The sequence below is a fragment of the Eulemur rufifrons genome, chromosome 6, assembly GCF_041146395.1.
Source record: "Eulemur rufifrons isolate Redbay chromosome 6, OSU_ERuf_1, whole genome shotgun sequence".
Taxonomy (NCBI): Eukaryota; Metazoa; Chordata; class Mammalia; order Primates; family Lemuridae; genus Eulemur; species Eulemur rufifrons.
The window spans coordinates 70,784,504-70,889,090 of NC_090988.1; the positions used below are offsets into that span (position 1 = coordinate 70,784,504).

General features: G+C 35.4%; 1 protein-coding gene across 1 annotated transcript; it reads left to right on the forward strand.

Moving 5' to 3' along the window:
• The first annotated feature begins 7,846 nt into the window (after positions 1–7,846).
• ANO5 (anoctamin 5) lies at positions 7,847–77,261 on the forward strand. Its single transcript, XM_069470563.1, has 22 exons — positions 7,847–7,979; positions 16,554–16,600; positions 20,433–20,480; positions 26,801–26,842; positions 29,332–29,445; positions 33,413–33,481; positions 34,521–34,805; positions 35,016–35,129; positions 38,960–39,075; positions 42,511–42,645; positions 43,012–43,117; positions 43,220–43,280; positions 51,685–51,836; positions 53,560–53,634; positions 55,239–55,461; positions 57,118–57,287; positions 57,948–58,045; positions 65,460–65,590; positions 68,929–69,134; positions 70,773–70,951; positions 73,249–73,354; positions 77,040–77,261. Exons 1-22 carry the CDS (start codon positions 7,847–7,849, stop codon positions 77,259–77,261), a joined length of 2,832 nt encoding a protein of 943 aa, XP_069326664.1.
• Positions 77,262–104,587: the final 27,326 nt, after the last annotated feature.

The following is a 104,587-nucleotide window of genomic DNA, read 5'->3' on the forward strand; positions in this document are numbered from 1 at the left end:
AAGAAGTAATGATAGAAACTGGTAGTACAAATATATTATTAAAATATTGGATAAAATCAAAGCTGACTTGTCTCCCCCTTAAAAAGCAGTATGTAGATTAAGAACATAAGTAGTGAAGTTAGGCTGTCCTGAATCCAAGCTCTTGCTCTATCTTGTAACAGTGAGGCAATTCTGGGCAGTTATTTATCCTCTTTTAGTCTCAGTTTCCTAAACGATTTTTTAAAGGGACGTAATAATAATGTCGTTTTATCCTGGATTTTCCCTAATAGCAGAGCCTGAGATAAGACTTGTGTACAGGAAGATTATTTTGGAAAATGATCCCCAGGAAGAGGAGTTGGGGTGGGGGACTGGGAAGAGTCAAACATGAAAGGAAGGAAAGCTAATGAGAGAACACTCTATTGAGCTGGCTACCACTGTGAGCAAATGAGGGTTGGTTCCTCGGGGGAACCCCTGAAGAGCTGCATAAAATACATCTCAAAATTGTCCCTCCAACTTGGAAGAGGGAAATATTTACCCATCATCTCCAATTATTTAGAGTTGCCCCATGTTGTGCTAACTTCTTCCTACTTACAGGTTTACAAGTATGTCAAAATAGAGCAGTGGACAAGCATAGGAAACCCACATTGTGGTGTTGGAGGAGCCCTATAGCAGAAAGCACAAGATACCCAATGGAGCTAAGGCAAGGTCCAGTCAAATTACATGTGTTTACAACTAACTGACATAGTGAAAACTGGAGTAAAACCGTGAGCCATAAAGCTATGGTGACAGAAAGCATGTAAGTGGTTGCTAGGGGCTGGTGCATGGAATGAAGTGATTGACTACAAAGGTAGATAGGGCAGCTTTTGGAGATGTTCTATATCCTGAATGTGGTGATGGTTATATAAGTATCTAACTGTACATGTCACAAAACTTATCCAGTTACACATTGGTGAATTTAATTATTAATATAATTACCAATATTGCTATGGTTTAGATGTGGTTCGTCCCTACCAACATTCATGCTGAAGTTTGATCCCTAATGTAGCAGTGTTGGGAGGTGCACCTAGTGGGAGTTGTTTGGGTTATGGGACCAGATCTTTTATGAATATATTAATTCCCTCCCACAGGGGTGAATTCTTGCTCTTGCAGGAATGAATTAGTTCCCATGAGAAGGTTGCTAAAGAGTCTGGCTTCCTCAGTTTCTCTCTCTCTTGCTTCTCTCACCATGTGATCTCTTTGCACATGTCTGCTCTTCCACTTTCTGCTGTGAGTTGAAGCAGGATAAAGCCCTCGTCAGATGCAGCTGCCCTATTTTGGACTTTCCAGTCACCAGAATCATGAGCCAAATAAACCTCTTTTCTTTATAAATTACCCAGGTTCAGGTATTCTGTTATAGCAACACAAAACAGACCAAGACAATTATAAATTATATTTCAATAAATTTGATTCTTTAAAAAAGGGGTGAGCCAAGTATTGCAGCAGATATAAGAAGAGTCTGGTAATAAGTGTCTACTTAATATCATCATGGAGATTCATAGTAGTACATAAGCAAGGCACATTGATATATGGCAAATATTCAAGTAATAGTAGCTATCATAATTTTTAATCACTAACCGAAGACAATCTTGGTGATTTTGAAAGAAATAGAATTGGGAAGTTGAAGTAGTTTGGGAGAAGATTGATTTAGCCATAGATTTGTTCAAGTTAGGATAATATTAGAACATACAAGTAAGTGACTTACAAATTTTTTAAGTAAGAATTTTTCAATGAGAAGTATTTCTGAGCTGAATATTTGAATAAGAGCTTCAAAAAAGTGACAGTGAATGGAAAATAATAAATGACAATAACAAGGGAGACTGGTGAAAGAAGGCGAAAGAGCCAAGGAAATCATAGAGGGTATAAAAGAAAGTTGAAAACTAACATCCATTTAATGTCTACTATGTGCCAAAGACAACATTATTATTTAGTTTTCATAATCACACCATTTGGTGGATATGATTGTTTTTCATCATATTAGTTAGGAAATTATGGTTTAGAGAAGTTAACCCACTAGCTCAAGGTTATACAGCCACTAGGTGGCTGAATGAAGATTCAAAACTGGGACAGATTTGCCTGATCCAGAATGGTCTGACTTTAATGTCCATGCTCTTACTTTCACATCATACTGCCCAAAGAGTGGAGGAGTCAGTTATGGGAGGAGACTCAGTGTGGTGCAGGTCTTGAAAGCCATTATTGAAGGTTTGGAAAGAGCCACTGGATTAATGACGGATACAGGGTGATGAAGGATGACCATTGAGTGAACAATTTCTTCAGTGGCATGGTAAGATTTGAAACAAAATTTGATGGTAAAGAACATACACAGCCAGTGGGTGTAGACTCCTTGATGAAAAAGTTTATTTGTGAAAGACAGAAAGAAATTGTAATATAGATGTATCCTCTTGGGGCCCAAAGTCCAGATCTTACTAAAGGATTTAATGTAGCCAATATAGAGCTTTTGAATTCATTTTTTGGCTCCTGTTTATGTGTATGCCAAAGAAAAATGACAATCCTAACATCTGCCATTTAAACAAGAGGATGAGATTATACAAAAAGACACTTGTTACTACAGGAATACATGACAGTAGCACTAAAAGAGATATAGGTCTTAGCTCACCTCTTCTTGTTATTTATTGTCATTGCTTGCCAAAGGCCCAGCACCTATCTTCAGAGTGAAGTCAAGAGGTTGATGCTCAGAAGGTAAGGTGAATTCCGGAATTACTGTCTCTAACTCTGACTCTAGTTATCTAGTAATTTCTTTAGATACATTTTATAGTTTCTTTAGAATCAGAAAATTATTTCTCAGAATGGCACTTGGCCACTTCAAGTATATAATACTATTACTCTCACAGCTGTTTGAAGGCAAGGATAATTGGAGAAGTCTACCACTGGCTGGACTCAGGAAATTTGATAACAGACCTTGGTCAAATCATTCATTTAACAAATATTTATGCAAAAACTTTCTGTGTCAGGTACCATTCTAGGTGCCACAGATACAACAAAGAGAACCCAAAACTTTGGTCTTCATGGGGCTTGTATACAGCTAAATATGCATAAACAAATAAATATAAAAAGTCAGAAAGTAATAATTGCCATGAAGACAAATAACACAGGGTAAGTGGATAGTGATGTGAGGTTGTTACCTTAGGGTAGTAACCAAAGTTATTTCCAAAGAAGTGACACATGCATGGAAAACCGAATGAAGTAAAAGAGTTAGTCATCAGGCATCTGTGTGAAGACTTTTAGGAGGAGGAGGGGAACAGCGAGTGCAAAGGCCCTGGGATGAGAAAGTGCTTGTTTGAGGAACAGCAATAAGACAGCATGGTGGAGTGTAGAGAGGGTGGGAGGGGTAGAAAATAATAATGGAGATTTAGCCAGGCCCACATCTTGTAAATACAGCTTTTATAATTCTATTAGCAAGAAATGTATTTGGATTTTTCCTTGTGTGTGATAGAAAGCCTTTAAAAGATTGACAACACAGGAGTGCCATTTGTAACCTCAGTTGCTGTCATAAGTACAAAGAGGTAAGAATAATGCTTCCTTGTTCCTTATCTACTGCTGTGACAGTTGCCCATGATTTCTTTAGTCTGGGTCAATGCCATTTTTCTAGTTTCAGGGCAGAGGGGACATGCTATCCTAGGCATTTAGATTGGCAAATACCAAGCATGTATGGGGGGGGGGGCGCTAAGTATTAGACCTGTTTTTCTAATGAACACTATGGTTCCAGACATCAGCCTGGAAAGTGAGCTTGTTCTAGGAGAAGAAACAATGCAAGATGGTAGGCAGATATTAAGGCGCTAGTGAAGAGGACTAGGGCTAATTGTAAAGGTCAAGGGTCTAAAACATCAGGATTTAAAGTGATCAATTTTGCAAGTAAAAAGACTTGGTCTATCCTCTGAAAACAGGGATTAGGGAATGTGTGGAGTCAGAAAGTGCCTGCAAATTCCACAGAAATGGCCAAAGCAGTATTTTGTTGGGGGGGAGGGGGCAGGGGAGGAAACAACACCTACAACTATTCCTACCTACTGGTGAGTCTATTACTTTACCTCTGCCAGTCAATAAAACTTCCTCATGTTTGTTACAGTTTTATTGTCTCCGAAGTCCTTTTATGTATATGATTTATTTGACTTCCACAACTACCTTGGAAGATGGCTGAAACAAGTAAGACCCTCATATTCACAGAGTAGAAACCTGGGTTCAAAGAAGCCAAGTCATCTGCCCAGGGTCATTGTGCTGCCTACCTTATTAAAGAACAGAGATAGGGATAGAATGCAAGTCTCTTCACTCTTCGTACAAAGCTTCATACATTGGAATATGCTGTTTTATAGGGACTACAAAGATGTTCAAAATACATGGAATAAATGAAATTTTTAGGGGTTAAGAAAACCACTACATGACAAGTAGTCCAAAGGGAGGAAACTTATCCTAGGAGTCAAAATTTTGATATATAGAGAAATCACAAAAGCAAACTGATCCAGACCACAGATTGGAGATGCCATATCCTTGCATTAAATACCAGAAGGGAGATGGATTTATTAGATGACTTATCAAGATCTTTATTGGCATTCAGGGGCTAGCTCATGAACCAGTGCTCTTCAGTGTAAGTCCATTGATGCGATCAGGTTGCTAGAATAAAAAACAAAATCACATGTAGGTGTTGCTTAAGTGTATACATTTAACTTACATACAGCTCAGGCTTTCTTTCACACACTTTATACTGACACTTCTAAGTTGCCTTTCCTATAATGAATTTATACTTTTATATATCACTAGACACACAAGTATTCCAAGGTGCCAGTTTAGTTTCCAAAAATCACCATTTATATCTTTACAGATGTCTTTATATAACCATTTAAATATTTTAGCATGCCACCCTTTGTATAAGATATAAAACAAAAATAATAAAAGGTGCTACCAGATGCTTGTAATAATTGAAACAAAGGCTGAAATCATTCAGAGGGTTAAAAAGATAAAACTTTCAGGCCCCAATCCAATACTTTACTGTGTGTTTCATTATTAATACATTAAAGGAACAGGTATAAATTACTCAGAACATAATTTTGGAAATGTATGATTGAAGACTGTGTCCAAAGAGGCAGGGTGTAGTGATGGAGGAAATAGATAGATCCTAAAATTATGGATGGATAAGAAACATAAAACATAAAAACATTTCAGTGATATGAATACAGAGATTATTTCTCAAGATCTAAAAAGGTGTTCATAAGATACAGACCTTTATCAAAAGAACACTACTGGTTTTCAGCTCTTTGTTTACATAATTTAAAGGATGTTGATAAAATATAAGCAAATTCAGCATCAAAAATTCCATTTAGTTTTGGGCAAAATCATCAACGTGTAATGTCTTCTCATACAAATCATTTCAAATACAGTGCAGAAAAAAGAAATATGAAACAGGGAATTATGAAAACTATAGAAAAATAATTTTATTGTCTTCATTTTAACCTATGCGATGTAAACCAAAGATTCAAATCATCTGTTTACTCACAATAACCAGAGTACCTAGCAGAATACCTGACATACCAGAAATACTTTAAAAAAAATTCATGTTGTAGAAATTTTATTAGAATTAAACAAGGATTAATAATCAAGAGGTAAATACCAAACACTTCTATCATAATTAGTCATTTATTACAATTACATGTTTAAGTCTATTGCTTGACTTATGTCCATTAACCTTTCAAACACAATTCCAAAATACATCAAATAAATAATTGCCTACAGTCTTGAATCATTTGACCACAAATCATATTTTCCTAGAGGGTTAAGTAGAGAAAAGATAGTAAAATATAGGGAAAAGGAGTGATTTCTGGTTTCATGGTTAATCGTGACCTTCACGAAAACCCTTCTCTCTAGGCCTGTTTCCTCATCTGTAAAAGGTGATTCTCCATACTAAGATGTCAATAGAATGGGGAAAAAATACAGTAGCAGAAAAATGAAGAAAAGTCTCATCTTCTTTGGTCATCTCATCCTTATTCTCAAACCACCCCATCCCTGCCTCAAACTCAAAGTTACTCCCTCCTCGGCATCCTCCAGTTGGTCAGCTCAGACCTCTACCTCACCTTAAGGTCAGCACAGTCATCAATTTTTCCTCCATTCTTCTTAAATTTCTAGTATTGCGGGGTTGGCAGTTCATAGGGTCTCAACAAGGTAGAACCAATTCAATAAGGCCTGTGAAGAGGGAGACTCCCCATTCTGCTTGAGGTTGAAGTTGGGGCGGAGCTGGAGGGGGAGCCGGCGCTAAGCGACCCTTTGAGGTGGAACGGGAATCAGGTAATAGGGGCTAACTTTAACAGCAGATAAATTTTTAACACATTCTGTGCCAACCACTCTACACTGTGCTCCTCACAACACCCCTAGAAGGTGGGTACTATTATCCTTCTCATTTCAAGATGTGGAAACTGAACCTTATAGACACTTGCCCCGCACTATTCACTGTTTAAAGGGCAGAGGCTGACTGGGAACTCAGACCTCAAGGTTTGACTGTCCCCCAACTAGACAAGACAGAGAAACCGTTCAGCATGCAGGAAGTAGGAGTTCTGGGAGCAAAGTTAATACCCACGTGCCAGACCCAGAGGGAAGGGGCTGCTGGAACCTTGGAGACCCCCTGCCACGCGCCCTTAAAGGGGTGGGGGAGTGATTCCTTAAGGAAAGGAACTTTTTCTCACCCGACAAAAAATAACTCCGGAATTGAGAGGAAGTTCTCTCCGAGAGGCACCCTGGGTGGGCGAAGGGCCCAGCGATGGATGAGGACCAGGACAACGGGCAGAGGGAGCATGTGGCCCATCAGTGGGGATCGGAGGAGGAGGGTACGGATGAAAGGGAGGCGGCAGCCACCGAGAACCAGGAGTCCAGGGCGTGGGACGACCCGATAGAATGGGACCTGGGAAGCCTGTTGGAAATGGAGCTGGCCGGCCCCGAAGAGGGGCAGGAGGCGGCGGGTCGGGAGGAGGGTCGAGAGATGGGCCCTGAGGAGGGGCGGGAGGCGGCAGAGCCGGGGCTCGGGGGCGCAGACAGCCAGAGCCGAGAAGAGTGGGCCAGCGTCGAGCCAGCCCGGCTCGGGAGCGGGCACACAGCGGTCCCCGAGGGTGGGGCGCCCTCGGGTCTCGGGGGAGAGAGGCGGGGAGAGAGGCGGAGAAAGCACAAGAAAGGCAAGTGTAGGATGGACTGGGGCCAGCGCAGGGAGCAGGAGAGGGACTCGGACAGGCACCACAGCAGGTACTTGGAGAAGTACTGGGAGAATGCCCAAGAGCGCTACCGGGAGAGGGTAGTGCTCCGCAGGGACAAGGTCGCGGAGCAGGCGGAGGACAAGGTCCAGTGGAACTGCCCGCTAGAGAGGAAGCCAAACTGGCTGAGCGGCCCAAGGACGGTGGAGTACGAGGAGGAGGAAGACGAGGAGGACTACGCAGGGCCGACCCACCTCTTCGCGGTCCCGGGACAATCCCAGCGGCCCAAGATCAGATTCAGTATCTGCCCCAGGTCTCCACCACACCCGGGCATCAGCGTCATTAACGAGCTGGCGAAGATGGGCGACCCGAATCTCCTGGAAGTGGTGGCGGAGGAAGGTAAGGAGCCCGCCAAGAGGCGCCGAAAGAGAGCCGGGCTGCGCGCGTGGACCCTGCCATCCCCGGCGCTGGGGCCCCGGGGGACGTTGGCGGCCCTGCGGCTCGAGTCCCGGGGACGTTCGTTGCGAGGCATGTCCTGCGCGAGACAGAGACCGCAGGACAGTCCCTGCCTGGGGTGGTTGGGGTGGGTTTTGGCGCCCTACAGATTGCTGCTGCCGCGCGCTCGCGACCTGTGACCAGTGACCCAGATGGTCCCAGACGCCTGGGAGCCGTGGAGGAATTCAGCGGGCTTGGCTAGCGCGCTGCGAGAGTGCGAACCCGGGAAAGAAATGGTCTCCCCCAAAAAGCCGCGCTTACAGTGCCTCAACAGCTGTCCCACGTGTAGGGAGCCGGTCCTTGGGTCCTTTTGCCTCCCGCTTTTTGCCTATTACTGATCATGCTGAGATGCTTCTAAATTGTGGGAGGAGCAGATCTTAAGGGCTGTCGGCTTGAGATTGTTACGCACTTGGGAACGCTGCTGTTTTTACAAAACGGCTTTCATTGAACCTTTGGTTCCGTTAAGTAATACTTGTTCATTGTTTGCTAAGACCTTTACACATACCTATAATCTGTGGATCTGTTTTAGCGCACACATTTTGCTAAAAATGCACTTTTTTTTTGCTATCTTCGGAACCTCAGTTCCCTCAATGACACTCTATTTTTATATCTTGTTTAGTATTAGATCTAAACATGGAAACAGGTTTTTCAAGTAATAAAAGATCTAAGCATAGTCTTAGAGTTCTGTACTTAAAGGCTCCAAGAAACAGAATTTATTATTGCATCTTCCTGGTTCCCTTTTTAACAGCTTTATTGAAATATAATCTAATACCATAAATTTACTCATTTAAAGTGTACAATTCGATGGTTTTTAGTATATTTAAAATTTTGCAGCCATCACTATAATCTAATTTTAGAACAGTTTCATCACCCCAAATAGAAACCTCATAGGCAGTCACTTCCCATCCTCCAAACTTCCCACCTCTAGCTCTAGGCAGCCAATAATCTATTTACTATTTCTGTAAATTTCCCTATTCCAAACCCTTCATATAAATAGAATTATGCAATATATGGTCTGTTGTAACTGGCTTCTTTCTTTTAGTATAATGTTTTTCAAGCTCATCCATGTTGTAGCTTGTATGAGTGCATCATTCCTTTTAATTGCTAAATACTGTTCCATTGTAGAAATACACTATACCTTATCCAAACATTAATTGGTGAAATTTGGATTTTTCATTTTTTTCCTACTATGAATAATACTGTTGTGAACATTCATGTATAAGTTTTTGTATGAGCTTATGTTTTCATTTTTCTTGGGTATATATCTAGGAGTGGAATTGCTGGATGATGTGGTAGCTTTATATTGGACATTTCGAGAAACTGCTAAACTGTTTTCCAAGCCTGCACCATTTTCATTTCCACAAGTAATGTATAAGGGTTCCAGTTTCTCCACATCCTCAACAACACTTGTTATTGTCTTTCTTTTTTATTATAGCTATCCTAGTGGTTGTGAAATGGTATCTCAATGTGATTTTTATTTGCATTTCCCCAATGCAGTGACTAAAGTGGCAAGTATTTTCATATGCTTATTGGCCATTCATATATTTTCTTTGGAGAAGCATCTATTCAAATCCTTTACCCATTTTAAAAATTGAGTTATTTGTCTTTTTATTATTGAGTTGTAATGTTTTTGTGTGTGTGTGTGTGTGTGTGTATTCTGGAGGCAAGTCCCTTATTAGATACATGATTTGCAAATATTTTCTCTCATTCTGTTGGTTATCTTTCCATGTTCTTGATGGTGTCACTTGAAGCATACCCTGCTTTTTTAAAATCAAAAATAATTTGAGGACAGAAGGAAATAAAGCTATTGAAAACTTTAAGCTTTGAATAGTGGCTCTACAAAAGGATATAATAAGCATACTGATTGGTGGTCAGTGGTGCAAAAGAAGTCAGATGACTTTCAGAAGTACAAAATTGGAAGTCCCTTGCCACATTCATTTGATGATTTCCTCTTTTGCTGAGAATCACATTCTTTTGTAATTTCAGTAATCCAAAGGTCTAAATATGCATATATATTCATTTAAAATATTCAGTAATCTGTTATAATCAGTCCTGAAGTAGAACTATGTCAAGGTACAGAAATATATTCTTCATTGAAGAAGAGTGGAGGAAAAAATGTGTATTATATAATGTTCTATGTAAAATGAAGAAGAAATGTTTCAACATGGCATTAAAGAGATTGACTATTGTCTTCTTAAGGTTGCTTGAAATATGATATAATTTAGCCTTAAGATTATTTTTTTACTAGAATTACAAATTAGTATCACTTAAGGTTATATGAAGCATGAGTCCATCCCAGGAAGGTTTGTTTTATTTGTTTATTTATTTATTTAATTAATTTTTGAAACAGGGTCTTGCTCTGTCAACTGAGCTAGAGTGCAGTGGCATCATTATAGCTCACTGCAACCTCAAACTCCTGGGCTCAAGGAATCTTCGTGCCTCAGCCTCCCAAGTACCTAGAACTACAGGTGTACACCACCACGCTAGGCTAATTTCTCTACTTTTGGTAGAAATGGGGTCTCGCTGTTGCTCAGGATGGTCTGGAACACTTATCTTCAAGTGATTCTCTTGCCTTGGCCTCCCAGAGTGCTAGGATTATAGGCGTGAGCCACCATGCCCAGCCCAGGAAGGTTTTAGAACTTTTCACAAAATGATTTCAGCTTTCGCTTTTCTTTGCAAAGGCTTTTGTAATCTGTTTATGCTGTCTCCTGTGATCAAAGGTGTGTCTCTGATTTGGGTGGAGGTAAGGGGAAAAGACATTGATGAAGAGTGCCATATATTTGATGCTTGGATCTAATAACCACATTCTATCCAAATTTCTATATACAGATTTGCTCATAGATCCAGAACCCAGGCATCAGAGAAGTGTGACATTAGTGAGAGCAGGGCCTAAAGAGCTGGGTGGTCCAGGCCACTCAGATGACATATTATTTTAGATGTTGCTCAACATGTCAGTTATTTTACTGGGTCAGTTTTACTGCCCATTATTGAGACCTTTGTTATCATTAGGTGTCTTTGTTCGTTTTCTGTTGCTACAACAGAATATCACACTCTAGGTCATTTATAGAGAAAAGAAGTTTATTTATCTCTTGGTTTTGGAGGCTGGGCAGTCCAAGAACATGGTGCTGGCATCTGGTAAGTGCTTTTGTGCTGCATCATAACATATGGAAAGGCAAAGGAGTCTGTGAGACAGAGAAATAGGGCCAAACTTAACCTTTGCTCAGGAACCCACTCCTGAGATAACAAACCCACTCCCTAGATGATGGCATTAATCCATTGGTGAGGGTGGAGCCCTCATGTCCTAATCATCTCTTAAAAGGTGCACCTCCTAATACCATTACAATGGCAGTTAAATATCAATGTGAGTGTTGGAGGGGACATTCCATAGCACTAGGGTTCTATGAAAAGTGCATTGTTAGGAGGATGTGGGTTTTTTTTTAATATTGATAGTACAGTAGAATTTTGGAAGCCTACTTCCATATATGTTTTCTTCTGCAATTAAATGACAGTTATAAAAACAAAAGTGTTGGCTGTAGAAGACTGAAAAATTCTAGATTACATAGCATCAGATTTTAGTAGCCACTTTCATTTCTACAGTTTTATATTTTTATGAACATGTTTCTTAGAGTAAATTTACCCATTCAAGTAAACCTCAATCTTGTATATCATGTTTCCTAAATCACCTTTGAAGATTGAATATGAAAGTGTTAAACAATTGATTTACATGCAATAAGATTTCTTCCAAGAGAGACAACATGAACATTTTGCCTCTTAGATGTAACATTTAATGAGATATTTCTAGTAATTGTTGAATTTTCTCTGAGTTTCTTTTCTTCACAGTTGAACCTGTAAGCAATCAGTGATCTCCAGGCAGCTAATTTTCTACTATCTACTAATTTTTAAAATGAAGTTCTAATGGCAAAGTGTAATAGAACACTTAAATAGTTACACAAACACTGCTAGTAAAATGTCAACATTGCTGGAATTGAACTATTGACTGACATTGTAAGGACGTTCTGATTTGAAATGTACATTCTTTAGCTGATTTATGGTATAGTGAGCATTGGAAAAGACAGTCTAGGGGTTTAGTGTTGGAAAAGATAATTTAAATGTTTGATGTAAAGTTGCTTGCATCTTTACAGCTACATTAAACATTGTGTTTAAACCACCTGTCCTTTAGTAATGTGAATATTTGATTACAAAGATTTTATTTTATACTGCTGGTAGGAGTGTAAACTGAGAAGACCATTTGGTAAATGCAAGAGCTATTTTTGGGCTCTGGGTTTGTTGGAGTGTGTATTCTTAGTAATGTGCCTTCAGTGAGAACCCAAGGCTCAGTCTTTGCGCTGGCTTTACTTTTGGCATATATTTGATGATTCCCCACAGTGAACTGGTACCAGATCCTTCATTTTTCTGATTTGTAGCCCACAGAATGAATTATAGTCTTCTACATTCATTTTAGAGGAAGTTGGAGCAATAGCAAGAAGCTGATACATTAGTTGGCTTTAAATCCTGCCCTTCAGTCAGGCTTCTGTTTTGACAGGGACTTGGTGATTATGCATAGGTATTCCATCTTTATACTCTGTGACGGAATGTAAAAGTGTGCCTGAGTCTCTGGCATATGTGAACATCTGATTGTGTGCATGTGTGTGTGACAAAGCTAGGGAGCAGTCAGTGTGAGGGGGTGAGAAGGAACATAGTGTGTGAAGAAACAAATCTATCCTCTTGAATCTTTCAGCTTTCCAGAAAAGTACACAATTGACAAAATGTGCTCCTTCTGGCTCTCAAGGAGTTTGCAGTCTTGTGGAAGGAAATGTAATTGGGTGAGGAGCCTAGAAAGGGCAAATAATTATGGATATTCTTCTGTGATGTTACAGTAAAATTCAACTAATAATAGGTTCTTAAAAGTTAGGTGTAATGGAATTTGAAACCATCTAAATTAACTTTTCATTGTTTGCTGCATTAAAATTCATTGGTGTGGAATGCATTTTAAATGGATCTTTTACCCCTGCATGATTTTGTAACATCACATGTTGGTCATTTGTGAAATATTAGTTCGCTGAGTTATGCAGATCTGCCAAACATTGACATGTTTCATTATAAAATATCAAAAAGTCACATTAACATCAATATTGATCTCATCAAGACAGTCTTGTGAAACTCTTAAGCTCATGGTGACAGATACAAGTTTTCTGAAATTCTGACTTTCATTTGAAACTCAAATGTTACCATTGGCAAAAAATACTGTCAGCTGTTTTCCATGAAGTGACAGATTCATGTCATTGATTTTTGAGATAATATATACCCATTAGCCAAGGCTCTATGACCATATATGTCTGTCAGTCATACTTTCAATTAAAATGATTTTTCATGAAAAAGTCAGTTACTTCACCTTGCAGTGCAAAGTATTTTTTCATGAAATAACCATGGTTCTGTGGACTACAGCAGCAGAGCTTCATGCTTGCATCCTATTTCTTTATAAATTATTAAAAAGATGTGTGTTCAGGGTGAAGATTTCATAAAATTAATAATTTTACTGTTTTATCAAAGACATTTTTAAGTTAAAATGGGTTTTTGTTTCTGTTTTTACTGAGAATGCATGTAGGTGGAGAATATAATGACTACTAGTATGGTTTGGTGCCATCGTCTTGATTCGTGTGATGGTACCAGCAGTTTTATCCCACTGCTTTTGCACCATCAGTACAAATGTCAACAAAATGAAAAGGCAAATAAGGTATTACTATTATCATAAAATAAATGGGATCTTGACAGGGGTTGGCAGACTGTACTTTGAAAATTGCTAACATGGGATTTGTATTGTCAACTATAGAGTAGTGTGTGTATGTGTATAATATATATGTATGTATGGTTGTATGTGTGTGTATATAATCATTCCTCAGTACTCTCAAGGGATTGGTTCCAGGACCCCTTGCGGATACCAAAATCCACAGATGCTCAAATCCCTTATATAAAATTGTATAGTATTTTCATATAACCTGTGCGCATCTTGTCATATACTTTAAATCATTGCTAGATTATTTATAATACCTAATACAATGTAAATGGTATGTAAATAGATTAGTACATAGCACGGTGCCTGACACGTGGCAAGTTCTCGATTTATTTTGGCTTATCATTTTCAGGAACAGTAGCAAAATAACTTGGGTCCTATGCTAGCCTGCTCATTCATTCCTTCAATAAATGTTTGTCATGGAACTTTAATCTGCAAATCAGTATGCTGAAAGAACAAAATCAGACATTATGTCTACCTTTCAGGAACTTACAGTCTTTGGGGAGAAAAAAGACATTCATCAAAAAGCACATATATCCTTATAAATTTGAAACTTTGAAAAGTGCCATTGAGTAGAGACAGTTAAGACGGTTTGAACTAGTCAGATAGGTGAGAGAAGGCTTCCCAGGGGAGAAGGTGACTTAGAAGCTGCTATCTGAAAAAATGTGAGAAATTACCCAGGGAAAGGTTGGAAGAGGAAGAGTGTCTTGGGTCGTGTTTTGTGCTGCCATGACAAAATACCATAGAGTGGGTAATTTATAAACAGGAAGGTTTATTAGGTACTTGGTGGAGGCTGGGAAGTCCAAGATTGAATGGCTGCATCTGGTGAGGTTCCTCATGCTATGGCATAACATGGTAGAAGGCATCAAATGATGAAGGAGAGAGTGCATGTGAGAGAGCCAAATTCCCTTTATAACAAATCCCTCCTGCCATAATGGCAGAGCCCTCATGACCTTAACACCTCTCAAAGGTCCCACCTCTCAACACTGAACTTTGGGGGACAGATTGAAAGCATTACAGAGAACATTCCTTGCAGAGGAATAATTGTTAAGGTACCATGAAAAGGGAGCATGGAACTGAAAGAAGGTACAAGAAGACTGAAAGAAGACTAGTGGGCTGGGCTTAAGAGAGCAATGGGTTAAGGCTGGAGAAGTAGGTTGATTTTAGTTAGTTTTAAAGGTTTTGCTAATCAGGCAAAGAATTTATTATAACAAGAATGATCTTTATCTTTTACTATCAAAGTTATGGACCATGAATATGTCTTTTTAAATAAAATAATAAATAAAATAGATATTTCTTACAAATCAGTATTTATTTTCACATGAAGCCTTGTTTTAACAAACGAACAGATAAAAATCCAAAAATCCTCTGTATAGAAAACTTTGGACTTTATACCACAGCTGACTTATAATGGTTGAATTTGTGTCAAGTATAGATTTATGTATATTGTGGGTTTAATGATTTGAGAGAGTAACTGAATGGTTTGCATAGCCTGTGGAAAGGAATTGTACCATTGTAAGCTTGGTACAATTAATTTGATTTAACATATGTTTACTATTGTTTTATAAAATGAATTTTTTTTCTTGGATTATGAAAAAGCCATATAAATGGTAGATTTATTTTTTATATTTTTGAAATATATACTAACTCTTCCTAAAATTGCAGTTACTGTGGATGGCCTTTAAATGACAGCAACATTTTATTAAATTTCCATTGTGACTTTTTCTCCAAAAAGTGTTTTGTATAGAAAGTTTTTTGATTGAGAAATATTTCTCAATGTTTTTCCAAGTTGGAGTCACTAAAGAATAAGAATCTGAATTCTATATTTAACACTCTTTAGCATTACAAACTTATTTGAACATTTATTTTAGTCCAGCTGACTAAACATATAGTGATTACAGAGCTATCTCTGTGTCAAGAAAGTACTTTGGCCTATTTAGAATTTGGTAGTGCTCTCGTAGTGTTTTAATTGCAACCAGTCTGGTTCGATTTCAAGAGAATAATCTGAGAGAATATTAAATCTCACAGGGTGAGAACTAAAAGATACCAATGGACATCCCTATTGGATATTTTCCTTTTAACATTTTTGTGGCTATGAATTGATAACTGCACTGATAAGAGATTAATGCCAGAGATTGTATTCTACACATCAGTATTTGATGCTTTTCCCCTAGATTATAGTCAGTTTTGAGTGAGACTTTTTTTGTTGTTTTTGTTAATGTATATTTTATTTTATTTTATTATTTTTTCCTTTTTTTAATTTCAGAATATTGCAGGAGTGCAAACGTTTTGGTTACATGAATTACTTTTGTACAGTTTGAGTCAAAGTTATGTGTGTCCATCACCCATATAGTGTGCATTGTACCTGTTAGGTGTGAATTTATCCATCTCCTCCTCCCCTCTCCCACCTGCTTGATTTCTGTTGAATTTTACTACAATATGTGCTCATGAGTGTTGATCTATAAGTTTCAATTTAGTAGTGAGTACATGTGTTTTGTTTTTGTTTTTTTTTCCATTCTGTAGATACTTCACTTAAAAGGATGGTCTCCACTTCCATCCAGGTTATTATAAAAGGTATTAATTCACCATTTTTTATGGCTGAGTTATACTCCATGGTATAAATATATCACATTTTATTGATCCACTAATGTATTAATGGGCACTTGGGTTGTTTCCACATCTTTGCAGTTGTGAATTGTGCTGCCATAAACATTTGAGTGCCAAGTGTCTTTTTAATAAAATGTCTTTTTTTCCTGTGGGTAAATACCCAGTAGCAGGATTGCTGGGTCCAATGGTAGGTCTGCTTTTAGTTCTTTGAGATTATCTCCATACTACTTTCCATAGAGGTTATGCTAGTTGGCAGTACCAGTTTTTGGTGAGACTTTTTTTAGAGGCTGATTTGAACAACTTAGCTCCAGGAAGGTCTTGCATATTTTCTTCCAGTATATTTTCTCTGAATTTTTTTTGGTTGGTGAATTCCTATTTTCTTCTGATGCATACTTTTGAACATATCCAAATATGATCAGTTGGCTAGTTTAAAATGTTCTTCTTTTTCTTATTTCATTTAGGGAAAAGATGCAGTAGAGATACAAGCTGTACTTTCCACTTGAATGAGGTAAGTTAAATGTATATGTATTAGCTTCTTGTGAAAGATCCTGTTAAGATGATGAACAAACTACAGACTGGGAGAAATATTTTCATATCCTGTATCTGACAGAGGACTTGTATTGTTAGTATATAAAGAACCTACAGAATTAAATATTGATATTAAATTAATAGTAAATCAATATTTTTAAAAACCCAATTAAAAATGGTCAAAATATATGTTGAGACATTTCACTAAAGAAGAAATTTGGGCGCTAAGCTATGAACATATGTTCAATATCCCTAGCCACTAGGGAAATGCGAAATAAGAACAAAGTAGAATATCATTATATACCTATTACAGCAGCTAAAATACAAAATAGTGACAATACCAATTATTGGGGAGGATGTAGATAAACTGAATCTCTCATACATTGCTGGCCGGAATGTAAAATGTTACAGCCACTCTGGAAAACTATTGAGCAGTTTCTTAAAAAAGCAAATATATATTTACCATGTGACTTGAGAAATCATACTCTTGGGCATTTATCTCACAGAAATGAAAACATGTTCACATAAAAACTTGAACACAAATGTTCATAGCAGTTTTATCTGCAGTAGCCAAAAATGAAAACAACCCAAATGTCTTATAGTAGGTTGAATGATTAAAAAACTGTGGCTATCTTCCCGTGGGATACTAACCACCAATAAAAAGAAAGGGACTATTGATAAATATAGCAACTTGGATAGATCTCCAGAGCACATTATGCTCAGTGAAAAAAGGAAAATCTTAAAAGAACATATACCTTATGATCCCATTTTTATCACACTCTTGAAATGACAGTATTCTAAAGATGGAGAACAAATTAGTGGTTCCTAGGGATATGGATGTTGAAGGGAAAAAAGTGGACATAAATTTAAAGGGGTAGCATGAGGGAGATATTTGTGGATGGAATGGCTGTGTATCTTGATTGGGCTGGTTCTTACCCTAATGTGCACATGTGACAAAATGACGTAGAGTTATACACAGATATTATACTCATGTCGGTTTCCTGGTTTTGATATTTTACTATAGTTATGAGGGGTGTACCCATTATGGGAGACTAGGGGAAGGGTACATGGGATCTCTCTGTACTATTTTGGCAAATTCATGTAAAGCTATAATTATTTCAAAATAAATAGTTTAAAAAGTGAATACAATTTATTTCACTTTCTTTGTTTCCAAATATTTTTTCTGCCAACACTCAAAGGCAATAAAAACACAAGCTCTACATTGCAGTCATTTTTTTAAAAAAGAAATCTTGATAGTAGAATATTTATCCAAGTATTGGATTGAGGCAGAAATGACTAAAATCGATGGATTTATTCCATTAGCAAATTTATAGATATGATGAATGTTTGGGGTTTTACAAAACAGAAGAATATATAGAAACTGATGTTTATTATTTCAAAATTGTTTTAGTTTGAAAGGATCTTATGTGCTTTCATGATTGTTTAAACTTTTAAAGGGCCAAATTCTAGGGTGTTACCTCTGATTTACTATTAATATAATTGTAAATAATTTGGGGATCTAGAATATGCATGTGAATTAAAAATTTGTGATAGGACGAAGATATTAAATTTATGATATCATCAATAGAAAGTAAGCAAAAATTAATTTTAAAAAGTCAACATTTATTGAGAACTTCCGATGTATTATTTAATCTCACGATTTGGAAGTTGTAGTATAGAGAGGTTAACTTGCTCAAGTTTATGTATGTAATAGTTTTGTACATGTACGTAATTAATTTCACATAATCTAAGAAAAAGGATACAAGGAATCTATAAAGCGAAACTATATATGTTGGTTTATTGTTATTATCTATTAAGTTTTAGAGTTAGGATTATGAACATAGGGAGTCTTATTCTGTAGCATCTACTCTTAATCACTGTACAATGTTGCTTAAGAATACTGTTCTAAGAAATATTTTTTCTGAATTTCAGTCCCAAATCATTGCTACTTGTGTTTGGAATATTTATGATGGATATTCAGTTTTTATGATGATTTATAAATCCTCTGACTATTGCTACATTTTGTTACTAGTGGAAGTATGTCATTCATCCCTTTTTTCATTTCATTCCATTTTTTACCATTTCTTTCACTTTCTCAATGGTTGGGGTCAGGGAAGGAGGCAGCCTGAAACAGGAAAGCCATGGCTACTGTAGAAGAGAATGTAGAATTGAGAACAGCATGGATTCTTTTGCCTAAAACTAAGGTCAGTGAGAAGTAAGACAACGAAATACTCAGCAAAATGTAGAAGTAACCTAAGTTATTTTATTTTACATTTTGCAAACCAAAGATATAAAAACAGCTTTTGACTAGAAATCAGAGCAAACATTTTTTCAAAGGTCAGACATTGTAAAGTAGCCTGGTTGCTTTTGGAGCATTTAATATATGTTGTTTTTTTTTTTTCATATCCATCTATAAGCAAAACAACTGAACTTTCTCTAGGATAATTGAAAACAATTATGTTATGAGGACTCAATATAAAGTGAAGCTATAATAAATTTGTTTATTGTCTTAATGGCAGAAATGTAACCACACAATTTACTTTTAGAGACTACTATTTCAGAATTGAGTGATCAAGTTACTTATTAGCTTCATTTAATAGCTGTTATATTTAGATGAGCTAGTAGAATTCATTCAGAGTCCACAAGTAGATAGAATCTCGTATAAGGGGATTATAATTATAATAGAATTTTGACCATGTATTTACTCATAGTCTCAGTCTTTCCACAATGCTCTGCACCTGTTTCAGTATTACTTTAATACAGTAGATGAAATTTCTCTTGTAATTTATATTGAATACAGTAGTATGAAAATTGGAATGTGTTTAAAATTATCAATTTTTCATCCTCTTTAAGAACAGAAAAATTGCCGCTATTTCTGTGGCACATTCTGCTACTGAACTTTTGTAGTATTGGGTGTATTTCCAAGGTGCTCTTTGAGTATTTTTAAAATATGTCCATAGAACTTTTTATCTGCTATTTTCAAAGCTGATATACTCAGCAGCATCTGGACAGGAGATGCTAGTTGTGATTTTCCAAAAACATGGTAAGTGAACTCCAGTCTGGACATAAATTTCAGGTAATTTCTCTATAGTATTCTATTGTAACTGTCGCTAGAGACTGCTAAGAAGTGATTGGGTGTGATTTTAGGAGCATGTAATCTCAGGAGCATGTCCTGTGGTATGCATGCTATCATGTAACATAAAGAGTTGGAAATACATCATACACCAAGGCAGGTATCATTATTGCTTTAATTATTATGCAAGTGATTTATAAAATATATATATATATATATATATGGCTTTTTTCTTGGGTTTTAAGTGCGAATTCTTAAGAATCCTGATGGTGCATTTTCCAAGGTATTCACTTTACTAATTCCAAACAAACACTGAAAAGCATAGAATAGGCAATGAATTTTGCATTTCCTGTTGGTTCTGTTCAGGATTCAGCATCATGAATAGACTTCCTTGTTATTTCTCTATAATGTGGTAGTTCTTAACCATTTCTTATGTCACAGATTTTTTTTCTTATCATTTGATAAAACTACCTCGCAAAATCTCATTCTCTCTCAAGCTCTCTTTCTCTTCCTCCACACAGACACAGACACTGCACATGTATACACCTATACACAGTGTGTATGTGTATGCTGTATATACAGTTTGCATACAATTTCAGGTGTTTCGTACCTTCCTTGAGTACCAGAAGTATTTCTGCATAGAGAACCTAGAGTTTTTGTTGTTGAAACTTACCTGCTCCCTCTGCTTCACTTGCATTCTTATTAACAGCACTATGTCTTCCTCTGGTGCTGTTAGTAGAGCCAGAGCAGCAGGGAGTCCAGGTATCTCACTGGAGAAGCAACAATGGTAAGCAGCCATCAGTACTATCCTTGCTTTCATGGACACAAATGGGGCATCATTTTGTAATCTTCAGTATTGATGCTCTTTTCCAGTTCAGTTATTTTGCAAGCCCTCATACATGGTATTTGAGAATTTGTTACTTTAGGGAAAAAAAAATCAGTTTCTTTAGGGAAAAAAAGTAACTCAGACATATTAATGAGAATGACACATTAATCATAACACTTTGCTTGCATTTTAATATTTGCCAGTTTGCAAATGAGAAAATGAAGCGTCTAGGAGGTGTAATGACTTGACCAAAATTATCCATATGTGTAAGGGGTAGATCTTGGACTGGAACTCATGTTTCTGAGGCCTAGTTCAGTATCCTTTCTCCGTTACATCCCTCTTCCCATCTATAAGTACATGCTTAACAATAATTATGAAGTATTTATTTTAAAATAAAATTCGAATACTAATTCAGAGGTTAGTAAAGGGACTTAAGCCTTTTTATTAGTTGCTTATTAAATAAAAGATGCTGGTTGGGAAGATGGGGAAATAGAGTTTTATTCTTATACTAAAATTTTAAAATAAACTATGGTTTGCTTTTCACTTGGTTACTAATCGTTAGTATTTCAAAATGAGGATTGTGGGGTTAATCAAATTAAAATAATTGAAATTTTGTTGGTTTGGTTTTTTTAAATTTATTTTTAATTTTGGTCATATAAAATATTTACATAATTCCAAAGTTGAAAACCACAGAGTGAATTAATGTTTAGTGGAGCCTAAAGCTTATACAATTTTGTTGTCACTTGTTAAGAAACATAGTGGGACAAAGTTTACTTTAAAAGATCTACACATGTATTTTACCACGAGAACACATTGCCAGAGTCCTTCCTAAATGCTTGAAAGGGGCAGGCGCAAGTAAGAGGCACTGAAGCTTAGACTTTATTAGCTTGAGGGTTGATCCATCTTAGGTTGAAACTATGGAGCAAAGTATTTTTAGAGCAATCTTTCTTCTTTTTCTCTCAATCCTTTTGTAGTAACTATTTTTATATGGTTTATTTTTCCAATGCCATTACAAATATTGCTAAAATGAATACCATTGGAAATTAGTCTTATAATATTTTGGCCATTTTATCTTTCTACATGGAATTTCTCTACAGAAGAATAATGTAATTTTGCCATCGATTGCCAAATCTGTTTTCTTGCATTTCTAACAAATGTATGAGAATGCCTGTTTCTCCACTGTCTTTTCAACAGTATATTTCCATGCTTTTAGATTTTTCCTGATGATAGTGAAATAGTGGCTTTTGGGAGCTATTTCAGTTAACACAGTATCTTTATGTAGTTGAAATTTGCAGTTCTCTAACTATGAGTGAGATATTAATCTTTTTGTACATTGAATGGTCATTTTATTTTGCTAGAACACTGTACATTTTGTCCATTTTCCTGTCAGTCACTTAGGTTAGGTTTTTCTTTTTACATTTAATTTTGTTTTGTGAAGCTCTTTACATATATATTATTATCCCCTTGCCTGTGATAAAATTTGCAAATACTTTCCCCAATTATATTACATACTAATAATTTAAATTTTAAATTCTAAATGATGTTAAAATGATTTACAATATTTCCTTCACTATGTTGAGACTGTCTTTGATTAAACAGTAAGCTGTTAAAATTCAAAAGTAAGTTTCCTTTTTAAAATAAATGTTATTTTAATATGATTTTATATTTGCTGATTCATTAAAAATATAGTACCCAGAGTTCCTTATGCTTCCCATCCATTTTCCCCTGTCATTATCTTAATTGGTATTGTACGTTTGTCACAATTAATGAACCAATATTGGTAAGTTATCATTACCTAATGTCTATACTTTATTCAGATTTCTTTAGTGTTTCCTTAATATCCTTTTTCTATTCCAGTGTCCTACTAAAGATGCTTCACTGCATTTAGTAGTCATATATCCTAAGACTCCTCTTGGTTGTGACAGTTTCATGTACTTTTCTTGATTCTGATAACTTTCACAGTTTTGAGGAGTACTAGTCAGGTATTTTGTAGACTGTCTCTCAGTTGGGACTTTTCTAATGTCTTCTTCATGATTATACAGGGATAATGTGTTTTGGAGAAACACACAGAAATAAAGTTTTATTCTCATCACATCGTATCATTGTTGTATCCTATCAACATGATTTACCACTGTTGATGTTTTAACTTTGATTGCCTGGCTTGAAGTAGTGTTTGTCAGGTTTCTCCACTGTGAAGTACTCTTTTTTTTTTTTTTTTCATCCTTTTCATACTGTATGCTTTGGAAGAAAGTCACTATGTGCATAATCCCACACATAAGGATTAGGGATTATGTTCTACTTCCTTAATGGTAAAAAAATTATTTGGAATTTTTTGTATGGGAAATTCTTTTTTTCATTCTTTCTTTCCCCTCCTTCTTTCCTTCCTTCCATCAATATGGACTCATGGATATTTATTTTATACTTTGTGTTATAAACCCAATACTACTTTATTTATTTTCTTGCTCAAATTGTTCTAACTTTGTCTATTGTGAGCTTTTCAGTTGATTCTTCTCTTCATTTGACATACCCCTATTACTGTGTTTTGTTTTTAGCATTTTCTTCCTTTCTGACATTACATGATGCTTCAAGCTCATCTTGTACCTTTCCTGTCTCAGTCCTAGAATCAACCATTTCTCCAAGGAAGTTTTCTTTCAATGTCATAGAAATATCACACAAGAAAAATCTGTATCAATCAGAGTCCTATTAGGCATACCTTAAGTAGGATAATTTGAGAAGGGCTTAATAAAAAGACCTTTATAAAGATGGGGTACAGGAGAATCCCAGTAGGTATAGGTCTAGTAACTATGAATTTATTGTCCATACAGCTGAAGGGAATAGGGAAGGGAACAGTTATTGGGACCCAGAAGGAAAAAGGAAAGGAAAGGAAACAGAAGAAAAAAGTCATGTACTAAAGGCATTATTGAGAGGCTCGATGACCTTTAGTGCAGGGATACAGCCTTCCTGAATCCGACCTTAGAAAGGAAGACACTCCCTCTCTCCTTCCCTCCAATCGTCTGTGGGAAGCCAGAGGTCAAGGGATATCTACACTGGTCACCCTCACAAAGCAGGACAAAAAGCAGGGTTGAGAGGAGTAGAAAGGGGATCTGCTGGGGTAAACCAAAGATACCCATCAGAATATTACTGGACATATTTTTTGGGGAAAAAATGGAGTCTTGTGGTTTCTGCCATGATGAATATGATAGAACTTCACTATTGATGATTCTATAATATAAATATAGAACAATTAACATAATTTAACATTTTATTTGAAATAGTCAACAGTAGATTGGATTGAGTACCTAAATTGTTACTAAGTTGCCAGTATAGAAATGTACTAAAGGCATTAAATGAAATATAAAAAGGTGGAGACAACTGTACTGGAGAGAACGGATCTCAGAGTGACTACCCTGAGTGATTGGAAGGAATAGTTTGGTAGGTACTTAGAGTTTCATGAGCAAAGAATGAGAATTGAAAAGGCACACTAGAAGTGTGCTTTAATGATGACAGATATACAATTAACAGGTTTTGAAGGAGTATAGGTCTTGTTAACCTCAGGAATGATATTCCAAATATTTAACAACTGATAAGACATAGGCACAAAGCTATCTCTAGGTACCTTTGAATAAACTGACCAGAAGCAATCATTATAAATCTAAGCACAGTATTTATAATTGATCTATGTATATATTTAGATATTACTACTCTAAGGTGCAGATACTTAGTTCAGTCTCCTAGTTATTTCATCCAGTTTCATGACTTTAAATACAATTATACCAACTCTCAAATTTAAGTTTCCAGTGAAGACATCTCTACTGAACTTCACACTTAAATATCCAAGTGCTTTTCCAGAATGTGTTTAGATATATAAAAGATATCTCAAGATTAATATGTCTAAAATGTAATTCTTAATTTTCCCCTACAAAAATCTGCTCTGTTGTCTTTCATATCTCAGCTATACATAATCCATCCCTCTAGTTGCTCAAGCCAAAAAATATTTTAAAAACTATCATTTTTATTGGTTATAGATTAGATACAATAAACTGCACCCATTTTAAGTATATAGTTTGATGAGTTTTAACAAATTACAGTAAGATGTAGAAATCTTCTATTACCTCTACAAGCTCTCTTAGGCTGTTTTACTCCTCCCCTTACCCTAGGCAACCACTGATTTATTTGTTTTCTAATGTAATATGTATATTGAGTTGTACAATATATACTATATCATGTCTGGCTTCTGGCTTCTTTTGCTCCGCATGATGTTTCTAAGTCTCATCCAAAACTTCAAATGATACTGATAAATTGATTGTTGTTGGATATATTTTTAGTTTTATTGTTTGCTTTATTTTATTTTATTGCTGAGTAGTATTCCATTGTATGGCTATACTGAAATTTATTTATCCATTCACCCATTGATGGATATTTGGGTAGTTTTCAGTTTGGGGACCTTACGAATAAAGATGTTATGAAAGTTCATTTGAGAAGTGTTTATATAGATGTATATTTTCATTACTCTTGGGTAATTTCCCAGGAGTAGAATTTCTGAGTCATATAGAAAGTGTATGTGTAACTTTATGTGAAACTACAAAAGAATTTTTAAAAGTGGTTATATCATTTTTTATTCCAACCAGCAATGTATGGAGAGTTCTAGTTGCTCTAAATCCTCACTAGCATTTCATATTGTCAGCTTTTTAATTTTAGTAACTCAAATGGATGGGTAGTGGTATCATATAATTTCAATTCTCATTTCCCTGATAAATAATGATGCTGCCCGTCTTTTCATAGGCATATTGTACAATCATATATCTTCTTTTGTGAACAGTCTATTCAAATCTTTTTTGCATTTTAAAAAATTAGGTTGATTATCTTTGTATTGACTTATAAGAGCTATTTATATATTCTGGATGCAAGACTATTTTTAGCGGATTTATTGTGAATATTTTCTTTCAGTCTGTCACTTAACTTTTCATTTACATACAGTGTTTTTAGAAAAGCGAATTTTAAAAGTTTTGAAATTCAGTTTCTCCTCTCTTTATTTTTATGATACACGCTTTTTGTGTTCTAAGAAATATTTGCCTACACCAGAGTAGGGGAGATTCTCTCAGATTTTCTTTGTTTTATGGTTTTAGCTTTTACATTTAGTTCTGTGATTCCTTTTAGGTAACCTTTTGTTAACCCAGAGAGCCCATGTAAGTCATAATGTTGTCCTGCTGATCCCTTAGTGTAGGACTCTTTCATTTTCCTTAATAATTATGTAATGAATTTAGGGAAAACATCTGAGAAAAATAGTAAACTTGTGAATCTCATCAAAGATAATGAGAAAATCAAAGTGCTGAGGTGAAAAATTTCAGGCCAACAGAAGAATATAATTTAAAATGTACTTTATACAATGATCAACATTCACCTTATATCTGTTGTGTATTAAAATAACAGCAATATTGTAATAGCTCCTATGTCTATACAGAAAAGACTCATTAGTTTACAGAGCAGGAATTTTCACCCCATCAATCACCAGTTGTTTAAGCCCCTTCAGCCTGCTCCAGGAAAGCCTAATGTAAGCAAAACTTTCTATAACAAGAATTGAACTGCCCTAATGATAATTTTATTAGATTATTTGCTTATTAGTTACACTATAAAATATGTACAATGCTTGTCTTTTTATAGTATAAGTTTAATTTTCTTTGAAATATTGTTGATTATCCCAGGTAATTGCCTTTATAATAATGACTATGGTAACTGAAGATTAGAGACAACTCAGCACTTAAATAATTGAATGACTTTTTATTTTTTCCAGTATTTTGGGTGGTCACAAAATATTTAAAAATAAATCCTGGGTAAACTTTCCTACCATACATCATCCCAGCATAATTGTGGTGATTTTGCTTTCTTTGCCATATATATATATATATATATATATGTATATATGCATACTTAACAGAATATTTTGCATTATATTTTCATTGTTTCCATGATTTCCTTCATTATTCTTTTTCTCTCTCCTGTCTTCCTTAATTCAAGTCCACGGATATTTATTATTTAAAGTCACTATTTTAAGGACTTAGGGAAATTTACTTTGAAGCTTCCTTTTTCTTCTTTATTTTTTATTGTTTTCTATTTTTTTCTTCATTTTTCTTGCTAATTTCTACTCTAAAGCTTGAAATATCCTACACACACATACATATTCATAAAGTGATCATACTGAGGGTTGATTTGCATATCTGTTTTTGTAATCCTTACTTCAATCCTGGGCAGGATTTTCTAACTCTGTATTGGTTGTTTCACAGCCTGCAAAGAGATACAATTTGTTCCTGAGGCGGCGTCTGATGGTAAACCCAAACCCAGTATTGAATGATGCTGCTTGTGCCTGGATGGCTGCTGTGATAGCCTGGGTGGTTTTTCTTCCAACGGATACTGTTGATTTGGGGGGACTTTGTCACTAATTTCTAGTCTCCAGACAATTGAGGTTTAAAATTGGTGATTTTTAATATTTTTTGGATCTAATAAAATCAATGGACCCTTTTCCTAAAATGTATATACCCTCCTCATACCCACAATTTATGTAATTCCAGAGGTTTATGAACTTCCGTCAGGAATACAGACTTATGAACTACATTATTCAAAGAGAAGCCACTGAGATGTTTGCTTCATTAAATAGGCATTTCTAAGAACAAATCAAATATAAACTCAAAAACACAAATGACAAAATATGATCTTTATGTCATATTTTGAGCAAAACAAAAGCATGATGTGTTTTAACAGAATTCAGTTATGTGTAACAGATAATCAGTTTTTTTGGTTCCAGTTAGCATTCATTGGTTTGTGTTAACAGTCCTAAAACATGGACCTCGTGGTGACTTACAAGGCCAGTGATTTTTCTGTGTGTGTGTATGTGTTGTTTTAATGTACAGATTATCAACAGGGCATGGCATAATGATAGAAGTTTGGGTTTTCTTAGGTAGCCTTTGACTTTTGGAAGAAGGGGAGTATATTTACCCATTTTGACTGTGCACTCTGGAAATAATTGGAGTTGCAATCCTTTTAGCTACTTAGTCTATTCCTTAATTTGCAAACACTCTGAGTGTGATTTTTTGCTGATTCCATTGTGCATATTTTCTGTCACCAGAACTGCTCTTTTTGTACCTAGATTTAGCTAGTGTAAACAATATGATCACTTGTAAATATACTAGTTATTAAAAAATATACAATATGGCTGTCACAGACTTGGAGCAAAAGGACTATTTTTTCCCCTCTAATTTTGTGCTTTAAGTATACTTAGTCTAAGTAATATTTTTTTTTTTTCTGCTCCGATTGGCTTCCACAAATTTTGGTGAACTTCAGAAGATATGCTAATACTATGATGACTTACAAGAGTGCCAGTGATGTTTTTGTTCTGTTTCTCTTTCTTTTTCTTTTTTTAATGATTTATAACCAAGGTACAACATGATAGCAGTTTGAGTTTTCTCGGGTTATTTTATCTTCTTTTAGGAAAGGGGAGATGATTGTGCATCCTTTGGCTGGGGTGCAGAGAATGCAGACATAACCTTTGACTATAATTTTGATACTTAATTTCTACGTTCCCTAGATGTTATATTTCTTTGTTCATTTTTCCACTCGTTTTCTCCTGTGCATTGGGAGCTAGTTCTTTCTGAGACAGATCAGCTATGCTTGTATGTAAATACACCTACTCTCTTCATAGATCACAGTTCAAACATCAGATTTTTGTCTTATTCACACATGACTGATATACATCCATTCCCTTTTATGAGAGGTTTAGCTGGCCTGACTTGGATGAAAAATGATGTAGAATACCATAAAATAAACTCATAAACTAATAGAAACACAGGTTTTGAAAATGAAAACAATCTAGTTCCTCATTTTCAGGCTAGCTAAAGCAATTGGAAAGTTGTCTTATTGACATCTATTGCATCAACTATTTGCATAATTCTAAGTATTACATGTAGGCTCTTATAAGTATTAAATATTACATATTACATATGAACAGTGAAAAAGATTTAATCGGTCAAACATGAAATCTCTTCCTTCTGAAGCTCTCTAGTGTTTTTGCTGTTTGAAAGGGAAAGAATTAATGAAAATGTGAAAGTTTCAACATGTGAAAGTTGAACTTGTAAGTTTGATTATTATACTGAGAGAATTCACACAAATTGAAACAAAGAATTGATTTTTGGCTCACCTGGGAAATTGATGTTGAAGGGGAGAGTTGCATGAGAGCTTCAGCTAGAGAAGCCAGCTAACAAGCTATCTGCTTTCTAATTTTTAACTGCATCTTGATTTTATTTTAATTCTTTAAAAGTTGAATTAGAAGCCATTTTATGAAAACATAGTATAAACTTTGATTATGAGTTTATTTTCTTATAGTGGTATTCTATTAATTGGTCTGTTAGTAATTATATCCCCAAAGTATATGTTAATATGAATTATTTAGTGGACTAATTGGTGTGCTGTTTGATGAAGATAACAAGTCCCTCTCTGAGTACCTATTTCGAGAGCAATGTGTGTGTGTATATATATTCATCTCATATATTGGTATAATTGCACTATTTTTGTTGTGTGTGCCTGTATTTAATATACTTAACTTCCTCCTGAGTTGTTATTGTTTAATCCATTATATGGAATTTCACTTTATGAAACAAGCATAATCTTCTGTTGGTGAAAACTCTGGTTATTTGTCCTGACCTATCATTTCAAGACTGAAAAAAAAATTAGATGGTGACCAAATTTACATAATCCCTTTTATGTTTTTGCCATCTGAGAATAAAACTATAATGTAAGATTGTGTCATTTATGTTTCTTACAGTTTCAAAAAAGTCAACAAAGCAAAGATTCTATCTTCTTCCGAGATGGGATTAGGCAAATTGATTTTGTACTTTCCTATGTTGATGACATGAAGAAAGACGCAGAGATAAAGGCAGTAAGTACTTACCTGAGAGAAACAGGGATAACAAAAAGAAGCACGTCCTATAGTTTGACGTGGATAGCTGCGCTGATTGTGCTATAAAAGTCAGAGGTCCCTGAAGTGTTACTGAAAGCTGAAATTGTGTGAGAAGACTGCAAAATACATAGCCTAAGAATGGACATGTAAAGTCAGTGTTATTTTTTGTAGACTAACTTCTTTTTCTTCTCTTTCCAAGTAACATGTATTTTTTTTATATAGATCACCTTAGATATTAAATATGACATCGAAAATTTGAGGTGTATGTCTGTATAATATTTACCTATTATATGACATTTTCATTTTTAAAATATATGGCTAATCCATCCTATCTGATATAGGCTTTATATTGAACTTTATTCTTGATCCTATTTTATTTTTATTGTAATATTTATCACTTTATGAACTTAATTCATTTCTTTGCTTGTTTACTGTTAACACCATATATTAAGTTTATGAGGTCAAGAACTTTGTCTTGTTCATTGCCATATACCAAAAGCCTAGAATGGTGGTTGGAGCATAATGGATGCTCAATAAATATTTGATGTTTAAAATAATGAGTTAATAAATTATCTATTTGTGTATACACACACACACATTTACTTAAATACTTACAAAGTAAGGTCATATAAAATAAAAATTTTAAAAATGTAGGTATTGTCCCCATAAGACCCTCTACATATCCAGATCTGTCCCTTTCTTTCACTCTTTCCCTGGAAACCTTTCCCCCAGGCCTCTAAAATTCATGAACTGTCCTCATTTTCATCTCTTCTCTGAATGTTCCCTTCAAACCTGGCTCCTCATTGAGGTTTGTTGCTTCCCCTAACAGCCCTCTCAAGTGGTGGTGGTTTTCTTTACACAGCCTCTCCTTGGAGATGGGGAAAGTACCGATTGCCTTCTTTGTATCTTGTTGTTGATTATGCTCCATTCTCCCTCCCTTGTCCCTAAATTCCAAGCTTTACATTTAATCATATTTATTACTAGCCTGCATTCTTGCTGTCATTTATCTGTCCCTGGGTCTTCCCTTTTATTTCTCAACAATTTTAGCTCCTGGCTCACTGTCAGTTCTCCAGCAATACTCCTTTGTTTAGTCATTGGTAATCTCAGTGCATACATGCTTGGTTATTTTGGCACTCTGGCCTCTCTGTTACTTGTACTACCTTATCCAATGTTCTTAGCCTCTACTCTAACTCAGCCATTCACTCCCCTAGAACTTGTCATTGCTATTAACTGTGGCTCTTTATAATCTCATTCCATGGGTCCAGCTATCTGACCAACCCCTCAGATCTGACCCATACCCTTCTTCTTTCAACCTCACCAGGACCAGATAAGATGCAATTATCTTACCACCTTTTCACTCCTCCTTATTCTTCTCTTTCCTGTCTTTATCCAGCTTAAGTCTCATTGTCAACAATTGTAATGACTCTATTATATATACCAAAAGTGTCTTACCCTCTCTCAGTTGTATTTACCCGACAAAACAACAACTTTAGTTAAACCCAACTCTCCACCTCCTACATGCCAGCACCCAGGAAGAAGGAAAAGCATACTGTTCACTGATACATTTTACCTTATATTTGTGCCCATGCACAAAGGGGCCCTCAACTGGGCCCTTGTGGTGTCTAGCAGTCATACTTTACTTCCCTATTCTATTGTCTCCCACCCTCCTAGATGACTATTTTATAACTTTTTTTCTCTTCTTATACCTCTAATACCTCCCCCCGCCATCTGTAAGCTAGCTGACCACACTTTTCTGCCTCACTGAGAAAACTGAAGCAAGTAGAAGAGAAATTCCGTATATTTCTATCACCATATCTATCTATCCACAAGCATTTTCACCTGTATAATATACACATCCCTTCCTGTTACCATAGATGAACTCTTTATACTTACATCTAAAGCCAACTCCTCCACTTGTGCCCCAGATTCTATTTCTTCTTGCATACTTTTAAGGAGCCCCCAAGACCATCCTCAGCCTTAGGGATTCATTAGAAAGACTCACAGGACTAAGCATATAGCATGCTCATGGCTATGTTATATTACAGTGAAATGATACAAAGTAAAAGCAGCAAAGGGAAAAAAACTCCATGGGAAAAAGTCCAGAGAAAACTAAAAGCAAGCTTATAGAGTCCTCTCCTAGTAGAGTCACATAGAATAGCCTTAATTTCTCCAGCAATGATGTACGTCAACACATATGAAGTGCTGTCTCCTGGGAAAACTCATTAAAATCTCAATGCCCTAGGTTTTTACTAGGGGCTAGTTACCTTGTCACATTTTGCCTACCACATACCAAAATTCCATACTCCTAGAAGAAAAGTAGATGTTCAGCGTAAACTGCACTGTTTGTACAAACAGTTTAGGCAAAGTGAGCCACTCTTGCCAGTTCTGGGAATGGTGAGAATTCCCCTGGAAAGGCAAAGTCCCAGACACCAGAGCCAACCTTTGTAAAGTCTCAGGCAGGCCTTTCTACGGATAGCAGTTTCATGCCTGCTGTATTAACTCTTTTCCGTACACTTCTTTAGGGATATTGCTCCTACAGTTGTTTCCTCTTTCTCCTAAATTATATTTTGTTTTGTTCTTTACTGGCCTATTCTTTTCAATAAACAAATATGCTATTAATTTTTCTGTATTAAAAAAACAGCAAGAATGAAAACCTTCTGTTCCCAGTTTCCCTACCAGTTACTTCTATTTCTTAAATTCCTTTTGGCCCGGTCCTTTCTTAAACACATTCCTTTCAGCCCTTCACCCCAACCACTCTGCTCATCTCCATGTATAGAGCCAACGGTTAGGTCTCAGCCCTCATCTTACTAGACTCATTAGCAACATTTGACACTGTTGATCATTCCCTTCTTTGTTGCATATGTTCTTCACTTGACTTTCAGGAGTCCACATTCTCTTAGTTTTTCTCTTATTTCGCTAGTTTCTCCATCTCAATCTTTTCTTCTCCCAGATCCTTCATTGTTGTAGTGCTTCAGTGCACAGTCCTTAATTCTTGTCTTTTCATAGTTCACACTGATTTCCTTGATGATTTCATTCTGTCTCATGATTTTAAAACCATATATGTGCTAAGTCCAAAGTTAACCTTTCCAGTCCATACTTCTTTCCCACATGTGCATAATTAAATGACTATTCTGCATTTCTGTTTGGAAATCTCACAGACATCTCAGACTCAACAGGTCCAGAATGAATTTCTGAGCTTCCTTCAAAAGCCTGATCCATCTACAAGTCTTCCCCATCTATGACAATTTATCGTGCCTTTCAGTAGTTGTAAAGAATGTAACTTACGATATATTGTAAGTGGTCCTGCTCGATTACTTTTCCACATGTATCCATAGAAAGTAAATACCATGGAAATTTGACACCCACCACCATTCATTTTTAAAAAATATATGAAGAAACAGTTTTTTTAACAGTTGACATTTTATATCATTTATTTTTCTCATTCACCTAAAATTTCTGACTTTCCCCAGATTATTTTTTCCTAGTATAAATGTTTTATCTTTGAGAGTCTTTTACTGTTCATTCAATCAAAACTTTATCACAACAAATATATGTATATTGAATCAAATGTTTTTATTATCTTTAACTGTAACATTCTAAACCTTAAAATTGTTCTTTGGTATTGAATTATTTTTATAATGGTTCATTTGCATAATTGATAATGCATCATGAATATGATGCAAAATTTGGCAAGTAATTATCAAACATAAAAATAAACTCCTTATAAATGCAGTGATTAATGAGATGGACAGAGGGGTTTTACAATTTCATGGATCAATGGGAATTATTTCTAGAATGAGATGGTTCAGCTTCAATTATATTTCCCTTATGTTTTTTATATATGTTACTTTAAAGGAAAGTTGTTCAGATAAGTAAGACACTGTCCATCACTGAGCAAATAAAACAGAAGTGTCCTGCATAATTCTGTCGATTTATCTTGCCATAGGAAAGAAGAAAAGAGTTTGAAGAAAATCTCAGAAAAACAGGTCTTGAGTTGGAAACTGAAGACAAAATGGTAAATGTAGTTGTCACTTTATACAAGAATCTTACTGTTTTAAGTGTTGTTTTCTTCTATTATGGCCTTTGAATAGATTTTGTGTTTGCGGGCAATACAATAGCACTTTTGGCTGCAAATATGCGCACTGACAGCCTGTAGTCTTACAGGTAAGCAGATCAGTTCTCTGAATATGAGATGCTTAGAGGAACACTTTAAAACTGGACATACATCATTTCTATTCAGGATACAAAGAAAGGCAAGACATGGTCTTTGTTTCATAACTGTCTCGGTTTGAAGGCTGCCCATAATCTAGTAATAGTTAACCTGGCTATGTTGCAGCATAACCTGCTATTTAACTCAACGCAATCTTTCTGTTCATGAATATGCTGAACTTTCTTTAAAACTTCCTTTCATTTACTGTTTTTCTAGAACTTCCTTCAAAATTGTTCTTGAAGACGTATTTAAGATCCCATCCTGTCTATGAAACTTCTAATAATTTCTAGTTTTAATAATCTATAGTTCTTATTTCTCCAATTTTTACTGAACTAATAAATGTATATTATACCACACAATCTATAATTTAAATATTCTCCTATGTAATGAACCCTTATTACCTAAAGTTCTTCCTGTTTGTGTAGGCTATATACCAAAGAATCTGGGTAAGAAGAGTGAGTGCATCTCATAGTTTGTATGTATCCCTTATATAACCTAAACAAAATTCTTGGCTCACAGCTAGTCACTAAAACTTAAGAGATTGCCCAGAACCACATATATAACTGGGATTTAGGGCTGAGTGTACATTGACCCTGAAATATATTTTTAAAAATACTGTCTATCTCTGTGTGTCTCTGTATGTTTCTGTTTCTCTTTCTCTCTCTCACAAATATATATAAAAAGTATAAATGTATATAGTTATGAATATATATATATTTTTTAATTTTGTTTTCTCAAAGTTTTGCTAAAAAAGTAGATTATATAAAATTGTGTTTCTTTCCTTTAATCAGCTCAGTAACAAACTGATCAGTAAGCTTTCTGTTATTTTGCCTATTTTATGTAGGACTCTGAAGATGGAAGAACTTATTTTGTTAAGATCCATGCCCCTTGGGAGGTATTAGTTACTTATGCTGAAGTGTTGGGAATCAAAATGCCTATTAAGGAGAGTGATATTCCTCGACCTGAGCATACTCCCCTAAGCTATATTGTTGGGCCTGTGAAACTCCCAGCAAATGTGAAGTATCCTCATCCTGAATATTTCACTGCCCAATTCACCAGACATCGGCAGGAGCTCTTCCTCATTGATGATCCATCAAGCTTCTTCCCATCCTCATCAAGAAACAGAATTGTAGGTAGAGAAGACCTTTGAGCACATCCCTTCAAGTATGGGATGTGTGCCTGTGTGTGCTTTTATACATGTGCATGTTCAGTATTATGTCTGTAGGGTGTTTTTGTGTAGGCGATAAGCAGGTGGACATTGTTAAATTGTGATTGAAAAAAAATGTAGAAAGCCTAAAGTTCTGAAATGTGATAGTGTCTCTTTGTACTTACCTTGTAGGTATACTATATTCTCTCAAGGTGTCCTTTTGGCATGGAGGATGGTAAGAAAAAGTTTGGGATTGAAAGACTACTAAACTCTAAGACTTATTCATCTGCCTACCCACTCCATGATGTAAGTATAAGTTTGATTTTTACATACTGATTCCATTTTCTCTCTCCCACATTCAAAGTTTGCCTTGTCGGGAAGGAGGATGTTTCATTTGCTTCCCTTTTTATTACAAATTGCTTAATTCTCTCTCATGACAGGAAATCCCCAAAGACTCCCTGGTTCCAAGCTGATAACTTTACTAGCTATGCTAAAACACATAGTTAATGCCTCTTTTTTTTTTTTTTTTGAGACAGAGTCTCACTCTGTTGCCCAGGCTAGAGTGAGTGCCGTGGCGTCAGCCTAGCTCACAGCAACCTCAAACTCCTGGGCTCAAGCGATCCTCCTGTCTCAGCCTCCCGAGTAGCTGGGACTACAGGCATGCACCACCATGCCCGGCTAATTTTTTCTATATATATTTTTAGCTGTCCATATAATTTCTTTCTATTTTTAGAGGTGGGGTCTCGCTCTTGCTCAGGCTGGTCTCGAACTCCTGAGCTCAAACGATCCGCCCACCTCGGCCTCCCAGAGTGCTAGGATTACAGGCGTGAGCCACCGCGCCCGGCCAGTTAATGCCTCTTGACATTGAAGTTTCAAATGGAAATTCATTGAACAAATTATTACATTTGCACATGAACTTTATTTAGAACCTATTTTGAAAATAGTAGTCACATTAAAAGAACATTTTAAAATATAATTATTCAGAAATTTCTATCTGAACTCATCAGTTCTTTTCTCACTTATAAAGTTCTGAAGCTGTAAAGGATTTAAATTACATACATTCTGGTATTCATTCATCAAACACATAATTGGCTTCAAATATTATATGTAAAGTATTTTGTTAGGTATTGGAACAAAACTCTGAATCCAAACTCACAGTCTAGGATTTTCTTAGAAATAAAGCATGTGTACAACTGCAATAAAGGCTTTGGTCGATAAGAACAATACAGATGTTATAAGAATTGAGATTCAGAAGAATGTTTCTTTGGGGCTGGCAAATTACTGTACAAAAATATTGAGCTTTAAAGTTTAACAAAGAAGTAACATTTTACATGATGCATTAATTCAACCCAACCTGCAATCTTGGCCTGGCAATCAAAACTCTGCCTAGTTTCTGCGTGTTTCTGAGGTAAACCTTCTCCTTTGGATAGCCAGTGTTTAAATTTCACCACCTGTTAGCGGTAGAAATCGTGTGGCTGAACTTATATATACTGCCTTGAGATCATCCCTTGGAACTTTTGTTTCTTTTGCTCTAGTTTTACTCTTCCATACTTATAAAACACTTTTTAATGATATACTCTCTTTGCAAGAAATACATTTCTCAGGAATATGGAAGAATATTTCAATGTTTCCATTGAAACAAGTGACAGCTAAATCATTGCCCATTTTTTTTTTTTTTTTTGAAGGTAGCGTTGCTGTAACAGTTCCAAAAGCCCAAAGCCAAACTCTTTCTTTTCCAGGACTTAAACTATCATGGCAGCTTCCCTCTGTAAATATTTATTCAACAGCATGAAAGTTAACTCTAGGTCAGTTTAAAACTGATTAGTTTATTATTTTTTATATGTTTCCCATAAGGGTACAGCAGAATTTTCCAGAGTAGCTGTTTTCAATAAGATTGTCAATTTAGGTATATTTAAGTGCTAGAGAAAACAAACATTCCTCCTCCCTCCTCCAATACAGTCAGTATCTTCAGGGGATTGATTCCAAAACCACTGCCCCACCCCCACCATGAGGGTACCAAAATCTCCAGATGTTCAACTCCCTTTTTTAAAATAGAGTATTTGCATCTAACCTCCCATATACTTTAAATCATCTCTAGATTACTTATGATATCTAACACAATGTAAATACTATGTAAATAGTTGTTATCTAATGTATTGTTATCAGTGTATTGTTTTTTAACAAATTTGTATTTTTATTATTGTATAGTTATGTTTTATTGGTTTTTTTCCTGCATTTTTTTTGTTGTTTTGTGTTTTTTTTTGTTTGTTTGTTTTGTTTTGTTTTTTGGTTTCTCTTTTTTTTTATTTTTATTTTTTTAATTTCAGCATATTATGGGGGTACAAATGTTTACGTTACATATATTGCCCTTGTGCCCCTTTCCTCCTGAGTCAGAGCTTCAAACGTGTCCGTCCCCCAGATGGTGCTCATCGCACTCGTTATGTATGTATATACCCATCCCCTCCTTCCCCCCTCCCATCTGCCCAGTGCCCGATGAATGTTATTCCTATATGTGCACTTAGGTGTTGATCAGTTAAAACCAATTTGATGGTGAGTACATGTGGTGCTTATTTTTCCATTCTTGGGATACTTACTTAGTAGAATGGGTTCCAGCTTTATCCAGGAAAATACAAGAGGTGCTATATCACCATTGTTTCTTATAGCTGAATAGTACTCCATAGTATACGTATACCACATTTTATTAATTCACTCATGTATTGATGGGCACTTGGGTTGTTTCCACATCTTTGCAATTGTGAATTGTGCTGCTATAAACATTTGAGTTTTCCTGCATATTTTTGATCCTCTGTTGGTTGAATTTGGGAATGTGAAACCTGTAGACACAGAGAGCCTACTGTATGCATTTTTTCCCCTGGGGCAAAAGAACTCTTAGAGCAATATGGATTCTAAATAATGACATGAACATTTATTAAAGCAGAGAGAACTAAAGTAGGTTAATAAACACTTTGCAATGCATTCTTTGTCAATCTTCCTGAAAAGGCTTATTAATTTTTTGGAAAATTTTGAGGATTATTTTTGCTTGTTTATTCATTTTTTAGGGCATCAGTTCTCTTCTTACTACGCCATATCAAAAGCCAAATTAATATTCTTAGTCATCAGCACTTTTAACATCCAACCTTTCAGTAGAGTCATTCAGGTTCACAGGAAATTCAATGTTACCAAGCTGTCATTAGAGATAGCCATAACTAAATGTTAATTTTACTTTTTTCCTTTCTTTTCTTCTGAGTGCAAGTTTAGGTATTGGATTTTTCCTCACATGCCTTACAGAATCATTTTTACAAGATACCCAAGTAGACTGTATTTTTCTTTTTTTTTTATTTCATTTCTCATGGTATGGTAGGATTAGTTTCAGAAGAAGAAAAATGTTGGAATCTGGATGATATATAATCTTATGTGTTATCATATAGAGCTTTTCACATATGCTAAATTTTGAACTGGATAGTCATTCAGTGTCATTTTTAGCAGTTCATTTGTCTATATGAACAGTGAAAAAGAATGTATTAAACAGCTACTGTGTACACAGTACTTTGCTAGGCCATGAAGAGACATTCATAAAGCTACTCAGTATCTAACAATGGGGAAAGAACTTAGGACTGAAACAATGCTGAAGCACTTAAGTGCTAAAGTTTGTTATAATATTTAAAGTTCTATGGAAATAGTTATCAGTGAGAATAGGAATCTCTTCCTGTAATAGCAGTATGACTTTGGATTAATCACTTAACTTTGCTTGAGGTTTAATTTTTCTATCTAGAAAATAAAAGTGTTAGCCTATTTCTAAGTCCTAGCCAGCTATATAGTGATGTGAATCTCTGAGCTGTGAGCATTATGTTCAAATCTGAGTAGAGAAGAAAGGGCATTCCAGGTCAAATGAACAGCTTAAATAAAGCTTTTGTTTTTAGATAAGTGGATGTAAGAATTTAATAAATAAACCACTATTATTATAGTTTGTTGTAGATTTAGTAAATAGGGTCACATCAATGGAATATAAAATCTAAATCTAAAAGTACACAAGAGCTTTAGCCTTATTCACTAACCTTTTCATAAAAGCGATGCTCATTTATTTCACCTTTGTCTTTTGCTTTTCTTTTTTGCACCTTCTTCTTGAATATGTTCAGGGCCAATATTGGAAGCCATCAGAACCTCCTAATCTTTTCAGTGAAAGGTACATGCTTTACCGGAATTGGGCTCGATTTTCCTATTTTTATAAGGAGCAGCCTTTAGATTTGATTAGGTAAGTTTCTTACACAGGACCAATGAAAACTTGATGATGTGATTTTTTATTCACAATGGCATCATATTCTATTCTTTTACTACTATTTTCACCCACTCCATTTCATAGCTTCCTGGTTTCGTATCTACACTATTCATTTCGGAGCTGAATGTTGCAAAAATCTATGAGAGACAATTGAGATGACACAGTGGTTAAGAGGTCGGACCTTGGCATTTAGCTAAGCTGGATTCAAATCTAACTTCTGTCTCTTAAAAGCTATATAAATTTGATTAAGTTACTTAACCACTAACAGGTTCATCTCTAAGATGGGGATAACAGTAGTACTTTCCTTATGGGGTTATTTGATAATTATGACAACCTCAGGGACAGCTTTACGGTGCTCATTCTTGAGCTGTGTCTTGATAGATGACTAGCAAGGTGCCAGGTAAACAAGTGAGGTAAAAATTCCCCAGGCAAAAAGAACAAGTACAGAGGACTGGGCTAAAGAGCACTGTGCATTTCATTCTTCGTGTAGGAGTCAGCAAAGGACATTTGAATATTTACCAGGAACAAAATTATCGAGAACAATGCTAAGGTGAAAGGATAAAACCTTTGAAGGAGGAAAAGGTTATTGTTATTTTTGCTTTAGAAACATCACTTTATTGGAAACAAAGAAGAGAATTTAGAGGGATGTGAGACTGAACTCAGGGAAGGAGGCTGTTAAAATTGCCCAGCAATAAATATTGAAGATGTCATCCGAGACACTGGTAATAAGAAGGAAAGGAGACTATGGATTAGAAAAAGATTTTTATTACAGAATTTATTTGACCTAGTGGAGTATTGGATACAGAAGATTAAAAAAAAGATAGTATGATGAGGTACCTAGGAAGAGATTTAGAATATAGAAATCTGAATTTCTAGATTTCACATATTTCATGTTATCTCTATACCAAACTTCACCTCCTGTCTAATATTTGTAAGTGGTTTTTCTGCTCTCTGGGCACTGATAATTTTTTCATGTTAGACAACATATTTTGGGGAAAAATGAGAATATCAAGGTTACTATTACTGGCATACCAGTCTTGAATTTTATGTGCTCTATCAGCCCATTTTTCTTTTGCAATATAATAACTTCATATATTGATATATTGCCACATACTAAATGGAATAAATATAGGTAGATTGTTATTACAATGCCAAGATAATATAATAGCTAAGTTTCTCAGATGTCTATGAATTCCCTATAAAAATGGATCCCTTTAGAACAAACATTTACATTTGTTCATTCATTTTTCAGGACTATATTCATTTTGATTCTATCTCCATTCTTTTGATTATTTCCTATGTCTCAGACTAAGTATTCTGTCCTGGAAATACAAAAGTCGACCAATCCCTTCACACAATATCTCACAACCAATATTACTAAATCTCTCCTACCTATCAGATGCTATGTTAGATGGTGTAGTGCCACATATTAATTGAAAGCCTGGTAAATAAAATGGACAGGTTAAGAAATACCACAGGTATTTCTAAACAAAATACTCAAGAGAAGGCTCTCCTTATATTTGAGTCTTTAGAGAGTCTCATATTATTAAATTTCTCTTATATTCTTTGTTATGAATACTAAGATAGTTTAATTTAAACCTTAAATGTTATTTCAATAATCTATACAATTTTACCATAATACATATCTAAGATATGTCTCTTATTTGCTGCACTCTTAAAAGATACTTTAGTTGTTGATCTGGTACAGTTAAATACCCAAGTTCAAAGTTTAGTATTAATAAAATAATTTCTACGTTTCCACCTATAATAAGTGCTCATCTGATTTTGTTTAAAAAATGCTCAGCAATTTCTCTTTTTGAGAATATTTTTAATAGCAATTATAGAACTAGAGTCATTGAGAGCTTTTTGTTTTTTAATTCTCAAAAAATAAGATTCTTGATTTGAAAGGGAGGAAAAAGTAGTCCTTTAAAAATAAGGTTATTGAAATATCCAGTTTCCTTATGAATTTTTAAGGAGTTTTTAAGTCTACAGCAGTAATATTGATCTTATACCTTCTAAGAATTATTGATTCTGTAATTTTAAAACATCAAATGGAAATAGACATGATGAAAAGTAAAGCCCACAAAATAAAATATTTTTATACTTTCTTATTTTGATGTTAGGTAGTATTACAGTAATTGCTATATTTTTTTTTCAATAAAAACCTGGAACAAAGCAGGTTCATTCACTGAGTGAACCTGAGGAAGTTGTGAATGGCAGATTAACAAGGGAATATGATAGCATTATAATTTAATTAGAAGTTTATAGGTATTTGGAAAGCAGAATATGAAAAAATAACAATGCAAAAATGTTTATAATCATTGAAAAGAATGAAGAAAAGATGGTGCAGGCAGAAAAATGCCTACTTAATTAAAAATAGTTTTGAAATCTGAAAAATGGGTGGTTCAATAAAGTAAGAATTGAATATGAGGAATATATTTTAAAATCTTCCCATTGGGAAATGAAGTTAATAACCTTTATGTTCAGAGTTGCCTTGTTTTGAGCATATATGGAAATTACAATTTAATAACTCATGCTTTCATAGAATTGTATAACATGTTCTTAGAACCTAAAAGGATCACATTTAGTTTCCTAGGAAACTGTAGAAAGGCTCACAGATTTGGTGAGATGAGCTCTCCCTGTACAAATAAGGAGGAGGATTAATCTGGTTAAACAACGACAACAAAACCTGGTTTTCAGAAGTAGAGAAAACTATATTCTCTGGTTCCTAAATGGGGACTCAGTTTTTGTTAAAAAAGAAAAAACTTAGTTATGAGACTTGAACATTTATGCCAAATAATGTTGTCACTTTACAACTCTTTGCAAAGCAAGATCTGAGCTGCATATTTCATAGAATTTTTGTTAAGTAGTCATTTTTAATTCCTTGGGCTGCTACCTGTGTCAGAATTCTGTAAACATCCACCAGAGATTCAAACTTGGAGATTTATACAGTGTGGTCAGAGTACTGTCTTTGATTCTAGAAAAGAGAGATAAAGCAAAAGTCCATGTAGATTATGAATATGATTTTGATTTTTTAATTGCTAGAACTTACATTGCACAATATTCTGCAGTTTATTTAAAAAAACACTTAAACTCTTTAAAATGTAGGGGCTCTTCTAATTATCTTATTATTTAAAATCAAAATTCAAATTTTATTCAATTGGCTCTCTACTTATATGTGTTATCTCTTGTAATCCTTACACCAATCCTTACACTATAGAATAAACATTATCTTGTGTTTTATGATGTGGAAAGTAAAGTTTAAAGAGTTTAGTAACCTTACCAGAATTAACGTAGCTAGAAAGTAATGGGGCCAAAATGGGAACACATGCCTGTCTGAATATTCTACCAAGGCTCTCTGGACTATAGCATTCTTCCAACCTCTGATTCTATTTTTACTGTCTTTCACAGGAATTATTTTGGAGAAAAAATTGCTATCTATTTTGTTTTCCTTGGATATTACACAGAAATGCTGTTATTTGCTGCTGTAGTTGGCTTAGCTTGTTTTATTTATGGTTTACTATCAATGGAACATAACACCAACAGGTAAGCGCAACTGAGGTGCCCAAATAGAGAAAACATCTTTATCTTTTGCTAACTGAAACTATTGTTATTATTTCCCTGGAATTTGCTTCAGAATGTTTCCTTATGGCAGCAGATAATTGATATTTTTGAAAAAGACCCAGACATAGCAGCTGCCCTTCACCTTGTGGTTTATGGAAAATCTGTTTTTATTGAGGAGCTCTTAAAGATTCTGTTGCTCAAAGCATGATTCACTACAGAAATTGCTGCTTCCTTGTCCCTTATGTCATATGTATGAAGCTATATAAACAGTTATTCTAATAAAAGTAGCTTAGATTTTTCTCCCAAACACCTGTCACTTTTAAGATAACTTGGCTGTTCCTCTTGCAGCTTGGAAATCTGTGACCCTAATATTGGAGGTCAGATTATCATGTGTCCACTCTGTGATCTAGTGTGCGATTATTGGAGACTAAATAGTACCTGTTTAGCTTCAAAGGTATGTATACATTGTGGTACGTTGAAGAGACTTGGAATTTCCCTCCTTTTGTATTACATTTAATACTAACTGATCTTTGTGATGTTACTGTTGTTTTTACAGTTTTCCCATTTGTTTGATAATGAATCAACAGTGTTCTTTGCAATATTCATGGGAATTTGGGGTGAGTACATAGTTCCATAAAAAACAGCTTTCTCCAGATTAATGTGTTATATGGCCCATCCATGTAACATACACAGATGGTATATCTTATATACCAAAGGTGGTTGTAGATCCTTGTGTCTTTGCTAGCATCAGTACACTGATGGAGTCCACATTAGTAGCCATTGGTTCTTGGTCCACAAAGATCTCTATTAAACATCTGCTCATTTCGTTAAGAGAATATAATTTTTGAAACATCAAATGTATTCATTTCCCACTGTCTTCAAGTGCCATGGTAAAAGCAGGACCAATAAGGACTTAATTCAGGAGAAATTAAACATAAATATTTGGTGGCTAGAGGATATTGAATCATGGATACAAACTGGAACAAACACCAAAAGCTTGAAAACTAATACAAAAATTTTGAATCTCAATTCTAAGTGTCTAGTTTCTAGTTTTAGCTTCCACTTCCATTCGTTAAAAATCTTCCATATAGCATAGAGTTCCTCTTAACTTTGGAAATGTCCCAACCAGTACTTCATTTTTCCCATTTCAGATGGGAAGTTGAAGTGTCATGAAGTTGTTCCTATTATCAGTGAGGAAAACATTTTCTATGAGAATAACTCTGCAAGAGGAGGCCAAAAGACTGGTCTAAAATATATCCCCAAACTTAGGGTACTTAGGGAAAAATAGACTTTTTCCTTTCCAATTAAAAAAAAAATATCTAACAAACACAAATATGTGCATTTCAAAACTCGGCACTTCCCTGGATAAAAGGGTCACTTTATCCAGGGAAAATAACATGAAAATATGTGGGTATGTTTGCAAACCAGAGGTATTTATGGTTTTCTGTGATTTCTGCTTGGTTGCTATGGTCTGAAGAGTGCAGCCTAGATTCAAAGTAAGAACAGAGGATCTAGAAATCTTAACTACAATTCACCAGCAACCCAAGGTTTGATAAGTCGGTATATAGACTTCTGTTCATCAGGAGGCTGCCAAATCCTGCCTATCATTACTTGGAATCAAAAATGAATAATAGATGCACAAATTGCAACAAATATATTGTTAGAGTTTCCGGTTGTTTCCATTGGGAGAGATTGTGCACCACCAACACCAGCCTTATATTTCACCAAGAAGAGAGGGGCAGCCATGTGTGGAACACCCAGCAACACTGTAAAATGGTCATTGTGAAGAAATGCAACCATCAGTAATTCCTTTCAGAAAAGTTTGTTGTTGTAGTGTCTTGATTTAGCTTTGGCTTTTGAGGATATTGACCAAATTCTATGAAAACAGAAGTTCAAGGACATTTGTTTTAGTACAACTTCTGATATTAAGCTGAATAAAATGATGAGTTGGCAGAGATGTGAAGAAAAAACAATCCAGGTTAAAGGACCAACACTAATTTAAGGGGTTGAGGCCTGAAAATAATGAATGCTATTCATTGTAGTGTTCAGGGAGTTAGCTACACTTCCAGCAAAGAATTGGGTACCTCAGACAGGGGTCATTGCAAAGGATGAAAATATAATAGAAAATAGAAATAAAACAATACACAGAGGCAAAAATACAGTCTATAAAGAATAGATGTATGAAAATAGACGAAGCATAGGTACTCGGGTGTCCCCAAAATATTCTCATGAATTTTAGGGCCAGGACTGAAATTTCACATCAGTATTTATAGTGATTTGGCAACCATCACTGATGGTTGCCAGGGGTAACAGATTCACATAATAATAGGTAGTTCCTTTTTGGTTCAAGGTCTCCCACAAGGCTTCTATAGATCCCTTAATTAACTCTATCTATGTGAACAGTTACAAAATTTTTCTAGGACAAACTTCTAAGTTCTCAGAGACATAGTGGCTCCATATTTTATCCAGTTATTGTGTATTGAGACAGATCTTCAGAAGTCAAGCAAGAGCTGTTCATTGGCCACAGGTGTCTGTCTCTTGGGTGGGCACTTTTCTGATCAGCTCCCGTTCAGTGGCTCCAAGCAAACCTGCTTTGTCGTTCAAAGCAGGCGAAAACCACTGGCTTGAGAGTGCAGTGTCACCTTGGAAAGAAGCTGCTACAGACCATTGAGACGCCCTCCTGAGGCGAGGCAGCTTTTGATATGCAAACTAACATGTTCACATATTCCTTCAGGGCAAAGCCTTGCAAAACTCCTGAGGTCATTTCTGTCTCTAATATAGTAATATTAATCTAGTGGCCTGACAGTAATGGAGGGTAGGAAGTGCTTTCTAAAAAACCTTTTGGTTTGTTTATGAGGGAAATATGTACCCATCATAGGAAATTCAAGCAATATATAGAAGGGGAAGAAAAAAATGTTAAAATCACTGAAAATACCATTATTTTGACCATCGTTTTTTAGCATCTTTACTCTAAGTGCATAAGCATGTGTGTTCATAGAATTTTACATAAATAACATAATTACATAGTTTTAAGCCAGCTCATTATTATTCAACAAACAATGAGTGACGGGACTTCTTCCATATCAGTAACTGTGTTGGGGTTTGTGTGTGTATGCATGTACACAACTCTGTATTTATGACTGAATAGAATTGCCTTTTATGAGTTTATCATTTTGTCTAACCAGTTCTGTATTTTTGGATGTTTAGGTCACTTCCACTTTCTTTTTTTTTTTTATTTTACCATTATAAGTAAGGCTAGAATAAACATCTTTTTATACTTGTACAATTACCTTCTGAGAATAAATTCTTAGCAGGTGAATTTCTGGGGAATATTTATATTTATAATTTTAAAGCTTTACTATATATTTCAATATTGCCTTACACAAAGTTTGCACCAGTTTATATTTTTCCAAACATTCTGTGAGTTGTCCAGTTTTCCAGCCCTGGATAAGCTTAGGGATTGGCAATTTTTTTGATCATTTACAGTTTGATCAATGGGAATGCTATCTTGTTTTGGTTTCTATTTGCAGTAACCTGATCACAAGTGATATTAAACATGGTTCTAATAATTATTGACCTTGGGCTCTCCATGACTTTGTATTTGATTTTTATAATAATTCACAGGTGCTTTTGTGTAATAAACACAGTAACCCTTTGTCTGCCACAGAAATGGCAATTTTTTTTTTCAGTTTGTCATTTACATTTGACCTTGTTCATAGTCAATAGAAGTTTTACCATATGTAATCAGATCATAAAACCTTACAGCTTTTCTTGTTTTTTGTATTTCTGTAGAAAAACCTTTCTCTTTCCAAGATAATTAAGATGTTCACCCATACTTTATTCCAGAAATTTAATGATTTCATTTTATTTTCACTTTAATTAAGCAAGGACTTTTTAATGTCTAGACCCTGGGACAGGTACTATTCTAGACAATAGGCATTTACATTTACACATACATGGCCCTTGAGCTTAAGCCACTTTTTCAGTGTACATACCTCCATGACTATAATTATTTATGAGCCAATTTCATCACGAGATTACTTGCTCCTTTAGGGCAAACACCATGGCTTTTATGGCCCTAGTTCCAGTTCTAGGTGTATGGTATGTATTCAAATAGATGATGGATAAATAAATAATTTAAATGCTAATTGTATTCCTTCTTATATGTGAAAAAAGTCTTGTCCTATTTAGGCACGATAAGACCTAAGCCAAGGGTTTCTTAAATTTTCAGAAATCCTTTTCGGGGAATACTTGAATCCTGTGATTTCTATCTACTCATATGATCACAAGACTCCATGGAAATCATAGAAACAATTGTGTTTTAGTGCATATCTTTTCTCTTTCCTTACGGCACTCTTTTTGCTATTTTATTAATATATTATTCTTAGTTTCTCTCACAATCCCATCTATGTTTGCCAGTTTTCTTATTTCTACTTCAGAATTGCAAATTTGAGACAAAAAAGGTTTACCTGTTTAGTGTATTTAAAAGTTTTAGCAGTAGATGTAGAACATCCAATCTATTTCATAGCCATAGTAACCAAATATGTGTAAAATTTATGGCAGTTGTTCCCTTGCAAACAAGTATTAAAATATTGCTTAATTGTACCAGGCTCTTGAAACTTTGTTCTCCCTACTAACAATGTATCTGCTGCATACAGAAGTAAAGAAATGATTAGAGTAAAAGTTTCTGCCTCACAAAATTCACAATCAACATTAAATGATAGAATGAATGAATAAATGAATGAGTAAAATATAATCTGCTACTTAAAAAGTCGCAATCTAATTGGTACACCATCTCTAGCCTAATTTTATAAATGTACATTTTAAGTGCTGAGGGGGTGCAGAGGAGAACTGAATTACTTTTTGACGGGAGGAGTTAAGATAACTTTTTAGAAGACATGAAATTTGACAAAGAATAGAATTTTGATGGGAGAAAGCATGGAAAATATTCTCAAGATAGGACAATCTGGTATGAGGATTAGCTTCCAACAATTATCCTCTGTTCTTTCAACATAATGAACTACCTCTGAGTTTTTTGCTAGCATCACTTCCCCTGGGACATCTTCATCTTTTTCTTCACAACTGCTTTCCTCATTTGCATCAGTGAGTTTGCTTTCACTAAGTTCTTCTGCTGTATATATAAAGTTTCTTAATGGTGACAGTATCAACATTGTCACAGTCAGCTATTTCCTCTGTCATTCCATTTAGGTTTGAATTTCACTTCTAGTGTTGTCACTTTTCATTTCTTTGCTGCACTTCCATCTTTGTTGGCCAGTTCCATATTTTGGTTATTCATTTTTGTAAAATGTCACATGAATTTGGAGGCAAGGAGACAACACAAATACATGCTTTTCTGTCTGTACATGAACTGAATAAAAGATTTTAATGATCAATCACCAACAGACTTTAAAAGAAATGATGTGATTAAGTCACTAATCATGATACACATAGGTTGCTTATATAATGATTTATAGACTGAAGAACTAATAGCAAAATTTGACCCTTATGCAATTGCTCACAGTTAATATACTGTGGTAACTGAAATTTGAGTCATGTTGTTGGGGGAGTGGTATTATTTAATTTGTGGAAACCGAAATCCATGCATATTAGAACCACACAAAGCAAGAATTTGCTTGTATTTCTAAATGTTTGAAAATAAGCCATCCAATGCTTTTGGATTGAAAGACTTAATAATGTTAAAATGTACATACTACCCAAAGTCGCTACAGATTGAATGGAATCTCTATCAAAATTCCAAAGGAACTTTTTATAGCAATAGGAAAAACAATTTAAAAATTCTTGTGGAACCACCAAAGACCTGGAATAGCCAAATCTTCTTGAGAAAGAAGAACAGAGCTGGAGGCATCACATTTCCTAATTTCAAAATATATTATATTGCTACTGTAATGAAAACAATATGGTACTGGCATGAAGATAGACATACAGACCAATGGAAAAGAATAGAGAACCCAGAAATAAATCCACACATACACAGTCAACTGATCTTTCACAAGGGTGCCAAGAATACAAAATGAGGAAATGAAATTGGGACAAATATCACCAAAAAAAGGTATTGGGAAATCTGGATATGCACAAGTAAAAGAATGAAATTGGACCCTTATCTTTCACCATACACAAAAATCAACTCAAAATGGATTAAAAACTTGAATATGAGACATAAAACTGTAAAACTCCTAGAGGAAAACATAGAGGAAAACTTCATGTATTGATATGGGCAATTATTTTGTGGAAATGATGTCAAAAACACAGGCAATGAAAACAAAAACAAATGAGACTGCATCAAACAGCAAAGGAAACACTCAACAGAATGAAAAGGCAGTCTATGTAAAGGAAGAAAATATTTGTAAACCATTAATCTGATAAGGATTAATATGCAAAATATATAAGGAACTCCTACTACTCAACAGGGAAAAAAATCCCTAATAGTCTGATTAAAAAACAGGTGAAAGACTTGAGTAGATAATTTTTTTCCAAAGAAGCCATGACCAACAGGTATATGAAAAAGTGCTCAGTGTCATTAATCATTAGGGAAATGCCAATCAAGTCCACAATGAGATATTACCTCACAGCTGTCAAGATGACTATTACAAAAAAAAAAGAAAAAGAAAAAAGATAAATGTTGGTGAGGATATGGAGACATTGGAACCCTTGAACATTGTTGATAGTAATGTAAAATAATGTAGCTGCTATGGAAAACAGTATGGAGGTTCCTAAAAAAATTAAAAATAGAACTAAAAATTAAAAATATGATCCAACAGACCCATTTCTGGGTATTTATCAAAAAAAATTGAAATCAGGATCTCAAAGAGATATTAGCATTCTTATGTTCATTGCACCACTATTCACAATAGCCAAGATGTGAAACAACCTAAATGTCCATCAACAGATAAATGGATAAAGAAACTGTGCTGGGAAGCCAAGGCAGGAGGATCATTTGAGCTCAGGAGTTCGAGACTATCCTGAGCAAGAGCGACACCCCGTCTCTGCTAAAAATGGAAAGACATTAGCTGGACAACTAAAAAGATGTAGGAAAAAAATTAGCTATGTATGGTGGCGCATGCCTGTAGTCCCAGCTACTGGGGAGGGGAGGCTGAGACAGAAGAATTGCTTGAGCCCAGGAGTTTAAGGTTGCTGTGAGCTAGGCTGACACCAGGGCACTCTAGCCCGGGCAACAGAGTAAGACTCCGTATCAAAGAAAACCTGTGGCATATACATACAATAGAATACCACTTAGCCTTAAAATATAAAAAAAAGAAAATTCTACATATGTGACAACATGGATGAAATTTGAGGACATATGCTCAGTGAAATAAGCCTGTCACAGAAAGAGAAATACTGCTTGATTCCATTGACATGCGGTATCTAAGATAGTCAAATTCATAGAATCAAAGAGTAGAATAGCGGTTAGCAGGGGCTGGGGGATTGGGAAATGAGGTGTTACTAATCAATGGGCATAAAATTTCAGTTAAGCAAGATGAAAAAACTCTACAGATCTGTACAACATTGCACTTATAATCAACAATAATGAATTGTGCCCTTACAAATTTGGACACAATTATAAGAGGTTGGGTTTCATGTTAAACGTTCTTACCACTTAACACATTTTAAATATTTATTTAAATTTTAAATAATGAACAAAAAACACATAAACAAATGTGTACATGAGCAAGCAAACAGAAAAACCAGCAGTCAGCTGATAAATATATTTGCAATGGAAAGGACATATATTGGAAGCAGAGAGAGAGCAGTTACCTGACTGCAAGGATACTTAAAGGATATGATTAGAATTGTAAAAATGTACAGATAGAATCCATAATTCCTTACAGTTATTCTAAAGGTGGAGAGCAAGTTAGAGGAAATTTTAAAAGTCAAATCTTTCATAGTTGATAAAATTATAAGTTAGCATTAATTGTGTTAGTATTCTATTCCTAGACATAAACCCAATAGAAAGGCTTGCATATGCCCACTGAAAGGTATGTACAGGAATGTTCACAGCAGCACTATTTGTAATAGCAAATATCTGGAAACAAATGTCCATCAAACCAAGAATAGATAACTAAAATTTTGATTTAATCATACAATGGAATACTATATAACAATGAAAATAAATGCACTTTTGTTACATACAGCAACAAAGTTGAGCCAAAAAAAAAAAAGTTTGATACAAAAAACTATCAGTTTTATGATATCATGTATGTGAAGTTCAAAGGCAGGCAAAGATATCCTATAATATTAGATGCTAGGATACTGGTTACTTTTATGTCTTTGAATACTCATAGGGAGGGTTTCTGGGGTGCTGGTTATGGTCTGTTTTTTGTATGGGTGCCAATTATTAATACATGGGTGTGTTTTGTGAAAATTCTTTGAATTATGCACTTCTGTTTTATGTACTTTTCTGTAAATGTTATTCTTCAATTGAAAGTTGAAGTTTTGTGTATATATAAAAAATTCATATATATATATACACACATATATATTTAAAGAGAGAGAGTTGTATATATAGAGAGAGGGTAGGGAGAGCGGGGAGAGAGAGAGAATAATTATGCTGGGGAATGGCTATAATGTTTTTGTAAATATGCATCATAGGTAATATTTTTCTAAGACTAAGGAAGTGGAACAATGACTTGAATGATTTTAGTAAAAGACACATACAAACAAAACTCGGTGTTTAGTAAAAAGTTAAGTTTAAATATTACTTCAAATTATCTAAATAAAGACAGAATAATGTGCCTGGAAAAAAGTTTCTTACTTGGACCAATGTCTAAGAAATTGATTTGAATCTTTGTTTATGAGTCATTTCAATGTTATTACACAGTATTATTCCAAGGTTAATAATTGATAATTTTTCATCAAACATAACAGTGACAGAGTAACCACCTAAAAAATATGAACCATCATTCAACCAAAGGGAGTAAAGAGAGAAGTTGAAAAAAGTTATTTTCTTATTAACTTTGTTTTTACATCTCTTGATTATGTTTTTTTATGTTTATTTGCCCATAGTCACATTATTTTTGGAGCTTTGGAAACAGCGACAAGCCAGACTGGAATATGAGTGGGACCTGGTGGATTTTGAAGAGGAACAGCAGCAGCTTCAGCTAAGACCTGAGTTTGAAGCTATGTGTAAACACAGGAAAATGAATGCAGTGACTAAGGTAGACTACGAAACTGAAATTAGCAGCATATCTCAATGGACACACTGCTATAGGTTGCCCCCCAAGTGATATTTTACTTTGTCTTCAAAGTATTCCCCAATATATAAACCATATAAATTTCTTTACTTGTTTCTAATATATACATATATGTTCTTATATGTGTGTGTATATATATATATATATATATACATATATATATGAGAAAATTTTCGAACACATACAGAAGTAGATAGAAAAGCAGTAGAAAAACATAATGAACTCCATGGATGTACCTATCACCCAACTTCAATCATTTTTAATTAATGGACAATCTTGCTTCATTTATACTCCTACTCATTTGTGCCACTAGATTATTTTAAAGCAAATCCAAGGCATCATAACATGAAATATGTAGTTCTAATACTAAGTGAGAAAAAACAAAATGGAAAATAGTGTGTATGTGTGTACAAACATAGAATTAATACTGTTAATATGAAAAAATTAAAATAGTAGTTGTATTAAGATAGTGGTCTTATGAGTATTTGTTTTGTTAGACCAAATTTTCTTCACATAGTCCTTTTTAATTGATTATAGTGGAAATCATTGCATTGAGGTCTGGGGGTTGTGGGGAGGTTGGAGAAAGTCTGGGTTTTAGGATCCTTAACTGAGAAAATGTCTGTATGTTCTGATCTGTGTCATTTGACTTCTTGGCACCTAATTCTTTTCATGTGAAAATAGAAGGTACTTTGCTTTCACAGACCAGGATCTCAGCTACATATTTTTAGAACCCCTATTTTTCAATAATCTATAATCACTGTATTACCTACAGCTATTTAAAAGGGAATAGAATAGGTATTATGCACTGTCTCTTCAGTAGAATTCCTTACACTGTTCAAGACACAATTCTTGAAGGACAACACTCAAAATTCTTCCCACAGTTTAGGCATACACTAAATATTTATTATATTGCATTGAAAGATCACAAAAAATTTAATAACTGAATAACAGAGAAAAAACTCAGAAAATACATTGACAATTTGGGTGGCAGTTTGAAATTAAGAAATTATTAATATACTACTATTAAAAATATTGACAGAATAATGGCATAATGTTTATCTATTCCTATTTCATCAGATGAAGAAGAAAATAAAAGCAGGCTTATTGGCTTTGACAAAAATTAACAGAAAAAAAATGTACTGAATGTTTACATTTGAAACCAGTTGAATAGCAATATGTATTGATTCACTGTGAATCACCTACTTCACTTAGCTTTAATAGTTTTGAAATCAAGCAGCAGAGGGTTATTCTTACTTATTTACAGTGCTTCTTCAGTGTTTAAGCACACCTCTACTCTCACATATGAGTTTGTATTGGGAACACACAGGCATGGACACAAACACATGGAATAAAATTGTACCATCACTAAAGCATGTTCACTTAAGTAGCAATCCTGAGGATTTGACTCAGGATTCCTGACTACTGGGCCCTGAATACCGTAATATTCAGGAAATAGTATGTATCTATTATATATCATATTATGTGTAAAGTATCTTGTCTAGGAGGCCCGAAGGTTTCTACTTCAAGAGAAAGAACCATTGCTAGCATGTAGCTTTCCATGAGCTATAATGGGCCCTTTGGGGAGGTTTCTACATTAACTGAGCTCTGTAATTTTGACACCTGCTTGGAGTCCCAGTTTTGAGGGTAGATTTAAAACTTCTCTGTGTTTTTTTTTTCAACATTACAGGAGATGGAACCTTACATGCCTCTGTGTTCTCGTATTCCATGGTACCTTTGTTCAGGAGCCACAGTGGTATTATGGGTGAGCATTTCTTTAAAATCTGTTATCATCTCTTCAGCAAGCAATTAGGATTATCTCAAGTTTTACCTGCAGTGGCTCTTGCATCCTTCTCTCCCCTCGTCCTGGTCTTTTATCTTAGTTACATCTTATATATAAAATAGACTATAATTTACATGGATTTTCCGTAATTGAACTTCGGGAAAAGATCTAGGAGAAGAGAGAGGTGCTTTACCTTGGAGCCTGTCCCTCCCTTCCTCATGACATTTCATTAATTAAGTGATCACTTGAAACCAGAACAGAATAATAAACTTACTTGGATTACAGACTCTTTGGTTAGTTTTAGAAAAATTGTTCATCTTTGTCTCCACTTAAAATATCTGTACAAAATGAATAAAAAATTCAACCTTAGTTCATTCTGTCACTGAGATAAACAAGATACTGTTTCTTCTTCTACTTGAAGAATTTAATTAGTATATCACATTGTGCAGGAGTCAGGTTTTCTTCATGCCTTTCAGCTAATAGTTTTCCCCATCACCATGGTCTATTTCTTGCCTTCTCTTTCCCAAATGTGTGCCTTCTTAAGTCTTTAATTTTAGGAAAAGAGGTTAACCATCTGAGGGGTTAGCAAGATGAAATATACATAATTAACAGTTAGAGACTATAATTTAATCTCACCAGTCCATAAATCCCATTATTTACCTTTAACATTTCTTGTTAAAGCTTTATTTTCCTGTTTTAAAAGAGTTAGTAGAAATGTGTTTTCTTAGATTATATAATAATCATTGAAGAGATGTGATAGACTAAACTGAGGACAATAATCCATTCAGGATACTTTTTGAGAAACATTCTAGAATATGGTCCCAGAAAGATTTATTGTGTTTTTGATTTCTCATTCTCATTCAATTTGACTCACTTCCACAACTTTTAGGATAAAATTCTCTGTTGACTGATATAAAGCCATCTTTGTGCTTTTGCAATATTGGAAGAGTACAAAATTTATACAGAATCTATATAAATATCTAAACTATTAGATATTAGTGGCATATCATACCAATAATGGCAACATTCTGAGAGAAATGAAATACAATCTTTAAATGTATTTTTCTTGGGAAAGTAAGTGATCTTCATTCTACATGTTTAACTACAACCAAGAGCATGGGTCAGCAAACTTTTTCTGTAAAGGGGTCAGATATATTTTAGGCTTTGTGTCCACATATAGTCTCTGGCACATAATTGTCTTTATTTTTCTTTATAAGCTTTAAAAATGCAAAATAACAGTCTTAACTTTTAACAGCTATGTAAGACTAGGCAAGGGCATGAGCGAGATTTGGCCTTCTGCTATAGTTTGCCAATGCCTGCTAGAGGATGGGCCTGTAGGATGGACATGAACATGTTTTCCATTTTCGACTTAGCCAACTGCTACCATATGCGTTATCTCTAACCCTTTTACTTTGCCAGTGTTCATTTCCTGGTCTCTATGGTAAGAGAGGCTGACTTAGTTTTCTTTGCATGTGAGGGCTGCTAAACTTAATATAATGAGATGAACAAAGTAGTCAGTGTTTTAGATATATGTGTGTCACAGAGATACAGAGACCCAAGTAACCAATTCTGTTTCCCTTTCTCAGATGTCTCTTGTCATCACCAGCATGGTAGCTGTAATTGTGTACCGCCTGTCAGTCTTTGCTACATTTGCTAGCTTCATGGAAAAGGATGCATCCTTAAAGCAAGTCAAAAGTTTCCTTACTCCCCAGATAGCCACATCACTCACAGGATCGTGCTTGAACTTTATGGTCATCTTGATCTTGAATTTCTTTTATGAAAAGATATCTGCCTGGATTACAAAAATGGGTAAGCTGGCCACGTCATTAGTGTGACGCTGGAAAAGGGTTTCTACCAATGCTATACATCCATTTTGGATCATCTCCCAGGGAGTTCATTTTCTAAGGGTACATTTTAAGGCAGTTTTGCTCTGTAGGGAGACCCATAGCCTGTTACTTCAGAATCCTCTAGGAGCCACATTCAGGTCCATTATAATGGAAGCAGGAACAAGAACTGAAAAAAGAATTTGGACTCTATAGATCTTTGTGAGTATTCTTGTCTTAATCCTCCCTTGATGGGCCTAGTTGAATCCTAAGTAAAATCCTCGTTCTACTCAAGACACAGACAATTATTATTTTAGGTGTATGTTTCTTAGAAGGTATTTGGAAGCCATCAAGAAAAAAATGGTACAATCAGTTCCTCCTCCTAAATAAATTAAAATTTAGTACTTTTCAGTTGCTATCTCTTGAAACTTGGATTGTTTTCTTGTTAAAATATTAAAATTTCTCCTAAATCCAGGAGGGAAAGTGAAGGTGGTCACAGGTGAAGTAATGATTCAGTCAAAGAGAGTAGCACAGAGAACACTCACTTTTGGTCTTGTCAGTGACAAGTTGGAAATAAGATTAGAGACTCAATCTAGGGCATCAGCCTCTTCTCTGAATGCTCTCTCAGGGGCAACAGCTCCTCCTCTAAATCTTTACACTGACATCATGCCGATGCTAAGCAAAAAGAGCACTGGGAAGTAACCTTCATTATAAACCATCTTCAAGTTTGTACTTCTTCTCTCTCAGTTTTACTTCTTTTCTCTGCTAGCGACAGCAAGAAAATCACAGCATTATAAACTGCTTTAAAGGCACCTAAAAAGTCACAGCCCTCTTCATTGAGAAAAATCAATAAAGGTTTTGTAGGAATGCAGTTAAATTTTACTAAAATGGAGGAGCTTTCTGTACCTTTAGAATAATTTGTGTTACTATTTCTGTATTCCTGAAAATGTCATGGACTTGGCTAGATCAGTTCATGCTCTTGAGAGATCCTCAGCTCAGAAAAACATGCCCCCTTACTCTTTTGTGCTTCATCATGTTCTGTGTGGGATGAAGAGAATTCAGTATTTCCATGTCCTGGAATGTGTTAAATGACAGATAATGACCATGCATTTTAAATGATAGAGAGGGGAAATGTGTACTATTTCTGCCACCATTTTCTGTCACATTGTTTTCAAAATTAACATAGCCATTTAATTCATGAGGGAAACACAATGCAGTTGGAAATCATCCCCGCCCCTTGGCAGAGCTTACTTTGTTTAAACCAGAGAGAGACAGAGACAGAGACAGAGAGAGAGAGGTGTGACATGTCTATGTTTATGGGATAGCATATTGTGTTTGGATGAGCATAAGGCTCTTCAGTTTTACATGGGTTTGAATTTTATGTTTTGACTGTGTGACCACCAGACAAGTGTTCTATCCCTCTGAATGTGATAATGACTGCTTCCTACGCCTTTCAAGTGGTTAGATTAATACAAAGTATCTAACAGAAAGCCTAGCACAATTAATATTGGTCGGCCGTTAACTAGAGTGGAAAGCATTTATATAGGTTCTCAGAATGACTAGATGTCCACTTGTCCCAGGGAGTACAAGTTCAAGGAGAAATTGGAAGGTACATTAAACATTGGTGTTTTTTATTTACCAGAAATTCCTCGAACTTACCAGGAGTACGAGAGCAGTCTTACCTTGAAAATGTTCCTGTTTCAGTTTGTAAATTATTACTCATCCTGCTTCTACGTAGCTTTCTTTAAAGGGAAGTTGGTGGGCTATCCTGGAAAATACACATATATGTTTAATGTGTGGAGAAGTGAAGAGGTAAGAATTCTCTTGGGAGATGAGGTCTGTAGCTTTAGTAACGCAATGTTGACTCAGTGCCTTCTGTGTGTTCTGACTCAGATATTGTCAAGCTGCAAGAGAAGTCTAGACATGGACCCTGTCCACAGATGAATCCTGTAATTTGATAGACTTTCTAGTACATTTTGGGCAAGAAGTTATATTGTGCCTGTGGTTTGGTAGTAAAATAATAATGGGAACTATAAAATGAGATAAGTAAGTTCTTCATTCTGGAAAGTTTCCTGCAAAGGAAGAATGATTACTTTCTTGGAGAAAGGGCTTCACTATGGGTTATAGAGTTAGACCAGATCAATGGTTTCCAAACCTGGCTGCACAACCAAATCACATGGAGAATATACCAACTCCCAACCCTAACCTGGACAGAAAGGTTTAGACTTCTCTAAGAATGAGATCCAGAAATCTATGTTTTTTATACAATCAGGTCAGTCTAGTGCAGCTAGCCTGGCACTGGTTTTTAATCATGTTTGGAACTATTAGGTTACATATCTCTTTAATCCCTTAATATTCCTTCCAACTAAAATCTTGAGATTCTAATCTTAAGGTTTATGGTCTCTTTTAGTTGTTGTAAAATTCCATCTTTCATCATTTACTTCTTTTTTCTCCCCTCTTTCTTCCAACTAGTGTGATCCTGGAGGCTGTCTAATAGAATTAACAACCCAGTTGACAATCATAATGATTGGGAAACAGGTTTTTGGAAATATTAAAGAAGCCGTTTATCCGTATGTATGACTTAGAAGTTTTTTACTCGGTTTAAGTTACCATAAGAGATTTCCTATGGAATAAGCTGAAATATTTTTGTTATTATGGCACTTTATTAGAAAATGTTTAAGCAACAAAAAAACTTCATTTTTAATCTATAGTGAAAGATACATTAAGGTAATATAGGTTTTTATTTTTATTATTTTTTTTTGGTCCATAGCTACCAAGTTTTTTAAATTTAATTTTAATTGATAATAATTATATATATTTATGAGATACAATATGATGTTTTAAATACAGGCTCTTAAAACACATCTTTGTCACTTGAGTGAAGTTGAGGGAAAAGTAATTATCTCTCTCCTATGAAGACTCCACTGGGAAATCTAAATGTTATACCCTCTGTGGATTATTCTACATGTTGCATATTATTTCTAATCCTTCTAAAGATTACTAAAAGTTGAGCTTTGTCAAAATATCCACGTGTCATGTCATCCAGGCATAAAAATTGGTTGTAAATGAAATGCTAGACAACTTTCAGGTTAATACATGAAAAGATTGCTCTCTGAACCAAAAACAGAGCAATAATTAATACATTCTAAAAAGAGAAAACGAAAAATGACAGCTGATTTCAAATATTAATGAACATTCTCATGAATAAAATGAGAAAATCATAAAATCGCAAGTTTGTGATCTTGCAGGGCTCCTAGAAATGACAGTATCAGAGTTTGTCACCTACAGAATAAAGCAGTCTAAAAGGGCTTCACTTAAGACAGAGGACTGGCCAGTTTAACTCTACTTGAAGCCGAGGTCTGGGTTTATTCTCTTACTCATGAGAGAAGGTTGAAAACACCATCCCTACCCAGCCTCCCCACAGCATACACACAGTTCCATAGTGCTGCCTAGGGTTCTGTTTTGCATGCTGTCAAAAAGAAGAACGTGGACTTATCCTTACAAACAATGATAGGCTTGAGCCAAGCCGCCTTCTAGTTTCATGATTAGGTACATCACATTCCTAAGAGAAATAACTCCACATTGTTATGTTAAGTCCTAGCTCTAGACTGAGAACACAGAGGACCACAACCACAACCTGAGCCTACTTACAAACCCAAATTCCAAAACATTTGATGATATTTATTGCTGCAAAGGCCATTAACAAAATCACTTATTAGATAGTGAACTTACTTTAGCTGGTTATTCTAGCCAGAAGATTCTGGGAAAGCCCATAAAAAATTATGTTGACAATGCTAACAACACAAGGGAGGTGATAATGTCACTTAAAAGTATCAGGCTATTAAAATGAACTCCAAGGACTTCTGGTTCCAAAATGCTGGCATAGAGGCAAGCTGGCTTCTCTTCCCACTCACCCCCCCCCCGCCCCCACACAAATATACAGCACCAAGATTTTCAGCAGCAACAACCCAGAGCTCAAGTATGAAGATGAAACAGTTCCCAGGGCCACAGAGAAGTGGAAGAACTCCGAGCAGATGGTGGAAGAACTGGACTTTGATGTCTGTGATGCCCCTCCCCCCATTCTTCCAGGCACTAAGCATGCAGAAAATTTCCCCTTAACTCATGGTTCCTACACTGGAAAAAGTGAAACTGAGGTGATCAACCAGCTTTCCCACCTTCTTGGGCTCCTTGGCAGAAGACCTATCCTTTTCTTAAGGTAGCATAGTGACTTAGTGACTGCCTGAAGGGAGAAGTATCCTGGAAGACAGGCAGAGACAAAAGGAAGAGGTGGGACTAGCATCCCCAACCTGGAAACCCTGCTCTGGATATCTCAACAAAAGGAGATGTCAAATAAGAATGGCTATAGGAGATATGTTCCCCAGGTGCCGTGGGCATGAACCGTTAGCCACTGCCCGGTTATCTCACAATGCTGACATAATCCCTTTGGAACATCCCCAGTTTGGGGCATCCCCAATTTGGAACATCCCCAATTTGAGACATCCCCAATTTGGGTCAGTGTTCTGACCATTTATTAGAACTGAGGTGAATCTGGGCTTCAGGCGCCACCTAGAGCCAAAAAGGAGGCAGCAACCTAGCAGATTCATTAAAGCAGATAGATTCAATAATAAACAAAACAAGCTGAGCAGAAAAAACTTGAATAAATCGCTCATCCTTCAGTGCAAAGACATAGACCATATATCCACAAGAAACAACAGCAAGCTAGGAACCAAGACCTCCCCGAAAGGACAAAGCAAAAATCCCGTGACAGACTCTAACACGATAGTAATTTGTGAGCTCTCTGACCAAGAATTCAAAAGCAGTTTTAAGGAAACTCAGTGATCTCCAAGATAACACAGAAAAGCAATTCAGAAATTTATCAGAGAAATTTAACCAATAGATGGAAATAATTTTAAAAAATCAAGCAAACCTTGGAACTGAGGAGTATATTTACTGAACTGAGAAATTCTTTGGAGGCTGTCAACAGCAGAGGGAACCAAGCAGAGGAAAGAATCAGTGAGCTTTAAGACTGGCTCTTTGAAAATACACAGAGTCTAAAAAAGAAAAAAGAATGAAAAAAAAATGAAGGCTACCCTACCCACAAGATATCGAAAATTACCTCAGAAGTCCAAATCTAAGAATTTTTGGTACTGAAGAGGGAGCTGAGTGAGAGCAGTGGATAGAAAGTTATTCAAAGAAATAATAACAGAAAACTTTCCAAAACTTGAGAAAGGTATAAATATCCAGGTACAAGAAGGTCTTAGAACACCTAACAGATTTACGCCAAGGTATTTAGTAATAATCAAAGTCTCAAAGGTCAAGGATGAAGAGAAGATCCTAAAAGCAGCAAGAGACAAAAAGCAAATATAAAGGAGCCCCAGTTCGTCTGGCAAGGGACTTCTCAACAGAAACCTTACAGGCCAGGAGGGAGTGGAATGGCATTTTCAAAGTACTCAAAGAAACAACCTGCAACCCAAGAATATTGTATCCTGCAAAATCATCATCCACAACAAAAGCTGAGAAAATTCATCACCACCACATCCATCTTGTAAGAAATGTTAAAGGAAGTTCTTAAATATGAAAGAAAAAAAATAAACCAGTAACATACAAAGGAGAACTTTTCAAGGTATAAAATCCACTGATAAAATTAAGTACACGGACAAACCAAGAATACTTGATTACTGTGTTTGTGATGTGCAGTCTACCCGTAACTCTAGTACAAAGTCCAAAACACAAATCTATCAGAAACAATAATAGCTACTGCAACCTGTTAAGAAATAGGTAATTTTAAAATATGTAAATTGAGACACCCAAGAGTCAAGATGGTGGGGGGTTTAGTTAAAGTGTAGAATTTTTTTTAGGTTTGTTTGTTTCTCTTTTATTTGTGTTCTAAAATAAGTTGCCATCTCTTTAAAATAACTTTTTAAATCTCTAAAATGTTTTTTGTAAGCCTCATGATAATCACAATGCAAAAACCTATGATAGATTCACTAAAAATGAAAAGCAACAAATTAAAACATACTACCAAAGATATTCACTTAACTACAAAGGAAGACAATGAAAAAGGAAAAGAGAAGTCTCAGTAAAACCAGAAAACAAGCAACAAAATGGCAGTAGTAAGTCCTTATCAATAACAAGACTGAATGTAAATGTTCTCAATTCTCCAATTAAAAGGCACAGAGAGGTTGAATTGATAAAGAAACAAGACCCAACTATATACTGCCTTCAAGAAACCCACTTTACCTATAGAAACAGACTGAAAGGGAAGATGGAAAAAGATATTCCATGCAAATGGAAACCAAAAAAGAGCAGAAGTAATAATACTCTTATCAGATAAAATAGACTACAAATCAAAGACTTTTAAAAAGACAAGACATGTCACTATATAATGATAAGGGGGTCAATTCAGCACAAGGATATAACAATTATAAATATCTATGCACCCAGCATCAGAGCTCCCAAATGTATAAAGCAAACAGTAGACCTAAAGGGTAAGATAGACTGCAATATGATAATGGTAGAGGACCTTAATACCCCACTCTCAGTAATGGACAATCATCCAGACAGAAAATCAATGAAGAAACATGAGTTAGTACCAACTGACATTTACAGAACGTTTCACTCAACTGCTGATGCAGAATATACATTCTTTTCATCAGCACATGGAACGTTTTTCAGAATACACCACATCTTAGCCCACAAAACAAATATGTACAAAATCAAAAAAATAGAAATTTTATCAATTATCTTCTTCTACCACAGTGGAATAAAACTAGAAATCAGTAACAAAAGGAAACTTGGAAAATACACAAACACGTGGAAATTAAACAACATGCTCGTTAACGACCAGTGGGTCAATGAAAAAATTAAGAAGAAAATTAAAGAATTCTTTGAAAGAAATGAAAATGGAAATGTAACATACCAAAATCTATGAGATACAGCAAAATCAGTACTAACGGTGAAATTTATAGGAATAAATGCATATATCAAAAGAATAGAAAGACTTCAAGTAACATGAATGAGAATGTTTTGGCTATATGTGTTTCCTTTTCAATGAAATGCTTGTTCATGTTGTTTAACCATTTTCCTACTTGGCTTTCTATATTTTTCAAATTGATTTGTATGAGTACTTTATAACTTCTGGTTACTGGTTTTTATTTATTTATTTATTTTTGGTTTTTCTTTTATGGTTACATGTGTTAGAAATATTTTATCCTAACACAAATTTTATCTTTTTATTTTTCATGGTATTTCTAGGTCATGATTTCTCAACCTCAGCATGATTGATATTTTGGGCTGGGAAATCTTTGTTATGGGGGGTTAGGGGAGCTGTCCTTGTCATGGTAGGATATTTTAGTAGCATAGAACTCTATCCACTAGATGCCAGTGGTCTACCCTCAACCTAGTTGTGACAACTAAAAATGTCTCCAGGCATTGCAAATTTACACTTGTGGGCAAAAATCACTCCCAGCTGGGAGCTTTAATATGGTAGAATATATCACCTATATATCATACAACATATATGATATATATCATCAACTTATTTCTTTTATACGTTAGCATTTCTAAAATCTTGTTTAAGAAATACCTATCCTAAGATTAAAAATATATTCTCATATACTTCTAAATTTTTATACATTTTGACATTATTGTCTTTCACTTTCAAATTCTTAATATATATGGGAAGGATTTCCATGTTTGAAATGAGGTACAAATCCAATGTTTTACATATATGTGTGTATATGTATATATAAACTATATGTATGCATAAATTATCATATTATCATTTATTGAAAAGTCCCTCTTCTCTACTGTCCATAATTTAAAATACCATTTATGCCATATACCAAGTGTAGTGCTATTTCTAGTTCTCCCTTCTGTTCTGGGATTTGTCTATTTTAGCACCAATACTATTATACAATCTCTTAATACTATATAATGTCTTGTATCCATTGGGGCAAGTTTTATCAAATTATTCCTCATCTGTAGAACTGTCTTGGCTATCCTTGGTCTTTTGTCTTTCTGTATACATTTTGGAAACATCTTGTCAGATTTCACATTGAAAAATAGTCCGGCTTTTTTTTTTTTTTTTTTTTTGACGGGGTCTTACTCTGCCACCCAGGCTAGAGTATAGTGGCATCATTGTATGATAGCTCACTGCAACCTCAAACTCCTGGACTCAAGAGATTCAGCTTCAACCTCCCAAGTAGCTGGCACTACAAGTGTTTCCCACCATGCCCAGCTAATTTTTCTATTCTTTGTGGAGACAAGCTCTAACTCTTGCTCAGGCCAGTCTAAAATTCCTGGCTTCAAGCAATCCTCCCACCTCTTCAAGCAGTCCTCCCACCCCAGCCTCCCAAAGTGGTAGGATTACAGGCATGAGCCACTGCACCCAGCCTATTTTGGTTTTTTGATTAAAATTGCATTTTAATTATTTCAATATAAACAATTATCACTTTTTTATAATATCAAGTCTTCTATTCAGGAACATTTATTTTGGACTTCACCAACTTCAAATAAAGATTTTAAACTTCTGCATTAGGTCTTAGAAATATTTTGTCAAATCCATTTCTAAGCACTTTTCAATTGCTATTGTAAATGACATCTTTTAAAAAATATGTTTTCTACTTGTGTGTTGTGGGTATATAGCAAAGAAATATATTAATAAACCCTATTATTATTTTTCATAAGTTTTGTCTAATATCACTTGGATTTTCTTTTTTTTTTTTTTTTTTTTTTTTTTTTTGAGACAGAGTCTCACTCTGTTGCCCAGGCTAGAGTGAGTGCCGTGGTGTCAGCCTAGCTCACAGCAACCTCAAACTCCTGAGCTCAAGGGATCCTCCTGTCTCAGCCTCCCGAGTAGCTGGGACTACAGGCATGTGCCACCATGCCCGGCTAATTTTTTCTATATGTATTTTTAGCTGTCCATATAATTTCTTTCTATTTTTAGTAGAGATGGGGTCTCGCTCTTGCTCAGGCTGGTCTCGAACTCCTGAGCTCAAACGATCCGCCCACCTCGGCCTCCCAGAGTGCTAGGATTACAGGCGTGAGCCACCGCGCCCGGCCTATCACTTGGATTTTCTATATAATCATATCACTGTTAATAATCATGTATTTCTCCTTTATTTCTAATTCTTTTGCCTTTTTTCATCTTATTGTATTAATTATGATGTACAGTAGAGTCTTGAATGTGATCATGAAAATTCTTATTTTGTTCTGATTCTAAAGGGAATGCTTTCGACTTTTCCCTTTTAAGAATGATGTTTGCCCTAGGATTTTACTATATAATTTTCTTCTATTTACTTTTCTGTCATAAGTAGGTTTTAATAGGTGCTTGGAATATATTAAATACATTTTTCTCCATAAATTAAGATAATTTTATATTTTTCTACTTAAATATGTCAATTTGATCTATTGCATTCATTGATTTGCTGATTGAAAAAAACTTATTCTTCAAAGTAATCCAACATTATGATATATTTTTTGTATAAGATGGCATTTAGTTAGTAAATATTTATTCATTGTTAGTGCATTTATTTTCACATGTTAGATAAGCATCTGCATTTTCTTTCTCATACATTTTCTGTTATAATCAATTCCCTGTTTCCTTGAGTTTCCTTCTGAGCATCATGACAATATAAAGGTTAGTAAGTAGTCCTAGTGGTGACCCTCACCTCTACTTGCTCTTTAACTGAACTGTCTCTGAGTGAATGTATAATAGTATATTTCTGTGAACAGACTCAGAGTTGTCTTATTTTCTTAATTACCCTAATAGAAGAACTCTTCACTTCCACTTCCACATGTGTTGTGAAAAGAGCACTAGAGTTTGATTTGGAGTTTAGCTGGAGTCTTATTTCTCCATGCTCTGTGATCTTAAGTTATTTAACCTCTCTTTCTGCCAATTTCTGGATTTAATACTCTGATTGATTCTCTGACCTTTTTCTTTTTAGCTCTGTTTCATGTATTTATTTTTATCACTTCGAACAGGTTGGCTTTGAATTGGTGGAGACGCCGAAAAGCTCGTACCAACTCTGAGAAACTATACAGTCGATGGGAGCAGGATCATGACCTTGAATGTTTTGAACCCCTTAGGCTATTCTATGAATACTTAGAAACAGGTAATTTTCAGCCACTGTTCTGAAACATAGAGATACCCTGAATAAAAAGAGGGGTTTTTTTTTAGCTCTTGATATTTCTTTCTGCCATGCACATAGTAGGTGTCCAATAAGTCATTGGATGGTCAATAAAAAGATGGATGGATGGATATGGAGAAGATTGGTTCATTGTTTCCCTGTCCCAGCAAATAGAATGCAGAATAAAGTTTAGTTTCAAAACACTTTAGAGCTACCGTCCTTTCAATAGAATGTTAATATTGTTGGAGAAAATCAAGCAAGAATTACTTTTTAACACCTGTCTCAAATTAGCTTTAATGACTATTTCTTCTTTTGTTTGCCTCAGCGACAGCTCAGAGAGAGAATAAGCTGGAAAACATTTTCAGAGTCTGACATGCATTTAGTGTATGTTTTTATGTCAGGCTGAAAATAAGAAGGCTAAAAGCCATTATATAAAGGAAACCAAGCTGAACACAGGAAATGCCTAAGATATTTCAAGGACTGAATAGAGAAGAAACTTTGAGAACAAATTTTGGGAGAGATAATGCTAGGAACTCCTTATATAGTATGCACAGTGTTTACTCTCAAGCGATTTTCTCTGTTTCTCTGGTGGAATTAAGGAGGACAATTTTCTAAACTTACTCTCAAGACTGTTAACACCATGGTGGAATAAATGAGATGCCCTGAAACTGTTAGTGATTCACCAGTGTAATACATACATATGATATATGGATTGAAATAGGTAAATTTAGGACAAACATAGAAGTCTAATTTATACAGCTTTGGTTGTAAAATTAGTCCTTCCTTTTGGGGTGATACAGCTATAATTTTTAATTGTGTAAGTTGCAAATGAATTTGTACCTGCATGCATCAGAGATTACTACCAAAATTACTAGGTCATTAAGTATGAAATGTCCTATTTTGAATCAAAAGTTTAGTTAATCATATCTCAATCAAGAAGCAGTACAATTAATCAAAGTATGCACCTAAACTATCAACACAGTTTTGCCATCTTAATGGTAGCTTGCTTATGCCAACAGTGAAGAAGCCTGGAGAGGGAGTGGCAATGAAATCCTGAAAGGTGTTTTCCTCAGCTTGTTGAGAATTGAATATTTTTCCTTGCAAGAAGTGTCCCAAAGCCTAGAAGAAGTGGTAGTCAGTTGGAACAAGATCTGGTGAATACGGGCAGATCTTGCACCAACGGCACCAACTGACAGAGAGTTCCCAAGTCTGGCTGCTATAGTTTAAACAGTGTTGTTTTTTGTGACATGTGATGTTGTAAGAGAATTGGCATGTCTCTATTGACCAATCTTGGCTGCTTAATCTAAAGCATTCTCATCATTTCATCCAATTGGTTGCAGTAGACATCCGCTGTAATTGATTGACAAGGTTTCATGAAGCTGTAGTGGATAATACCAGCGCTGGACCACCAACAGACACCATTAGCTTTTTTTGATGAGTATTCGGTTTTGGACTCTGTTTCAGCACTTCATCTTTATCAAGCCATTGTACTTAATGCTCATGATTGTCAAAAAAATCCATTTTTCATCATACGTAACAATAGAGTATAGAAATGGTTCACCTTTATGCCGTGACAGCAAAGAAAGGCAAGCTTCCAGACGATTTCTCTTCTGATGCTCATTTAATTCCTGGGGTACCCATCTATCCAGCTTCTTTACCTTGCCCATTTGTTTTAAATGGTCAAATATTGTTGGGATAGTAATGTCAAACCTTGCTGCTGATTCACACATAGTTTGAGATGGATTCGCTTCCAATACAGCTTTCACTTCATCATTATCCACCTTGGTCTCAGGTCGCCCGCATGGCTCATTTTCAAGATGAAAATCACCAGAATGGAACTTCTCAAACCATCAACGTACTGAGCATTCATCAGCCATATAGTTCCCGAACACTTTGTTGATATTTTGAGCTGTCTTCACTGCGTTGGTTCCACAACGAAACTCATATTAAAAAATAACATGAATGTTTTACTTACCCATGGTTTCACAAAAATTGCTCTAAAAAAAATTGAAAGATAATCACAAGCCAAAACATGCATTTGAAATAATAAGGATGTACCTTCACAATAAAAAAAAAAGTGTCAAAGTGAAATGTCAGAGATATCAACTGTCAAACTTAGAACGTAAGGAAATTGGGCATTCTATACTTAGTAACCTAATAAAAGATGAAATCAAAGTTTACTAACAACATTAACTACTGTTAACATATTGAAACACAACTAAGTTAATTTATTCTGGAAACTTTATGTACATTATCTTTGATTTTTAAACAATTCTGCAAAGTAGTCATTATTCGACATATTTTATTTTTGAGGGTTCTGAAACTTCGATAGTTTAATAAAATTTCCATAGGCCACAAAGATTTTAGATAGAGATTAGAGATTCAAACTTAGGAAATTCATGGTGCTTCTACGTAATACTTCCTATTCATTTTCTGTCTTTTGGTTTAGTAGAGAAAGCAGAAAAGGAGGGAGTCAATATGTGTTTGTTCACTTGATGACAAGACTGATTTAGTCTTATGAGAAAAGCTAAAATCCAGAAACATTTGAGATTGATTGAAAAATAGAGGGCTAATGGAATATTCATTCTTTCCTCCTTTAATGGAAAGCTGTGCACGTATCTCTTACTGTTTTTTCTTCACTCATGTGGGAAGCCTGAACTGTCATTTGCATGGATTCTTTTACTCCAAGAATTCATTGTAGGAAAAAAAGGGACAAAAATGAGGAGAGAAACAAGCTTACACAGCTGTAGTCCCCTGTTAAGTGTTAATAAGGAGAGAGAATAAAACTTATTTAAAATATGTCAAGATATAGTATTGATGATCAGGATCTTAACATATTTTATTCCAGAAAATACATATGTTTTGCCCATATGCAAATTATATGTATACACACACATGCATACACACATGCTGGATACTGGAATCATACAAATGAATTCATCATCATCCTTGATCATAAAAAGTACATAGATTAGCAATAGAGAAAAACTTGTTTACCCCACTAATATGCCAATACACATGTAAAGACTAGACCAGCGTAAAATTAAACTTAGCCCTTAATAAAAGACACAGAAGAATAGATTCTTTCTTTGGAAAAATATAGCTCAAGAGGAAGAACAAGGAAGGATTTCAGCTATGCGTGCCTAGATTCTCCTCATTCTCACAAGCAGATAAGCCACTAAGTGAGGAAGTGGACTGTAGAAAGGGGTCGGGATTGTTTTACCGATATGGACCCCTCCAAGACGAAGGGAAGTGGCAAAGTTGGGCAGGGTGTTCCCCTCTTTCCCTTTCACGAGTTGATACCTTTTTTTTTCTCTCTGCAGTTACTCAATTTGGATTTGTTACACTATTTGTGGCCTCTTTTCCTTTGGCTCCTCTGCTTGCTCTCATAAATAATATTATAGAGATTCGAGTGGATGCCTGGAAACTTACTACTCAGTACAGGAGAACTGTAGCTTCTAAAGCTCATAGCATAGGTGTTTGGCAAGACATTCTTTATGGAATGGCTGTACTTTCGGTTGCAACTAATGTAAGTAGACCTATTTCAGCAGGGTGACTGTTTTTTATTATTTGGGGATGGGAAAATGTGGATGATGCTGAACCCAATCTTTATTTACATTGATTTAATCATAGTGGTATTCCATAAAGATAAAACATTCCTGAACTTTTATGCACTAACCAATACATAAAAACCTATGACAAGCAAACTATAAGAAATTAAAGAAAAAAATTTTAGAATTACTGTCATTAAAATATCACGACACAGTTTCATACCATGTGACAAAGTAGACAGAAAATAAGTGATGGTGTAAAGAATTTGAATAATATTAATCCAATTAAAGATGGCTTATACTTGAATTTGTATACTACAAACAGAGAATATACAACATTTTCCTGTTAGGCTCATAAAGCACTTATTTAAAAAATGATAAAACTAAATTACCAAAAGTAAAAAATTATCAGTGCATATTCACCTACAATAATACTTTAAAAATTGAAGTTGGTGATAAGAATCAAAAAAGAAAATCTAACCACTTAACCTTCTAAGTAAGAATCATATAAGAGGAAACAATTGAAATTATAGAAAGAGCTTAACTTAAATGCAAACCTATAGAAATGAGCTAAAACCACTGTTAAAAAAAGTCCATAGCCATAAATGCTTTTATTATTTTTTTTAAATAAAGGAATACTGGAAAACATGAGTTAAGCATGTAACTTAAGACACTAATGAAAAAATGTAAAGTACATCAATAGAAAGTAGTAAAAAAGAATAAAGATATAATCAGAAATAATCAGATTAGAAAACAAATACAAAGCAATATAATTGCTAAGTAAATCAAGAGTTGGTTTGTGGAAAAGACAAATAGAACAAGTGAAACTCTGAGACTTCTATGCACCCATTTATTACAATAAATTTTAAAATTTATTTGAAATGACTGCTTTTTTAAAAAATAAAAATTGCAAAATTTGTTTAATAAGTGATACCTAAATAGACCATTAGCCATAGAGGTAATGGAATGCTTTTTAAAATGTACCATTAAAACTGTAAGTGCCAGAGCCACATGGTTTTTAATTGACTTAAGTAACCTAAAAGAGACATCTTTATACTATTCCAGAGATTAGGAAAGGATGTGAAAATACCATTCCTGTGGAATCAAATCCTGAAATTAGCTACAGTGAACTGTGAGAAATTTACAAACACACAGTCTTCTGTCTCTCCATTTCCTCCCCATCAACCTCCTTCCTCTCTCTCTCTCTCTCTCTCTCTGTCTCACACACACACACACACACACACACACACACAGTCCTAGCATATGGCGTTGGCCCAGGCAGGTGAATGTAATTGATAATAATAGAACTGTGCTATGAAGCAATAAGAAAGTAAGAAATAGTAAGGCATGGTAGAAAGAGTGTGGTTCCTGGAGACAGGTACATTTAGGTCCAATTCTCTACTTAGCCACTTTGTAGCTATGAAATCTGGGAATACTAATCACATACTGTAAATGATCCATTTTATGTTTTAAGCCAAAGGGTTGCATATTAATGATTTATAATAGTATTTTAATCATTCTGAATTATCTTGTTTATGAGACTGAGAGTTATACAAATCAGACATTTTTAAAACTAGATTGGCAGCTCATTATCTTCCTTTTTCTTTGTTCTTCAGGCTTTTATTGTTGCATTTACATCGGACATCATTCCTCGTTTAGTTTACTACTATGCCTACTCAACAGATGCCATGAATCCTATGAAAGGATATGTGAATAACAGCCTGTCAGTATTCCTGATAGCTGATTTTCCAAATAGTACTGTACGTTCGGAAAGCCGAGACATCACCACTTGCAGGTTTCCTTTTGTTTGTTAAGGTTTTAATTAAGTTATCTATTTCCTTCATATCTTACAATGTAAAGGATTTACTTGAGGCAACAAAAATCCTGGCTAAATAAAGTACACCAATTCTAGAATTCACACATCATATTATTCTTATTAGGAAAGGTAAAATGTCAAAAAAAAAGAGAATATTATGGGTAAAGATAACACCAATTTCTTTTTTTTTAATTTTTTTTTATTTTTATTTCATCTTATTGTTATGGGGGATACAGAATTGCAGGTTACATACGTTGTCCATGTATCGCCTTTCCCCCCAAGTCAGAGCTCCAGGCGTGTCTGATCCCCAGATAGTGCGCGTTGCACCCATCATGTAGGTATATATCCTTTCCTTCCCCACCCCCCCTTCCCGAGTCAGCACCTTCAAGCATTACCATTCCCCAAACGGTGAGCAATGCACTCATTGTGTAGGCATACACCCATCCCCTCCCCCACCCCCCACCTCAGTCTGATATCCGATTGGTGTCATTCCCAGATGTGTATTTAGGTGATGTTCAGGGAAACCAATTTTCTGGTGAGTACATGTGATGCTTGTTTTTCCATTCTTGGGATATTTCACTTAATATAATGGGTTCCAACTCTCTCAAGGAGAACCATAGAGATGTCGTATCTTCATTATTTCTTATAGCTGAGTAATACTCCATGGTATACATATACCACAGCTTACTAATCCAATCATGTATTGATGGGCATTTGGGTTGTTTCCACATCTTTGCAATTGTGAATTGTGCTGCTATAAACATTCGGGTACATGTGTCTTTGTTACAGAATGACCTTTTTTCCTTTGGGTATATGCCCAATAATGGGATTGCTGGATCGAATGGCAGGTCTACTTGAATCTGTTTAAGATACCTCCATAATGCTTTCCACAGGGGTTGCACACCAATTTCAAATTGTTTCTTATTTTCTAAATTTATTGAAAAGATTGCTCAGGAACAAATGCAACTTAGTCCAAAGTTGTAATATCTATAGATCACAGAGCATGATCATATTGTATGGGCATTTAATTTACTTGAATTTAACTGTATGTCCTCAGAAAAGAGATAGAGTGAGAAAGAGAGAAATAACGATACAATGATATAATCAGTTCACCAGCCATCCCACTTAAAGAGTTTCTTCTGTGTAGGGAAGATGAAATTGGATATGTGAATCTTCTGTTTCCACACTCAGTGTATCATGTACTATGAGGACCTTTTTACTACAGTATTTAAAGATACACACACACACACACACACACACACACACGCCCCTTAACTCAAATCAACTGCTTAACTTGGGATTCCAACAAAGAAAGAGGAAAATATTGCAAGGCAGATGAAACATTGTTATATTCCATATTTTATTATAGAGAATCATAACCTGCTGTTTAAGAGCATGGCCACTGGTGTTAGATTCCTTGATGTCATCATTTACAAGTTGGGCTAAATTGCTGAAGAGCATCAATATGCAGTGACTGTGTAGAATAGAATGAGCTTACAAAGTTGAGCACTAAGAAAACTCCAGAAAGGTTGTAAGAAAAGCAAAGAAACACAGTGTCAGAGCAGCCAAGAGAAAATAGAGTTTCAAGAAAATAGAAGTGTTGATATTAACTGATCAACACTTACGTGCACATATAGTAGTAACATTCATCAGGAGTCGGGCAGATGGGACGGGGGAGGAGGGGATGGGTATATTCACACCTAATGAGTGCAGTCAGGGGGATGGACACGCTTGAAGTTCTGACTCGGGTGGGGCAAAGCCAATATACGTAACCTAAAAATTGTACCCCTGTAATGTGCTGAAATAAAATTAATAAACAAATAAAAGTTCAAGCAGTAAAAAAAGAAAATAGAAGGTGTCAACAATATTATGTCCCATTCTTGAAATAGCAAAAAATAGATGAGAATTAAAATATTCCTTCAATTTAATGACAGGAGACAATTGGTTTGGTGGAGCAAGGGATAGAACCAAGTGTGTTAAGAAGCAGGAAAAAGGGAAACGTAGGTGGCAAATAGTGGCAACTCTTTTGAGAAGTTTGTCTGAGAAGTTTCACTTGTGTGTTTCCTATTATATCTATTAGTGTACGCACATAAGTAGCATATGGCTGCAATTTTATGTAAGAAAGAAAGATAAATTGTTCATAGTATCAGTTACCTTCCTATGACCTACCTTTTGTGGTCAACTAGAAGGGTCTCTTAAGAGAAATAATGAGAATTTGTTAGGTCTCTCTAGTTGAAGCTATAGCTAATATTTTTGCATTTACTTTCATTTTTTAGGTACAGAGATTACCGATATCCTCCTGATCATGAGAAGAAATATTTTCATAATATGCAATTCTGGCATGTCCTTGCTGCTAAGATGACCTTCATCATAGTTATAGAAGTAAGCTGCTCTTAACTTTCATGCAAGTTACTCTCTTCTCCCTGTAGGCAGATATTCCTAATGCTATCTGCTCATCACAAAGTTAGCATTCTCAATGAATTGTTTTGAAGGAAGTATTTGTTGTCATAAAAAAACATCTTAAGTATGTTCACAGTACAATGGGTTATCTGTTATTCAGGGGCTATTGTTGAAGATACCATAGTGACAGAAAAGGAAAGGAAAAATATGATCTCTTCCCTTGAGGTCAAGAAAGGGTAGAGAACCCACTGATTTTACAGAATACCGATTATGTTCTACTTCCAGAAGTTAAGTCATAACCACCTTATAAGTTAGACTTTATTACTTACCTTTGAAAAAGGAATCCTATACTCTGCAAAAATCAGTAGTTGGATTAAGGTTAACCAGCTAATATTAGGGCTGGGTTTCAATGCCAGATATGTCTCATTCCCCAGCCTATGCTGTGTCTACTATATTTTGCTTCCTCTCTTGTGAAGTCCCCTGTATACTTAAGGAGATAAGGCATGGAAGAACAGAGTGGGGGTGGTATTTGACTAAGTTTCAAATTGACTGCTACAAATCATAAATTAGGAAGGCCAATAAATGAGAGAGAAATAAAAGTAAAGCCCCTTTTCAACTTGCAGTAAATTCCAATAATTGACAATTCTAACCCTAGCACATACAATTCTAATCAGTTTCTGTTTAATTTATATTTATTTTTATCAAGATTATACATGTAATCAAATAGTTCTCTACATGGCTAAAAATGAGAGCAGTTCTATGTAATATTCCTTCCTATTCTCAAATCCTAATCTCCAAAGCTAAACATTTCAACTTTTTAATCTCATTCTTCTAATAGTTAGCTCTGTATGGCAAAACAACATAATTTTGCAGGTATGTATTTTTAGTTTTAGATGTTAATCACTGACTTCCTGTTATGGCAGATCTCACACATGTCACACCACACACACATGTGCACATACTGAGACTTTATCTTTCTCCTACCTCTCAATATAATGACAGTATAATTTTTTGTGTATACAGGTCCATAATTTCTTATTCTGAAATCCCAAACCTCAGAAAATATAAAGTATTTTGGCAACTTAATTAGCAGCAATACCCGATCTGATATGATTTAAGGCTATTTGTAGGGCCGGGTGTGGTGGCTCACACCTGTAATCCTAGCAGTCTGGGAAGCAGAGGCAAGAGGATCGCTTGAACTCAGGAGTTCAAAACCAGCCTGAGCAAGAGTAAGACCCTGTCTCTACTAAAAATAGAAAAAATTAGCCAGCATAGTGGTGTGCACCTGTAGTCCCAGCTACTGGGGAGGCTGAGACAGGAGGATGGCTTGAGCCCAGGAATTTGAGGTTGCTGTGATCTAGGCTGATGCCAGGTGCTCTAGCCTGAGCAACAGAGTGAGGCTATGTCTCACAAAACAAAACAAAACAAAACAGGCTATTTGTAGAGTGACCATTTATTTTGCTGCAGAAATATTTAAGTGTTTAATACAAAGTACCACCTCAGACCCTGCTGATATATGGTTATATACACTAAATTATATATTTTTAATCTTTAGTTATCTCAATTCTGAAATATTTCTGTCCATCAAAGTTTTGAGTAAGAGATTTTAAATAAGTACAATAGGGTTTATAAATTATGACTTTATAAATATTAGTCATATCTGTATCATGTATTATACTCTGCATATATTTCCCTTCTTATAATATTGTTTTTCCTCTTTGTTTTCTCTCTCTCTCTCTCTCTTTCTCTCTAGTTCTTTATGAATTTATCACTCTTTCATTCCATACTTCAGTCCATACTGGACTGAAGCTTAGGTCACCTTTCAGTCCAGTAAATTGCATCAGGAATTCCTTTGTTTGAATTTTTGTTTTTATTTATTATTTTTATCTATTTTTTATAATCATCCCAGGCTCTAACCTAGCATCATCCTGGGTCTTCACCTCTCTTCTGTTGAGTGCTATTATTTTCTGCAATCTGTGTACCTATCATCCTTGGTTTAATAGCTTATTTTGGTGAAGCACATCTTCTTAATTTTCTGAGGAAAATTATGGGCAGTCAATTTTTGAGAACTTGAATATTGAAAATTTATTTTCTTTTCTTACACATTATTTGGAATAGAATTCAAGATTGAAAGTTTTTCCCTTGAAAATTTTTTTCATTAACTTTATTTAGGTTTTCCTGAAATTTTGAAGACATTTCTCCATTTCCTTTCCACTTCCAGTGTTGTAAAATGCAATACCATTCTGATGACCCAGTCTTTGTTTATGATATATTTTTAGAAATAATAAGCTTACAGGATTCTCTCACTAGCCCCACTTTCATGGAACTTTATAAGACAGTTCCTTGCTATTGGACAATATTCATTGTTTTGCACACTCACTGAGTCCCTTGGATCTTAAAACATACCCTTCAAGTTGAGAAATTTTGCTTATATTATTAATTTGATAAACTTTTCCATCTATCTTTCCGGAACTTCTCATATTCAGATATTATACTTCCTGTTTTAAAATTCTAATTATCATGTATTTTCTCTCTTATGAAGAGATGGATTAGTATCTTTGTTTTTTATTCTGTTTTTGTTTTTTTTTTTTTTTGCTGCACTCATTATCTCTGTTTTCTCTTAGTTCCTGTTTACTTCATTGTTTTTCTTTCATGTTAGAGACTTTCCTCCATATTTGTTGGTTCTGCTTATGTTTAAGAGTGAGGCAGTGAAAAGCTGATTATAACCTTTGGATGCGTACAGGAGAGATGTTACTTGGTGGGTTTCACTGTAGCATGATGAGGTAGTGAGCCAACCTTTTCACTGGAGACCTATAAAACTTTGGTATCTGTAGTTTTGCTTTCACAGACTAGTTAATTTTCCCCAGAGAAAAATCCTCCAACCTCCCATCTATTGAGATATGTCATGGCTGCCTATGTTCTGAGAACTGAGCAAGGCAGAGGGGACTTAAGGATTTCACAATTTGGTAGGCTGAACTTTACTTTTTGATGTCTTTGTTTTTAATACAGTTCCACATCTCCATCCTCAGCTATGTCTGGTCACACTGAGTTTACAGCTTTCTGGTATAATTTTTGCAGAAAATGAACTCTTCTGCTGCTTCCAGGGTGGGATATGCAGAGAGGTAGTACCTAGATACAGATAGGAGAAAGGCTCTGGAAATTCAAGTGGTCCTTATACAAATTTTTAACTAATCCGCTTGCTTTCAACTCCACCCCACAGCAATGCCTCCAAAAGTCCTTAGTACCTTCTTTCTTGAACTTTTCTGAGGGTCTAAAACAAAACTGCCTTTTGTCTTTTTGGTTTCCACTATCAGTCACCATATCCCTAGTTGCAAGTTTAAGTGCCAGCTTTCTTCACTCTTTTGAGTCTAAGTCCCTTACAAATATTTTACCAGGTTTTCAGGAGGGAGCAAAGATAGGGGATATCATGGGGGTAATCATGTTCAACTGGAATTCCACTAATTGCCTATTTAAGTAACTGTTTGTTTGTGTAATTTGGGTCTTTGTATGAAAGTTCTAGGACAGAGATCATATTTTCTTGCTTGCCCTTGTACTTCATGCCTCAAGCACAGTTGATGGCATGAGTGAAATGAATGATTTGTAAGGACTTCCTGCTGAACACTCGACAGTTCTAACAATGTCTAATTCTCCTTTATATTTCCTCTAGCATATTGTGTTTTTAGTTAAATTTCTGTTGGCCTGGATGATACCTGATGTTCCAAAAGATGTTGTGGACAGAATCAAGCGAGAAAAGTTAATGACTGTCAAGATTCTCCATGACTTTGAGCTCAACAAATTAAAAGATGACTTGGGACTTAATTCTAAAGAATTTTCCAAGCATTTCATGATTGAGGAAAGCAAAGCACGTCTGGCTGGATCAACGACCTAATCAGCATAACCAGCCAGCAGCTGGTTGTCTGTATCACTTCACTTTTTCCTCTGGGTTCCAGGCGCAGAGGCCAGAAGCCATATGTCAGTTTTACCCTTTCTTTCTTTCTTTTCTTCTTTCTTTCTTTAAACTCAACGTTTTTATACACTTTTATAGAGGCCAACTTTGTGATGTTGGAAGAGTACCACTTCTCTGTTTCATTGGCTGGGCCCTTTGCAGACACCATTTTCTGAAGTCCTCTAAATGACCATTGAAAGTGCATGTAGAATCAGAATATTGGGAAATCATGGAGTGTTGCAGTTTAGAATGAAACACTGGACTTGGGCTGTCCCATCACTTTCCAGTGCATCTACATATCTTTATGGTCTCCTATTGGTTTTTTTTTTTTATATCTCCTTCCCGTCAAGAAAAATGTTGGGACAAAAAGAAAAGGAGCAAAGAGGCTGACTGAGATATATATAACCTGTCATTTTAAAATGTGCCAATAAAAACCAAAATCAGATGACATAAGAAAACTCACATATTCAAGAACTCACATATCATAGCGGAGGTTTGTTCCTGAAATTGTCCTGAATAAGTTAAACTTCCATCAGAATCTCAGATAGTCCCTCCTGATAAATGCAGAATTCATTTCTTCAAGAGACTCAACTTTTGAGTTTCAACAGAAAAACAACAACTCTGTTCTTAAAGATAACATTTTGGTCACAGTAGTTTCAAGACTGTGGATTGTCTTACCTGGAAAACAACATTACAAAGGTGTTAGATTGCTTCAGGTCTTTAAGTAAAGATATTATAAAGAAGTAAATGTGTTTTCTTAGTAGTTAAAGAATGCAAGACAATGTATATCGATTAATTTATTGACCTTAATCTAGAAAATTGTTGAATTATTTTTTTAAAAATCAGTTTTCTTCTAGAATGCCTATTTTGCATCATGAAACCTTTTTGAGCACTAGCTATTTGTATAAGTTAGTTACAAGTTATTTATGAAATGTGATCTCTTTACTTTAAAACAATCTCAAATCTTTTGACAAGTTTACAAACCTTTTCTATTGATGTATCACCTCATACAATGCTGAGTGCCTTGTTCCTATGCCTTTGACACACGAGAAGTCATATTGGTTGTTAATTTGATGTGATATAACATCTCAAATGGAAGCTTATTTTAGAGAAACTGTCAGTGTAACAACAGCCACAGAGTTTAATACCAAAAGAGGATCAACCAAGTAAGAATGAGTGATGGACTTGATAGCTGAGTGAAAAAAATATGTTTGTTGAATTATTCCTCTCAAATTTAGGCCTGTGGTACATGTACACTAATTCTTATTCTTTTACTTTAAAAAAATACTGCTTATATATGTGTGTGTGTGTGTGTGTATACATATTACTTCTAGAGTGAGAGATACAGTCCAATTATATAGTATTTGAATCCCTAGTTTGAAATTACAATTCACTTCCAAAAGTGTAGTGTTTTTTTAACCACACAAGAAGAAACTTTTTCACAATATTTTTTAAAATAGTGTTTCATTATCTAATGCCAATAAATTTTTATTGCATTTCCAGCATTAAATATATGGCAGATGGTATTAAACTACTGATCAATATTAAGCATTTAGAACTGGGGATTATGGATTTTATAAAACTATGGGACAGTTACCCCAGTATCGGTAGTACTGATTTGTCATCTGCTAGGTAGACTTTATGAATATTTTTGGGTAATTCGAAATTATCCCATTAGTAAAAGATGGTTTCATATGTGGATTTCATTTCTTTCCTGAGAAAACCAGTCAGGGTTAACATGAAATAAGCCAGAGATGCAGTATGTTTGGTTTGTCAAGTCAAACTCTGTGTCACTACAATATTGTGCATTGCACACAGCTCACATTGCTTCCTTCCTTGGTGCTGATAAAAATAGCAAAGAACATGGAAATTAGCTTCTTGGATATAAACTTTAATTTTTATGACTTAAAAGTGTCTATAGAGCTAGATTGTAAAATGAATAAAGACAAATTTAACTCACAAATTTATCTGTACACTGCAGTTTTAAAATAAACCAACTCAAGTGTTGGGTTTCTAGAGTTTATGGAAAAACTGGCAAGGGAGGAAATTAAGATAGGTAAATAATTCCATGACTTATAGATACTTTCCTTTTAAAATTTTATTGACAGATATTTTGTATTCACCTTTGGTTTTCCTATCAAGAAGTTTCTCTTCATTTTATATACTTTAAAACGAAATACAAGTATCCCTCACTTTCATAAAGGCTTGATAACCAAAATCAGGAGCCAAATCAATTCAGGTACATTTCTCTCATCTAATTAAACCCATTGGTTATTATGTGAGGGCTGAATTAAGGGCACCTGGATATCAAACAAAAGTTGCTATTTACCAGCATGGCAAGTGATTTTATTCTACAATCAAACCCACAGTTTGTTTGTTTTTTTTTCCCCCCTAGAAAGGTTCCAGGGAACATTTGAGATTTTATGTAAAATAAAATTTTAAGTGCCAAATCCAAAAAAAATAATAATAATAATTATTTTCAAATGTCCTTTCTCATCCTTGCCTTCATCAGTTTTTTTTTTTTTTTGCACACTAGGAGCCGAATCCACTTGAAAACATTTATTTTAGAGGAATCCATCAAAAAAGGAGTTTCTTTTTTTTTTTTTTTTGAGACAGAGTCTCACTCTGTGGCCCGGGATAGAGTGAGTGCCGTGGCGTCAGCCTAGCTCACAGCAACCTCCAACTCCTGAGCTCAAGGGATCCTCCTGTCTCAGCCTCCCGAGTAGCTGGGACTACAGGCATGCACCACCATGCCCGGCTAATTTTTTCTATATATATTTTTAGCTGTCCATATAATTTCTTTCTATTTTTAGTAGAGATGGGGTCTCGCTCTTGCTCAGGCTGGTCTCGAACTCCTGAGCTCAAACGATCCGCCCACCTCGGCCTCCCAGAGTGCTAGGATTACAGGCGTGAGCCACCACGCCCGGCCAAAAAAGGAGTTTCTTAGTTAAATGGAATGCTATCTTATTTTCGCTGCATATAATGACAACTCTTTGCTTTAATGTTCTTCTTTTAACCAAGCCATTAAGCAAGTTATCAAAGTGGAAAAGAAGAAGAGGAGGGCAAGGGAAAAGGGAAGAAGGAAGGGATGGAGGAGGAGAAAGATGAGGAAGAGGAAGAGGAGGAGGAGGAAAAAGAAAAGAGAGTTGTTGCCTTATGAATCCTGTGTGTGTTTCCATGGGGGAGAGAGGTGTTCTGAGCAGGCTCAGTGCAGCTGAGAGTGTAAGAGGCATGTCTCTTTCGCAGGCCATCTAATGAGGGTGAAAGAAAAGCTAAAGAAATTTCAACTTGATAACTAATATGTGTTAAAAGTAAAACTTAGATTCCAAACTGACTTTGTAGTGTCAGTTGCTATGAGTAGCCATGGATCTCTGTAGATTGACTCCAGTTGAAGGTGAGGAAGTTGTACTGTTCATTCAAAAAGGGAGCCTACTGTTTTGAAAGGACTTCTTTCATATTTTCTAAATTGATAATAGTTACATAATTGAAGAACGTTATTAAGGAAAATTGCATTGCAAGGAGTAACATTGGCGAGGCTTAGAAAGAAGTCTGCCACAATGAATTGCTGTAACTATTATGTTATTCTTTTTCTAGACAAATTTTGGCTTCTATTTTTATGTCATTTATTCCAGCATTATGTAAAAATTGTTGAGAATATTAAAAAGAATAGTGTGGTTTAATTTGTGTGAGATACCTGCTTACATGCCCCCAAAACTTTCAACTAGGTACATCTGCTATATGTGAGATATCTGCCTGTGTGTTAACCCGGAAAATCAGAAAATAAGTGCTCCTTTTTCTTTTCTTTCTTTCTTCCAAGTGTTTTTTTTTTTTTTTTTTTTTTTTTTTTTTTTTTTTCCAGGAAGGAGGATATGCAGGTATGGAGGGAAAGTTGTCTTAAGAAATATGTACATAAATCTCAAGAGATTCAAATTCACAGTGAATAAAGTAATACTTAATTTTAAACTTCATTTCGACATAAACTCATTTTATTCTTATAGTAAAATGTTAATATAATTTTTTTTCAGTTTGAGTACTCAAGTTTTTAAGTCATTTTTGTTGTTGTTTAGAAATGTTAACATATATATGTATAGCACATTTAGTTCATGAAATTACATGTTTAGCACATTTAGAGATGAAAATTCCTTTAAGTGAGAAGCTGGATGATCCAGAAAAATTGGAGAAAGTGGTAGTTTTTGTTGTTTTGTCTATTTTTTTCTACTTTGGAACATGCTATGGATGAACAGAAAGGCCCAAAACTAGTATGAAAAGTAGTATGTTGAAATCGTTTCCACTTTTTTTTTCTAGTTGCATCTTTTCCAAAAAGAAGTACACACCACCTTCATCAAAATTATCTGGGCTGCTCGTTAGAAAAGCATATCTCTAGGTCCTATCCCATATCTCTAGAAACAGAGTCCTGGGAGAGAAGCTTTTAAAATCTCCAGGGTTCCTTTTGGGAGAGGATAAAACTGATGAGAATTTCATAAGATGCCAAATTCCCCAGCCTAAAGCATTTTTATATAACTCTCAACATTAATTTGTCAGTCCAGCCCATTAGGGAAGTATGGCAAGGTGTGTGGAGTCAGGATTTCCAAATTTGTAGAACTGCTCCAATCCTGTGGCATGTAGAAGTAGTTGAGATCTTACCACCTAAGCGCCCTAGACCTTTAATTTCTACAAAGAAGAAGAAGAAAGATTAGATTAAATATGTTCACTTTTACCAATATATTCAAGAAAAGAAAAGTGCACACTGGCCAGAAACTAAGGCAAATACATTATATTCTAAATATTTAGTAGAACAAACATTATCAAACAGGGTTTAATCAGGAAAGCAAAACTGCTATGAATACTATGGAATAAGAGATTTGATATAGATAACAGGCCTTTTGAAATTGTGGAAGGAACTGGAAAGTACTGGTCTGGAAGGAAGATTTGGAGTGTGAGAGAAAAGGCACCATTCATCCTTCCTGAAACACCGCGCTGGGTAAACGAAGCGGAGCTTGAGGTGCTATCCAGGTGCTGAAGTGAGACTGGGAAGGAGAGCTAGCGTAGAAGTCTGTGGGGAGGTGTGACTCCTGTGTAGCTACTGCTCTGTGAATCTGCAGCCAAGCTTCAGGCATGCGCTTGGGGCCCCCTGCCGGTCAGGAAGAGCTGGATGTGGAGCGGAAAAGAATGAGGGCAGGATAGAGCCCACCTAGATGCCTTTCTGCATGTCCTTTCCTATATCTGTCCTCAAAGACCTTCGGAGGGAAGTGACTGCTGTTTTACTTCTGTCTGCTTCTTGTGCAAATCTAACCTGACACCAGATAAGAAAAAGACTCCTGAGAAATGCAGCTCCAGCTTCACCTAAGTTGACATAGTACAAACTACCATATTGTCCCCCCCCCAAAAAAAAACAAACAAAAAAACAGCGCTATTGATTATTTGAACAACATGATTAACAAAATAGACTTAATTTGCCTTCATCAAAGATTGTACTCAATAATTGAGGAATAGGAGTTTCCTTACAAGCACATTCTAAACATTTACAAAATCTGTTCAAGTCCCAGGCCATGAAAACAAACCCCAGCAAATTTCAAAGGATTAAAATGAAGCAGATAGTTTTTTCTGTCCACGAGAAAATCAAATTAGAAAAAAATAATAAAGACATGACTATTATGTAACAAATTTTGAAATAACCCATGGATCAAAAAAGTCATCAAGATAAAATTTAGAAGATAATTACATGGCACCAAAAATGCTACACAGATCAAATTTTGTGGGATGTGCTAAATAACATCTTATAGGTAGTTTTTGACAAGCTAAGCATCTAAAGAAGTTAGAGAACAGAAATATAAACAGAAAGTAAAAAGAAGAAAAAGTCAATTTAAGAGAAGAAATTAATGAAAAACATAGAAAACATAATTCTTAATGGGAACATATTAGACTTATACCCTTTATAATCAGCAATAAGAAATCACACTTCCAACAATAGCCTGGATTTGCTCAGACTATTGTAAGCCTGAGAACCACTGGGAAAAATGGGTAAAATGTTAAAAAAATTTAATTGAAAGTATCAGAAAATTAACAGCCAAAGGGACCTTGTAAAACCAATAACTAAGAGAGGAGGAAAAACAAAGAGAAGTGTTCCCTGGCTTTTTGCAATAGGGATGTGGACATAATACTTTATTAAAGTTGTGATTCCAAGGAGTGAGAGAGTGAGGCAGGGAATAAATCAGAAGTTTGTCAGCGGGTTACTATTATGGGAAACTGGAGTTCAGTCTCACTGATAACCCTCCAAGAGACTGAAATGAATTACACACTGAGAGATGAACAAAATGAGGTCTTTATCCATCAACTTTCATCCCTCATTGATTGAAGATTGTTTCTAGGAATAATAATTCCTCCACAGTCCCAGCTGCCCCACCCAACCAAGCACATTCCTATAGCCAGAAAAAAAAAATCATTAAGGTAAAGAGATGCAAGTACTTGAGGTATAATGCCATCAGACTTTATGGAAATGGCCGACAGAAACTGCAGGTAAACTGCAGGTGAGTCAGGGGCAATGGGTGAGGCATCAATAATATCAGCTTACATCCCCTCACCTTATTAGTATTATTTTCTAGACTGAAACCTAGAAAGAGAAAACTGAGATTCATGTGTGATCAATATGCTTTTCTCCTTCTGACTTCATCTTTATTATCACCATATTCCATAGCTACAAGCAGTGAGATTTCTACTTTGTCATACCTTGTTTCTCCCCAATTCTAAATCCAGTCTTGTTTAAACTTTGATGCCAAGCTTTTCTGTATGCACTGGAAGCACTCTATGGGTGACTCCTCTGGGATTAGCTCTTGATTTGTGAAATGGAAGCAGAGTAGATTTATTTAAAAAAAGAACCCCAGCCTTATTGAGGTCTAAATACATACCATAAAATCCACCCATTTAAAGCCTTTTGGCTATTATGAATAATGCTGACTTCAAGCATTCATGAACAGGTTTTTGTGTGGACACAGTTTTCACATCGCTTGGCTATAGACCTAGGAGTGGAATTGCTGGGCCATATAGTAAATCCATGTTTAATTGTTTGAAAAACCTAATGAATTTAGCAGATATTCAGCCTTTCACTATATTTCAAGATTATTAAAGTCTTACCTTATACTGTGCTTTTGCCTTCTTCTTTGAATAAATCTTAATTACTCCAGCTGGACAAACATCATTCTAAGGTGAATATTGAATACTTAGAAATATAGAAAAGTACACAAATAATTTTCAAAATATTATTTTCACAGGTGTCAAAAATTGAGAGTGTATGAACTTAAAGAAGCTTAGTAAGGATACACATCAAAGTGTCAACAGTGGCTTCTACAGAGGAGGATGAGGGAGATACTTCCATTACTCACTTTCTGAAATTGGTTATTTCTTAGATTTTATCACAATGAGTATATAACAAATAGATTCATTTTTAAGGCCTAGATGATCCCTGTGTATGATAAAAATTAGTCAAAATGTTACGAAATGTAAATATTCCTCTAGAAAGGACTCCTATATTTAGATCACATTAGGTGAACTCCTTTCAGTGATATCTTAACTGAGTTACGATTTCAAATTTGAAAACTGGAAATATGCCAGTGAAATTTTCACTGCATTGCTGTAAAACTATTGTTGAGATCATAGACTATTAAGCTATTAATCTTTTTAATAATTTCTGTGTATGGTCCTCCCTGAGGTAATTTTTTAAGCTCAAGGTAATGTCACATTCCTTGTGGGATTACTGTGAAAGCTTTGAAACATGATTTCCTCTTAGTCCTGGAAGCCAGAAATCTCAAGAATAAATTTGATGGCATAACTGACCAACTCATTTCATCATCATCATTGCAATCATCATCATTGCAATCATCCCTTAAATACTTATTTTGTTCCAGACATTGGTCTAGAAAACTTAATGTACCTGATCTTATTTAATCTTCTCAAGAAGTTTATAAGATGGGTTTAATCATCTTTATTTCATCCTTGAAATCACTAAGCCCTAAAGATGTTGAGTAACCTGATCAAAGTTACGTAATTTGTGTCAGAGCAAGAATTCAATCTAGGTCAGCCTTATTCCAACATTCATCTTCTTAATCAATTAGAACTTTTTAAATTGCAAACAATAGAACACCCCAACCAAGCTGGCTTTTTTAAAAAACGTACAATCAAAAATATCTTTTATTCTATATCAATTAGAAAAGTGACAAGAAGCAGGATCTTTCTTCTGTTTAGCACAGGAGTATATCTTTCACCTCACCATATAGTTGTAACAGCTCTTAAATTCTCTGCCACAATCTAGTCTGAGGAATGTTGATCATCTTGTTAAAACATAGAATATCAAATTGATCTACCACATTGATAACATCATGCTTATTAAATTAGCATATATTTTGTATCCTAACATAGATAAGCTTGTCCTAAACTTTCCTGTACTCAGTATCTGCACCTGTGAGGGCAGAAGCCTTCAGTGAGGGTCCTGTAGTGAATGTTTGCAGCTCTAAGGGTAGAGACCTCTAGTGAGGGTCTTGTACTGAGTGTCTGGACCTGTGAGGCCACGGTCCTCGTGGTGCAGCATATACTGACTGACTGTGCCTCTGAGCATAGGGGCCTTCCGTGTCTGACCTGAGATGAGAGTCAATTCCTGTGACAGCAAGACCCCTCAGTGTGGGACCTGTACTGGGTGTGTGCACCTTTGAGGGCAGGGGCCATGTGTCATGATCCTGTACTGAGTGTCCGCACCTGTGATGGGAGGGGCCTTCAGTGAGAATCCTGAACTCGGTGTCTGCACATATGAGATCAGGGTCCTTTAGTGAGGGTCCTGTACTCAGTTTCAGTACGTCTCAGTACCTAATGCTTGGTACCAACTAAACAAACCTCGCCCTTGGAGGGGTGGAGTAACGAGAGTAGCCACTTCCTGGGCTGAGATGCTTGGTGGCCCCAGGAAGTGGCTATCTCCCAGTCTGGCGGCTTATCTTCTCCTCTGGCAGGGTAGACCCCACCCTTGGAGAAGGGGAGAAAGGAGAGAAGACATTTTCTGAGCTGGGACTTGCGGCAGTCTCAGCCAACACCCCTCCTCCAGCCCGACAGGACAGACTCAGCCCTTGAAGGCATGAACTATAGGGAAGATTAACAAAACCAAAAGCTGGTTTTTTGAAAAGATAAACAAAATTGACAGCCCTGTTGCCAAATTGACAAGAACTCGAAGCGAAAAAACTCTAATAAGCTGAATTAAAAATGAAAAAGGAGAGGTCACAACAGACACCACAGAAATACAAAATATTATCTTTGAATACTATAAAAACCTATATGCCCAAAAACTACATAATGTGGAGGAAATGGACAAATTCCTGGAAACATACAACCTCCCAAGTTCACCCAGGAGGAAATAGAATTCCTGAACAGACCAATATCAAGCACAGAAATCAGAGCAGTAATTAAAAATTTTTTTTAAAAATTAGCCAGATGTAGTGGTTTGCACCTGTAGCCCAAGCTATTCAGGAGGTCAGTCAGTGGATTTTAAACCCAGAAGTTTTAGTTTACAGAGAGCTACGATTCTGCCACTGCACTGCAGCCTGGATGACAGAGCAAGACCTCATCTTTTAAAAACAAAACAAAGAAAGTGAGGAAGTGGTTTGATAATATTTTAAATATTAAACATGCTTCATTCTTTTATCATACATTATCTTTTACAAAGCCATTTCTCACTTATTATCCTATGTAGAACATACAACTCCATATGGGGATGAGATAGACATCTTTAACTCAATTGTGAACACCAAGAAAACTTCCAGAATATCAGAAATTTTAGCTGCTTCTCACACTATGAGTTAGAAACTACATTTTACCTGGAACACTGGTGACTTATCTCCTTCCCACTGTTTCTTCCACTGAAATCACATAATTGCCTTACTCTCGATGCAATGGCACCTGGAAGTGAGAAGGAAATTCACCCCAGTGGTGAATGCAGCTCAAGAGTCATTTGCTCTTGTTCATATCACTGACTAAATAAGAGTAGGTCTTTCTCTCCTTTTTCCTTCACTGCCTCTTTGCAGTCTTCTGCCAGAGATCCCATAACCCTTCATTGCAGGAGTTCATTTGTGTGTCTGTCTCCTAATACCAGTTTCATATTTCTTGATGGCAAAGACAAGCTTATTCATCTCTGTATTTCTATATTTTCATAGTACTCAAGACATTGTGATTGCTTAATAACAGTGGTAAATGAAATAATAAAAAACATAAGTGTGTGTGTATATATATGTGTACACTTTGATTCAGATAACTCCAAGTTTAGGTTCTATCTCAGACACTTAAGAGTGGTGGAACCTTGGGGAATTTGCAGTTTTCTCATCTGTAAAATATTGCATTATTATATGATATACATATTATATTGTGCTATCCTTTATTATACACCTACTTCATGGAGCTGCAAAAAGGATGAAATAAAATATCATTTATAAGCACTTCAAACAGTGCTTAGACCTTGTAAATGGTCAATGATATATAATAGAAATTTAGAAATTGGATGACAGAGAAGTGGGTTAAAGGGTACAAACATATAGTAAGATAGATGGAATAAATTCAATGTTTGATAGCAGAAAAGGATGACAATACTTAAGAAAAATGTATTACACTCAGGTAATGGACAATCTAAATACCCTAACTTAATCACTATGCATTATACACATACAAAAAAATTTCACATGTACCCCATAAATTTGTACAAATAAAAAATGCAAATCCAATCAAGCTTCTTAACAAAAAAATAATTGGGATAACATATTAATATATTTGTTTTTTTCTCTTCAACTACAGTAAAAGCTGTATCAGGATGGAAAATTATCTCTCTTGTTCACCTCTTTATCCTTGGTATTGGGAATAGAGTCTGGCATATAGCAGACATAATAAATATTTTTTGAGAAAACAAGTGAATTGAATTTTGATAGAAATATATTGAGGAACCCAAAAATGCCTACATTTTGCCCTATCAATCATGATCTCTTCCTCTGTGAGTTCACAGTGGGAATTTTATACACAAAGATTCCAAAGTTGAATCAAAGTATTCCTTTATTAAAATTTTTTATAAGTGTTGGATATCCTGATAGAGATCTTTGAGATGTCACATGCAGCCAGAGCTTGTGGGTGAAACCTGATGCCTTCCTTTCAGTCTAATTCTTGGAATTGTACCAGTACAATCTAATACTTGGAATTTGTACAGCCACATGAAAGAAGAAAGTCAAAACAAAGGAAGCAGGAGGGAAACATCTTCTTAACTTACTCCCTCAGTTGCATTAATGAAGGAGGTACAAAGGGGACAACACAAGGAAGTACTCGATGCTTTACCCCAGTAGTCTGACCAAGTGGTACGTGTGACCTAACTGATGTTTAAAATTTTATCTGGGGAATCATTTCTCCATTGAGGGAATACTAAGAATGGAGGTGGAGCAAAGGAAGCTAAAGGCCTTCTCCTAAAATATATTTTTAAATATAGTGTGTTTTTATAAATAACTTATTTTTATTTTATCCATGCATCATTCCCAGTTATTAAACACAATTTGTTACTAAAAGAGAGTCTGTATTCTTTCCTGGGTCACCATGCACATGGAATTCAAAAATAGACTCTTACATATTGGAATAATAGAACAGTGACCTTGAAATTCAGTAAGCAGATGAAATAAATCCTCAAAGCCCTTGTAGTCCTGGAGCTGAGTAATGTTGCATCTTAACCTAACAGCTTCCTCTACCTAGCAGGTGAGCCAGGGTTGGGGGAGGGACTCTGGTGAGTGGAATAGATCTGGTTTTCAATTCTGACTCCAAAGTACCAATGCAATATTTCAATGTGACCCTGGATGAACCTAACCTCTCTGCTCCTCAGTTTTATCTTTAGTGAACTAAGAGCTTTGGACTAAATAATCTTTTAGTTCTAAACTTATGTGGATCAGCAAAAATTGTCATTGCTTCAGCTCCCTCTATTTAAGGAAATATAAGTGACTTCAACCATCAAACTGTCAGCCCCAGAAAAGTAGATTTAAAACCTGAGTGATTTATGACTCACTTTAAAAAGAAAGTGACACTTCCACCAAAGTTTTAAACCAGGTCATTCTGATGGCAAAGCTGTGCCACTAAATTGTCTCTACTACTACAAAGCCAATGCAGAAATAAATATTCTGCTCAATGGGCATATTTATTCCAGAGCACCAATTTATTCTTAAGATAGTAAACATTTTTTTAATTTTAAAACTACTTTATGTTCATTCAATAGTGTTATTTTTTTCCTTGACTATAGAGAAGCACATTAAAAGATGAAAAATCCTGATGAGTTTCCATCTCTCCTCACAGTAAAGTATATTGTTGCCTCAAGTCATACTTCACCTGCTAAGGAACCAGACTTGCCTTAGCCTGATATTTTTTACTATCCTCCCAGAAGCCTTTCTCCATTTCTAAAAGTCCACCCTCAGGCTAGAAGCAAATTGGATTCTCTGAACCTATTTTTTTTCATTCTGGTTCTAAATAGGATTGTAAGGGCTATAAGAAAGGAAATTATTTGGGGGCAGTGGTGTTAGGCAGTTCTTCCCCTAGGCTTTCTAGCTCCCTTGGTTAGAGAAACCCTCTAATGAGGACAAGGTAACTGGAACCTATTGAATCGTCACATTATTCTGTGGCACAGATTGTATTCCTAGAGTTGGTCAATAACCTGGCTCATTCATTCAGTATTAATTCATTCACTTAACTGACTATAGGCCAGGTGCCAAAAAATATTATATTAGTACTAATTAGAAAGTTTTAGGCACTTCCCGTATGAGCTGTTTGTTGTCTATGCAGGATTTCATTTAATATTCACAATTGCTTGAGGTAATTAATGTTATTATCACCATTTACATTAATACATTAGGAAACTGAGATTTAGATAAAGGGACTCACTTGAGGAGGAAGAGTGAAGGAGCCAGGACTAAACCCAAGGAAATCTGAGTTCATATCAAAGTAAAAAGAGTTCTTGTCCCCATGGAAGCCAGATATTAAATATTAATTACCTAAAATTTGTTCAGTTATGATTTGAGTATAATAATTAATTATTATATGATTGCAATAAGTACCGACAAAAGGTACTGAGATTTATGAGATTCTATCGAGGTTGTCAGAGAACACCTCCCTGAGAAAGTGACACCTAAGTTAAGGCACAAATGTTTAGGAGTCAGATAAGAAGTGGGAGGGGTGGTGAGCTTCTCATGCAGAGGGACCTGCCTTACAAAAAGAAAGAAATAAAAAAAAGAAGAATCAAACATTTAGTGGTTGATTAATAACAACCAGGCTACACTAAGCCCTTTATAAGGATCATCTATTTTAATCCTCACAGAAACCCTTTAGGGTAGATATTATTATTACAACATTCATTTCACTTACACAGAAACTGAAGCTGGGTATAATTAAATAATGTAGCCAAAGCTATACAGCCAGTATCGGTGGGCAGGGGCACCTATGCAGATGGTAGAGACCTCCACGTCTAGCTCTAGCATTTATATTCTTAATTACAATGTGTTTTAAGAGGGGAGGAGAATTGTACCTAACTATAGTGGGTTGAATAGTGTCCCCCCCAAATTCATGTCCACCCCAGACCTTAGAATGTGAACTTATTTGGAAATAGGACCTTTACAGATGTAATTAGAGCCTTGAGATGAAACCATTCTGGATTTAGGGTGGATTGTCCTTAAAAGAAGACAGGACACAGAGACACAGAGAAGAAAGCAATTAAAGACAGAGGAAGAGACTGGAGTGACGCAGCCACAAGCTAAGGAGCTACAAGGATTGCCACCGACCACTAGAAGATAGGAGAGAGACTCAGGATGACTTTTCCCTCACAGAAGGAACCCAGAGTCAATCTCTGTTATTTTAAGCCATTCAGTTTGTGGTCATTTGTTACGGCAGCTCTAGGAAACTAATGCAATACCCTTTGCCACAAGGGGAACCTTAAAGTTAGGGAGGATTTACTTCTTCAACCATTTTTACTGTTTATACTATTTGCATAACAAATAGTATAAACATAAACTCTTTTGGCAAGAGTTATGGAAAATACAGATGATGCAAATATGGATCCCATTTTCAAAGACTGCAAGGTAGAAAGTGACATTTGCCATGCAAGGGGTTTAGATAAATAGTAATAATAATAATTACTGTCATATATTAAGTTCTTCTATGCCAGACACTGTGAGAGGTGGCTTACATGCATTGTTTAATTTAATCTACAAAAGGTAGATATAATTCTTTCCACTTAACAGATAAAGAAAATGAGTCTTAAAGAATTTGAATTACCTTCTCCAAGGTTGTACATTTCTATCAATGACTCTTAGGGCTGGATCCCAATTTCCAGGGAGGGGATGAAGGATGGAACTTCACTAAAGAAAATGCATCTGATATGGGTCTTGAACGATGTGTAATGATGGGCATTGACAAGTGGTGACAAAGGCAGTGCCATTATAGGGGAGGTAATAGTGAGCACAAAGGCAGAGGAGCAGGGCATGGGGTTTTGTGAGGGATAGAGTGCTCTAATTTGTTGGAGTGTGTGAAACACTAACAGGGAAAAGGGGGAAATTGATTCGGAGTGGTAGTTGTTGACTAATGAACAATATCAGGAGGAGCTGGAGAATTATTCCTTAAAGAGATTGAAATCCTGAAAGATTTTGATAAAGCAAGTGAATGATCAGAATGTTGCTTCAGGGAGATAAATTCCACATGGATGTGGAAAATGGACTGGGGACTAGGAGAGACTGGTGACCAAGCATCCATTTAGGAGACAAATGCCACAAGAGGGGAAAAATCCATTAATTCCTTGGAAAGCAAGTCTAAGTGCAAGCCCTAACTATTCATTTATTCAAAAATATCTGTTTACCTGTTAAACCTTTCTATGCTACCCAAAAAGGGTACATCTGGTGCAATCCTGGGTTCCCATGGTAACTTAAATGAAAACCTTCACAATTTCTGGAGCCCTTGATGTCCTGTAGATGAAGGAGGAGAATATCCTCAAATTCCTTGCAAAAGTCTACTTAGGCAGCACCAATATTGACTTTCAAATGGAACTGTACATCTACATTATAAATCTGAAAAGGACCTGGGAGAAGCTTCTGCTGGCAGCTTTTGCCATTATTTCCCTTGAAATTCTAGTGGATGTCAGTGTCATTTCCGTCAGAATAATGGCCAGCCAGCTGTGCTGTAGTTCCTCACTGCCACTGTACTGCTAGCCACTCCCATTGCTGAGTGCTTCATTCTCCAACTCATGTCTTCTGCTGGTTACTGATCGCAGGGCTGACCACCAGACTCCAACCAGAGGTGCCGTATGTTAACCTGCTTGTCATTGCTTTGTGTAACAAAGATTCTCCTCTGGACTATGTGGACATCGTCATGCCATGTAACAACAAGGATGCTCACTCAGTGGGTCTGATATACTGGATGTTGACCTGGGAAGTTCTGCACATATGTGATACCATGTGAGCACACATGGTGAAGTCGTACCTAATCTCCACTTCTACAGAGATCTTGAGGAAATTGAAAAGGAAGAGGAGGTTGCTGCTGAAAAGGCTGTGACCAAGGAAGAATTTCAGGGTAAATGTAATGCACTAGCTCCTGAGTTTATTGCTATTTAACCTGAGGTTGCAGACTGGTCTGAAAGTGTGCAGATGCCCCAGTGCCTATCCCGATTGAAGACTGGGACTCTGAGCCCACCACTGAAAACTGGCCTGCAGCTCCCACTGCTCTGGCCACTGAATGAGTAGGAACAACCATTGAGAGCTCGTACCCTGTTTTTCCACATGTTTTAAGTCAGAAAAATGGAAATAAGTGTGACAAAAAGTAAAACATTAGTTTCTTTAAAAAATTGAGTACTTTCTTTGCAGAGGGAGCCTTCTAGGTGCGCGGGAATAGAATTGTGAATAAGATATAGGTACAGTTCCTGCCATTTAGAGTTTGTTTTTGTAGTTGGCTTATAAAGGCAGAACACAAAACAAAACAAAGAAACACCAGATACTGTCATAAGCAGAATAGTATCCTCTCAAAGATACTCTCTTCAAAAATCCTCAGAACTTGTGACTATGTTACCTTATGTGGCAAAGGGGACTTTGCAAATGTGATTATATTAAGGATCTTGAGATGTGGCGATTATCCTAGATTATCTGGATGAGCCCTTTGCAATCACAAAGGCTCTTATAGGTGAAGGAGAGGCAGTAGAGGCAGAGAAAGAGACGTGATGGCAGAAGCAGAGGTCTTGATTGTTAACTGGAGGTGGGGGGTGTCACAGGTAAGGAATGCAGGCAGCCTTTACAGGCTCAGAAAAGACAAGGAATGGATTCTCTTCTACAGTGTCCAGAGAATGCAGCCCTGCTGACACCATGATCTTGGCCCAGTAAGACCTATGTCAGACTTCTAACCTATAGACAGAGCAAATTTGTGTTTCATTAAGCCACTCTGCCATCATTTGTTACAGCAGCAACAGGAAACTAAAACACAGAGTAGGCAGAAAAATAAACAAGATACTTTTAGGTAGCGATATGTTTTAGAATAAAGAAAATAAGAAAAGGATAATATGACAGCAAGCCAGTGAAAAGACCCTAATACAAAAAACACACTTGGCCTGTGTTCATGGTGTGGAAGAGCAAGAACAAGAATAGTTTAGACGAAGATGGAGAGGTAGGCTTCCCTAGAGTAGAAAGGCTTTAAAATTCTGCATGTGATCATCTAACTTTTGTCCGAATGAGGAAGTTCAACACTTGTGTAAGCTTGAATACCAGATTTTTTTTCTGTGATGAATGTTGTTATGGTTTTTCTACCCTGAAAAAGAGAAGTTTACACATTGAAGATACTTTTATTTTAAATATAAAATTGTCACAGATTTCCAATCGTATCTGGAAGACTGGGCATTTAACTTGATGCCCACATTCTCCTGAGACTTGCTAAAATGAGAGGAAAGCAGTTTTTTTTTTTTTTTTAACACATTGAATGCCACACTAGAAAAAAAAATTTTTCCCCCTGGGGACATGGTATTTTGTTATGAAAATAGAATAAAAACTTCAAAAACAAAATGATCCTTTCTATTTTAATGAAAAATTTGTTATTTTTATTGTTTTCTGTGTGTGAGTTATATGCAATTAAATTGTCAATATTGATTGTAACAATAAGAACATCAACAAGTAAGATTTTCATGAACCAACTGCAGTTACATATGCTTCACAAGTCCTGGGCTCAAAAGTAGCATGAGTTAAATGCAACTCATATGGAAGTTAATGTGTTAAAAGCTGTAAATGAGAATGAGACACAGGCTATAGCATTTAGAAAATTTTAATAAGATTTTAGAAGATGTGAAGGTGATAGACAAGTGGAAAGCGACCTAGATAGTAGAGGAAGATGAAACCCAAATGCCTTTCAGAGAGAAGCAATTCAATTCATGCACATAGTCTAGAAAAGCTTGGGAGTTGGAATTACCAGGGTTGTGGGCCCAGGCTAAAAACATTGTTTTTCTGCAAGTTTATACAAAGAAGACTACCCCAGCCTATACAGCAAGACAAGTAGATCTCACCAATCATGAGGATGGAAATGTATCTCTGCAGGGTGAATCACATAAACCAGGCTTCAAAGATGGCAGGTATTGCTGAGGTGTGGGGAGGGATGCCTTCCTGAAATCAAGAGGAAAAAAATCAAAGGTTGTGAACTGAATGGTGAGACTCTATTCCCAACCCCTTTCCAACTCACATTCTAGAATGCTGGTTGCTAGATATTTAATCTTCTCAAGGAAAGAGGTTTGAGGACTCCCGTATAGAGAAGCTTATCAACTCAAGGGAAAAGACATACATGATATCCATTGCTATCTGGAGCCCGCAGCCAAAAGGCTGTGGGAATAATCCCAGTTGACGAGCCCTAAACACCCACAGTGCCTTACTCTTAAGTACATACGAATAGCTAAGGACCACTAGGTATTTAAGGAAAGACCCTAAAAGAAACTGAAACAAAACAAAAAAAGAGGGAGTTAAGGAAAACAGGGACAAGAAGAAAATTAAAAATAGTAACAACTAAAATTAACATTTTCAGAGAGAGAAGATAGTGCATCCGTAAAACAAAATTAAGATGCTGTTTGGAAAAAAAAAGATTCAGAAAATAAACTTCTCTTGGAAATTAAAAATAAAATAGCAGAAGCTTTAAAAATTAAGGAATGAGTTGGAAGAAAAAAGGAAGAAAATTTATGAAAAATATTAAAAATCAAAGCAAACAATTGGAGAGAAAAAGATTTTTAAAGTGGAGTATCAATTCAGGATGGTTAATATCCAAATAAAAGAATTTCAAGAAGGAAGAGAAAAATTGGAGAAGAGGAAATTATCCATGAGATAAAATAACATTTCAAGATTTGAAGGACACGAAAGGGTCTGCCTCTGAGTGACAAGCACAAAGACTACAAAAAAGCCCCGTATTACTATGTATCATGAATTTTCATAACACTAGAGATAGAGTATCATAAAGTCTCCAGAGAAGTTTTTTTGTTTAACCATAGACAAGGCTTCAAGAATTTGGACAGTACTAGTTAAAATGAAAAGCAATGGGGCAAAGCCATCAAAATTATCAGGAAAACATTATTGTATGTAGAATTCATAGAAACAAAACTATCAATCAAGTGTGAAGGTATTCAAAAATATTGATTTTCAGATTTGCAAATTTCAAATAATTTACCTTCCAGTCCCCTGTTTCAGGAAACTGCAAGAGTGTGTCATCAGGAAAGACAGGGGATCCAGAAAGCAAGGGGGTGGCACAGCAGAGAGGTGGAGTGATCTCCCAGGATGATGGTGACTGATGGAGGAGCCCGAGTCCACAACTGTGCAGCAGGACTAGAGGGCATTTAGTTCAGATTGAGGTGGAAGGGCAGATAGCTCCAGGAGAAAAGTATCCAGTGGCAAAAAAAAAAAGGTAGAATTGATAGATTACCTGATGAATTTGATTATATTGAGGGAATTTTATTGTTTGGGAGTATTTTAATATTGCTTAATGGTAGAAACACAGAAACAGAAGAAAACAACATTAACAAATAGAAAGATGCAATTGTAAGCCCTAGAGAAAAGAAAATGGTATATAAGAAAGGAAATCAAAGCAAAGTAACCCTATAGTTTGGATGTGAGCAATAATAAGTGGGTTGCTTGAGTTGGAATTTTAACTCTGCCATTGAATTGTGTGCCCTTGAGTTGTGTGCCCTTGAAATAGTTGCTTAACATTATTATAATAGTCTTTGTATAAACATAGGATTTTTATTTCAATAAAAGTAGTGAGAGGATAGGAAGTGTGTGCATGTGTGAGAGAGAGAGAGAGAATTAAAAAATAATTCTCATCTTTAATATGAGAATGTCAAAAGTAATGTCAAAAATTGAAAATCAGCCAACAACAGTATAATGATCATAGTAGCTGACATATATAGTGTTTATTCTGTGCCAAGCACTCTTTTATCCTGTAAGACACACGCACACATGCACACACACACACTCATTTAATCTTCTCTACCAACGTGGTGCCTTCCAGTAGCAAGAATTTTCAGTAGATGGAATGACTCAAAGCAATGCTGCTTTTAAAAGCAAACAAAAAAAAAAAAAGCATTTGACTTTTAAAGCTAGGAACATATAACACTTTTATAAAATAAAAGCTAATTTAATATGATGGATTAGAGATATTTCTGTATTGTCTTACTTGCTATGTCAGAATAGTGCTCTAATTTCTGTCACTGCCAAAATTTTGCCTTCCTAGAATATTAGAGCTCATTAGAGCTATTGAAAATTATTCTCCTCTCTTCTGATATTGTAGTGTCTTAGGTAGGAAGCACTGTAAGAAACCTGAGCTTTACTCAAATAGTAGGGCTGCCATTTTACACATTTTGCATGTGTTGATAATATTTTAAGACCCATTTCAACCTTGAAGACTTTCTCTAAAACAGAAATCCAAATGGCCCCCTAAATGGGAATTCATTTGCTTCCAACTCTCAATCCAAGGGAAGTCAGTCACATCAGATCCATTGTGACCAGCATTTGCACTGAGGAAGTGTTTAGATGGTGAGCATCTTCTACCTTGGGGCAAAGGGAGGGAAGAGTAAGGGTTGTTAATTGATACCATTTGCCATTGACATTTTTGTCTTGTCCACTCACTAAATAAGTGTGTTTATTTTTCCTTGTAGAATGTCTGGTGTTAGATCCATGATGAAACAGGAGAGTGGGCTAGAGGTAAAAAAAATATGCTTTTTAGAAATTAAGTTAGTGAACGAAGCAATTTCCCAATGTTATTTGAGTTAATGCTTTTCAAATGGATCTAAGCAAGAAACCTGTGTCCTAATTCTAACTCTTGTGTACTATCTGTGTATATGTGGGTAATTTTTCCCCACTCTTGAATGAACTGAAAGCCAATCATCATATGGGAAAGAAGACTAATGTTTAAAAATATTTTATCAGCTGATATACAGACTGTTTTTTTAATTTTTTATTTCAGCTTATTATGGGGGTACAAAAGTTCAGGTTATATATATTGCCCATGCCCCCCCATCCCCCCGAGTCTGAGCTTCAAGCATGTCCATTCCCCAGACGGTGCACATCGTAGGTATACACCCATCCCCTCCCCCCACCCCCATCCCTCCAAGTCAGAACTTCAAGCGTGTCCATTCCCCAGACAGAGCGCATCGAACACCCATACACTGCTGGTGGGACTGTAAACTAGTGCAACCCCTGTGGAAAGCAATATGGAGATACCTTAAACAGATTCAAGTACACCTGCTTTTTTTTTTTTTTTTTTGAGACAGTTTCACTCTGTGGCCCAGGCTAGAGTGCTGTGGTATCAGCCTAGCTCACAGCAACCTCAAACTCCTGGGCTCAAGAGACCCTCTTGCCTCAGCCTCCCAAGTAGCTGGGACTACAGCCGTGCACCACCACACTTGGCTAATTTTTACTATTTTTAGTAGAGACGCGGTCTCACTCTTGCTCAGGCTGGTCTCAAACCCTTGAGCTCAAGGAATCCTCCCGCCTCGGCTTCCCAGAGTGCCAGGATTACAGGTGTGAGCCACGGCGCCCAGTTTACAGACTGTTGTAATAGTCTTCTGCCTCTATCTTTTGTCTACACAATTTTATTTTATTTCAAAATGTTAAGGGGGTACAAATGTTTTCTTTACATCAAAACCTTGTATAATGCTTAAGTCAGGACTTTTGGTGTGCCCATCACCAGAATAATGTTCCTTGTACCCAATAGGTAAGTTTTTATTCTTGACTGCCCCCCCGCCCTCCTCTCTTATCACATGGATTGAGTTGCCTGATTAAACTTATAAGAATGCTACTCTGCTTGACCAAAGTATTTCTTTGTGCATAAATTTTTAAATTTTTTTCCAATTATCCATTAGAAAGTCTAACTGCCTTAGTTAAAATCTGAGAGCAAGATCTGTGTCTTATTTATCTCTCTGTCTCTGGTACTCAGCAAGAGACCTGGCACATAGTCATAATGTAGAAATATTGAATAAAATTTAATTAAATTAACCTTGAAATTCAAGGCTTTCCTTGGCCTGAGTCTATTCTGTCTTTCTAACATTTTATTCTATGATTACTCTTACATTACCCTTCCCTCTTTCCAGTGTTTTAACTTTATATTCTAACCCTTGATTCTGTGTATCCATCCTTCCTCCATTAATCCATCCATCAAATACTTTTAAGATAATACAACAAAATGCTCTCGGTTGCAAGTAATGGACATTCTAACTCAAACTGGTTTATATATTAATTGAAAAGGCTCATTAACTCAAAATTTGAAAAGTCAGTCTAGTTAGAGAGCAGGTGTCCGTGGGATTTGATCTGACCTTTGACTCTCTGCAATGAGTGACTGAAGGGATTGGCACTCAATATCCAAAGATTGCCAATGAATGACCATTCTACTATGCCAATGAAGACCTTCCCACTAGGGTTCTCACCACAGTGTAGTGGTGTTTTTGCCATTATAACCCCACAAGTAGGCACAGAAAATTGTGTAAGTACTGGCACATTTTTTCAATAATGATTTATCAAAGCCCTTTTCTTCTTTGTGCTAGGAAAAAGCATATATATATATACACACACACATATACACACACATCTCAATGGAAACATGTTTTTACCCACTGACTTTCAAATAATTATAATCTTTTAGGTTGAGCTTTTCACTGAAAGAAATTTTTTTCATACTTCCTCTATTAATCTGAATGGAACTGGAGACCATTATTCTAAGTGCAGTATTGCAAGAATGTAAAAACTAACATCACACGCACTCACTGTTAAATTGGAACTAAATGATCAACACTCATATGTACATATGAAAGTAACATTCATTGGAAATCAAGCAGGTGGGAAGGGGGAGGAGGGCATGAGTAAATTCATACCTAAGGAGTACAATGCATACTATCCAGGGGATGGACACACTTATAATTTTGACTCAAATGGTACAAAAGCAATTTATGTAACCAAAACGTTTGTACACCCGTAATATAATGAAAAAAGGGAAAAAAATAAAATAAATATTTTTCTTTTTTCACCACTAGAGGGCAGCAGTTAGAAAATAATTGTCACCACTGCATTTTGTTTTCACTTCTCCGAAATTAAGATTAGCATGCTTACAGTAATGAAATATCTGGATTTCAAATATTCTGTTCTGATACAGAACTATGTTTTCAGATATTTGCTTTGGAGAATTTCATTCTAAATATTCTAAAAGTAGAGATCCCCCCACCCTCTGCCTCTGGTAGCTTAAGTAATTTAGAAAATAGTCTGAAGATAAATAGAAAATCTCTAGGTGACAGATTTCAATAATACTGGAAGCCCTTCAAAGAAGATAGTATTCCACAGTCTGCGATGATAAACGTATGGTGGCCAAAGGAAGAGAATCAGTAGCCCAGAATGGTGAAAGTAAAATAGGATCCATGTAGGACCTAGAGGGAGAGACATTTCAATCAGGTATGATTTTATCATGCCCCAATAATATGACGTATTATTTGTCATTAAATATATTTATTTGTCTGTAAAATAAATAAGTCATGAGTATCTCTACTCGGGTCTCCCTCATATTGAAGTACATATTTCTTTAATTCTCTTTATAGAGAATTACATCTCTTTTCTATTCTTAATTTTCCCCCAACCTTCCCTTATACAAATACACCCTTTACTTTAAGAAAATATTTCTTAAGAGTTTAAAAAGGCCAATGCTTTCAAAATTCTTCCATAATTTACAATACTACTCTATATGTACAGTGTGGAATTCAAAATTAGAAATACTATTCTGGCATTGGAAGAGCAGTATTTGGTCTCCCTTCACTTAAAATCTTTGATTTTCCCAAGGCACAATGATGTGTAGTGAATTACAATTGTTTTCCTTGAGTACAGAGAGAAAAGACTGGAATAAGATGCACACATTTTTCTTAAATTATAAATGTAGAGTAGATGCACAGAAAAAGGACACATTGCATATATGATTATATACATACATTTTTGGTAGTTAAAATATACTTAAGGTAACAATGTACATTCATTTAAAACCTCCTGCTTTCAGTTTTTCAGTCATATAGATCACAGAGAAATCAGAAGATATTTTATATTAGGCTACTAAATATAGCAGTGCAGAATATTGAGTTATGTACACAGATGTGGTTCTTAGGACAAACTGAATTATTTCTTCTGTCTCCGGCTCTCAAGAAACTGTAAATGATACTTTCTTGGAAATTGTCTCTGAGGCTAACACTGCAAAGTAAAATCAAATAAAGCCGAACTAAAAATTGTTCGCTTAAAAACCCTTGATAAGAAAAAAGTCACAGATGAATCCTAGAGCTTATTTGTATAGCCTCAACCTGAAAGAAGTATGTAATTATTAAAGTGAACATTTACTTAGGAATTCAATGTCAAATAAAGCCATATTGTAAAAAAGCTTTTAAAAACAGTTTTCTCTTTAGAAATATACACTCTCTAAATATATTATAAAAAGCTACAAAACTGTGCTGAGTTCATTGGTTTACCATAACCCAGAGAGGGGCCTAGCACACAGTAGGTACAAATATCTGCTGAGTGAATATTTACTGAAATAATAAACAGAAAATGTGGCATTGAAAGTAGCCTCAGAATCAGTCATTTTCAGGTTTTTAGTTTTTGTTTTTGTTTTTGTTTTGTTTTGTTTTCAGGTGGGGTCTGGCTATCTTGCCCAGACTGGCCTCCAACTCCTGGCTTCCAGCGATCCTCCCTTCTCAACCTCCACAGTAGCTGGGACTACAGGTACCTGTCACCACCTTGAGGTATGTGCTCAAGATATTTTCTGAAATAAATTTGCCTTAAAAATACCCTAGAAATAATTTTTGCATAACCTTAGGTATGATGTCTCTAAAATATACATTTTTGGTAGTAAGGAGGGAAGCATCAAATTTATATTACTATTTCTAAATATTTATAAAATTATCACAATTTATTCTATTTAGATTAGAAACTTTAAACCATTTTTCTTATGTGATTATCATACCATTTCTAGATCTTAATACAGTAAAGTTTCCTTACAGTAGTAACTTTTTGGTTAACTGAGGGATTCTCAGACTACTAACTTATTTCTAAACATATTTAGTACTTGGTCAGGTCAGGCAATTGCAAATATGTTGCCCACAAAAGCGACTTCATATTTTACATACATATATATATATATATATATTTAATTTGACAAATACCCAAAAGGAGAAAAAAAGAAAGAAAACAGTAGGTGTAATTACATAATTAAGGACAATTGTTTCTAAAATGTTAACATATCCTTCCACCAGGGGGCAACGTTTGCAAGACATTTAAATGATTTCTCAAGAATATTTCCTCACACAGAAATATAAACAAATATAAGCCTATTACATTACTGTTGGGCAATATCTTATGCACACCTCAAAAAAGACTATGAATACAATTATTTAAACAATTTCATATAAAACTAAATATTTACTCAGAGTAAAACAGTGAGTTTGCTCTTTAAGTATATAAGATGGAATTTTCAGAAAAGAGCATATTCCTGTTAGCGGCTTTTTTCAGTTTATTATTAGCCATTTAGCTAAAATATAGTGAGAAGATCTCCAGATGGGAGAAACAAAGGAAAAGAGGATCTGTGTCATCAATAAAATAATGAAAAGTCATAGAATTTTACAAGTAGAAAGAATGATAGAGGTCACCCACGATAAGACTTCAATTGTACCAATAAGGAAACTGAGGTTTGTTAGTGTTAAATGGTTGATTCACAATTGCAGGGATGATAATCATCAGAATCAGGACCCAGACCCTGGTCAGCTGATTTCACATTCCAGCCTCTAAGCTGCTGATATTCAAAGTGTGATCCTTGGACAAGCAGTCCTGGAAACTTGGTAGAATTGCTGAAATCTTGGGCTCCATTCTAGACCTATTGAATCAGAGTCTGTATTTTAACATGATCTTAAACTGTGAGAAACTACTCTAACCTTGCTATTTTCTCATCACAGACTAGATGAATTCAGGACATTCTTAAATCTCATGTTCCTCCTCAATAACATGGGAACAAAACTATTTTAGTTTAAAAAATAATTTGGGGGAATAAATGAGATCATGTCAGTGAAAACCATTCATAAATTGTAATATACTTCATACATGAGTTATATTCAATGAAAACTTCTCCTTTTATTGTTCACAGTCCCCTCTAGCTGGGATGCTTTCCAAGTACCGTCATCCCTCCCTGCCAAACTCCACTGGGCTGCCATCATCTTTAAAAGACTAAATTTCTTTTAAAGTATTAAGACATACAAGGAAACATTGCCTTTTAAAATCTTTTCTATACACTTTCACTCACAGGCTGGGTTATTTAACTTGTTTGATTTCACCCATAATTATTTGTAATTGTGTATATGTGTCTATCTCCCATGTAGCTTGTGAGATCTTTCAGGGGCATTCCTAGACCTAGTGTAATTCTTGGCACTCAATGAACATTTTTAGAATGAATGAATCAATATTAACAGTTATTCTGATTCAGGCACTCATCTTGTTATCAAGAGAATGGAGGAGAGAGCTGGATGACATTCATTTTAATAAAGGTAAATATAATTATTTTACTATACAAACAAATGCTTTTATGTTGAATTTATATTGCTTGATGTTCCCTTATATATGTAAAGTGAAGATGTAGCTATCATGTTTACTGGTGGTTTAGATCTCTAGTCATTTGTAGTGAAACTTAAGCAGAAGTGCTTAGGAAAACCATTTTTATATTACTATCTCAGCTTCACTGATATTTGTTATAACTTCAATTTTCATATAACTTTTCAGAATTTCAAAATCATGGATATCTCTAAATAAATAAAATTTAATGAATTTAGTCACTGAAGATTTGAAAAACATAGATATTTTGAAAAGCACTTAGATGTGTCAAAGTCCTAAGTAGCTTGAATCTTTTGTTTGCAAGGAGGTAGTGTAATGAGGTTTTTTTCCCCCGTTCATACTTGATCTTCTCTGGAAGTATATATTATTTTGAGGTATTCAGAATTTTAGAAAAATCAAATTCACTATTTTATTTAAGATATATGTTTTAATACATATTTATTAAAATAAGAGAAGGATGCCTCCATTATTCTTTCTTTATTGTAATTCATAATGGAATATAATTTAACAATTATCAAATTTAATAATGTCAGGTAGCTACTTTAGACATTTTTTCAGCTATTCATTCAGTGAATATATATCTGTTATATCATTTGAACTATTCAGTAAATATTCTTACATGATTCTCTATTTAGATCCACACTTCTGAGATTTGGTGCCAGGATCCCTAAGTAAAATATACTTCCCTTGTTGGCTTAAATGACATTGAATGTTTTGACCTTGAGAATGTGGTTCAAGGCTAACTGTTTTGTAAGAAATTGCCTGAATTGCATCTAAGAGGTTTGTGATTCATGTGAAATGCATTAATAATTCACATTAATCTAGCATAGCTTTCTTGCCTTGTTTAATGAAATAAATTCATTGATGCTATACCTATACATGGAAAACCAAAAATCTTACTACATGCATGTCTCTCAAAATTTCCGCTTTAGGAGAAGGTGCTACAAAGTAAAAAATATACATATATATTTTTGAATGAAATAAATGCAAATTAAAATAAATCTTAAAAAACATCAATTATAATTGGTTGACAAGCACAAGGTATAGTCACAAATTTTATCAGTGTATTGACATTTCAGTAGTGTGTAAATTAGCTAAGTGAAGAAGCTTACAGTTCCA

What these genes read in the sequence shown, in the direction of transcription:
- ANO5 (XM_069470563.1), top strand. Translation starts at nt 7,847, where the DNA reads ATGGTCCCAGACGCCTGGGAGCCGTGGAGGAATTCAGCGGGCTTGGCT. An exon ending in CCTCATCAAGAAACAGAATT is followed by an intron (nt 34,806 to 35,015) that starts GTAGGTAGAGAA and finishes CTTACCTTGTAG; the next exon opens with GTATACTATATTCTCTCAAG. An exon ending in AAATGAATGCAGTGACTAAG is followed by an intron (nt 51,837 to 53,559) that starts GTAGACTACGAA and finishes TCAACATTACAG; the next exon opens with GAGATGGAACCTTACATGCC.